The sequence below is a fragment of the Lissotriton helveticus genome, chromosome 7, assembly GCF_964261635.1.
Source record: "Lissotriton helveticus chromosome 7, aLisHel1.1, whole genome shotgun sequence".
In the NCBI taxonomy this organism is placed as follows: domain Eukaryota; kingdom Metazoa; phylum Chordata; class Amphibia; order Caudata; family Salamandridae; genus Lissotriton; species Lissotriton helveticus.
This window is the reverse complement of record NC_136068.1, coordinates 89355139-89499317: the sequence shown is the minus strand read 5'-3', so window position 1 is coordinate 89499317 and position 144179 is coordinate 89355139.

Below are 144179 nucleotides of genomic sequence, written 5' to 3'. Positions count from 1 at the left end.
ACCTTCCCAAAGTTCCAGTTTAGAGAGAGCTCCCTAAGAGGTGTCATCCAGATTCTCAGGTATTGAAACCACTCCTGAGCCACCATCAGTCAAAGCGGAAGCAATGTCCGGTCCACCAGTCCACCTGGCTGATAGAGCACTGACCTTTCCTCTTTTATACGGTAGCTGTAGTGCTCACTGTACTCCTCAAAGATGCAGAAAATAGTGGAGATCGACCTCTGGGGGGGGGGGGGGGGGTAATATATAGATGGATTTCATCCACATAGTTAGATTTTCTCTTCATCTTCATTGGTGGTCGAAACCCGTAGCCCTTTCACCCCTTCATGGGCTCACATCATACATACCAGTGACTCTATTGTGAGAAAAAACAAAAGCGGTGACAGAGGGAAGCCCTGCTATGTTCCCCGCTCCGTGGGGAACTCTGCCAAAGGTGTCCCATTCCATATCACCACAGCGGTGATACAGCAGTGACACCCATTTCCTGTAGCAGGGGCCAAACTCAAACCTCTGCAAGGGTAGTTCAAGGAATGGCTAGTGAACTGCATCAAACGCCTTTTCTGCATCAAGTGAAAGATAGACATGGGGGTGCTGACCGGTCCTTCACCTCCGCAAGCCAATTATGTATCCGCCTTAGGTTATATCGGTTTTCTCTACCCAGCATAAAGCCAGATTGGTCTCGATGAATCAGGGGAGTAATGATGGGCAGCAGCCTAGTGGCAAGTATGTTTGTGAGCATTTTAACTATAGTATTGAGAAGGGGATATTATTCGCACCAGTCCCTGAGTTTCCCTTCCTTGGGTATCACGGTTATGGTGGCTCACCGAAGATCCATCTGCACTACCCTGGCATAGCTGGCTTCTTTGCATTGGTTTAGCAAGTCGCGCCCCAAGTGTCCGGCGTAACGATTATAGAATTCCACTGGGACCCTCATTAGGCCTGGTACTTACCGACTCTCAACTTTGCAATGACAGATTGGACATCCGGCAATGTGATATCCCCCTCAAGTGCCTCATAGGCCTTGGCATCCAATACTGGGGCAGCTACTGCACCTAAGTATTGAGTGATGTGGCTTTTATCACGCAATGGTCGAGCCCTGTAAAACACCTTGTAGTAGTGGGCAAATTTCTCTGTAATGTGTTTGTCGGTCCTGTGGGATGGCCCTGTCTTGTCTATAATGCAGCTCACCCACCTAACCTCCATTTCCCTCCTGCTCGGTCACATTAAAAGTTTACCAGCTTTGTCCCCAGTGTTGTAGAATCAGTGCAATGTGGCCAACATCTGCTTCTTCACCCCTTCTTGAGACAGCTCTTGATTCTCCATTTTCAGGATTGTAACCTGTCTGATAGGTTTAGGGGTCTGTTGCCACCCATGGAGCATTCTCTAACTGCAGGAGTCTTGTCTCAAGGCTCTCAAGTTCTGCCACCCCCTCCTCTTTTTCTGCGCAGTTGCGTTCTGTGCCTTGTCTCGTAGGACTACCTTATAGGGATCCCGCAGAACTACCATAGAAGTAACAGACCCTTCATTCTCCTTAAATTAGAGTTCTGTGGCACTTTGGAGTTCCATTGCTACTTCCTAGTGTAACAGGTCCCAAGCACTGAGTTTCCACCTAGCAAACACTCGCTCAAGCCTCGAGAAGGCTATAAGGGCCTCAGAGAAGTACAAGTAGCTCCTCTACTCTAGATGTGCGCGCCGCCACAAATCTGACATAACCCTCACAGTAGAAAACCGCACCAGAAGTGTAACCTGGGATGCGTTTACAGGGGTGTCCTACCAATCTAGGCCTGCATCCATTACGTCATTCAAATTTCCACCCACCAAGAGTAGAGAGGAATCAACTTCATGGAGTATTTCTGCAACTTTATCTAGGGGAGGTGCTTGCAGTCTAGGCGCTGCATATATACTGAGCAAGGTCATTGCTGTCAATCCTCACTGTACCTGTACCTCACGTATCTGCCATTGGGGTCTATCCACATTATTGCTGCGCGAATAGGGGTTTATTTTTTATAAGGATAGCCACGCCCCTGGACTCTGTCATATAGCCAGCATGAGCCAGTATGATGTATGCACCTGTACCCAGGAAACAGCACTGTGTACCCCAGAGGTGTGTCTCCTGAAGGAGGACTATATCTGACTGCATCCTTTGTATGTATCGCGCGACCAGACCTCGTTTGATCTAGTCTCCCAGGCTGTTGATGTTCCACATCAACACAGTGAGTCCAAAATCATCTAAAAGTTTGGGCAGATGCCCCCTGTTAACATAGTGTAGGAACATGTGTATTGGTCTCCATCTAGGAATGTTATGCACTGACACAAACATATCACCCCTTCCCGCAACCCCACCCTCTACCCCCATGAGCAAAAAAACACATTACAAAACAGAATCACTTGTGCAAGGAGTACAGGAGGACTGTAACCCACTGTAACGTAACCCCCTAAAACAAATTGGGTTCATCTAGACTAGCGACCCTCCCAGGATAATGTTCTTGAAGTGGGAAACAAATGTTCGCACTCAGTTCCATTCGTGAAGGACTGGAAGGGACATAGAAAAAAGGTCCCTCTAATCGTGCTGCAGCTCCAACTCACAGTACCTTTTCGGAAGTGTCTCCCTGGGATGTCAGGGCTTACTCTGCCATGTTTATGGGAGGCGCTTTCTTGCTCTTGATCCAGGATAGTGGTTGCTACTGCAATAGGATGCAGCTCATCCAAAGCCTCAGCTCCCAAGGTGTAGGGAGTGGCGCCACTCTAGTGTATGTCCCTCTGAGACCTTTTTGGTGTATCAGTTTGCCACTCATCCTTATTGGCGCATGTTGCTGGCCCCTGCGGGGGCCACAGTCCATAGTGTGGATTCCCCAGAGTGCCTTGCGTCACCATGCAGTCCCATCTGCAGGCCAACTGCCTCTCCTCTGGACAGGCTTCCTACTGTTGGCTGGAGCACAAGCCCAGACGTCTGCCTCCGCGCCCCAACAGCTGGGGGTGTTCCTCAAGAAAAAGCTCACCTCTTCTCCGGAGAATGAAAAAGAGGGATTCCCCTTGATAGAGAACCTTGAGTTTTGCTGAGGATAGGAGCATATACTGTAGCTGGAGTGCCCGTAGCTTGGATTTAATAGAGTCAAAGGTGCTGTGCTGCTTTTGGATCTCATGTGTGTAGTGTGGGAATACAAGGATTTTCGAGTTTTCATGGTGGTCTTCTGGTCGCAGCCAGACCTCTCGTAGGATCATGTGGTGGTCCTGAAAATTCTGAAACCTGGCAATGACAGGCCTGGATGGGCCCCTGGTGGAGGGCTCCTACCCAGAGCTCTGTGTGCATGCTCAACGATTAAGCAAGATGAGAACTTTTCCAATGTGAAGGTCATCTTCAGCAAGTCACCAAGAAAGGCCCCCATGTCTGTTCCCTTGATCTTCTAGTGGAATCCCACAAAGCACAGCTAGTTGCGACGATTGCTATTCTCAACATCCTCCAGTCTCCAGACCACATCCATGGCAGCAGAGAGAACTCTAGCCACATCTTTCTGAAGCCCCTGCACCATGTCCTCCAGCTCAGAGATCCTGGACTCTGTCGCCGACATCCACTTTGCCACGTTTCGTAGGTCCTGCCAGAGAAGTGGCATCTCTAAGCACACCTCACCCCCCTAGGGTCTCTTGGGAAGACTGGATAGCCGCGAGTAGGGCATAGCCGACCATTCAGTGTCACTCTCGGTCAGTGAAGCGACCACCATGTTATCGTGATCCATTTACCCCTGTTGGGGCAGCTTAGAATAGTTGTCTTTGCCAGGCATTCCCCTCACCAGGATAAGAGAAAAGCATAAGATCCAATCCAGGCCTGGAAGGGAAGAAGCAGTGGGAGGAGAAAAACGTCCAGCAGTGATCTGTGCTTAGGACTCCCAAACTGTACAGGGCTCCTTCACCAGTGGGCCACTGTTTGATCTCCTTTGGCGGCACCAGCACTGCTCACTTGGGGGATTGAGCTTCCCCAGCTGGAGGAAGGAGCACCACCTACCCAGCCTCCGGCCCAGAATGACAGTATTCTCTCCGTTGCCATCTCAGTGTCCTTCCCCGTCTGCATCTGTGTCACCAGGCCCTCGGGTCTCTCAGCTGGCCCCCACAAAGTACGGGGAACTGGCAACCATTCCACTAATTGTCCACCCCTGGCAACCTGGTATTTCTCCCTCAGGCCCACTACCTCTCCTGCTGCTCTCCTGACTCCACCAGTCATACCCAAATAGAAGGACCTCAGTACCACCCTTCCAAGGAGGGGGAAAGAGACGACCAAAAATCTGTGCTTCTCTCAGACTTTCTCTGCAAACTCACATCAGTCTCAGGCCGTCCGCCTCAGTTCACCCCAAAGGAAGAGCTCCAGTGCTTGTGGATGCCATTCCGTGGGGGTCGCTTCAGGAGAGGGGGACACATGACAGCACCCTCCACTCCAGAGGGCAAGATGGCTCACCCTATTCTCTAGCCGTTAGGGCTGGGCCACTGCTCACCTTGCTCCACTAACAGCCCAGCTGCGCAGGAGAGAAGCCTTCCCCACTGGTGCTGTCCCGCTCTTGCATGCTGTGTTACCAGGCCCTCCATTTCACTGGTCTTGGGCAGGCAGGAGGGTCGGGGAGACAGAGTGAAGCCGGGTCGGTCTAGTCCCCACACCGGCTCCTTGCGTCAGGCAGATACAGCTGGGACTCTTACTCAGTGAGACCTCATCCCCTCACAGCCGCCATCTTAGATGAGGCTGCACACTCTGCATCTCAAAGGGAGAATCAGCACACTCCTCTCAGACTACCAGGGATGCCAATTCCTATCATCTGGCAATGCCAGAGCAAGCACTGTTTTTTTGCCCTACAGCAGGGGCACTGATGTTGCCAAGGAAGGAATTATTAAGGCAGGAATACAGTTGGGCCATCAGAACCCACTGGATGCCCTGTGGCTATCTTGCTGCCTACCCCCACCTCACATTTTCATATTTAAGCATGAGAAAATCCTAGAGTGATACACTAAATTATTTACTAACTAAGTGCATGTGGTTCTGTCTGAGACTATCCTGCTTAGAACAGGTTTATGTCTCAGCCCTCTGCCAATGACTGAACACATATTCTTTGCTAGCTTTCTATTTATAATGCTCCTGTTACGCAATGTATTGGGCTCTGGACACAGAGGTAGTCTCAGTGAGTAATAATTTAGTATTGACCACCTGACAGAGCAAAACGCAGCTTTCACAGTGAATGCTTTGACTTGGAAATGCCAAGCTGGGCTGTTATATTATGTTGTGTTATGTGTATTTTATAGTGCCCTACTACCAATGAGGATATCTTGACTTTTTGTAGGTGTGTGAGGTTAGCCTCCAAAGAGGTTTACTAGAAGAGTCATGTTTTCAGCTTCTTCTGGAATTCAAGAAGAGAGGAGGGGGCACTAATATGGTGTGAGAGGTTGTTACACTCTTTAGGGGCAATTTATGAGAAGGTTCAACCATCTTACCTTCTTTTGTGTATGTGTGGGATGTTTGCTAGTGAGAATCTGGATCAGTGGAAGTGCCTTGGTATTTGCTGGAAATGTACACGGCTATTCAGGTAGGCTGGGTTTATGCTGTGCACTGTTTTGTATGTGTGGATAAGAAGCTCAAGCTGTTTTTACTTGTATATATGGAGCCAGTGAAGTTCCCTTAGGTGTGGTGTGATGCAAACTCAGTGTGGGTAGTTGAGGATGAGTCTGGTAGCGGTGTATTAGATGGTGTATAGTCTTTTGTGAGTTGTTTGGTGGTTGCTGCATAGAGTGCATTTCCATTGTCCAGTCTGCTGGTGACAAGGGCTTGGGTGACGTTCTTCTTCCTGATATGTTGTTTAGTAGCCATTTGTAGATCCTTCTAAACTACCTCTGGGTGTGGAAGCAGGCTGTCACAATGTTGACCTGGGTGGACATGTTCAATTTGCAGTTGATGTTGATTAAAGGTTTCTTGCTTGTGGGTTGGGGGTGGGAGTGGCTCTATAAACAACTAAAAAGCGACTAAGGCAGAAGGTAGATTTTTGGACCGGGATCAGACAGCAAATTTCATCCAGTAGCAAAGTGATTTCAACAGCTATAGAATACAGTTTTGTCACTGTCATCGCCTTTGGTGCCAAAACCAATAGCTTCAGTGGGAGTTGGATTATTGTGCATCTTACTTCTATGGACCTTTGCAAGCTTCCCCTTCTCTTTTGGAGGACTAGAGTTTGCAGTTGTTGTCCAGTGTACCACTACCTCGGCCACCTTGATGGGTCACTCGCTACCAAAACTAAAGCTGACCCAGTGGTCATCTCTGTAATTGAAGAGAACCATAGTCACAGTTCTTCCTTTCAATGTACTAAGAATTTAGTGGATGGCACACTTCGCTGACAGCGATACACCAAATTGTTAAACTTTTAAAATCGTGGCAGGTCCAACTCAACCTTTTACACTCCATAGATTATTACACTGGTAAATATAAATCAGTATCAAATGCAGCATACAAAACTTTGGGCTATATGTAGGTAATTGTAAATTACCGATTCGAAAATACCGAATTTTACCGATTCGGTATTTTCGAATCAGTAATTGCTAAGTAGATAAAAAATTGGTTAAAATTACCGAATAGTTAAGATTCGGTAATTACCGAATCGGTATTTACCGATTCGGTAATTGCCATTCATTCCTATGGGCCTGGAGGAGTGAACGGTAAAATAGGGAAAGAGTCAAGGGTGGCAGGGTGTCACTTTGACACCCTGTTGCACCCCTCATTAGTGGTTTTGTGGCACATGTGGCACACATACATGCCCTAAGGGCCGATTTCGGCCGTTACCGACTGGTAATGGCCTTCCTACATCTTGCCCTTTGATACTATTCATGTCTTTAGTGAAGTTCTTATGGGATACAGGTTAAGATTAGATTTTATTTCAATTGGGCGCAGCCCCGATAAGATTTAAATTTTGTAATAAATATTTTAAGACAGCTATCATCATAGGGTATTATTTTAGGACAGTTTGGTTGAATGGGATGATAGGTATCAAATGGTTAGGTCAATTAATGGATATGTTTGCCTCCAGTTGGGAGAAAACAAATTCCAGTAGCATATTGATAACTTAGCGTTAGTTGTCTGATTAATAAATGCATTTGATACATAACCACGGAACCAGCTTTTTTACACTGGTTATTTTGTTTTATATTGATATATTTTGCTCAGAATTAATTTTTTATGTTAAAATGATTAGAGAAGAAGTGATTTGAGAATATAGTATATGTGATTTATTTTTTAACCCCTCCCATGCTCACGACAAGCTGAGCTCGTCATGAGCCACGGTGGCTGTGTGCTCATGACAAGCTGAGCTCGTCATGACCGTTGCGCCGCGCCCACGCAGGGATAATTTCCCTGCTGTGCTGGGCGTTCCATTAGAACGGGCATGGTCACCGAGGTGCTGCGCGTGCCCGCCCTCTCCCCAGCACGGCGGGGGAATTAGCCCCGCAGGCAAGGGGTTAAATATTTTTGTTGGCTATTTGACATATTATCAAACAATAAACTGAAACTGGAACTGAAAACGAATGAGGTCACAGCTGGATGTAGAGTGCCAGGGCCGGACTGGCTGTAGCGGGCACCGAGCAATCCCCTGTGCGCTGCATGGGTGGGGCCAGTTTTGGGCCCCTGGGGGCCGTTTTTGTTACAGGCCCGTTTTTGCAGCATAGCTGCAAAATCGGCCCTGTTAACAAAATCGGCCGAAAACTGGCCCTGGCAAACAGTTCGGCGGCACCCCAACCCCAGGGGAGGGGAGGAGGGCGTCCGAGCACTTTGCCAGGGCCGGTTTTTGTTCCCAGTCCAGCCCTGTACAGTGCACTGGTTATTGTCAGGACAAGAATCTTGTTTAAATGTTACTGACTTCTACACGTAAACCTGCAAACCTCAGCCTCACACTATTTAGGAGATACAATTCAGCTGTATTCAGAAATCTTCTCTTAGCTGGGGCTATTTTCTACCCCTGTCCTAGACGTTACACTGTGTTAGCTATCTTCTGGGATCTTTGGGCTTTAGTTTTTGGACTTCAAATCTAACCTCGTTTGTTGCTTTCGTGAACAAGTTAATTTGTTCCCTGCAGACCAATACCTACATGGAGTGGGAACAATTCACAAAGAGTTTTTTTTGTTGCATAGTTGTGTCTCATCCTAGTCTTAGAAGTAAATTGCACCAGAATACCCAGAGGTGAGCCACAAAGAATGTTCTCTAATTTCAGGTGGATGACATGCTTAATTATAGCCACTGTGAGTATATGTATAACTTAACAATTAGATTTGAGTTACACCTTCATATCCTTGCTTGATTCCCACACATTTGCTGTTAGTAGTTTCCAGAAATAAGAAATGCTTTGTAAAAGAAAGGTGTGATTGTGTCTCACTCCAGCCTCGGATGTCATTTAGTGCTGAGTATTTAGAACCGATTCACAAAGCATTTTCTGTATAGTTTCCAGAAGTAACACTTGCTTACTCAATCAATTCAATCAATCAATCATAAAAGCTTTATTCGGTTCATTATACATGACCCTAAAAGCATTCTAATAACAATAATAAAAATATGTTACTTACACATCCTCACAATTATTTACAAAAATACAGTCCATTTTTAGTTAGTTGTCCAAGGAAGTCAATAGTAATGTTCATTAAGATCTTTTAAAATCATTAGTCTTAAAAAACTTCTCGAAAGTGCGTATAGTGCATTCAATTCCGTATATCATACATTTTGGATTAAGGGCATTATAACTCCAACGTCAATCATCATTTGCTTACTCAAAAATATAGCCAGTATAGTAAGTAAGACACACTACTCACAGAACTTACTTTGTTAATTGAACACTGTTTCTGTATTAGTGTGCGGATGTATTTGGTTGTATGTAGAAATATTGTTGACTAAAATATCGGTTGACATTATGTCCTAAAAATAAGTCCGAAAAGATTAACTTTGCACAAATTTTGTGAACCATAAAAGCACAATATTACAAAAAATATTTACACTGATGCTAAAAACATAAATCTCCTAGAACCAAAATCTACCCAGTGCAAAGACAGTTCAAATAAAGACTTAAAACAGGTAAAATAAAAAAAATTCAAATACCATACATATATGCAACAAGTCAGGTGATAGCATATGGTTAAGATTGTGTTCTTCTGACACGTTTTGCATTTGACCATAATGCCCTAGAGGCACCGACAATAAAACAGGACAATACATTTTTGTTACATTAACTCTTATTAACTCTTTCGGTTTCCTAAATCATCTAAAATAGCTCCAATGCGTATTACTCTGGAAAGAAACAGGGTAACCCTATAAGAAACTCTCACGTCCCCCAGTTCATATTGAAATGTAAAAGCCACCTGACGATAAATAATTCTCTCTTGTAAAAATGGGCGTTTAAGAAGAGATTTCTAGGGGTTCAGATAACATTTACAAAAAAATGCAATGTGCTGAGTGGCTTGATGCCATCGGTTTTCACTGTGACATTTTCTAGTAAATGTACCCCAGGTCTCATTTTTTTGGAATGCAGTCAAATAGTGAAAGATGAGAAAGTGAAAGCGAGTTTAAAGGTACCTGTGCTGTACATTATTAACTATCATAAGTTTACATCCAGACTGCTCATTTCATACTGTGTACTGCCCCACTGTTACCCCAGGGAGCTCTGTCTGTTCCCTCTTCCAATGACAAGCTTCAAGCACTTGCTATTTATTTCTTTTTTGAATACTTTATGATATCCACTGGTTTGGGCAATAGATTCCTTTCCACCTGCTAGGTGTGTCTTATACTAGAATTAGAAATAAGTTGCACCAGAATACCCAGAGGTGAGTCACAAAGACTTTTCTGTAATTTCAGGTGGACGACATGCTTAATTTCAGACACTGTGAGCATGTGTCAGACTTAACATTTAGATTAGAGTTACACCTTCATATCCCAGCTTGATTCACAAAGCATTTGCTGTTAGTAGTTTCCAAGAATGAGAAATGCTCTGTAAAAGTAATGTGCGATTGTGTCCCACTCCAGGCTCCGGTATGATTTAGTGTTGAATATTCAGAACTGATTCACAAAGCATTTTCTGTGTATTTTCCAGAAGTAACACTTGCTTATTCAAAAATATAGTCAGGAATCGTAAGACACACTACTCACAGAATGTACTTTCTTAACTGAACACCGTTTCTGTATTAATGTGCTCTTCAAATACATAGAACCTTCGGCCAGATTCATCAACGTAAAATCGGCTCGCAAAGGGCCAGATTCTGAGAATGCGGCCCTTTGCGAGCGCTATTTTTGCATTTGGGATTCATCATCCCAAATGCAAAAATCGCAATTACAGAAATCGCAAAATTGCGAAGAATCACATTTAAGGAATCTCAATTAGAGATTCCTTAAATGCTATTCATGAACCTTTTGAAAATTGCGATTTCGCAATATGGGGCCGCTATTTACCGCGAAGTGTAACTTTGTGGTAAATAGAGAAAACTTAGAAAAAAGCACTTTAGTGCATTTTTCTAAGTTGCATGTTACACACACACATGTCCTTTGGGCATGTGTGTGCGCAACACCTGTGTACATTTGCATTTCAGGGGTGCTATAGGGTGTCCTTTGGACACCCTGGCACCCTTGAAATCGCTTCCTTGTTTGCGATTCGCTAATTGCTAATCGCAAATAAGGAATGACTCCCCATTCACTCCTATGGGCCTTTGGCCCATAGGAATGAATGGGGAGTCATTCCCTATTTGCGATTAGCAATTAGCGAATCACAAATAAGGAAGCAGTAGAAATTGCAATTAAGTGTGCGATTTCTACATGAATCCCGTTTCGCTAGTCCTTAATAGCGATTCCTTAATAATCGCTATTAAGGACTCGCAAATCGGGACATTAATGAATCTGGGGGCTTGTTCCCAGGAGACGTATTTGGATGTGTATCCAAATATTGTTGACTAAAATATTGGCTGACATAAATATTATGTCGTAAAAAACAGTTACAAACATATAATCCAATTTGGTGTAGATTTTCCATCAATAATCCAATAGGGTGTTATTTTTGTACCCTATGCAGGGTACAGTTTTTGTGTCAAACAATATTTAGTCCATGAAATTCTGGTAGCAAACCTCTGTTGTTGAGCCAGTGTGGATGAGCTGTTACGAAAGAGTGGAAAAGACCCCTTAGCAAAGTCCTGCTGCAATAGATCTATATAACCAACCATTCTGCACTTGTGTTTGTTAAGCCCTCCCATGCTCGTGACGGAACCGTTCTGTCACGAGCCTCGGGTGGGCTGTGCTGGTGACGGAATGGTTCGGTCACGGCACGCTCGCCACGCCTGCGCGGCGCAAATTCCGCGCCTGCGCTGACGTTCTGAAGAGCGGGTGGGGCAGTGACGGAACCGTTCGGTCACAAGCAGAGCTCACCCGAGGGCCGTGACGGAGCGGTTCCGTCACGAGTACGGGAGCGCCGCGCGGCCCCGCCTCCCCCTTAGCACTGCAGCGGAATAGCCACCGCAGTGAAGGGGTTAAGTGACAGTATTGTTATATGGTTGTTAGCACAGGGGACATGTGCTGCAATGGAGGTAGGGGTTGTCAAATTTAAGACGTATGAAAACAAAATTTCAATTACCATAGAACAACACACCATTAAATACATAAATGCATTTACTTAGGGTTCTCCAAAGTTGGTCCTAGAGGGACGGATCCATGCCAGATTTTTAAGATTACTACATTTATCTAATTGGGTTATGCTACAAATCTGGCCAGCACCCCGCCCTCCAGAACCAATTTGAAAAATCCTGCATTTACTGTATCTTTTAATATCCTCAGCCCTTCCAATTCCATATGAAATGCAAGCTAAATAAAATGGAAGAAATGTGGGGTATTTCGACACTTGATGGAGTGCAGAATGATTCAGTTTCAGTGATTTGTTATGGTAAATTACTTTTTGCTCTATTATTTTTATTGCTACAAGCAGCATTCTAATTTGATCAGCTATCCATTCGGAGTAGCAGGCAGGTAAGAATTAGAAAATGTTATTTCATAGTATAGCGTCGGGTTGTTGGAGGAGATTGAAATGCACCCTTGTCTCCATCAACACAGTACAAGATTATTAATATTCTGCAAAAGCCACAACTCACCTTGAAATGTCAAACACGAGGGTCTCGGTTTTCAGGCTTGTGCCTTCATTTGAATATTGGACCTTTTAACCTCAGACTGTTTTTGTTCCATGAATTTAAATTCAAACTGAGCTAGACAGATAAGAATCAATGCCACGCCAGAAAAAAAGAGGCTCATTTATGCACTTTATTAGTTGTTTATTATCCAATGGATGAGGCAAAGGTATTTTCAGGATAATTTCGGCTTGGCTCTTTTATGTGTTCAGTTTGATAATTTATGTTTGCTCCGTTTGGTAAGTACATATTTTAACACTCCTAAAACCACCCTCACTTCAATGAGCACCAGGTGAGTCCTAGAAAATTAATTCCCCAGTCCTTCCGCCTCTGGTCCACCATGTGTAATCCGGTGGGCACCGCCCCTACTATGGAACACAATCTCTATTCTCTTCCCACACTGCTGTAGTATTCACTTTGCCCATATACCCCCAGATTCATAAAAGTCCTGTTTTGCGAGTCCTTAATAGCGATTTTTAAGGAATCGCTATTAAAGACTCACAAAACGGGATGCATGTCGAAATCGCAATATTTTTTGCGATTTCCACTGCTTCCTTATTTGCGATTCGCTAATTGCTAATCGCAAATAAGGAATGGCTGTCCCATTCATTCCTATGGGCCTAAAGCCCATAGGAATGAATGGGGAGTCATTCCTTATTTGCGATTAGCAAATAGCGAATCGCAAATAAGGAAGTGATTTCAAGGGTAGCACCCCTGAAAAGGTAATGTACACTGGTGTTGCGCACACACATGTCCAAAGGACATGTGTGTGTGTAACATACATCTTAGAAAAATACACTAAAGTGCATTTTTCTAAGTTTTCGCTATTTACCACGTAGTTAGACTTCGCGGTAAATAGCGGCCCCAGATTGCGAATTCGCAATTTTAAAATTGTTCATGAATTGCATTTAAGGAATCTCAAATTGAGATTCCTTAAATGCAATTATTCGCAATTTAGCGATTTCTAGAATTGTGATTTTTGCATTTGGGATGATGAATCCCAAGTGCAAAAATAGCGCTCGCAAAGGGCCAGATTCTCAGAATCTGGCCCTTTGCGAGCCGATTTTGGTTTGATGAATCTGACTGATAGTTAGGTAAAGTTATGAAGTTTCACACTTGACAAAGGTAAGCAATGCTTTCCTATTTCACCAGTGACTTCTTAAGGATTTGTGAGGTTCTGCCCCCAATCCCCACCCTGATTTGAACAATTTTGGATTTATTATCCCCTTTCGGCTTATTCAAGCCCGCATGATGGCAAAAAATATTAATTTATATGTTAAACCTTGGGAAACAGGTACACACAAAAATAGCCGAAAGCTCTAGCTGCATGGTGTCCTTCAGCCTAATAGTACCAAATGTAAGACTAGACAAGAACTGACAAAGACATTTCTTTTTGAGCCTGGATCAGAATATTTGTAATTGCAAAAATAAGATGTTATGTGGAATTCACTGTCTCACCAGCTTGTTACTCCCACTGTAGGAAAAACATGCTAAAGGTGTGGTGACCTGTTAGATGTTCAGTGGACTAGTGCATAATATTAAAATAACGTATAACTTTCAGAAAAACCTGTGTTGCATGACGATATGAAATGTGTATTCATGATTAGCATATTGAGTAATCATTATGTTGTTGTTATTTATAGTGACCCCCGAAGAAGGGCGCGTGGCGGCCCGAAATGCATTGGGTTTTTACAGAATAAAAACTGCTGGTGATGAACTCTGCATCATTCGTATTCTTGCAAGAGGTCCGGATGGGCACAGTTTGAATATAAGAAACTTGAAAAATGGCAATAGATTCCGCTTGTGGATTCGCATAAGAAGAAAAGATGTTTAAAGAAGGGTTTAATAAGAGTGTACTGGGTTGAAACTTGAATGGATAAATGTGCGTCAAGATGGCGGCATTGAGCTGTGCGACTGGTTTTTGGGGCAAGATGATGTCCCATTCCATATTGTTACTGTAATATTAAAATAATACATATGCACACAGCCCTTCAAATTGTAGCTTTATTAGCTGAATATTTGCAATCACAAATATAACCACCGTTCACTGTTGCCATTCTTGTGCAACAGTAAAAAACTTAAAGCCCTGCTCTGAGGATTTTCATCTTTCCATTGGTTAAAATATAACACAGTTCTTCTACTTTCTCTTCCCCTAGCTGTCACGTTTCTCCTCTATAAGTGCATGCACTTCTCAGCCTAGATAGTTACCTGTGACACTGCTGAGTAGGATAAATGGGAAGATGCAGGATACAGGAGAAGAACATAGACATAAAGAGAACAGCAGAGCAAGAGACGTGAAGGGGAAGGGAGAAGAGGTAGAGATGAAAGAAAAAGATGTGTAAGTTATTGAAGTTAGGTATAGAAGTAAAGTAAATAGGGAAAGGTGAGATAGCCAGCTCCAGAAATAATGATAGATTGAAAGAGAAAGATGTAGGTAGAGAAAGAGAGGTAGAGAAACAAGTAAGGTTTTTGGGTGCAGTAGAGAGAGATAGAGATGGGGAGAATGAAAAGTAGAGAGAGAAGTCAGAGGAGTACAGTACTCCAAGGGATGAGGTAAAGAATGAGACAAAAATTAGAAAATAAATGAATTAGACAGAGAGGTGAAGGAAGCAAGAGTTAGAGGTACACAGAGAGACTAAAGGAAAAAAGAGATGCAAGGTAAAGAGAGAAAAATGAGAAGAGCTATGGACAAACAGCTCAGGTAAAGAGAGTAGTGGGGAAGAGAGAATGGTAGGGGAAGGAGTGAAGGTTAGAATGAGAAAAATGATGTATAGTATTAAATGAGGGCATTGGGAGATATACATGAAATAGCAAAACAGTGGTTATGTTAATACACCATAAAGAGTTGTGAGAGGAAGAGATTGGCGAGGTAGGGACATCTATAAAGAATGGGGTTGAGAGAGATAATTGATGTTGAGGTACAAGGTTGAAATACAGAACGAGGTTCAGAAAGAGATATGTGTCTGTGTGAGAAAGATACAGAGAAAGAGGAGTTGATTATAGCAAAATGGGGTGAGAGGAAGAGAAATTAAGGTAGACACAAAGGAGTAAGATATTTAGAGGTGAAGGAAAGGAAACAAAGGGATAATAAGAGAAAGGAGAGGTGGAGAGACAAGGTAGTGAACTAATGGTGAGATAAATTGAATTGTTAGATGAGAGACAGAGATAGCACAGTGCGGAGGAAAGAGAGGAGGTAGTGAGGTAGATGTGAGGTACACAGAGGAATGAGACAGAGTGGTTAGAGTGGATGGAGGGGGCAGAAAAGGGATGAGAGATTGAGAGAGGAAGGTAGGAGAGGCATGGGGAGAGAGATAGAGAGGTGAGGTAAAGATAGGGATGGGTTTGTTTGAGAAGTGAAATTGATAGTTAAGATACAAGGAGATCACATGGAAAAAGCAGTGAACAGAGAGGGAGGGGATTTTATTTAATTTTCCATCTGCATCGTCCTTCGAAATCCCCCCTTACCTGGCCCCACCGCCCCACTGCTGTTACCTGCATGGACCGCGGCTGGTTAGCAGTTGGTTCTGTTTTAGCCAGCGGTAGTAGAAGCAATGGGCTGGTGCAAGCTGCCTCGTGACAAGACCCTAGGCTCATATCTTTTTTACAAATTAACCATTGCAGTTTTTCCAGTGAAACCGAATGGATGATGTTACAACGCATACATTTACAATGCATGCCCTTACAACGCAGTTTTTACATCGCAACATCCTTTACAATGCATACTTTTACAACGCATACCAATACAATGATTTTTTTTTCAAACTACACTTACAACGCATTACATTACATCGCATTATATCTTTACAACGCATACCATTACAACGCATACCATTACATTGCATTTAAGGTAAGTCCTGGATAGTGTAGGGGTAAAAACTACTATTCTAACTCCAAGGGGTGCAACAGTGGGGTAAGTGTTGGATAGTGTAGGGGTAAAAATTACTATTCTAACTCCAGGGGGTGCAACAGTAGGGTAAGTGTTGGATAGTATAGGGGTACTATGCGTTGTAATGGTATGCATTGTAATGACATACAATGTAATGCCTGCGTTCTAGTGACATGCGATGTATTGTCATGCGTTGCAGTGACATGCAATGTAATGGATGTGTTGTAGTGACATGCATTGTAAAGGAGGTTGCCATATAATGCCTGCGTTGTAAATGTAGTGCAATGTAATGGTTGCGTTGTAAAGGTTGTTTCCAGTGAAACCACATTCTATGAATATTTTGGTGTCATCCTACTGCTTTTTAAGAAGCCGTGAGATGAACCTGTTATACAATCAAATCCAGCTCATGGGCAAGAGGGGAATTACCAACAACCATCTTAACAGTGGTGTAACAAAACTTGAGGGACCCTCCCTGCAAAGCATAGGGAGGGCCCCCCCTGCAGGCACACAGGAGCTCTCAGGCCAGGGTACTGTGCTGAGGGGACTCCCTTGAACCCGCCCCCCCGCACTGTGGCTGCTGCAGGGGCCTTTGTTACGCCACTGCATCTGAAAGCTTCAATGTTCCTCCAAATGCATTCCCCACTGCAGCTACTCTTGTCACTGACTGACAACTAAGACACTCTGAAATGTAAATTACACTGTCATAATTCGTGTAATTTCGGGAATGTTCAGTTGCGACCGTCACACAAAATTCCTGAAATTATGCCATTAAGTCATGTCGTATAATTACCTGCCATTCACGGTAAAATCTTACAGCAAGCTTGAGGGACTAAACGCAAACAGTCAGAACATGAGCAGTTGTTGCTCGCATCACTTGTGTTTTTTTTGAGACATTTTTACTGCAAAATGCATCCTCGGATCATAAATTGGAACTAGGACTTATTTTACACTAAAGTGCAGTACGAAACAATGGATTTGCATTTCTCAAAATTACAAGTAATTTTGTATATTGTTCCCGACATTTCACTAAACTACACAAAAGCAAATTACGCAATTTTTCAAACACCCCTATTGCATAGAGTGCAGTCTGTTGATATGCTTTGCTGAAGATATTTACTAGAATGTAGGGTGACTACAACTGGTCCAGTTGTCAAAAGTGACTCGTATCTCAGGTCATTATTTCTCTGTGTGTGATGTGCCCTCTTATCTGGGTCTAGTGGGATTTCCCATGATATCATTATCTGTCTATAGGATTTAAGGTAATTGGTGGTTTTGAAACCTGAATAACATGGCTTGCTTGTAGTCACACAGGGCCTGATTCACAGAAGTAACTTAAGACAAAATCCTAAACTTACTACTTTTGGTATTCACAGAAGTTAGGATTTTGTCTTAAGTTTGTCTTAAGACAAATTTAAGACAGACTTAAGACAGACGTAAGACAGACTTAAGTTAGGATTTTGTCTTAAGTCTGTCTTAAGTCTGTCTTAAGACAAACTTAAGACAAAATCCTAACTTGTGTGAGTACCAAAAGTAGTAAGTATAGGATTTTGTCTTAAGATAGTTCTGTGAATCGGGCCCACAATGTTCAAGTTTTCAGTGTAGGCGAAGACCCTACACAACTGATCGCAAAGCAATGTTTTCTTTTGCTCCACTGTATTCCCAGAGGACATATACACAACTGGACAAACAGATCATGTCATCCATGCAGAGGTGTTATGTTTGATATCAGATGAACAAGTTGTAATGATAAGACTCGCCTTTACATCGCGGGTATTACAACGTAAGCCGTTACAACGACTTGCGCTGGATGGCGCTCTAACCTAAGGAATAGTATGATTTACTATTCCAACACCTTCCCTACTGAACGTAGACTGGTGTTGGAATAGTAAATCATACTATTCCTAAATCCAGCGCCCTCCAGCGCAAGTTGTTGTAATGACTTGCATAGTAAAAACTGCGATGTAACGTACCGCGATCATTTTGATCTTGCATAGTAACATCACATATTCTTGATGAGTGCAGGAAAAGTGCTTAGTATACACTTAAAGTTGTTCTAGAAGAACACCTTATAACAAATGTTCTTGAAAATGGATAGTGTTGACGTGTTTGTCACTACCTTAAAGTTTACTACACATTATTGTACATATATAATCTTTGCTTGTCCACATTTCAGCTTAATTGTTATATTTATATTGTCCATAACGAGTAATGCTCACCTTAGGTTAACTATAGCTTTGATTTGAATAAAATGTTGTGTTTCTGCTTGCTGTGCATAATCTTCCCACTCATTCCATAAACCAAGCTCCAACAATGTACTGTTATTGTTGGATTGGGTGTGAAGGTCATAGATTGTATCTTCAAATGAGATGAACAGTAAATCTTTGCAAATGTGTGTGAGAGAAGCTGGTGGAGTTATATGAAATCTATGAAGTCCACAGCACTGGAAACTCTTCCATTGTATGACTCATGAGAAGAAGGCCGGCACCGAAGGTTACATAAATATAAACTTTTGACTGGTTCCTTCAGTGGGAATCGCAGGAGTGTCCTTTTGGTTGAATTTCATAATTTAAATGTGCATTTTTTGTGATAATTAGACTTGTGTCCACCTTTGCGAGCGGGTGTCCTCAGTAGCATAGTAGCATAGCACGGGGACGGAGGGGGCATCGGCCCCTGGCGGCGTGAGTTTTGAGGGCGGCAGCGTCCACCCCCGCTGTTACCTGTGGTCACTGTCGCAGAAATCGCCAGCACCCCTGCGCTCTTCAGATGCCAGTCTAGCTACGCCACTGGGTGTCCTTTTGCCACTCTTGAGACTCCGTGCTTCTCTTGTTCTTATTTTATTGATTAAAACCTTTACCTGGTTCTGCCTTAGAGGCTTTAAATCGCTGACACCTGCTGCTTAAAACTTCCTCGACTTCCCCTCTGAAACTGCAGCTTAACATTAGGGAGTTTCCCAGCAAGGGAACAGAGGGCCCGATTCACAGAACTAACTTAAGACAAAATCCTAAACTTACTACCATTTTGGTATTCATAGAAGGCACTTACTCATTTTGGTAATCACAGAGGCACTTACTCATTTTGGTATTCACAGAAGTTAGGAGTCCTAACTTTAGGACTCCCAAATGCCTTCTGTGAATACCGAAAGTCTTAAAGTTAGGATTGATCTCAGTTTAGGAGTATTAAAGTTAGGACTCCTAACTTTAGGACTCCTAAATGCCTTCTGTGAATACCGAAAGTCTTAAAGTTAAGATTTTTCTCAGTTTAGGAATAGTAAAGCTAGGACTCCTAACTTTAGGGGGAGGTATTGACAAGTACCTATTTAGAGATTCTGGTCCAGATTTACTAAAAATCTGCCCTGGGTCTGCATCACAAAGGTGATGCAAACCCAGCTCACAGTGTTGGGATGGGATTTACTTTTCAAAGCAAATCACAATTTTTGTGGGAAAGTTGCCCACAAAAATGTAAAGTAGCAGTTTGCCCTAATTTGTGCCTCTTTCTGTCAAGGGAGCATGCCTTGATGCGGTGGCTAATCTCACAGGTACGGAACCATGCCATGGGTCAGCCCCTCTTGAAAATACACAATTCAGACCCTAGCAATTGGGCCAACTATAGACCAGTCTCGATGCTTCCCATCTTGGCCAAAAATATAGAGAAACGTGTCTACAGAAAACTCTCCAGCTTAACGGAGTCCCAGAATTTTATTCACTATTCTCAAACTGTGTTCAGGATGGAACACAGTACCGAGTCTGACCTTCTAGGATTTATGGAGCATCTTAGGCGACTCCCACTGATTCTACTAGATCTCAGTGTAGCCTTGGACACTGTGTCTCATGCCAATCTTACAGAGATACCAGCCGGTCTGGGCCTACAGGGAATGGCCCTCTCTTGGGTTTCAGCCTTTCTAAAGGACCGGTCCTTTCAGGTGATCCCAGTAGCTGCAGACTCCAAGCGACATGCCCTTATGTCAAGAGTTCTGCAAGGATCTTCCCCGAGTCTGGCACTATGTGCGTTCATTGACGGACTTAGTGGAAAGCTGTGTCCTCACTTCATTTCATACGTGGATGACACACAAATCATCTTTTGTCTGTCATCTGTGCAGCCCCACAATGCAGAGGCTATGAACTGCTGTGTGGGTAAGGTTGTGAGTGGATGAACATCTATTCACTTAAACTTAACAGAGAAAAAACTGTGGTACTTGTGCTGGGAAAAAAACACTCCCAATGGGGTCCTCAATTCTGGCAGAATTTCCGGGGTCCTCTTTCAAACCTAGTCCCAAGGTCAAGAAGCTAGCGCTTCTAAAGGACAAAAAGTCATCCATGAAGCCCCAGGTGGTGAAGGTGGCCGCAACTTGTTTCACCGCCGTGAAATGACTTCGGAAAATTATCAGGCTACTGCCATTCCCTGCGCAAAGGACGGTGATCCAGGTCCTCATTATATCGAGACTGAACTATGGCAACATACTCTATTTGGAGGTGGATAAAGCTTTCATCAAGAGGTTGCAAGTGGTCCAAATCTTGGCAGCTAGGATACTTTATAGACTTCCAAAAATGGTCTTGTAAACCTGCCTTTTGCTGGACCTTCACTGGCTAACTGTGGAGATGAGGATTTAGTTTAAAATGCTGGGCTATGTGCACAGGGCAAGGTCAGGAGCAGGCCCTTGATATCTTCACAAATGTGTCAGCCCTTATAAACCCTCCCACCCTCTCCGCTTCAGTGAATGTTTTCTGTGCGAGTTTTACATACATGCATGGGTACAGATCTTTTGCGTGCAATGGTTCCAAGATGTGGAGTGCCCTTCCAAACTCCCTAAAAAGCTGTCCTTTCATGGACAAATGTCCAAAAACTGCTAAAGACCTGGCTGCTTTGAGGTAGCATGATCTGACAGACCAGAACTGATGTTCACAGTGCCGGGAAACCCCAAGTGGGCAGCTGTGTGCTATATAAACTTTTTAAAGAATATTTTTAATAATAATAATGTAAGAATATGGTATGGTGTTTTCAAAATATCAAAAACATTAAAATGTGCAATAGTTTTACCTTAGTCAGGGCCACTGAAATTATTTGATTCTGTGGCCCTGGCATTTTTCTTACAATTATGGACTTGCCGTTTTTACAATATAATCCATCGTCTGCTGCATAATCTTCTGATGTTTACAAAAAAAATTGGTTCTATCTCAAACGGATTAAAGGTTACTAAAATGTGGCTACATGGGTTTGCATGCAAGGCCCTTCACACATGAAACAAGTCATCTTTCAGTTTCTTATTTCTGCATTTGGTTGATAAACTGGTAGTAATGAGGTAAAATGTTTGAACAACAGTTTTATCATGTATAAAGTCCCAAAACAATGAAGTAATACTGTAAAAAAAAGTACCGCATTATGCTGCATAATTTGCCTTTTCTTGATGTATAATTTAGTCAACTCTGCTGCATAATTTAGTGCTTCCTTGCAACATAATGCCAGTGACACTGAGTTTAGTACATCAGATTATGTGTGAAGGATTTATTAAAAGTGAGTTTTAAACTGAACTGAGAAATTTCTCGAAAGTACTTTTTTTTCAGTTTGATGTAGCTAACACAACTGGAAGGCATTGGAGCCCTTTACCTGAGCATGGAAACTGGAACCTGTTTTCTCAGGTCCAAAGTCCACAGCTCTGGCACTAATTCCACATACTCACCTTCTAGTGCACTGCCTGCCATCAAAAAAGAGAAAAGGACAGTTTTCACACCTCCTCTTTTATGTGCACTTGCCCCCAGACGCATCAAGCATCCATTTTGGGTTTCGTTATTAGCGAAAAATAAGGAATCGCTAATAAGGAATAGCAAAATGCTATGCAAGAAGAAATCACTTTAAAAATAGCGATTTCTTAAAATTCCTTAATTGCGACTCGCAAATTGCGAGTCACAATTAAGGAATACCTCCCCATTCATTCCTATGGGCCTAGAGGCACATAGGAATGAATTGGAAGAATTTTCAATTTGCAAATCGCAATTAGCGAATCGCAAAATGAGAATGCGATTTCTGGGGTGCAGGGGTGTCCAAAGGACACCCAGCTGAACCCCTGAAATTGATCGGTGCACATATGTTGTGCACACACATGCGGGCATGTGTGTGCGCAACATGAAACTTTGAAAAATGCATTTTAGTGCATTTTTCAAAGTTTTTGCAAATTACCATGAGGTTGTACTTCATGGTAATTTGCGTGCCCTATTAGCGAAATCACTATTTGTTAAACTTTAATCTATTGCATTTAAGGAATCTCAATTTGAGATTCCTTAAATGCAAGTAATCGCAATTTAGCGAATTCTCAATTTGCGATTTTTGCATTTGAGATGGTGCTTCCCAAATGCAAAAATACCGGTCGCAAAGGGGCAGATTCTGAGAATTTGCCCCTTTGCGACCAGATTTTCCTTTGATTCAACTGGGCCTAAGCCTGTAAACGATGAGCGTGCACCCTGAGAGAGCCTGGGTGCTGGAAGTAGTAGGGCTGCATGCCTCTACATGTGCGCAGCCTACAGGGAACACTGGTTGCTGTGGATGGTTTTCATTGAGGTTTAGAGAGATAGAATTTGCCCCAGAGAGAGCTAGAATCTGTTCCAGCCCAGGACGTGTTCCTGACATTCCATTGTCCGGTTTGGATAATTGGTGGTGTTTCAGCATTCCTGAAGCAGTTGCAGTGTCCTAGGAGTGTGAGTATAGCAGGGTAAACCATCTTTATTTGTGTGTTATGGAGGTTGAGATGTTTGTGATTTTGGTGAGTTAGGGCCATATGTATCAAGGCCAAATGGGTTCGCCAACGCTGAAATTCGCAGACTTTTGGCGTTTGCGAACTCATTTTTTCACAAAATGGTATGTATGAAAGAATTTGGGTGCAAAATAAGGAATCGCAAAATTTGCCATTCCTTATTTTGCGATTGCATTTAGGGAATCGCAAATTTTGCGATTCCTTAAATGCAAAGTATTAAGCAAAAAAGAAATTCCAAAATGCCCTTAAGGAATCGCAAATTACCACCAACTTCTAGTTGGTGGTAAGTTGCGATTTCCTTGAAAAATGCATATTTCAGCATTTTTCAAAGTGCCATGTGACGCACATACATGCCCTTAGGGCATGTATGTGCACCACATGTGCACCCATGCTTATTTCAGGGGTGCAACAGAGTGTCCTTTGGACACCCCTGCACCCTTGAAATTATTCTCAATTTGCGATTAGCAAATTGCGAATCGCAAATTTGGAAAACATTCCCATTTCTTCCTATGGGCCTCCTGGCCCATAGAAATGAATGGGAAAGTATTCCTTAATTGTGAATTCGCAAATTGGTTCCTTGATACATATGACCCTTAGTGTGTTGATTCTAGAAGGGCTCTGTGTTGTAGTGAGATTTGAGATGCTGTTTTGGCATGTTGCAATTGGTGTTTGGTTAATCCTTTTGCTGAAAGGAACCAAAAGCACTATTCAGGGTAATTACCCTACTGGTCGAGATTTCACTTTATGTGTGTGTGATAGTGCCAGGAGGGTTTTATTCCATGATCCCCTTAGAGTGATTATGGACTTTGAATGTTTCCATTAAGTGGAACAGACAACAGTTATCATTATGTTTAAATGTATGTTAGTGCAAATGTGATTGCTACTGAGTGAGAGATGCTGAAAGGTGCTGCAAAGTGTGACATACACTGCCATGCTGGTATTGGTCGGTTGGTGTGCGTGCTGCACTGGGATTTCTCATTACGTCAGAGAGTGCCATGCTGTGAGTGGCCAGTTCAGTGCTGTTGTGCTCAGATTGCATGCTTGTATTGTTGCTTATTACCGTGTTTTTTGCTTAGCACTATCAGCTATTTCAATTGTAGTTATTGATTTTGTGTTGCACCGCATCTAAAGAAATGATGAATTTTTTCAAGGAATGGGGAAAGCTTTGCTTACTGATGTTTTGAGAAAACCTGCCAGTGAGGGCCTGGAGACCCATCCTGAAAGCACGACCGTACATTGCATGACAATTAATTTCGGTTTACACACGTGTATAGCTCAGACAGTGGTATAAGATCACTATGAATAATGGGTCTTCGTAGTTTTCCCCATATGATACCTTTAATATGAGAATAAATGACAATTTGAGGACAGTGTTATCTCCCTCATGTCCAAAATACATCTGCATTCCTCCTGGAGCCAGTCTTTTCCATCAGCTGTGTCCCTCTTTTCTCGCTGATTCCAAAAAGGGCAAGCTTGTAGTTTCTCATCTTCGCTGCCACTTGGGCTGTATTGCCTGTCTCGTGTATGGTCCTCACATTCCTTGTCCCACTGGTGATCATCTTGGTCAAAGGCAGGTGGATCTGCTTTGAAGCTTCACGGATTTCTGGCTTTTACCACAAAGCATAATAGATCTCCGTGAAGGAGATTACTCTCTCCCCAAGAAAGGGATGTCTGTTGGTTGACATTTCAGTAGCTAGAATTTTTTTACATGGTGTGGCAGCTAGCCCCACGCATAACCTTCCTTCTTCGCAGCCGGACTTTGGACCGGTTATCGCAGAGCATAAAGAATGGATCTCCACCAAGTCTCTTCAGAAAATCTCAGAGAGAAAGGAAAAGAAAGATACAATCAACACCATTCAAACAAGAGCAGAAAAAGGGAAAGCTCACAATTACACCAAAACCAACATGGAAGCAAAGAGAAGCTTAAGAGCAGTGAAGGGACGATTCATCAATGGTCTTGCGCAGAAGCTCAGGAAGCAGCATGACATGAAAACGTGAAAGAACTCTGGGGCATATTACCAAGAAGTGCGTTAGTAAACGCACAACGCACATCCCCATATCGCCGGCTATCGCCGAATTTCATCGCCTTTTAGCGCGCAATTATCAATGCGCATCACGTAGGCGAATTGAAATCCGACGATAGTCGGCGATATGGCACATTAGCGCATGAAAACAAACGTTGTTTTCACGTGCTAATTTGTTCCTTGATAATATGGGGGGGTGGATTTAGCGTTATGATCCACTCCCCCATGTTATCAATGCCCTGGTCAGAGCAGGCGTTGGGAGACCTGCGATAAACAAGTTTATCGCAGGTCTCCCTCTCCCAACACCTGCCTAGGTAATAGGGTGTTCCCACCTCCAACCACATTTTACATGTGGTTGGACGTGGGAATGCCCACTTTGCATGTCATTAGCGATGTTTATCGCCGACATGCAAAGTGGGCTTGCGCCAGGCTTTAAAATGCCCTTGTTAATAGGGCTCTAGCAGTATCGCCGCTTTCTCGGCACAATTCGCCGAAAAAGCGGCGATACTTGCCCTTGGTAATATGCCCCTCTATGACATAATGAAGACGCTCTCTGGCAGATATAGCAAGCCAGAAAGACCTGTTAAAGACAAAACTGGGAAGATAATCATTGGTAATGAAGATAGGTGCAGTACTGCTGAGCCAGCCCATCCTGCAGTATCCATTAGACATACAGCCAGTCAACAAAGACTTGCCAATCAACTGCAGCAGACAGGGCTGGACTGGGAACGAAAAACGGCCCTGGAAAAGTGCTCGGCTGCCCCCGGGGGGGGTGTTGGGGGTTCGACCGAGCTCTTTGCCGGGGCCGGTTTTTTCGCCCGATTTTGTTACAGGGATGATTTTGCAGCTATGCTGCAAAAACGGCCCTGTGACAAAAAAACGACCCCCAGGGGCCCAAAACCAGCCCCCACACTTGCCGCGCACCGGGGGATTGCCCGGACCCGTAATGGCCAGTCCGGCTCTGGCAGCAGATGTACTAGGGAAGAAGAACTACAGCAAGCTATAAAACATCTGAGTAATGGGAAAGCAGCAGGACCTGACAACACTCCTGCGGAGGCACTGAAGGCAGACATTGAAACATCAGTAGACATGCTCCACACCATGTTTGGAAGGATCTGTGAAGACGAAAAGGTGCACATCATCAATGAGCAGTCGATGGAATGGAACTTGCTCCATGTAATTTTTTTGGACTATGAGCAGGCGTTCGACAATGCACACAGAGAGACCCTTTGTAAACTCTTCTGCCACTATGATGTGCTGGATAAATTCATAAGAATCATCAGGATCTCTTACAAGGGAATGACTTGTAAGAGGACATCACACCAAGCCTTCCAAATGAGGACCGGAGTCTGCCAGGGTTGTTTGCTCTCTCCCTTTCTTATCCTGCTTGTGATAGACTGGATAATGAAGACACCCACTGCAGGGAGAAGAAATGGTATCCAGTGGACGCCATAGATGCAGCTCGATGACCTGGACTTTGCAGATGACCTGGCCTTACTCTACCATACCCATCAGCATATGCAAGAGATGACAAATAATGTGGCAGCCACATCAACACTACTTGCTTCAACATCCACAGAGGAAAGCCCAATATCATTAGGCTAACATGCCCAGCATAGCTACAGTCACTCACCACCAGGCAAGCCCTGATCTGGAACCTCAAGGGAAAAGGCAATGAGAAAGGCAAAGAAATACCTAGCAACGAGACCTCTAGGCTGACTGCAAGGAGATGGGCTACACCTGGAATCACATTGAAAGAAAAGCCCAAGACATAGATGGCTGGAGAGTCCTGGTTGACTGTGTTTATCCCAGGAGAGGTAGTAGACATCAGTAAGTAAGGTAGGAGATGGTGTCAAGTTCAGACATACGATGAGGATACAGACTTTAAATTGAGCACCAAAAGCAAGCCGTTGGGCTTTTCCCCTTTTTGACAAGAGAAGACTTACCTCCTGACTTGAAATCCTGTGAAGGAATATGTCTGGGATTATACTCCCAAAGATATTAGCCTAATTAAAGATTTGAAACCGGTAAGAATAGCAATAAAACAGAATGCAGAATATCTTCAAACGCCCAGTACAACCTCTCATCAGAGGCAGTAGCTGGAATTACACCTGTAACTGAGTCCATGTCTTAGGAAGTCCCTGCAACTCCCTGATTATGGGCCTGGGTTCCTGTGGGACAGGCAGGATTGTTTTTGTGTAGGAATGGGCACCTTCATGCACAAAATCAACCCTTAGAGGCAGTTTCCTCTCTCCACGTGGGCTGCAGAATGCAGCACACTTCGAAAGACAAAATAACAAGGAGAAATAAAGATATTTCTACTTATTACACCTCACTGGGGAAGTTATAACACTTTGACATATTCCAAGGTTTACTAGCTTTAGAAAATCTGGAAATGTGCAAAAAGTCATGGTTGGATGCATGGGAATGCCCAGACTCCACCCATGGAACGCCTCCCAAGTTGAAATGTATTGTAATGCAACGCTAACAGATGCATTTCATTACATTCCTTTATAAAGCCTTGAAAATTAAGCTGTGGCTTTGTAAGTTCCAACTAAGCCTTTCCATGACCCTGCATTACCTTGCGCGACACAAGGACACAGGAAAGGCTCTGTAAATCAAGGCTGTGGTGTTTTGCTCTGTGCTTCATTTCTGTGCTCTCTGCACTGTGAGATTTTGTCTAGATCATGAAAACTCTTCCCCTGGCACACATCTTCAGGATACTGAAAATGCTAGCACCAGAAAAGGAGCCATTAACACATGAAGAGTAATATGCTGGATAAGGCACACAAAGTAAACAATGGTGCATTTATTCTTTCTGGAAACAAAACATCACAAACACTGGCCACATTTACAAATATGCGAGTAGAAATTGGTGGCACATAAACTATGCAATTCACAAACCTACTTCTAAATTCGCCCAAATTTCCTTTTCAGATGACCTAAAAGCATACTCCTCACTATTCTACCTAATCTTCAATAGCATTCCTTGTCTGTTGAGGCATCTATGTGCTCCTCTTTAGAGAACCGATGTTGCTGAGAATGTATGTATGCCTCTGACTTCAGCCCTGGCAAGTTTCCCAGGTCCATGTGTGATAAGTTGCTCCAGTCCTGTTTTTTTCTTTCAATTCTGGAAAATGTAGTCTTGTGTATTCCATTATAAAATTAGGACTGTGTGTCCCAGAATTCAAAGGAAAAATGTTGAACTAGAGCAGCTCATCACACATAAAACTGGAAACTTGACAGCTATGTAACCTCTGGACTAGCACTAAGGTTTTGTATACGCTGCTGCTGTTCTTGTGCTTAGGCTATTATTCCTTAACTGTGGGAATGTATGTTGAAGTATGAGTGGATGAATAAAGTGCAGCTTTAGCACTGAGGCTGTGTCATGTGACTCAACCTCAAACACTGGCGAGCCAGTGACAACAGAACAGAATGCCCAAGCTGATTAGAACAGTTTCACTGCAGGAGAGCTAATGGAGTTTGAATTTGGAGTTGAAGGAAAGAGGATGTCAGGATAGCCATCCAGTCAAGAGTGGAATGTGTATGGTTTGCAAAAAACCCATTGCCATAAGAATTTGATGTCCTGGGAGAAAGATGTGAATGGTGTATATCACAGATAGAAATATCATCTGACATAATTATTGTCTCAAAATTATTGATTACAACAACATTGTCTCATTAGTTGTAATTTTTCTATTATTAACTCCATTGTAGCAATATTTGTTTGTAGTTAAGACACAACATTTATGCCTGATGATATTCTGACAACAATAGTCTTGTGCTACATCTTTGCTAGAAGAATTTGGCTTTCTATAAGATAAATCTGTGGTTTACAGGAAAATTCAATCTACAGGCATTCCATACCCTAGAAAATGGATGTATGTTAGCTACAGGATAAATATATGCCATGTTCTTTAAATGTCCTAGAATAGGGTTCTGCGTGAGCTGACGGGGACCCATTGCTATATACATTAGGTGCCCTATGGGAAGGATCTGTGTGGGTTACAAGAAAATGATTTCCTTTATAGAAAAGACTTCCTGGACGAGGGATGAGAGTGAAATTCTAAGATTTTTATTAAAGATTACTCTAAATGCACAGTAGGACATAGGACTTTTTAAGGAGGCTGTTTCTGTTTGAGAACCCTGATGAATTTTGGATGGTGAAACCTGCTAGAATTTCACATATATATTCAGTGGTTATTGAGGTGTATAACACTTGGTGCAGTGAGCATCAAAATGTTCTTTATTTCCCCACTATTAGGAAAAAACTTGTAATAGGTGTAAACACTATTCCTTGAGAGTCAGAAGGAATAAATGGTGCTCCAGGCCACTCATGAGGGCATTAACCCTATTGCATCCGATGAGCATGTATACTGTAACTTTCAGTGTCAGACCGGTAAAGAAAATAGTCCGTGGGCACCAAAATAAAAGTGGTCCCTATTAGTTAATCAGATAGCTAAACAAGTGGGCCATATTTATAAATAGGGGCAGCTTTGAACTTGTAGAGACACACAGCATAGGATTTTTGCAAGGTATGGGAGACTTATGCATTTGTGCCTGCTGCAGACAATGTTTGTGGTAATATCAAGGAAATCAACATTAAAAACCGGGCCACCAGAGCAGCAAACAGGCCCTAAACTGTCAAAATACGGCATACACTCTGACCTCTCAAACTAGCCCTTGTGGTACTGACAGATTGCCCTATTGGTCACTTACACTGGTTGCTGTATTTTGGTTGGAGGCCTCTATGACAAGTGTTTTCTAGTTGCTTGCTCGAAGTTTGTTCTGATCTTGGCTGAAATATTCTAGCATTATATATGCACATCACTGTTGTGGGAAGCAGAGATTTACTTTAGATCACCGCCTTGCTTCTTGTGGGTGCATGGAGATACTAGTACCTACATCTGTTTCTGGTGCCATTTAAGGAAACATCCTGATCACCCCCGTGCTGGGAACATACTTTAAGTCACCCTCCAATGTTCTGTGAGGGGAGGGGCTAACTCCTGCGAAGCTGCTTGAGGGAAATTCATTTAAATTCATAGCTTTTATCAAAATTGTTCTTTTTGTAAAACATTTGCTTCAATGGGTAAATTCATGTCAACATTCCACACAGGGTCTCCCAAAATAAATAATGCCAATAATCATGCACTTCTCTTCTCCCAATACAAAACAACCCCTATCTCCCAGCGAAAGTTTTACTGCACAAGAAGCCTTTCTTTAAAAAAACGAGAGATTCCAGAAAGAGTTCATTTTCGAAATGCAGGCGCTGTGCAGTACAGTAAAACAATGTAGAGCACAGTAAAAATCACCTGTGGCTAGGAGCTTGCCACAAAACAAATGGGTATACGTACACGCCCCTATCACCATGGGAACGTCACTTTTTAGGATTTTCCTGTGGTGATGGGGGCTTCGCCTTATTAACAAGGCAACATTAAGCCACTGAACGTGGCTTACTGCTGCCTTGTAAATAAGGCCCCCTTTCACACTATGCTTAGCATGAAAGAGGAGGACAATGGGTGTTGCTGTGGACATTCCTCTGCAACACCCATTGATTCTGACGCTGCCTCCTATTTACAAGGGAGGCGTAAATAGGAGACAGCGCTAGAATTAAGACCAGTGAAAAGCTGGTCTTACCCTAGCGCAACAAGGAAAAATGTTACATTTCTCCTCGTTTTTGCTGTTTTCACGTGTGCTACGTTGTGCACACCCCCTTGTTAACTTGGCAGAGCAGTCAGGCTTATCCGAGAGGCAATGTGTAAAGCGTTTGCGCAACGCACTCACATACCAGTGACAAACTAGGCACACCACAAAAAGAGACTCCACACAAGGTTATATCAAAAATATCCTTTGTATTGTACATAAACACACATTAAACCATAAATCACTTTGTAGTGTGTAAAGCACATTAGACCACATCGCATAAATCACTGTGCCACTAGGCGCTTGTTAAAAAGAGGCACATAATCCACATAAGACAACAATTACATGGATTACTGTGACAGCAGGCACTGGTCATAAGTATGCATTAATCATAGATCCTCGTCACTTTGCCATAAGGCAGTTGTCATAACTGTGCAATAAGGCAATGACCTAGGTGTTCTACGTGTCATAGGAACATTACAAACATACCACCTTACACCATCACTTTGTAGAATATGTAGGGGAATAGAAGAAATCCCCCGAAGCATCCCAGGTTAGGTTACCCATAAATCACCAGATGTCACTATGAACCTAAAGGGGGCAGCTTTCCTACCCTCCTACCACACTTCATAGGGTACATGACCTACACCTTCACCATCTCTGCTGGGCCACCCATGCCAGTTCGGGAGGTGTGGGGGAAGATATCTATCACCTCAAAAATACAGAATGGTGCCCCCCAAGTATGGGGAAACACAAGGGGGGATACTTGTAAACTCTGTCCGCGGGGGCGACCTTTTTGGGTCCCCGGAATATAGCTGCCGATGGCAGCTGCCTATTAGCTCACAGGGCAGCTACGGGAGCCCCCAAGACTCACCACTGCTGCAGGGGAGTTTCTCTCTGGGTCTCGGGCAGGAGACGCCGATTCTCTCCATGGTGCGTGGTCACACCTAGCCTTTGTGGCTGGGGTGGCACGAGGTGGCAGCTTCCGCTTCCAGGCCTCCAAGCGATGCCGGTGACCGTTCAGCCTTCAGCCCCCCCCCTGGTGGTGGCTTCGGCAACATGTGAACTGTGGTGAGGTAGGGGCAGGCCACTCTCTCGGTCCTGCATGACCAACAGCTTACTCAAGCCCGTGAGGCTCCATCATGCAATGGGCGGTCCTGTCCTCCTTCCGGGATCTTAGCAATGTATAGAACTGCGGGGGGTTGCCTAGGAAATGCTTGGCAGACCCACTGAGCTCACTTTGCTAGTGGACTGCCACCTTCGCTTTCCTGATTTCTTTGCACCAAAACAGGTGGGCTCAGCCTCGAACTCAGGCCCACGGCAGTGCAACAGGCAGTGTCCTAAGTGAGTGGTATCCAGGGAGTGCCAGACAGCCTCCCTACTAATGAACAGCCCTGGTAGGCTTGCCTGGGCAATCCAGTCAGACTGATCTCTAGCAGCACGAGCAGTTCCAATGAAGCAAAAGAACAGGAACTTCCCCTCAGTAAAGCACACAGGGGCTTTTTCAGAAAATAAAACCCCCTCAGGTAATTCTGGGCGAAATTAAAGCATAATGGAACTTCCAGTAAGTGCGGGGAGTTCCTGTAAAGTAAAAGCACAAGGACTTTGAGTCTTCCAAAACAGGAGGCCAGCACACACAAACCCTTGGAGAGTCTTCACAAGCCAGATACCACAGCAGAGTAAAGAGAGTCAGTCCTTTTCCTCCACCATAGACAGAAGCAGCAATTGAAGGCCAATCCCACTTAGCACACAGCAAAGGGAAAGTACTCATCCTTATAGCTCTCCAGCTCTCCAGCTCTTCTCCTTGGCAGGATCCTCTTGTTCCTTGAAGTGACCTAAAGTCCTGGGGTTTTAGTTGTAATACTTATACCCCAAAATGTCTTTGTTCTACTTGTGGCAAGTGACTCTGAACCCAGTCCAAACCAGTCCTGTCCTCCCTGTTGCAGTATGACCACAAGAGGTGGAGTCAGTGTTGTGCAAAAGGAGACACAGACTATTCAGGTGGAAGCAAAACTCCTCCCACGACTCCAAATGCAGGCCAGGTCTATTCAGCCCTGTGATGAGTCACCCAGGCAAGGCAGGGCACACTTAAACCCCCCCCAGTGACTGTCTAGAGTGAATGCAGATCTCAGCTCCTGTCACTGACATACCAGATGCTGAATACACAAACAGCCAGAGGCACCCAGAATGGTAAAGTAAAAAAATGCTGACTTTCTAACAAACGGAATTTTTAAACACAGGATTTAAAAAACACCTTTACCAAAAGGTGCGTTAAGAAATTTTGAGTTTAGAGAGTCCAAACTTTAATTTTCTATCTTGTCTCTATTGCATGTTACACATGTAAAATTGTTATAGTGCAATCACAATGATAAGACTATGGGACAGATAGCCTTTCAACAGGGAAAAACTAATTTCACCGCAATTCACTCTCAGGACATGTCACACACACCAGTACATGTTCTACCTTTTATATACACTGCGCCCTGCCCATGGGGGTACCATGGGCCTACTTTAGGTCTGACCTACACTTAAGGAAAAGGAATGTTTGGGCCTGTCAAGTGAGTGCACTTGACAGGACAACATGGCAGTTCACAACTGCATATGCCGACTCCACAGTGGTAGGTCTGAGACACCTTAATAGGGCTACTCATGTGGGTGGCACAATCAGTGCTGCAAGGCCACTAGTAGCATTTGATTCACATGCCCTGGCACACACTGTGCACTTTACTAGGAACCTACCAGTAAATTAAAAACGCCAATCATGGATAATCCATCATGTCACAATTTATACGGAGAGCATATGCACTTTAGCACTGATCAGCAGTGGTAATGTACCAAGACTCTTTTAGCCAACAAAAACAGGATCAGAGAAATAGGAGGCAAATAGTTTGGGGAGATACCAGTCAAAAGGCCAGGTCTAACACAGAGCTTTTATCAGGAGGCCACGGCAGTGTGCACCACACATTGTCCTACACAACAACTAACCATCCGACTCCTACAAGTGTGAAAATTCTGAATATTTCAGGTATTCAAAGCTATAAGAATGGCTTGGGCGGCAGGTAATAGTAATTTTTTATGTATATTGAATTAATAATTAACTGTTGTTGTGGTCATCTCTACGTTTGCCTGACACCACCACCTTGTGGAAGAATGTCACAAGAGCCGGTGTTGACAGCGAAGTGCCAGTGCCGAGCAACAGAAACCACTTGCTCAAATTAAGCACTGCGAATGGGAAAGAAAACTGGGTCAGGCACCAAAATAAAACTGGCATCAATTAGTGAATTAGATAGCTAAAAAAGGTGTCCATATTTGTAAATTGGAGCAGTTAGGAACCTGCAAATAAACCCTGTATACGTGTTTTGCAAGGTATGGAAGACTGCATGGATTTGATCTTGCTGCACGCAATGTTTGTTTTAAAATAAAAACGGCCCAGCAGATCATAAATCAGGCCCACAAACAGATAAAGTGTCCACACACTGACCCATCAGACTGATTTCTCGGGCACTGCTCCCCCTGACCCATCAGTCCGACTCCTCGGGCACCTCTCACACTGACTGATCAGACCAACTTCTCGAGCACTGCTTGATTGTCCTATCAGCCAGACCGGCCCGGCATATACCATCCTTTGGATGGCAAGGGCACAGTCTTCCATTTTCAGCGGTTCGCTGGTCTGATCTGAATATGTCTTTGTATGTCGAGGGTCATGATTTGTAAAAGGGGTAACATCTTGAATGAGGGCACATTGCAGCATTGCAGTCTCTCCCTTCGCTCACCAAGGCAGTGATTCCTGGAGCAGCTGTTGACGTACTGACCCTCCACCCTCAGCACAGGCATACAGAGCTTGCTCTGATAAATGCCACTTTTGGAACAAATTTGTTGGATGTTCGAGGGACTGAGATTAATAGTCGCCTCTGCAGTAGGTTTGACGGGTAGGATTAAAGATACAGCGTCTACTCTGGGGTCTTTTGTAATTGCTTCTCGCGGATGTGCCGACTTGATTAGACCACTTGAGCTTCAATGGCATGGTCTAATGACGGTGGGACCACTCCAAGCAATTACATCCCCTTTCATCCGCGAGCTCCATCCATTATCCGCATGCTCTGATGCCAGTAATTGTAACAGGATCTGGAGGAGCTGTGAAAGCAGGTACAGCAACCTTGCCTGGAAGGAACACCATGTTTTAATGAAGTTTATTTCTTTCCCATTGCAAAGGTACCTCATTTTGGGTTTTTCCCCCACAAAAAGAGCATTAATGAATTAATTACCCTATAAAGGTATGGTCTTCCATTTTAAACTGCAAGGATCAAGTGACCCCAATCTATCCTTAAAGAAAAGAAGATTAACACGAAGCAAGAACATATATATATATATATATATATATAAACTGACTGAAATTCACGGTGAAAAAAATATAGGCTGATTACTTTTTGTAAGAAAAAAGCTAGTGCTTCTAGGACTGAATGGAATTATAGACCAAAACTAATATTGTTTGTGCTGCTTGATAGATATCCACCTAATAGGATGTGGGGGGGAGAGACACCCAAGGGTTTGATGACTAAAAATACGTTTTTACTGTACATTGGTCACGTACAGAGTGAAACGAAAAATGTTTTAAATGATTTTAGTCCTTTACTTGAATGTTTCAAGGATGAAGGTTTTGTTACAGAAAGAGCTGGGGTGAGGAGGGGAGGGTCAGGAACTGCAGCACACACAATAAAAGTAAATATATATATATATATATATATATATATATATATATATATATATATATATATATATATTTATATATATTTTTCCAAAGCAAAAAAATCTGGAAAAATCAGGTTTCAGGGATGGTATAGTTAGTTGGACATTTCACTCATATAAAACTGGAGAAATTCGGCCATTATAGTTAGTACAGCTAACTATAACTCGCACACTGCAATGCACTGCTGATGACATCACACATTACATCACTGTTGACATTGTTAGTGACATCACTGATGACATATCAAATGACATCACTGATGACATCATCCAGTGACTGAGCGCTTCTAAAAAGTTCAAGAATGTTATATATTTTTATGCCAAGGTGTATTGAAGAATGAGTGGGTGTATGAGTGTCTGAACGGATGATTTAATGGGTGCGTGATTGACTGTATAAGTGCATGATTAAGTATGTTTTAGTGAATGCATGGGTGAATGATTAATCTGTGTGAAGGTCTGTATCAGTCTGTCAGTTGGTTTGTAAGGGCATAGGTTGGTGAGTAGCTACATCAGTGTCTATATGGGTTAATGATTGGTTGTCTGAGTACCAGTATGAGTTACTGTGTGGGTGGGGGATGAGTGACTCTCTGCATGGATATGTGAGTGGGTGATTCACTTGATGTATGGGTTTATGAGTGCATGTGTTAGGGACTGTATGGATGAGTGAGTATATGTATAGCTGTGTTGATGAGTGAATGGATGTCTTAGTGGTATATATGTAAGTAACTGCATATGTGAAAGGCAGTATACGTGAGTGTTGGATTATATAAGCGAGTATATGTGACAGTGAGTGATCGTGACTGTGGCTGCATGGATAAGTGTGTGCTTATGTCAGTAATTGTTGAAGAGAGTACGTATATTGTACTATCTGTATGAATAAGTGATGTGGTGTTTGTGTATATCTGTATAGGTGACTAAATGGCAGTGTAATTAATTTTTGGTGTGACTGACTATGTGTTTGATTAACTCTTTGGGTGAGTGGCAGTGTGTGTGTCTACATGGGTGTATGAGTGGATATATCAGTGGCTATATTGATGATTGATTGCGTGTATGAGTGACTGTATGGGTTAGTGAGTGGATTTGTGTGTAGACGTATGAATAACTGAACCGGTATGTACTAACTGCTATTGGTCTTTCTATGGTTATGATATTGGTAATCTGTATTTTCGAGTGGGTGTATCAAAGGTTTTATTAGGGTGTGAGGAGGTGCATCAGATGATCATGTGGATGATGTCATCAGTGATGTCATTTGAGATGTCATCAGTGATGTCACTGACCAGGTCAATGAGTGATGTAATATGTGACATCATCAGCAGTGCATTTCAGTGGCACGACTTATAGTTAGTTCTACTAACTATAATGGCTGGTTTTATACGAATGAAATGTCCAACTAACTATAACGTCCCTAAAACCTGTGGTTTCTTGGGGGGAATTTCTAAGGTTTTTGTCAATGCTAGTCCCTGATTATAATGTCCCTGAAACCTGTGTTTTTTTCAGTGAATTTCTAAGGTTTTTTAAATGCTAATTTCTAACTATGCCTACATAGGTAGGACATCTGTAAAAATAGGAAGAAAGGCAAAGAAAGAGGAAAGAGAAGTGTAGAAAGAGGCAAGAGGGGTGCAGGAAGAGGAAGAAAGTAAAAGAAAGAAGCTAGAGAAATGCAGAAAGAGTCAACAGAAGTCCAGACAGAGGAAAAAAGGTGCAGAAAGAAGCAGGAGATGTGCAGAAAGAACCAACAGAGTTGCAGGTGTTGCCGGATAGACAAGTGGAACGGATGAGCTGACGCGCAGAGTGCGCCTCTGAGCCCGGAGCCCCTGGAGCTGCAGAGTGTGGTGTGTCCAGCCATCCGGCCTGACCAGCCCGGTCAGCCTGTCCAGACAGGATCAGCAGCAGCAAGGCAGAAGGGTGACGTGCAGGAGTGGGAGTAGGAGCGGGAACGACAGTGAGGCCATTAGTAGCAGTAGTGGTAGCAGGCTGGGTGCAGGCTAGCTTTCGAACCTGGGCTTGGGCATGAGCCAGTTTTTCAAAAACATTATGGCCCTTGGTGCCACGGGAGCCAGTCATTTCCTCAGCTCTTCCCAGCCTCCCCTGCCCCTGCCTCTGCCTCCCCACTCCCCTCCTCTTCCGCCTAGCCCACCTCCTCTCCCCCAGCCCCATCCGCTTCTTCCAGCAATCATTCCAGCAATCATTAAAACCACCACAGTGGTCACGGACCATGGGCTGCTGCACTGACCGCGCTACAGGACATGCCATGCCACGATACATCAGTAGGGCAAGTGTGGCTGCCTTTTAGCTGACAGCCGCACTAATTGAGAGCCCTTGGCTACCTGCTAAGGCGGCCTGTTGGATCAGGTCTGGCCAGAGTCTGCAGTAGCCTTGTGAGCCCTGCTTGCCAAAAGTCATACGTGCATCCGCACCTGAAGCTGTTTCATCAGCCTTTAACTACTTATCCTACCTAAAAGTCCGGCAGCCTTCAGCTTACAGTTTTTCTGTCCTAGGAATGGTTTTAAAAAAACTGACAAGAGTCAAGAATCATTACTTTGAAACACCTCATTACCTCGAGTCACTTTAAGCTTGCTGTTACGCCCAAGCTTGCTGTGCGTTGAAGCACAATCTGAGCTCCAGCCTAGCTCAGGAGCGCCTACTTCATTGGAGTCCACGCACGACAAGGGACCAATAAGGGAAATGTGGGTGCTCCTAGCCCCCAGCCATCTCATACCACTCCAGCATCCGAGTCGTGCCATCCAATTTACACCAAACAAGGGCCTCCGTCAACATTTGCTGTAACATACCACAGATGCTATTCGTTTTTTCTGTGGTTTTGCACTTTGACAGGCCCCGTGGGTTCACCAGTGAGAATACTTGGAACATCCAGTGTGGAGTACCCTTTAAATTAATTTTGAGAAAAAATAAACCTCTTAGGAAATTTGTTGTTGGCGGCACAACAAGAGCTTCCCAGGCTTCTCAAGCCTCTCAACCATGAGATTGGGGCGGGAGAGGAAAACACCATCAAAGTCTATAAAAAAGATTGCAAAGGTAAAAGTCATCTCCAATAGATCGGAAGCATCGACCGACCCTCCTACGCAATTCCAATCTCAATCATCTGTATGTCCAACATTAGACCACGATCTTGATTCAGGATATAAAGTTAAACTTCGGCAGCCCTCAGGGCAAGAGCAACTCACTAATACTGACTTGCCGCATTCAGCCGTGGAGAGGATGACCAAATCGCAGGAACATATGAGAAACGAGGCGCCAAACGAGGGCTCAACAGCCCCCACAAACCTAGCGATAAACCAACTCTCAATAAGGGACTATTTTAGGAACCTCATGCCATCAGCAGCCCCGAAGAAAAACTCTAGTCCAAGGGAGCTGCCCCAGGTTTCTCCTTGAACAAAAGCATTTGCAACCCGAATTACATTTTTATCCAGGCTCTGATCCACGCGGAAGTTAACGAAGCGAAATATGTCCGCAGCCATTTTCCACAGCAACTACGGAACCAAATAATTTTGACACTTCAGCAACTCCAGAAGGCAGTCGATTGCCTCAAGTCCCAGGACAGCCTCTCCCGGATCAACAGTTAGCTCAAACAGAACATGCTTCAACCCAAATCCTCACTCTCAAAGATGTTAATTCTTCAACTGTCCAGCCTGCACAGTCCCCAAGTCATTCCTCCCCATTGCCATCAAAACCCTCCATCGTATCCGACAACCAAAAAACAAAAGCCAACATAATGATTCCTCAAGTTGTGTCTCATCATTACTCCCAACTTAAAAATCCAGAATTAAAAGGCCAACCAGAAACTGCCACCCCAGGTGTTTACATGGGTAATCAAGAGGGGTCAGGAGACAATTTTACCCTCACCCCCTTAGACCTCTCGTTTTTCTCAAACGATCAACAAAAACCAGATGCTCATGAAACCTCACCAGTTCTAGATCAAAATGATCTTTGGACTCAGTTACTTCAGACTCTTCAAACCTCGGCAGCCACCTTAACTTACCACTCTGACAAAATGAACATACAGGTGCACCTCTTGAATACACTAGCGGTGTATACCACTGGTATAGATCAGAAACTTGAGGCACTAAATCTGCTCATCACAAAAGCTCAATACCAAGCCAAATTGGTCCAATCAGTATGCTGCTGCTCCCCATCATCGATGCATTATCAACTCTTGCACAATTCCTTTCCTCCGTGATAACAGAAATTAAGAACTTACCGCTGGCAGGGTCATCAGTCTCACTAACTCCGTCCTGTAACATAGTCGAGGGACCAATTGCCACGGAAGATCAGTTCCTATCCATTCCACCACATTTTATGGAGTTAGAAGACAGAAAAGCAACCCCCAATATTTCAGTTGAAGAACACCACAAACACATGTTGTCTAAAAGAGAAAAAAAAGATTGTGGAAGAGTCGGAACAAATATACAATAGAAACCAAAACACAAAATCCCAGAGGCACGACCGATATCACTTCAGACCAAGCACGAGAGCAGCAGCTCACCTCAGGTACAAACCTGAACCCTAATTTAGCACAAGTCCCGACCCCCCACAAAGATCGCTGGCAACAAAATATCCATCAAGAGGGTGGGTCTCAAGGACATGTGTCGCTTTTCGAGCACCCAACGCAAGTAGAATCTGGACCTGGGACATCACCAAAATCTGATCCTGCACCAGTAACATCGCAATCGGGAACCAAAAACCCTTTGACGCAGCTCTTTGACACCACCCCCAATAGTCCACCATTAGTGGAGTATAACCCTCACGCCCTGCAATGCATAGTTATCCAGCCTGTCCATCAAAATCTTTTAAAACGTTCCAGTAGCCATCCTGAAGCGTCTTCAAGCAGAAGATTCCTTGCCCAGTCATCAATCAATAACCAATGTGAGCCGATTTCATTATGCACTGCCACATGCACAACCACACAGGTTTCCATTGAAAACTCAACAAAAATAAAGTCCCTAATGGACGATAAAGCTCTTAAGCAGCCAAATACCAACCCAGGTACCATACTACTGCTAACCCCAGAGTACGTCTCAAGAGGCCACCACAACATTTTAAATCGTGGAAATATATTAAGACTCTTTAAATCTATTCCGGACTTGAGCACTCTGCAGTCTAACGACTTAATTGCCATCCAATTCATTCTATCACTAGGATCCAGTGCGGGCGAAATAACCCAACTAACACTGGCAACTCCAGCAATTCAAGAATTGGTTCAGTCAAATGCAGATCAATTTAAAAACTGTGGCATATTAATATCACCCCTCGTTACCCATCAATTTTGGAGACCAATCAGGACCAGGTTTGCAGTGTAAGCCCGGTCCCCATCTCAGTATTCAAAACAGCAAGGAGTCGTTCTCCGAAAGCAGCCCAGAAGTATAAACCAAGTAAGCAAAACTTGGCAACAGTAGATTGGTCTTGGCTCCAGGGGCCCTAGTTAGAAGCCAGAACGATTGAAATACTTCCAATTCAGGCATATCAATATGTTCTTGGAACATTAACGACCTAGGACAAAAAATTCAATCAGCAACTTCTAGTGGCTTCTTAAAGGAGTACGATATCATTCTACTGCAGGAAACCGGGGACGTCGACAACATACCCATAGAAGGCTATCTCGAATTTGCGTAGTTTGCAACAAGACAGTCCAAGTTCGGTAAGCTAAGCGGCGGACTAGTTATTTACGTGTCAACCAAACTATCTCTACATACCAAGTAGCAGAAATTCAAGGAAGATTGGCTCCATGGCATTCTAATGGGAAGCGGACAGATAGAAAGCCAGCTTCTTCTTCTTAATGTTTACATGTCCCTGTGTACCTCAGAAAAAGTCCACATTGGATAGCCTGACCAACATTGTATGTAATTTGCTTAGCGAGTACGGCAGCATACCAAGTATAATCTCATGTGATTTTAACACCAACCTTTACTGTAATCTTTTTGAGGACCCAGAGACTACTCTGCAAATGGTTCCATCACACCTAGTCACACAGTCAATTCTCATAGACAACAGACCATCTAAACTGGGGGAGTACGCAGTCACCCAGCACAGCAGCATTGGTTACACCGTACTGAATGGTCGTTTCCCATGAACACACCTCCAGCTTGGACACGATCCGATGGCTGAACTTTCTCTTTTTTGGATTTTTCTCTAGGGAGCATAGAAATTCTCCCACTGATTGAGAATTATTACATCGCACCACAAGGCGAGAGCGATCATTGGCCTCAAATAATAACACTTCTCGTGAAAATCCAGCGCCACCAGGAGCTAGCCTACAGCCACGTAGGCACCCACACAGAGAATTTAAAAAGATAAAAATGGTCTGCCAATAAGGCCCCCTCCCTGATGGAAAAATGCAGAGCGCTGTGAAGTCAACAACCATACATTGATTCCACAGCTATTATCAGCTGGGCAAATTTTACCAACCAATTGTTACACGCAGTGCCTCCAAAGAGGAAAACTGGTCAGCAGGTATTTCGAGCATACACCTCACCTGCACCAAAAAAACTAAAGCTTCACGGAAATCGAGCCCTTCATCAATCAAGGAAGAGCCCAGACAACAAAACTACATTTCTCAACTATAAGCAAGCTCAAGCAGCCTTCAAGCCCGCTCTACGCAGGGAAAAACGAGAGGCCTCCAATCAATTTTTGGATGAAGCTCCTCCATGAAAACAGGAAATCAAATTCAAAGCAATTCTGGTCCCTGCTGAACAGGAGCCAGCGAGGCGGAAATGGCCATGGCAGTGCAAACATTGGTGTCGATGAATGGACCCTCTTTTTATCCTCCCACTTTAAGATCACTCATCATAAAGATAACTGCCCTACTTCACCAAGCATAAATAAAGCCATGATACTCTTACGGGAGGCCACAAATCAAACAGGGCTGTGCCCCAGCCCTTTACACATTAGCACATTTGAAAAGGCTGTACACACAAGTATGAACAACATCGACTCACTTACTGAAAAGATAACAGCGACACCTGAAGGAATAAAGCATAGGATCCTACGCTTAATAAAGAAAGCCAGGGCTGATGGCGCACCCGGTCCAAACGGTCTCCCCCAGGCAATGTTTAAATCAGATGTTGAACTTTGGTCAGAGCATTTCACCCGCCCTGTTTTTGGAATGTCGATTAAACAACGAAGTTCCTGAGTCCAGGAGAGGTGCTATCATCCATCCCATTTACAAAAGTGGGAAGAAAAACAACCCCAGTAATTATCGAATAATAGCCCTCCTTGACGTGGAGTCCAAATACTACGCCAATACTCTATTGGACAATCTCCTGACCTGGGCCAACGAAACAAAGCGCCTCCCATTCAACCAAACAGGTTTTGTGGCCAAATCTGGTACAACAAGCAATCTACTAACATTATCGGTCTTAATAGAGAAAGCAACCATCCAACAAACTCAATTACACTGTTGCTTTGTGGATTTCAAAGCGGCCTTCGACCGTGTGCCCCGGGCCCTATTGTGGTAAAAACTAAAGGGCTGGGGAGTTCCTCAATCCTTGCAACTAACGATAGTTCAACTCCACTCCAAAACGTGGATAAGAATCAAGCTGGGTTTAGGTTCTCATGTTTCCAGGAAGATCGAGACCAGCAGTGGAGTAAAACAAGGTTGCGTGCTGGCTCCACTTCTTTTTAACTTGTTCATATCGGACCTTTCGCCAATCCTTGATAGCATCAATTGTCATCCCCCAATTCGATGGAGTATGTATCAGCAAAGTCCTATACGCCGACGACCTGGTGCTGCTCAGCCAAACGAAGGTGGGCTTACAAAGACTACTCGATGAACTGCTTCCCTATACCAAAAACAACCTCTTAGCGCTGAACCTATTAAAAAAAATCACCTTTGGGAAACCTAAGAAGTTGCTTGGAGTGTGGTACTTTAATAACAAAATAATTCACTCAACACCTCACTAGAAGTATCTGGGAATATTTCTAAACTCCAGAAGGTCATTTGCCAAGCAAAAAGAAGCACTAATTACCAAAGCACTGGCTTTAGAGGCTGCAGCAACAAAATTGTCAAAAAAACAATAGGTCCCAGCTTTATCCCACTGTTAAAAGTGATGAAGGCAAAAACATCTAACTCTCTGACGTACGGCCAAGCGATTATGAATGGAACCACAAACATTCTTCTAAACAAACTCACAACCAAAATCTTTAAATGAACATTCCATCTGCCAAATTCAACATCACTGGCACATGTCCGCCTCGAATTAGGCTTACTTGACCACCATGGCATAGAGACTGGGGCATTTATAAGGCTTTGCAACAGACTGCGTCAAGCCCGGGAAGACTCCTGGAGGCTAGACGTTGGCAAGAAATTCAGAAAAGTCATGCCAGTCACAAATATTGGCTCCACATGGATCAAAGTCTACAATGACTTGGTATTAAGAAATTTGGGGGAATAACCCCCCCCCAGTCGGCATTAAAGCTAGCTATCAAGAAGAGTGCAAGGTTGTGGTCCTTTCACTCCGACAGGGCAATACTGTCAAAAAGAAAACACGCCTGGGCAGTAATCACTAACTTCAATCCAGGAGTTGAGTCCCTTCATTTATCGAGCACCTCAGCACTTTACTTGAAATGAAAGTTCCTGGCGCTGAGGCTGGGTGAATGTTTTTTTTTGGTTAATCTTCCTAAATGGCGCCGGAAAGACAGCAACACCCAATGCAGGTTGTGCAGCTACCAAACTGAGGGGTTGGAACATATAGTTTGCCTATGCCCAACAATGCTCACTTTCAGACGTTTACTATTGCGAGAAGAATGGATAAGACTTGGAATCCGATCTTGCCGCCTAGCCATAATAGCAGCCTTTAACCCGGACAACACAAAGCTGAATATCGGGTTAACAAAATTTGTTATTAAAGCATTTGGCCAGTTGGAAGTTATCGGGACCGCCAACCCAGTCCCATTATTGCAGTGGGAAACTCAATCATTGACCATATCAATGGTTTGTCGGTCATAAACAAATTGCTGATTCGAATTTGGTCCGCAAGACTTTTAACATCAGCTAATAAGCCAAGTAGAGTTTTAAATAAAAAAATATTCATTGTTTTTAACAATTTTAACAAATGTATTCATTTCAGAAAATGATGTTAGTGCTTTTATATTGTAAGGGTTTTTAATTTACCAACAATAAAGTTTTCATTCATTCATCAGAGGTGCAGAAAGAGGCTTACTTTGACTGTACCTTACAACAGACTCATACAAAGTACCCTGATCACTAATCCTCTGAAGATGTCTTAAACCTCACTTTTCTCTTGAAGGTTCACTATTAATCGACTGCTCAGAATGTTAGGCCTACCAAATATTAAAAAAAAGAGGCAAGAGGGGTGCAAAGGAACCAACAGAGGTACTGAACACGGCAAGTGAGGTGCAGAAGAAGGCAAGAGAACTACAAAAAGAGGCAAGAGAGTTGCAGAAACAGGCAAAAGGGGGTACAGAAAGAGGGAACCGTTTGGCAGACTGAGGCAAGAGAATAGCAAAAAGAGGGAAGGGGTGCCGAAAAAGTTAAGAGGGATGTAGAAATTCAGAACAGAGGTGCAGAAAGAAGCAAGAGCAATGCAGAAAGAACCAACAGACATGCAGAAAGAGGCAACAGGGATACAGAAAGAGGCAAGTGAAGTGCAGAACAAAGCAAAAGAGGTGCAGAAAGAACCAACAGAGGTGCAAAAAGAGGCAAGAGGGGTAGGAGTGGTACCAAAAGATGCAAGAGGGGTACAGAAAGAAGGAAGAGAACTGCAGAAAGAAGCAACAGAGGTGCAGAAAGAAGCACGATGGGTGTAGAAAGAGGCAAGCAAAGTACAGAAAGAAGCAACAGAGGTACAGAAAGAGGCAAGAGTGGTGCAGAAAGAGGGAAGAGAGGTGTAGAAAGAGGCAAGAGAGTTGTACAAAGAGGGAAGAGGGATGCAGAAACAGGCAAAAGAGGTGCAGAAAGAAGCAAGTGAGGTATGGAAAGAAGCAAGAGAGGTGCAGAAAGAGGCAAGAGAGGTGCAGAATCAGGTATGAGAAGTATTGAAAGAGGCAAGAGAGGTGCAGAAGGAGGCAAAAGAATTGCAGAAATAGGCAAGAGAGTTGCAGAAAAAGGCAAGTGAGGTGCAGACGGAGGCATGAGAACTGCAGAAAGAGGCAAGAGAGTCATAGAAACAGGCAAAAGGTGTGCAGAAAGAGGGAACAGGTGAGCAGACTGAGGCAAGAGAGGTACAGGAAGAGGGAAGAGGGTTGCAGAAAGAGGCAAGAGGGGTACAGAAATAAGCAACAGAGGTGCAGAAAGAAGCAAGAGAAGTACAGAGGGAAGCAACAGAGGTAAGAAATAGGCAAGAGGGATACAGAAAAAGGTAAGAGAAGTGCAGGAAGAAGCAACTGAGGTGCCAAAAAAGGCAGGAGAAGTGTAAAAAGAGGCACGGGAGGTGCAGAAACAGGCAGGAGAGGTGCAGAAAGAGGGAACTGGGTGAAGAAAGAGGAAATAGGTGAATAAAGAGGGAAGAAGGGTGCAGAAAGAAGCGAGAAGGGTACAGGAAGAAGCAAGTGAGGTACAGAAAGAGGCAAGAGAGGTGCAAAAAAATAGAAAGGGCCAGAAAGAGCCAGCGGAAATGCAGAAAGTGGCAAGAGATGCGCAGAAAGAAGTAAGAGTGGTTTGCACACCATTAACACCCACATTTAGCAATAAGTAACAGGTTTGCAAAGGGCCTTCCACCATGGTGTTACACTTGTTGCTCCATTTGTGGTAGGGTTTGACAAATTTGAGCTACAAAAAAGTTTTTGTTTGTTCAAATCTGCAGATTATGCAGCAGATGATGGATTATGTGGTGAATGCAGAAAATGTATATTTGTTTGAAAGTCGGTGCAGCCAAACAGTTGCATAATTCCAGTTGCCCTGCTCATATCTTTGACTAGGGCCAGAAGTGCTCCTCAGTGGTTCCTTGTTTTTTTTGTCTCATTGAATTTATAGTTTAGCTTCTATGCAAAAGAGGAAGACTAAACCTGAGGTTACCACTCCACAACACAGACTACCATACCAAATAATTACTCTCAATAACACATAATCCCACTCTACATAATTCCTATCAACCAATCAATCAGGAAATTGTAAGCGCTCGTGAGGGTGTCAAGGCTCTGAGAGGGGGTGTGCAGGTCCATTCAGCCGAAGAGCCAGGTCTTGAGGGTCTTCCTGAAGGTGTTCCTATACACATAATACCACATACCTTCTATCCACATCAAAGTCAAAAGTCTATCCACATAATTTCACTGCACATCATACCACATAATTCCACTACACACAACCTACATCCACTCCACTCCACTCCAAGAAACATTAATGAAACATTTTTACAATTACAACACCTATAGCTCTAACTCTTGCAAATCTGAAACCCATTTCATTGCAAATGGTTTTTTAACTAGTAGTCACGTTTAAAGAGGGGTGGAGAAAGGGTGCTGAGCCTCCGTCAGGCACTCAGGAATTCTGCTGCATAAGACATACAGGAGGTACCAGGAGGGCTACTTGGCCCCCAAAGTCCCTCAGGAGAAAAGTGGACTCCATCCATCAATCCATAGGGTGCCAGGAGACATGTATACAGAGCGGTGGAGAAAGGGGGCATGGCCTCCAAAGACGTCTTACCATTACCACTGTGTGGGACTTACTGGAGGTAGCAGGAGGGGTAGTTGGCCCCTAAGACAACCTCGGGGCCAACTACCCCTCCTAATACCTCCAGTAAGTCCCACACAACAGCATTGCTAAGTTCTCATTGCAGGCCATGCCGCCTTTCCCCACCACTCTGCAAACGCGCACCCTAGTGTGCTCCTGGATGGTGAGTAAAGTCCACTTCGCTGCTGGAGGTCCTTAGGGGGCAACTAGAATACCTGATACCTCCAGTATGCCCCAGATAGTGGAATATCTGACAGATGGACATGTGCCACACCCCCTTTCTCCACCACCCTGCAAACATGCCTCCTGGTGCGTTCTTTGATGGGGGATTAAGTCCTTTTTTTTTATTACAGGAGGTGGGCTGCGTGCTCCCCCTTCCCTGGGTCACTTCTGACCCCATGAACCCCATCCCCCAGGGCCTGGCCAGCCTTCATTTTTTATTTTAGAGGGGGGCCCCTCCTCAGGCCAATTATGGCCCCGCGGACCCATTTCCCCAGGGCCAGCCTTCCGTTTCTTTTATTTAAAAAAATTAAAAATTAAAAGAGAGGGGGCCGACTGCCCCCCCCCCACGGGCCTCTTCTGTCCCTCGGGACCCCATCCCCTTCCGTCGCCTGACGCGTTTCGGAGGAAGAACCCTTCTTCTTCAGAGGCTTTCAATACGGGAAAGATCGCATGCAATTCAAGTCTCAGTCTCTTCTTAAACACGGAACAGCTGTGAATTAGGAATCGGCTTTTGGGACTCTGCTCACACCGAATGCTGCTCTTTGCTTCTGGCAACCTTTGAGCTTGGATATTTGCAGAGCATGCACCACCCTGTGAACTTTGGGGGCCACAAGCTCGATAACGACCGGGCTGTACAAAAAAGTATAATCAGTGGTGGTGGTATAGGCTGTCGCACTACCAATCCAATATATGAAATAGTTTTTTCAAAATTCACTTTAGCAGTCCAAATTGTTTTAGAATTAGGTGATTGTGCCCTTCAAGGTAACTGTGACATCCCACTACCACAGATGTCGACTTATGTCAAATTCCCCGAGGAGATCAGACATATTAAACTAACTATACAATTGTACCGCGGCACTCAAGTATTTATTATACATAGGAGCAAGTGCTTCTGTGGGAGAAATTTGCTTATCTTGACCTTATTAAAGAATCATGACTTACAATGATCAAAGTACATAGTCCAAAAAGTAGCTGTATATATAGAACATCCAAGACAACAAATATCTTTGTTAATTTAATGTCATTTTTTATACAAATTGATGTATCTTGTCAAGTTGTTGGTACATGTTTACAAAGCTTGTTGGTAGAGGTTCTTCTGTACATATATCCCAACAAAGAATACAATGGGCAGCCGACACGTGTTTCGTTACTATAAAGTAACTTCCTCAAGGCTTTTCAGATGTTGTCAAAGTCGAAAACGTCCTATTGAGCTTTCGCAAAGGTACAATGTGGATTGACCTTGGTTGGAGAAGTAAGGAGGCCTCAACATAATCATTATTCTTTCCTTCTCCCAAGTCACTGTTCCTCCAAGACTTCTAAAGCTATAATCCTGTTAAACATGAGCTAAGTCAATAATTTCAGCTTTGTAGTCTGTATAGTGTTCAGTCCCAATAAGCTGATGAATGGCCGCAACAAAATTAGATGGGCCTGAAAGTGCGGCAGCAAAAACTGGCGTGGTTTCCCAATATCGGGTATCTGTCTAGTCCATAGGCCAGTCCATGATAAGCATGGAGAATAATGGTATCGTTGTAGAACCGGAGGAGTAATGGACATGGGCTATGATATGTTCTTAAAAAAACGACGCATTTCTTCGAATAGACCAAGGCATCTCTGCGTAACAGTACTCAGACTGGGCTGTATTGTGGGAACTTCAGTTAGGATTGAGAGTGGTGCCCCGATTACTGAGGCTCATCGGAGGGCTGCTACAGGTTATCCCACAGAAATGAATGCAGCCATCAGTGGCAGAAACACCGGGACTACAGACTCCACGATGCCCCGCAGTCTTTAATAAGCAGCCCAATCAGGGCGTGGAATATGGTATTCAAGAACAGACTGAGTCCGGAATTGCATGCAATCTTTTCCGTTTTGAAAGCCTCTGAAGAAGAAGGGTTTCTCCTTCGAAACGCGTCAGGCAACGGAACAGCTGTGAATTAGGAATCGGCTTTTGGGACTCTGCTCATAACGAATAATTGTTTTGTTACACTGGCGTTCTGAGTGCTGCTCTTTGCTTCTGGCAACCTTTGAGCTTGGATATTTGGCGGCTGGCCACGATGCCAAGCATGCACCACCCTGTGAACTTTGGGGGCCACAAGCTCGATAACGACGGGCTGTATTGTGGGAACTTCAGTTAGGATTGAGAGCGGTGCCCCGATTACTGAGGCTCACCGGAGGGCTGCTACAGGTTATCTCACAGAAATGAATGCAGCCATCAGTGGCAGAAACACCGGGACTACAGACTCCACAATGCCCCGCAGTCTTTAATAAGCAGCCCAATCAGGGCGTGGGATATGGTATTCAAGAACAGACTGAGTCCGGAATTGCATGCGATCTTTTCCGTTTTGAAAGCCTCTGAAGAAGAAGGGTTTCTCCTTCGAAACGCGTCAGGCAACGGAACAGCTGTGAATTAGGAATCGGCTTTTGGGACTCTGCTCATACCGAATGATTGTTTTGTTACACTGGCGTTCTGAGTGCTGCTCTTTGCTTCTGGCAACCTTTGAGCTTGGATATTTGGCGGCTGGCCACGATGCCAAGCATGCACCACCCTGTGAACTTTGGGGGCCACAAGCTCGATAACGATGGGCTGTATTGTGGGAACTTCAGTTAGGATTGAGAGCGGTGCCCCGATTACTGAGGCCCATCGGAGGGCTGGTACAGGTTATCACACAGAAATTAATGCAGCCATCAGTGGCAGAAACACCGGGACTACAGGCTCCACAATGCCCCACAGTCTTTAATAAGCAGCCCAATCAGGCCGGAATTGCATGCGACCTTTTCCGTTTTGAAAGCCTCTGAAGAAGAAGGGTTTCTCCTTCGAAACGCGTCAGGCGACGGAACAGCTGTGAATTAGGGATCGGCTTTTGGGACTCTGCTCATACTGAATAAAGGTTTTGTTACCCTGGCATTCTGAGGGCTGCTCTTTGCTTCTGGCAACCTTTGAGCTTGGATATATATATATATATATATATATATATATATATTCCAATCGTAATCCTCGTTGTTGCTAACAGTCGCAGCCAGCAGGAAACAGCCACACCAACGCGGTCTCAAATTCACGACAGCATTTATTGGCAAAGAAAACTGACGCGTTTCGAACTTGCATTCTTTTTCACATGACTCGTTTTTTTACACATCACTTCCTTATATGCAACGTCAATCCTGATGCATTATCAATGAACACAAAAAAAAATACTTGGCATTCCATGATCCTTCCAAAAAAACGTTATCAATAGTATACTGAGAACAACTAAGTTTTAAATCACTTCACATATCGGTCCATAATTCTGAGTATTTAAACCATAGTAAATGTAAATTAGAAGTATTCAAGATCAATGTATGAATCTCTCTTGTTTTCATATTATCTCTCTGGTTTATAATCACTGATATTCTTATTAACATATGAAGAAAACTCTACACTCACAGGTATAGAATCAAAATCTCGGACACATACCGGTGGACTCGGGAGAAAATCGGCAAAACGAGCCAGAACCAGCGAAACCTAAAAAGTATAAGGGACAATTGAAAATACCATTCCCTGAAAGAACTCGAGAAGAGGAGAATAAATAAAACTCCAAACCATTGAGACAAGTAAACCGAAGATTACACCGGTATGAATACCTATTGATCCTAATGAAGGACAGAATTGAACGTAACTGCCATGAATGAAAAATACTGCGAGCAAAATTAAGTACTTTGCGTAGAACATAAGAGCGAGATTTTAATAAGCCGCCAAAGAAGAAGTATTGCTTCACATAGATACCCTAATCAATAAGGGATATCTCCAAGAGATATATGTGTATAACAGAATTGTCCTGAGGAAGGTGGGGCTTACCGCCACAACCACCGAAACGCGTCGACTACCCCGAGGGGGATGTATTAACTGTATATTTTATAATCAAATCTTATTACAATCAATGTCTTGGAAAGTGTACTAATCGTTGTATCCGAATGCCCATGTATTTGACTAAAAAATTCTTGAAATCTGGGCATCACTGAATAAGATGGAAATTGTTTTTAACTATCTGTGATGAATATTGTTTTATTATGTAGTGGATACCTTTTTAAACAAAACTTTTTATAATAAAGAATCTGAAATTTGTATACAAAATTTATGTTTTTGTGGTTCTACTAGAGCACAGGTTTGAGCAAAAGAGTGAGTGATAACACAATGATATGAATGAATGAGTTGGTTCCCCATTTGAATCAAGAACCCAGGGAACACCCAATTTTCTTTGTTTGCATTATTACCCTGTTCCTGTGGGTTTTACCAGAGGGGTACTCTCTTTCCTTTTGAACCATAGTACTCAAAATAACTTGTCAATCGTAATTCACTATAGGTGAAGGTCAAAGGGTGTTGCCACATGGGGATCGCTTTCTACTCTCCCAGAGGTACTTCCAGCATAATTTGAATGGAGGTTCTCTTCCATCTGTAACTAAGACAGATCTTCCATTGATCCCAAATCTGAGCTCTGGTCTGTGCCTGATTCCGATCTTCTTTTATCCATGCTTCCCAGTGTTCTATCCCTTGTGATTTGTTGGCGCGCTTTATCAAACTTCTTGGCGAAAGTTAAAGTCCTTCTTGCCGCATAATATATATATATATATATATATATATATATATATATATATATATATATATATATATATATATATATATATATATATATATATATATATATATATATATATATATAAGAGAGAAAAATATAGAAACAAGGATTTGACAGTCACCACTAAAACCTGTCGCTGTAAATGTAACATGGGGTATTAAGAAATGTTAATGTAGGAAAGAGCACACTGTTGAAATAACATGACTAAGGATCTCCTTTAGAGTTTGAAAGGCATAAATTGCCTCCCTTTCCACCAATTTTAAGAATTTACTGCCACAATTCTCCACCACGATGGCAGAACAATCTCCACCAATGTGGCTGTGATGTGGTCACGGGAGGAACCACGTTTGAGGGGAGCCTCCATGTAAATTCCTCCAATCCCTGTCTCAGAGGAAAGAATATTTGCTTGCACATATGTGCGCTGGTGATGTACCCTCCAAGTACAGGGTACATTGTACCTGTCTACATATCTGGGCCTCTAAAATTTTGAGTGGTGTTTACCAACATCTTACCTTTTACTGAAAGCCACTGAGTTTACAGGAGGCAACTTTAACATCAATGGTGGCAGATTGTGCTCTGTAGATCATGCAAGACAGTTCACTACGTTTTATGGCAAGGCTACCTCTGGCAACTTGTACTACCCAAAGGCAGAGCGACAGTAACTGCTACAAGTGGACCGTTTTCTAACTCTGGAATTCCAAATATAACTGTGGGACTGCCTAAAGGGCAAGAGAGGATGTGTCATTTTTGGGTAGATTTGCAGTAGCGCTGTGTGATTTTCAGGGATCACTGACATAATATCGAATACACAAATATAGAATTACCAAAATATCGAAGAAAAAATATGGAATGCAAAAATATCGAATTCCTATCTACAAACAGGTAAGTACAAAAATATCGAATTAAAAATATAGTTTTAAAAAATATAGTTAGTCAAAATATCGAACTTTTTTAAATGTCTTAAAAGTAATTTAAAATTAATGAAATAATAAATATAACATTTACTATTACCGCTCCAGTGAGTGCAACAGTAGGGAAAGCGTTGGATAGCGTAGGGGTAAAAATTACTATTCCCACTCCAGAGAGTGCAACAGTAGGGAAAGCGTTGGATAGCGTAGGGGTAAAAATTACTATTCCCAATCCAGAGAGTGCAACAGCAACAGTAGGGAAAGCGTTGGATAGCGTAGGGGTAAAAATGACTATTCGATATTAAATTACTTACTTTCAATTCGATATTTTTCACCACTATATTCTGTCCATTCGATATTTTGTCCATTCTATATTTTGAGTTCGATATTTTGGTAATTCTATATTTTGAATTCGATATTTTGTCTTGTTACCATTTTGAGAGTTGTAAACCTCCAATTGACGAAAGGTGATAGGGAAAGCAGAGCAGATCCTTTATGTTGGGCCAATAAAGCCACTTCACCCCAGTCTTTTGATGGAATTCAGACATTCCTAAGTTCATTTTAAGTGGTTTTAACACCTTGATGTATGCAATGCCACTGGAATTGTTTCGCAGAGACTAATTGCTACAAACATAACTAGAATCAATAAGAAAAATGCCCCTGGCTTCCGTTCTGAGGCAGGGCAAACAGAAAGTCTTAGCCAAGCTTCTCAACTTTCAGGTGTGTCCATTAGAAGTCTTTGGGGTCTCATTTGACTCAGTCCTCATGATACTAAGGATCATTAGGCTCAAACAACAGGAACACAGAGCAAAGCAGCACGAAGAATTACACCTGTCCCTTGGGCTGTGTTAGAGAGCTGGCTCATGCAAATGCAGGGACCAGGGTTCATATACACTGGATCTCTGGAGACAGTCTTTTTCTCCTTATTCGAGTAGAGAATCTTCAGTTTCAGAACTACAAAGCACATTGGGCTGCAGCAAGGCACCTCATAAGTGAACTCTGAGATGTAATGGAAGTTTTTTTCTAATGCATTAATGAAAGAATCACCTCTGCAGTATAATGCCCTCAAAAAATCTAGTGAGCATTGTTTTCAGGCTACTCTGTCTAGTGAAAACTTTCAAGTCAATGTAACGTGGAGGGAAGCCCATTTAGATTAAAGCCCCAACATCTTTGTTCTAGTGTGCACCCCAGAGAACATTACACTGGATGACCAGGATAGGTTGGGGCACCAGTGTTGGTTCTAGAGTTGGCAAGGCTGGAGTACTTTCCATCAAGTAAAATGGGGGCCCTCTGCTACATAATGAGTGTAAAGAATCTTTCTATGTCATATAGGCTCCTAGAAGGCTTCACTGTGCATATTTTAAAATCCTTATAGCCCACATCAGTGTGCCCTGCATAGACCAGGATCCATTTGTGTATTCACTGAAGTTTGTAAGAGGCATTTGAAAACATCTTATAGAATGTGGAAGCATATGCTCACAAGAATAATATTATACATGTGAAATACAATTACTTTATAACATAAAAATAGATGACCCCCATGTTTGAAGTTATTAAATATTAAATTAGCCATGTAATTTTTGGAGTTTTCTTTGTATACACAAGACTACAGGTGACTTTGTGTTTCCCTGTAGCAAACATAAACGGCAATGTATGGCATTTCAGATTGTCATTTCTCCCCAGTGCTATTTTAAAAGGGCACACCTCTGTACACAACCAGCCAGGATTCATGTATCAGGTACATTGGAGCTGCACACTTTATACAAAGCGAAGTTCTCCAGTGCACATCCTTATGTGAGGTCAGGAAAAAGCAGATTGCTTACTACTACCTAATAAAGTGCTATGCATATAAGGCAAGGGTTTAACAGGAGTATCTAATTTTGGTCCAGGATGGCCAGATCAAGGTCTGGTTTTATGGTTAGCCTCAGAACATACATTTGTGCAGAGTGAAACTGAATATTTACATAGTCAACAGTTGTGTGGGGAAATCTGGCTAGGATCCAGCCAGCACTCCTAAGACCTCTGTTTAACATCTCTGGAGTAGACAGAAACCCTAAGATTTGAAGAAGCAATGAAAGACCTAGTCCACAGTGTAGTTAAACAATCTAGGAACAGAAAAGACAAAGGGCCTCATTTATGAGGCCTTGCGTCAGTTTTGCGCTTCCGATGCGTCACTTTTTGTGACGCATCGGCGGAGTAAAACATGCCTCCTGTTGCGCACTATTTACATAGTGACGCATCTAAGCAGATGCGTCACTTTGTAAACCCCTGCGCTACATTATACCTGCGTCAGGTATAATGTATGCAGAGGGGGCGTTCCCCCACAAAAAGCCTCGTAATAGTGACGCAGTGAAATCTATGACATTTCACTGCATCACTTCGAGGACGCTGTTGCGTCAAAATCTTGCGCCTGCCTCACAGCAGGCGTAAGACTGACACAGGCCCTTTCACATGGGGCTTTCCCCAAGTGAAAGGACGCATTGCTGGAGTTGCGTCACTTTTGTGACACACTCCAGCAATGCGTCACTTTTGCGCTTACAGATACGTCAGAAATACTGACGTATCTGTAACTCCTTGCGACATGATGTGTCATACTGTAAATATGACGCATCAATCATGTTGCAAGGAGTACGCACTGAGAAGTGACGCATCGCTGCTTTCACGCAGCGATGCGTCATTTCTCATAAATGAGGCCCAAAGTATTTGTGGGTCCACACTGAGGCAAGTGTCCTCCTTACACATGCTTCCTCCAGATTCAATGCAGCAGAGGTTCAAGTCAGAAACATCTGTGGTGGCATGACTAATGCCTGGTATGACTTTGTAGAGGTATGGATCTCCTTTACAACTTTAGATGTTCTCTTTGCATCATCATCTGACATTCCAAGCATCTGTGGTCAGTCTGGATTTTGAAGTGATATTGAAACAGTTGAAATATTAACTTCATTAATGGCCAAAATACAAAGCATCTCTCCCTCTCAGTTGTAGACTTTTTCTTTCCTTTCAAAAAATCTATTAATAAAGGATACAATTTGGATTTTAATGTTTCAATTTAGCCAATCTAAGACTGCTACAGGTCCATGGTCTAAAACATACATTTGAATTATAAATTCCCAATAGCAGTCTGGAGTCTTTTGCACTGGCTATGGGCAGACGGCACATTTCAAGGCTGCAAAGGCAATTAGAAAAGGAAGGGTGCAATTAGCTGCCCTTGGTTGCTAAGTAAAGACATTTAAGTTCAGTAAAATTGCCAGACTACTAACATTAACTTTAGCATAATTCAGGAACATCCAGTGAGGCATAGGGCATGTCTAAGGGCTATGTTGGACACCTCTTAGTTCACACTTGACTATATTTTATCCTGGAGTAGATGTAGCATAACACTGCCAGCTTGAGGCCCACTTAACTTTCCAAACCTTTTCCTTTCTGGAATTTACAGTTCATTTATATTTGGAATATCCTGCTTCAGGGCCTGAAACACTTCTTTGGTCCTAGAAGATGCAGCCAAAGACAGGTGGACAATGATTAAACCCTCTCCTCCAGCCAGGATCTTGTTCACTAGCCTCGGTATGGCGGTATCAGTGGCGTAACGAAACTTGAGGGGGCCCCCCTGCAAAGAACAATGAAGGGGCCCCCGCCAGCGGCCCGGCCCACCACCTACCACTGTCCAAAAGGTTTTTATCACTAATATGCATCTCACATGGGAGTCACGAAGGGCCACAAGAAGGGTTCGCAGAGCTTTTTTACGGGTCTTTATGGCCGTACAATTGAGCTGTGCCCCCCACCCAATAGAATGTGCATGGCATGTGAAATGTCACCCTCTTACAGAGATGTTAAAAAAATAAAAATAAATCTCGCTCCTTAAACACAAAGAGTGTCTTGTGTGTGAGTGCACGTCAAAATAAGTGCACAGAGGTTTGTTTACACGATCTTCGGCAGACGTGATCATAATCAGTGATTACGTGTGTCTGGCTATGCAGGTTATATGGCAAACATACAAGATCCTCATCAACTAATTTGGACGCTTCTCATGTTTAAACCACTCTTTCTGTGCTCCTAATCCCAGCGCGTACATTACCGAGAAACCGCGTTATTTTGGGATTGTTTCCCTCAGCGCGTATCACACTTGTTGTTTTACAAGGTTATCCAGCTTGCACGCTCCCATGGTGCATATGTAGGACACCTGAAGGGTTGTGTTGGGTGGGGTGTGGGGGCTTTACACAGTGTAAGAGGGCATCTGCAGGTGCCCACGCGCAATAGGAGGCACCTGATGCAACAGGTGCTCGGCTGACACAAGTATTGTAAATGCAGCAGTGAAAACTGCCACCACTGCAAGTGCAGGTTTCCCCAAGCTTCCTGATGAGGTGTGCTGCGAAGTACTGACTGGTGGGGCATCTTGTGCTACAAGTTGTGTAAGTGCCTGGAGCAGCGCCCTTGTGCCCACTCTTGCAAGCACAGTCAAGTACTCATGCTGCAGGTTGGTGTGAGCGCTACTCCTGCAAGAACCCTGACACTTAATGAAACAGGGGAGGTTGCTGTGAGTGCTGGAGGCAGGCATTCTCTGTGGTCTTAGGGGCGCTCCTTGGTAATTTTAGGGCCACATCCCTCACTGTGCAAGACAGAGGAAGTGCAGCTGCTGAAAGTGACTGAAGCAGGAGACTTGCTGCATAATCGCCGATAATGCAGGTTGCCTTTGTGGTAAATTGTGGAACTGTAAGCCCCTCTGGTCCTTGCAGTATAGTTTGCCTTAATTGCTGCATCTGTTCCCAGCGAAGGCTACTACTTTACCCTTCGGTGGCACTAAAGCGCCCAGACACCATAATTGCCCTCAGTGGGTTTCAAAGTGCCTACTGCAGTATGTGCCATTGCGAACGTGGTGTCGGCAAAGCATCACAGCAGATAGTTACAAATATCTCTATGTCAACTGTTTTTCCAATATATTTACTATGTTACTTGCCATGGTACCAGCCTCTCCATTGTTAGTGTTTCCTATTTGCCTTGCCCTTCCCATCCAAACTCTATTATACTCCCTCCTCCCCGGTCCTGTCTTCCGCACCAACTTGTATGAAGCACTCAGAAGTAGCAGCAATGTGCAGTGCTCATTAAAGATAACGGTGAAATGAAAGACGCCTCTCAAGCCTTGAGACAGAGATCTGGCTTTGGGTCAGCTTGAGGGCCTCTTTGAAACTCAATCCAAACTTTTTATATGGTTTCTGTTCCTCCACTACTTGTCATAGTTACCATTTTCTTGAAAATCATGTTTTTAATTGAGTTTTAAGGAATATGTGTTTTACGTAACATAATGTTTTGATTTAGCTCCTCAAAAATGTAGAGACAAAGCTAACATGTGATGTAAAACGGGAGAAAAGGATGCCCATCTAGTCACTCCATTGCACAACAAGAAAACCTGGGATCGCTTCTGGATTTCCTGCTTGACCAAATGGTGTAACCCCAGGGAATTACCTTAATTCGCTATGCCTCCTTTTTCTCGACCCTGCCAGACCCAAGAAAAGACAGCAAAGACACAGGAGGAGGTCATTATGTTGGCATCTAGCGGTATGACGTCAAGAGAATAAAAAACAATGATGGGCAGTCACACCAGTGATTTATCGTAATGAGATTATCCATTTCCTGATAACCAATCATTAATTTGTACAGTTACAAGCGTAGCACCATCACTTATTTTGGGAGCCAGTTTTTTTTAACATCACACTTTAATCCAAAGCAGCAAAAATAGAAAGGCAGAAAAGAGAGAAACCGAGGAAGGGCAAGAAAAGAAAACAATGACACGCGGAGAAGCTTGCATGAAACGAAACATGCATAGGACGTAGGACCCATAAGGTGTAGGCAAGACTTGGCAGCCTTGTTACTCACCAGCGCTTGTGGTGGGCTCCTCGGAAATACACTGGGCCCCAGCGCTTAATATTTTTTTATTTATTGCAAACTAAGCCCTGTTGAGACACATGCATCGAATTTCCTCACCACAGTCAAGAGCATTTATTTTAACCCAAGTCGTCACGAGGCGATTCTGATCACTGTGTACCCTGGGTGTTGTGCAACCTAAAGGATATCACTCAGAATTAACTGAAAATGGCATTAGTATATGGATGGCTTTAGTATGTGGGGATCTGAGACCTCTCCTCAGCTCCCTAATTATTGATTGCAAGCTGCCGGCACCCTGAGGCAAAGTCAAATAGACATAGAATGTGGTGGTGTTTAACATGTAACTGAGCTAATCAACTCAATAATCAAGATGTGACCTATCTTGACTGCAGCCGAGGCAGCTACAAGCCCCTCACCATTGCTATTACTGGCTTCCCTAGTGTCATTGTGCCTTTGGAACAAGAGCTAGAGGACTAGATGGGTGGTTACTGAGGGACTCAGTCGCTGCAAGGTCCAACATATTGGTCTGTTCAACATTGACAGTCATTTCCCGTTAACTGCATTATTATTATCACTATTATCATTATTAGTAGTAGTAGTACTAGCAGTAGTAGTAGTAATAATAGTAGCATTAGTAATAGTAGTAGAATTGTTAGTATTCTAATTCGTTTTTATGTAACACTGCATGCACACTGCCATTTCCAATCACTGTAAATAACAGATCTCACTATTAACCAATTTCTGGTGCTCAATTTACTGAAGTGCAGAAAGGTGTTGACTGAGTCTTCCCTACCAGAATTTAAGTTCATTTGGTGATCACTGTTGGAAAACCTGATTCACTGGTGAACATTAACCTCACTGGATATACTTTTTGTTAACTCTGTCAAGATGAGGGTTTAACCCCTTCACGTGACACACATTTAGGTTACTAGGAAGCCAGTCTTAAGAGCATGGAGATAATATATGTCCCTCTTCTTCTCTAGTACCCTGTTGAGTCTGTCCAACCTATCCTTGGCACGGAAAGATTAAAATTCTGAAGCTATTGCTAGGTTTATGTTCTGTCATTGTAATCGTATTCTCATGCCTCCATTTGATCTACTCCCGAATAGGGGTGTGAGAAGTAATGTCTTTTTTCTCTTGAAGTACATATACTTATTACAAATAACTACCTAAACCATGTAGTTCAGTAAGAGGAGTGCTTCTGCTTGAAAATTGGGAAATTTGTAAGATTTTTGGAGGGTCAATCACAGGGAAAAGCTAAGTAAGTTAAGTCTTTTGCACACTGGATGTGCACAGACTACCAGCAGAATAGGATTTCAGAGCCCTTGCGAAAAAAAGCTAAGCACACTTTGCATTCATATCCAAATTCTCACAAGTTACTGGTGCAACATGGTTTCAGAATGTTTGCAGGGAAAGTCTTAGAATGGGATGCAGTCACATAGAAAATGCTCAGAAGTTAATGGTTCTAACCTGTAGGTGTAAGAGGAAGCTATAAGGTGATATAAGAAAACCAGGAAACTTCATGTGCTATAGATATCCCAATAGTCAGGTACTCTGAAAGAGTATACTCATGTATTTATAGGCATAACTGAAACTTAGCTGGTGAGCAAATGGGTGATATACCATATCAATACTCAAAGCAATACATATTCACAGAAGTATCTATTTACATATCTGAACTACACTTTGATTTCACATATTTACAATTTAAGTTTACTTACTATACATTGTTGGCCATGGGAACATTAACTGATATACCCAGAATCATACACATTTCAGTGTCAAGGCTGGGTTTTAATGAAAGTTGTCAGGTTTCAAAGTCCTCAGGTTAACCTTGAGCCTGAATTCCTCCTTCACAAGTGTCTACTCCTACTTTGCTTACAAATGACCTATAGCAGTCTTCCTGTACTGAGTCATTTGGAATCTGAAAGCTATCATTTAGTCTACAAAGTCAGGTTGAGATGAGTACAGGTGCAGGAACAGGAGAAAACACAGTTGCTCTGTGGCTGTTGTGTTTTCTCTGCTGTCACTCAGATGACAGCAGGGAAACACAAATCCCTGAAACCTGATGTAGTCTATTTTGAGCAGAATATCTGCCTAAAAGCATTGGGAAAAGGGTACCCCATGTCAGTCTCACCCAAATTCAGGAACTGTCTGTCTCCTGTGTAAAGTATAGAGTATCCCAAATGACACCAGTGCAATAAAAAAAGTCTACCCCTACGGACAACACTTCGCCACTTTAAGTTTCATGCCTTAGAATGCAGGATGTCCGGGGCATAAAAAATTGCATGTGGCTTTGATTAGAAGGGATGCACATACTTCTTCTGCACGGCACAGAGTTTCCTTGTACCCTGCAGTACCACTAACTCTAACCCTTCAAAAATATTGATTATACAAAGCTGTATGCTATGTCTTTTTTGGGAAGTTTGCACCATCCATTTGCTTTATTCATGGCTAAGTGAAGATCTCCTTAAAGTGACAGACTGTGCCTTTTTCTTTTCTGGGCAACTCTATTTTATACTTCATTAACAATCAGCAATTTACCAGAGAAGTGTCACATTACAATATTACTTGGTCATTGCAGTTAATATTTCCTAAGGAACACTGAAATACTATTTAAAATAATAATTTGTTGTTGGTAACTGTTAAGTATCAAAAAGTGCAGTAGTTTACTCAAATAATTTTTAAAGAAGGCCTGTCTAATCTAGCACTTGTATTATCTCAATAGTTTATTTAGTATTAATAAGTGCTAATATTTAGAGTGCTAACATGGCTATTTCAATGCAGACCTGGAAGACAAATCATTTCAAAGTCAATCAAATAAGAGGAAACAAACAACTGTACCTTTGCCAATGAAAGCTAAAATGATAGAATCTTCAGAACCTTAATTAAGCAAGATTTTAGAGGAAATGGATTCTATTAGAGCTACTACTGATACTATTGGAACAGACATCAAACACATGTGAAGAGATATAGCTTGTTTGTGCAGGAGAGTCTCTGATGGTGACATTAAAATAAGAGACAGTGAGTCCATGATCGCACAGATTTTTACAGTTACAAAGTCCTTCGAATGAAAAAAACTATTTTTGTATTTTGGAAAACAAACAGACAGTATAAGTTAGATATTTTAATGTACCAGAATATATTGAAGGCAATAATTGCAGGTGTTATAAAAAAACATGTCAATCAAAGTCCTCAGTATAAAATTTGCAGTGATATTTGAAATTGATAAGTGCACAGGACTCCATTTCACCAAAAAGTACAGCCAAACTAAACCGGAGGCAAACTAATTTGTAAGTACTGCATCATAATCACCTAGTTCTAACATGAATAGCCAATTAGGAACTGCGGGGTATATTACCAACAACTAGCGATAATTTTTGTCTCTAACTTGTTTAGAGACAAAAATTATCGCCGCAAATCGGCGATTTTTAGCGCAGATAAACCTTGCTATTAGCAAGGTTTATCGCAAATGCGATAAAAAACGGCCGCAATGCATGAATATCGCTGAAAAGTCAGCGATATTCATGCATTATCGAGCAAATGCTCTTAGCCATGTTATCCACCTCCCATTGGATAACATGGCTAAGAACTGCTCCTGGGCAGGTGTTAGCTTTTGGAGATATTCGCGCTTAGCGCGAATATCTCCAAAAGTTGGTAATAGGAGATAGCGATGTTAGCGACTGTTTCCAGTCGCTAACATCTTGGCACGCCCACTTTGCATGTCATTAGTGATAAATATCACTGACATGCAAAGCGGGGCCCAAGATGGTCGCTATCTCCTATTAGTTGTCGTTAACTGGTGTTAGCGACAGCTTGGTAATAGGGAGATAATTTTATCTCCGCTTTCTTGGCTTTTAAAGCCAAAAAAGCGGAGATAAACCCCCTTGATAATATGCCCCTGCATGCAGTACAGATGGGCAATTAGGAACGAAGAATGTATTAGTGAAGATAAATGTACAAATCAAGAACCCGGTAATATACCGAGATGTAAGAATATGAACATGCATTGTATAAAACGCAATAAAATAAGTTTACAAAAACAAAATCACCTAGTTATGATAAGGAAAGGAAAAATATATATTCCATCCTCAATAGCAAATGGAAATACCATTTGTATTCATTTAGAAATAGCAAAAGGTACTCCAAATCACTACATAATAGCTGTTGCGCTGAGAGCCAGAATCTAAGAATGTGATTATAAATATGGTCTCTCTAATCTATGATGTGGATTTGGAAGAACATCTCACATTTTTTTAAATGATCCCCGAGATAATTGCCTCTCTTAAACAACATCATCTTTTGTCTATGGAATCTAAGGAAGCTCAAGACGATGATGGCTTTTGTATGTTTTTAACAATTCTATATCAATTGTTGTTGAATATGCCCTGTTTATAGGCTTTTCGACACAGGGGAGGGATGCTGCCTTGGCTTTTCTTAAATTCATATTTTAGTGTTTCATATCTTTGCTATATATTTATAAGTGCATGTTTCTTATTCCATGCTGTCAGCCTTTCTATTCTGTGCAACCATATCTTTTAGCAAATGTTACACTGGAAATGATATAAAATGTCTTCAATTGTATTAATCTTTAGTATGTACAATAAATGGAAGCTAGCTCTTAGACATTGCATCACTGAATGTTAAAGGGCTAAAGATATCCAGTGATATGAAGGAAAACTCTGGAATATTTAGCAAGATAAAATTCTGACATTTTTCTTCTTCAGTAAACACACAGTAATTATAATACCTTACGTTATACGACTAAAAACGGAGTAGGTAATTATCCTTGCTCCCAAGCAACTGGGAAAAATAATGGAGTGGCAATATTGTTTTGGATTAAACTTCATTTACAAATTTTACACAGCCTTTTTTATCCAAATGTTTGGTATGTGTATGTTAAGTTAAAACTGAATCCATGTTTTTTTTTTAATCTAGTACATATGGCCCTACTGCAGATAATTAACGTGCTCCTAATGGGTCATTAGTTGCATCCTTGCAGGCACACCATCACCCCTCAATAACCAATGAGGGTTCTGAACACAGTACTCTTTCAATATTTCTTCATGTTTTATTTCACAAAATTTCAATGCTTTTACGTTTTGCTTTCATTTGTTCCATTCATTAGCTGATTTCATTGTTATACATGCGGCATATATTGCGTCAACATCCAATGCATTTTGGGCATATATGACTGCCCTTCATCGGGGTGCAATACTAAAGAAAATTCAAAGAATGAAAATAATCAACATATAAACTATACATCAGCAAATTATTCGTACATGCGACTTGTGTGACTTCGTGTTCAATGTTAAAGTGTGATTCCGGAGTGAAAATATCCTACATTGCACTGCACGACCACTATTAATCCCGTGGAGTCCAAAGTATCAAGTTTATAAGGTATGCACACTGTGAATTTTACATTCGAACCCTTATAACCTTATAACCTGTGGGAATAATTTACAAAATTCAAAAAAACTTAGAAGCATATTTTTGGACTCCACAGGATTAATAGTGGTCGTGCGGTGGCATGTAGGATATTTTCACTCCGGAATCACACTTTAACATTGAACACGAAGTCACACAAGTCGCATGTACGAATAATTTGCTGATGTATAGTTTATATGTTGATTATTTTCATTCTTTGAATTTTCTTTAGTATTGGACCCTGATGAAGGGAAGTCATATATGCCCGAAATGCATTGGATGTTGACGCAATATATGCCGCATGTATAACAATGAAATCAGCTAATGAATGGAACAAATGAAAGCAAAAGGTAAAAGCATTGAAATTTTGTGAAATAAAACATGAAAAAATATTGAAGGAGTACTGTGTTCAGAACCCTCATTGGTAATTGAGGGGTGATGGTGTGCCTACAAGGATGCAACTAATGACCCATTAGGAGCATGTTAATTTGATTCATTTTAGGCGTCACAGGGCGTTCGGACGCCACTTGTGGAGCACCTTTAAATCAACTTTAAATTTGTGATAAAGGAACGACGAAGGGAAGCTGTGCACCTGCCGCAATTCTAAGTTCCTACTGCAGATAAACCAGCATTTCTGGAAAATGTTGCATTTACAGATATCAGCCTGAGAAACGTTCCTCTTATTTATGGTGGAGATTTGAACCTTAATAGAGATACACCACTTGATACAATAGCTTCTACTCAATTTAAACTCCTTAGATCTTTTTTACTTCTCAAAGCCTTTCGTTAAGAATACTAAACATGTTGATGGTTGACGGCTTCATTTTACAACATAAAAAGAAATTTAAAAAAATCCAAATTCTCATTCCTCGTATTCTCATGTTGGTTATTTGCTAATCTCAAACAATGTATCTCAAATGATTTCAACTACAATTCAGCAAATTAATATTTGGAATTATGCTTTGTTTTTTATCTTTTTGTGACTTGATGACATTCCTCTATTCAGACTTAGATGGAGAGTAAAAACAGATATACAGGTAGATTCATCAACACAAATTGCGATCGCAATAGCTGCGAAACAGCTATTGCGATCGCAATTTCCTGATTCGCAATTCATGGAAAGAAAAATAACCAAGTTGCAAAATCGCAAAATATATTTTGCGACTTCGCAAATAAATTCGCAGAATCAAGGTGGAACCCCCTTTGCGATTCTGTATTTGCGATTTCCCATTGATTCTGCGATTCCATTTGCGAAGTCACAAAATAATCGCAAATGAAATGCATGAAAAATCGCAAATAGCGAAAAAGCTGAAAATCGCTATTTGCGAGGCGCAATTTAAGGAGAACACAAACCAGGTGGTAACCATGAAGTAAAAAAAAAAAAAAAAAGACAAATTCCTAACTAGCTACAGGTGCGGGCCTGAACAAACACACTTAAGGAGACACAGTAGGAGCATGAGGACATTCACAATGACAGGACTCTACATGGTGGTAAGGCGGCGAAGGCTCCAGGCTGCAGCAAGGAACAGACGCCGGATCCATGAGCGAATTTTCCGCCAGCAGATCACACTCCTGGGCCAGACTGAGGAGGAAATCTACTCAAAGTACAGGCTGAATGGGGCAATGATTACCAAGCTCATCCAGGACCTTGACCCCCTGATGCAGCACCCAACGAGAAGGACCAATGCCGTGCCCACCCATGTCCAGGTCTTGTGCTGCCTGCATCTTCTGGCCTCCGGAAGCTTCCAGGGGATAGTTGCAGTTGCAGGGGGATGTCCCAGAGCACACTGTCCCGCTGCCTAAGGAGTTTCCTGGAGGCCATGCTGACCCGGCTACACCATTACATAACATTCCCAACCACCCAACAGGATTTGCATCAAACCAAGCTACAATTTTACAACATTGCGCTATTCCCCCATGTAATTGGATGCATTGACTGTACCCACATCCACATCTGCCCACCCACTGAGACAGAATACATGTACCGGAACCGCAAGTCCTACCACTCACTGAACATCCAGATGGTCTGCAACGCAAAGACAATCATCACCGACATAGTGGCACAATACCCGGGGAGCACGCATGATTCCTTCATATTCCGGCACAGCGGCATGCACACACGCCTGGCCAGGGGAGACTTTGGCGAAGGACACCTTCTAGGTAAGTACACATGACAACAAACAGTACATCAAGACCATGTAGCTGCGCATAACAGGCACTCACCCTCTGCTCCTTTCATTCAGGTGACAGCGCCTACGGCCTCCGTGAGTACCTCCTCACCCCATACCTGAACCCTGCCACACCACAGCAACGGCGTTACAATACTGCACACATTCGCACTAGAAATTGCATGGAGCGGACATTTGGCCTTTTAAAGAGCAGATTCTGCATCCTACACAAGACTGGTGGGGCCCTCAAATACCAGCCTGAGTTCTGCTGCCGCATCGTGGCCATGTGTGCAATACTTCACAATATTGCTACCAAGCGGAGGATACCTGTGGAGATCTCAGGCAGTGAGTCGGAAGGGGACAACCGCCCACCTGCACATGTGCATCATGCACGCGGGGAGAACCCTGCTGAAGGACCCAGGCGCCGCAACCATATCACAATGAACTGTTTCTAGTGCACCCATTCCCCTCACACAACACCGCACTCATGCATGACGAATGAAATAATGACATGAGTCGGATTAACTTGTGGCAATAAATTCTTATTGTTATTTTCACAATAATGTGTATTTCAATTTTTTTCAATTTACAAGAGAACTGTATTCCCTCATACAGCCCCATGTTAGAGAAGAGGGTGTGCTTGTGTAATCAGCATGTCCCTGCTGGTACAGTACAATGAGTCACTGGCGCCTCCGGCCGGACGCACCCAGTCGCCTTTCAGCGTCCTCCACGACACTAGTGGCCCGTGATGCTGCAGTGGGCCTGTTGCTGCGGCGGCGTTGAGTTACCAGCGGCAAGGACAGGCTGCTGTGACTCGAAGTGCCCTAACTGGCATCATCCCCCCCCACTTGCTTGGCCATGGCCAGACACCTGCAGACTCTGCACAGTTGTGGTGACTTGGTCAAGGGACCTGGCAACGTCCTGGCAGCATTGCACCATCTGGATCTGCATCGCAAGAGAGCGGCGCGAAAGTTGGGAGGTGGCATTTCCTATGAGACGGTTAGATCTTGTGTATGCTGACAGGCGGGTCAGCAGCTGGCGGTGGCGGCGGCGGGTGATATCCTGCTGGGACACCAGGATCTGGCTGTTCTCACGGACAGCTGCGGTCATGGACTGCATGCATTCTGTGAGCTGGCCCACATTTTGCGCAGTCTTATTCAGCTGCAGGTGGATGGCTGCCAAGTGCCGTGCCTGCTGCTGGTGTACTGCAAGCATCCGGCGTTCTATGGCCAGCCCAGGATCCCGGACATGTACCCCCCTGCCAGCGCGTGTTGGGACTTCGCGCTGCTGCCTCATCAGTCCGCTGGACTGGGATCGCGCAGTGGCTGTGCGCCGTGTCTGCCTCATGGGTGGCGGTGTTGTGGCCTGTACCACTGCCATGGGTGTCACATGGGTTGTTTGCTGGGCTCCTGTGGCTACAGGGGTGGCCCTGTCCACATGGGGAGGTGGTTGTACTGCTGCTGCTGGCTGTGATGGTCCGGGTCGTGGGGCAGGATGGCCCTCTCCCTCGGTGTCCTCAGGGTACTCCTCTATGTGTAGGGCCTCGCTGTCGGTGCTGGGTTGTTCAGATGCACCTGTGATGTAAATGGGTGCATGATTAATGATATGTATCTTGCACATGGGATGTTGCTACATGCATGCAGGCTTGCATTCCCTGACTGGCTTTAGGAATAACTTTCACTTGACAGGTCTGGCTGTGTGTGGCTATCCGGGAGTTGTGGTCACACTACAGGTCCCAAAATGCAATAGGGCATTTCAGGTGTGCATGGCCTGCATTACTGGGGTTATCAAATAGCTAGCTCTGGAGTCATGGGCATTGTGAAGGGACGGGGTCGCAGTCGCATGGCACTTACCTTGGGATTGTTGGGTGGGTCGGGAGGAGTCCAGCCGGGTGACCCCCACGCAGGCTGCAGGATTGAGGGTGTCCTCCACCAGGTCTTCCAGTGGAGTGTTGGGTGCAACAGTGGGCTCTCCTCCTCCGGTGGCAAGTCGCTGCCCCAGCCTCTCAGCGATGCGTTCTTTGGCACACCCTCTGAGGTCGTACCACCTCTTTTTTAGATCGTCGATGGAGCGCTGGGTCACTCCGACTGAGTTCACCTTTGCGCAGATGCGCAGCCAAATGCGCCTCTTGTCGGCCTCAGGCACCCTCCGGGACTCCTTTCCGAGCAGGCGGTCATGGTCCTTTGAGACTCCCTCAATGAGGTACTCCAGTTCCTGCTCTGAGAATTTTATTTTCCTCTTTCTGTCTGGTGCACTGCTCCTTGCTGCTTCCTGGGACATTTTCAGTTGTTCTTTGTGTCCTGGTGAGGGCATGCAGGTAGTCTGTTGTGGAGCTCTGGGCTGTGCTACTTCCACTCTCAGGCTCTGTGTTCTGAATGAGGGAGGCTACTGCCTACTTCCTGGTTGTGATGTCATCATTGTGCTCGAAATGCGACTTCCCGTTTTTGCGATCTTGCAATTAGCGAGATCGCAATTTGCGATTTCGGTAATTGCGAGTTCGCAATTTCTACATGAAAAACGGACGATTCTGCGATTTTTATGCGATTTTGCGATTCGCTTTTTTTTCTCGCATTTCTTTATGCATCCCATTCTGAGAATTCTAAATTGCGATTTGGTATTTTTCGCAATTTAGAATTCTCAGAATATGGGCTTGATGCATCTGGGGGTAAGTTCCTAAAGAAGACAACATGTTACATACCATAGTACAATACTACATCATAAATTCAAAAAATGCTACTTATTGGGATTTTCATTTAATACCGTTACAACTATTTATATGACAACACATGAAAATAGGTTGTTTCATACAAAAACATTGGATGTTGAGAAAGAAATGTTTTATACAAATGCCTTTATATATAATCTAATAACAGTTTTATTAGTTCATAAGGTGTTGAGTCTCACAATTTTCTCAGGTCTGTCCCAGTCCTCCCAAGTGCATCATAGTAAATGGAGTTCAAGGCAGTCATTAACTTTCAATTGTTCTTCTGGTAGCTTGAGTGTTGAAACACGCCAATACTGATAGCCCTTAACACCAGTGTTTTGTACTTCTGAACTCTTCAGAAGTGCAGAGTGCACTGGGGGAATTTGACCTGCTGCTTAGTGCCCATTGATAAGTGCCAAACTGCTCAAGATGCAAACTCCCGGCTCTAGAAACCAATCACCAGCTCCCCCAAGGGGTAGGAGTTTGTTTATACAGTTCTACGGAGTGGAGCAAGATACTCGTCACTGGTCTGTACTCTGTCCCAGTTGTCCCTAGTGTTTTGTTCTTCTGAACTCTTCAGAAAAGCAATGAGTCCTTTGGATGAACATGGCCTCTACTTTGTCTCAGTTAATAAGTGCCAAAGAGTTCTGTGACGTCAGCGACTCCACCCCTTAACAATATATATAAAAGGTCTTACCCTTGAAATCCAGCTGGTGCAACTTTACCAAAACTACATCTTATCAATGGAGGTCTGCTCTCAAATGGGACGGCTTCCAGGATGAAGCAACCTGTGTCTGTAGAATTTCCTCTTGTTTTGTAGAATTCCATTTTTTCATGATTTATTGGAAATTGGCACTTGTCTGACTTGTCTGACTGCTTTATACTGGTCTTTTAGAAATGTGACAAACAAAGCTTTATTAAACACATTGCACCTGTTCTGGCACGATTTTGCATCAACATGTCGGGGCTATATATGTGACACAGGTAATAATGGAAGTTTGGACCAACATTTACATGACTTGACAAGTGTAAAAACGATATTGTCTTTTAATGAAAAGTGCAAACATTTCATTTTACAACTGATTGGTCAGTCCAAAGAAAAGTGTATGTTTGAATGCAATCTACTTAGTCTGGCCACTGTATGTTTTTACTGTAATGTAATGTGTTGACTGGTTTGATAACCCATTGAATGAATTCTTGGAAAATATTGGTTGAAGATGAGAACCCCAAACTCAAATTTTTGTAGCTAAACAGGCTAAGATTTGTGATGCAACTTATGATATGTGTGGAGTCATATAGCTCTAACTGATGATACTTGTGGTGCGTAATAATCTGAGGTATTTATTGATTAAGATGTTTTACCTTTGTGATTGCACCTTTGTAAGGCACAATTCCACACTCTTAAAAACCTTTGGTTCTTTTTTAGTACAAATACATATAAGGATTTCCAAAAAGCAGGACATCCTGAATTCCTGATTATGTCAGCTCCATGTATCTCTCCAGGACTTATTTCACCACAATGTACGGATGAAATGAAAACTATAATAGCCCATTAAATCTTTCATTCCTTTTACTTCTGGTGCTAAAGCTTTGCATTACAGCTGAAACGTATTTTTAGTGTCCTCCCTGAACAGGTTTATGTTTTTTGCATGATAGGTGTCTTCAGCACGACATTCCTTATGGTGTCAGTATCATTTTCAGTATCCCTTTTCCATTCAGATATGTTTCTTGTGTTGTGCAAAGATCACTACTTCAAGCTGACTTCCATTCTTAGTCTTTGCTGCTATTTCATACTGGTCCAAGAGCAAAAAAAAGACCTTTGAACAGTGATTATTTCTTTTCTGCCATTCCAGTATCAAATATCTTGGATCTTGATTAACACTTTTGATCATTATTAGAATTTAATTTAGTAAATATCTCTTCTGCATTCACATTGGCTTATACTGACATCACTCTAAATGTGTAGTTTTTCATCTGAGAACATGATGAACCAGCAGTGTTGTCCACCCCTTCATCTGGGTGATAAATCATCCATTGAGTGCTGTTTCTTCATTTTCAGATTAAATGTGCTATTGCATCTCAGCTGGACATTCTCATTGTAGGCTAAATCAAGTCATGAACTACATCTATCTACTTTGCTCACTTGGTACACATACTACTAGCATCAGTAGTTAAGCAAAGTATGGACATAGGGGCCTTTGTTCATGACATTTGGTAATTGACACTAACAAAGCCATGTTCTTAGATAGAATAAGTGTACTGCAGCAATAAATACGTTTATGAACACAGCAGTTGATGAAGATGGGTATTATCAACTTTGTTTTTGTTGTAGATATTTGAAATCTTATTTTGGTGTCCATGACCCCTGTGTGTGCCCTATAGCACACCATTCTAAAATGCCCAGTGGGAAGTCAATATCATTCCATTACTGCACAGGCTGGTTTGCATAATCATTGAGGCTTGGAACATTGTTCTTAACTTATTTCTCCAGTTGGCCAGCTCTTTCCTGAAGACCTTCATATGCCAGACTCTCATCAGATCCAACAGTCAGTTCTGAAATGCCTGACATTTCTATTTTTCATGCAGCATTCCTCACCGTGCACCATCAGTAAGACATAATTCAACTAGGGATCTCCTCATCCAGTGGCTGCTGTAGCTTCCAATTCCTTACTGCCAACTGTGGATCACTAAAGCCTGGGAAGGATCCATGGTTCTTTGATCTCTTGGCTCTGGCTCAATCACTTGAAATGATTTGGGATCAAATGTGTGCTCAGCATCGCGGTTAAACACCAACATGGCAGAGTTTGGCAGCGCCTTTCACAGTTCAGCCAATATCTTCCACATACCTGTTCATCCATCCCTATCAGGATCTTCAGCATGGCCAGTTTGGTTGTCAAGCACTATAGCTCAGAGGCTCCACAAATTGCTCTGCTAAGGGAGTCAACACCTGCCCTAACACACCAAAGTGCACAAGACTGAGTATGCCATATTTCCTTTACAGTGGACAGACTGTGATCAATTCCAGCCTGCACCACCACTTGTCTTCTCAGCATTAACTAGAGTTCACTGACCATTAGCAGCTGCATACATAATAGGATGGGGATCTGAGTTTACACCACCTCATCATGTGTCCCTATTTTGTTTACAGTCTCTAATTTATTTATTGCTAGTCTGCTAAGATCATTATTATATTTTACTTTAGGAGATGCTTGCAGCCAGCTATGCAGTCCATATACGGTCTTGAAGTCTCTCGTTTGCCTCTTCAGCAGTGGCGGCTGGCTTGTATGGAGGGTGGTGAGGTGAGTGGGAGGGATGGATGGAGGGAGGAAGGAAAATAAATGTAAATAAAATAGATAAAAAAAGAACCACACTTACCTTCCTGGTACAATGTCCACTTCACTCCGGTCTTCTTCAGGCAGACAGGCAGGCTCCAGCAGGACCCAGAAAGCTATATTAGCCAATCGTGGTGCTGGTCTCATGCCGCATGAAAGCAGCGCCAGGACTGGAGAGAGAAGCCTCCTTTGGTGCTCCCGAGGACACTGGCCCTATGCTTTTTCTAACCCAGCTGTCTAAGACAGCTTGGATGGAGAGGTTTAAAATGCTCATGTCTAGCTGGCCATAGTTGGCGCCGGGAAACCCATTGTGGGTAGCTGTGCGCGATACAAGCTTAAATAAATAAATAAATCGAAAGACGGCTGACCAAAAAGACATGCACACTTTAAACTGAAAGTGCCCTGCCCATCACTGCTTTCTGCTGCTGCCATTCAAAATGGAGTTTTGACAAATAAAATGGTAATAATTTACCTTTATTACCATTTTATTATTCATTCTGGGGGCAGTTTGATTAGTGGGGCGATGCTCCTCCGCCTTAATGGAGGAGCCGCCCCTGTTCTTCAGAGCGCTTACGCTCCATACATGAAATAATGCTCGCTTTATGGGTTGAAGCACGCTTCAATGATTTAATTGACTTGGTTTGAACCTAGAAAGAGGCAGATGTTGGTTAGATCTGTATTACTTAGTAATGGGAAGAAGCAGCGATAGACTAAGGCGATACAGAGAGAATGCATGGCTGTGGAAGAACAAGGCACAAGGTGGGCGGAGCACTCACAAACCTGGTGGCAAAAGGCCTATCAACAATAATTCCCAAAGAAAATAGGGTGAAGCAAGGATGTGTATTAGCCATGTTACTCTTCTCTTTGTATGCAACTGACATACCCGAATATTTTTCCCCCCTAGAAGGAGATGCGCCTAAGATAGGTGGCCATCATTTTCCATGCCTTATGTATGCAGATGACATTGCAATCATGCACTTGACCCCTAATGGGTTTAATGAAAAGCTGGTATCTTTGCAGAAGTATACAATGGCGCAGTACTTGAAGATAAATGTCTAAAAGTAAAGTTCTGAATATGAAATGTAGTAGAAGTAGTGGGTAATTTTAACTGGTGATATGGTTCCGAAAAATTGGAGATGGTAGATTCTTTTCTTCATTTGGCTAAAGTAATAACGGTCAACACAAACAATAAGCCACATATTGCACATAGTTCTTCTAAAGCTGTAACACACACAAATGGTTTAAGTATATTTTATAGTGCAATGGGCCGATGACATTTTTTACATTTGCTCACTGTTTTTAAAGCAAAAAATCCTCTTACTTCGCTATATGCAGTTGAAACTATCCAAGTAAAGGACTGGAGTTTTTTTAGATAAAACTAAAGGTCAGATTGTACGTATATTATGTAATTGTAATACTTTGGTCCCAATAGCTGCTATTAGACTGAAATTTGGTGTGATAGGTTCATTCACTCAAGGCTTAGCCAGTATATTACGTTGGGGATACCAGCTAAAGAATCGTGAGTTACACACATTAACAGGTTTCACTTGTAAGGACATTTTTGAAGGACACACTGATAAATATTCTTTTTCACGTGACTTCTCCATGACATTGAATTGTTTTAGTAGAAAGAGGAGTTAGTGTCCTCCCACTTGTTTTTAGAATTTAAATCGTTTAAGAAAAAATACAAGTTGTATGGTTGGTTTTTAGAAAGTTGTAAAGTACTGCAGATCAAATGAAAGGCTGAAGATAATAGCAATGTCAAACACACCAAGAATCCCTGAGATATTTATCCTTGAATTAAGGACATGGTGTTCGAAGTTGCCTTACATTATGTTGTATGAACCTTTTGCCGTTAAATGATCTACTAGCTACATGGTACCCTACCACAAAAATTGGGATCAATGGTGTCTTTTGTAATCTGGGCATTCAGAATTTCCATTACATTCTATTTGTTTGCACATTTTTAGTTGAGTTTCGTTACCAATGACTTTGACCTATGTTTTTGCAAAATGGCATTAAGAATGTATTTTCCAAAGAATGAAACAGTGTGTATAAAATTAATCCATTTTTTAAGGGGTTTATGAATATATTTTAGTCATCACTACCCTTATTTATGCTGGTTCCTATTCTTATTTTTGTTTTTAACTGCTGTTGCTAAGGGAGAATGAAACCTTAATCCTAAATGTGCTATATTGTTCCTTGGAACTCTGTCTAGTTTACAGTTTCCTGCTGCTGCATGACACATTTTATCTAAAAATGTGTCTTATTTTAAAGCTGATATTGTACACTATTCTAATGTTTACATATGTTTCTGCTGCTACATAAATGCACTTTGCACAGAATTGGATCATATCTTTCTATTATTTGTCAGAGCCAGTCAAAAACAGTTGTTAGTCAGAAATGTTTTACTGTTTGCTGCTGCACGTTGCACTTTATTTAATTTAGATTTACTGTGAAGTCGATATTGTATTGTATTATATTATCTACAAAATTGCATATGTACCTAAATGTATGTCTTTTGTCATTGGTGCTAATCCATTTGCTCGTAGACCCTGGGAACTGGCTATGAAGGGGCACGTTTCTCTGATGATGGGCTTATTTGAATGTAATACTAAAGTTGTTATTTAGTTATAAACAATGTGTCTTAGTGAACTATGATACAATTACGCTGGAATTTAATAGGTTAATATTTTATTCTATTTAGGATGGCAATGAATTGAGGGGCATTTTACCAAGGGTGGCGATAGGCAATTATCGCCGGTTTAGGGGCCGATTTAGGCCGCTAAGTGGCGATAATTCTATCGCTCTATTAGCAAGCTGTCGCTAACTGATGTTAGTGACAGCTTTTAGGCGATAGCGAGCGGTTTGGGCCCCGCTTTGCATGTCAGCGATATTTATCGCTAATGTCATGCAAAGTGGGCATACCCAACCTGTTAGCGACTGAAAGCAGTCACTAACGTCGCTATTGCCTATTAGCAAGGCAGGCGTAGTGATGGAAATATTCCCGCTATCGCCAAAAACCAACTCCTGCTCAGACCAGTTCTTAGCCATGTTATCCAATGGGAGGTGGATAACATGGCTAAGAGCATTTCGTCGCTAATTCGTGAATATCGCTGTATTCTCAGCGATATTCATGCATTTCGCAGCTATCGCTGGATATTTTAGCACAGTGGAGAAAAACGTTGCTAATAGCATGTTTTCTCCGCTAACATATCCAGCGATAGGCAGCGATAAAAAAATCGTTGCTAAGCCTATTTAGCGATAATTATCGCTACTTGTTGGTAATATGCCCCTGAGTTTGTTTTTTAATGTGTATTTATATAATATTTGTGTGTAATTTTAAGTGGACCTCATTGGAGATCCAAATTCCTAATAAAACTGAATTGGGCGGTGCTAGTCTAGAAAGAGGAAGAGGGTGGACAGAACAGGGCATGGACCTGGTGGGGGCAGAGTGTAGCTTGGAGGTGTTATTGGTCAGGTGCATGTGGATTAAGAAATTATGCAGAACTTCCCAAGTGAAACAATTTGAACACCCCACAGGGATGTAGTTGCATGATCATGGCAACAGAGCAAAACAGCCATTGCAAAATAAAGAAATTGAAGCCAGTGTGGGAAAGCCAAAACCAGCAGCTAAAATCCACTGTGTGTGCAGAGTCATAACTTCCCAGTACTTGCTCCACCGAAAGATTACCAATAAAATCCACATTCAGCTGCACTATTAAGTAACTTGTGACAGGGAGCTCCTCCTCCTTGTTGGTAATTAAATGTTCCAATCAATTACTTTTCTTGTTTATTGGCTTAACTGTGAAGCAAGAAACCACGAAACAATTTATGTACTGTGGAAAGTGCCGGCAACTCCTCCATTTGATAACTGTTTAAAATCTAATCTTGCTTTTTTAATTCAGACTAATTACTGAAAGGATTGGTACTGAGGAGTTTTGATTTTTTAATTAGGTAAAAGGTTAAAAGAATTAATTGAATTGCAGAGTTTCAGCTGGGTGCAGATAGCATTTTATGAAAAGGAAGTAGAAAGCCTTTCAGAAACCACACTTATTAATTCTCAGCTGTCTTTCCTCAGTTTCACAGAAAAATTACAGACGCAGAGCTGATGATCGACCACACTGCTGCAAGCCTGGTTTTGTGCAATCAGTAGAGCATGCAAAAAGCTAAGAGGTGAGCCCTTAGAAATGATGAAAATATTTAAAGTATTTGCAAACAAAGACTCCATAAGAAAATAAAAGGAGCCCACAACAAATGCAATTTGAACACAGAGCAGAGATGACGTGAAAATCCTGTCAATGTGGAAAAGAAAGATTACACATACATAACAAACATTGAGGGGCCGATTACGATGCAGCCCGTAAAGGCCCCAAATGACAGTCAAAGCCTTCCGGGCCGCATCATAATCGGCACCTCGGTTTATTTGCCGACTGCTGGAGGTCGGAAACTAAACCGCCGGTCATTCCGGCTGGCTTCTTACTGGCTCAAGGAGTCCGTCGCCTAGTTGGAACCGACTCTTAATCCCAAAGGAGGGCCTTTCCGCCCTTGGGATTACGATGCATGGTTTCCGGCATGGTTTCCATTCTGCCTATCTGATGTAGAAACATGCTGGAAAGCATGTTTGGGGTAACCCTGGGTGTAGGACTACGCTACACCCTCACGGAACGTGCGTAGTTTGTGCAACTACACGCTACGCGAATTGCACGTAGCACAGTGCAAAAACGCATAGCGTAGTGGGCATTTTTTGCTTGCTCACGGTCCTCAACGTCTAGTTGCCGACCGCAAGCAAGCAAAATGACATCACAGCAAGACTTTTTCCTCGTTCGCGATCAGCAACATCAAGTTGCTGATCGCGAGCGTGGAGAATAAACCTCCCGGAGAGATTCTCAATGCGGGGAGGTCAGGTTTCTCATTGCGAATGGTCGCGTATGCTCGCGACCGCTCACGATCAGAAACTACCAGTCCGCGCTGAGAAAGCTGCCGCTCGAGTACAAATCTACTCGAGCGGCAGAAAATGACTGCTTGCACTGTGCAAGATGGGGTTTGCTCTGATTGCACAGCACGGACCAGCATCTGACACTGTGAAATCAGTGCAAACAGCTTTTTGCACAGTGCACTACGCAGTTCACGTAGCTACGCGTAGCTGGCGTAGTGCGAAGTGCACTTCGCGTAGCTACCCATAGAACTACTATGCGAACTACACCCAGTGTTACTTTTGAGACCCCAGCAGGCCCAGCAGTGGGTGCACAGCCTCCGTTTGGGGGCCAAGGGGGCACCTATGTTGGGCCCCTGTTGATCCCTGCTCCCCGTGGTGGGCACCTGTGGTGGCTGCCATGGGGTGCAGGGATAAACAGTGCCTCCCATTTCCCTAGGGGAGCATGTATCATGGCCAGTTTTCAGCCATAATACATGCACCCATAGGGAAATGTAGGAATGTGATGAACAGTGTTTGGTAGCATCTAACTTAGGCGGTCGGGATCACCGACCAGAGGTCGGTCGGTCCCGGGACCTAGACTGTGTCTGCCGGACATCGTAATTAGCTCCTGAGTGTTATTATAAAAGTGAAGTTATGACAGGTAGTAGAGAAACTATGAGTAATACGAATCAGGAACTATGAGTAATAAGAAGCACTGGGTACAAACACGCAGCAGACAATATCTACATGCAAAGATGTGCGACAGAAACCCCAGGAACCTAGGGTTAGATGTACAACGACTTTGAAATAACCAAAGCCACAATTCACTATAGCAGTGTTTGAACCTGCAAAATGTATTTTTTTTAACTTATTAACCCCCTTTTGCTAGTCGGGGAAAAAACCTTTCTGACTCGCAAAATGGGTCTTTCAAAAGATTCTGTATCATAAATAGGAGAGGGAGACAAAGTTGTGTTCACTCCTAGCTTCAGGTTGCGGTGGTATAGATCAATGGTTTGCATCTGGCTCGACTAATCAAACCAAAGACAGTTCAGCAACATCTTCACTGAAGAAACTACACTGGATCCCACTCACTTACTAAATCATTTACTTGAAAGTTTATTCCATGATCTAAAGGTATTTCACTTGCATGAACCAGATGACTATACCTTTAAACTTCACATATCCAGCGGCACCAGCATTGCTAACACCACATTCCCACTCAAGCTGGAAATCCAAAAGTTTCACAAAAATGGCACAACCACATAGGGTTTTGCTCCTAAAGGATCAACCCTCTGTAATGAATGTCCTTGGTACTGCGGACTAGCTTCTTTGATGGTGCAATTCTGCAAAAGGTTTAAAAATCTACCTCGACATAATGTTTTTTGTTTTTGTTTTTGAAGTTTTACATTGCCCGAACTCGACCCGAAGGTTTCAGAGTGCTTCACATGAGAACTAGTTGTGTTACAGATGGGCATATTAATTTTATGTTCGGCACTGGGAGATTAAGTGATTTGTCCACAATCACAAGATGTTGAGCATCCCTGCCGAGACTCAAACCCGGTTCCCCAGCATTCAAGTTCAACCGCTCTAGCCGTCAGGTCACATCCTCTCCAAAGTTCCTAACTTCTTTGACTGTATCTATACCTTGCCCTCTTGATGCCATCAAAATGCTATGTTTTGATCTCTTCTGTATTCATACAATTGCCTACATATCATCATGTTTTGAACACGTAGCCTGTTGCCATAATTAGCACTTCACCCCACTGCTTTGGAGCAATGTTCAAGCTTTGTGTGTCTATCCTTGGAAGTTGTAGCATCCTCCCAGGGTGGGTACACACAAATGATCACCCCACACGTATTACACATCTTTATTCCTCAGCGTTTAACATTAACTGAACATTGTACAGTATGAATTCTTGGGTTTCTGGAATGATTCTCAGTGGCCAGATGTGGCCGGACAATGTCCATCCACTGTAAGGAAGGTACAGAGTCTGGGAGTCATGTTAGATGATCAACTAACTTTTACTGACCAAGTCAATTTTATTACAACATCTTGCTTCCATACTCTGAAGATTATAAAAAAAAGTCCTCCTGTTCATCCCGATGGATGTACAGAGAACCGTGATCAAAGCCTTGATATCATCAAGGATAGATTACTGTAACGCCCTTTACCTGGGAGCAAAAAAATTGACTCTACGGAAGCTACAGTCACATAAAAAATGCAGCAGCACGTTTACTGCTTAAAATTCCTAAGTTCAGTCTGGTGTCACACAGTATTCAAGATTTGCACTGGCTGGCGGTTCAGGAGAGGGTTCAATTTAAGTCTTTGTGCATTGTTCACAAGGCCCTCTATGGCGTCAGCCCTTCTTAATTTAATAAATTCATCAGATGGTACATCCCATGAAGTAAGCTTAGATCATACTCTGCTTTCCTCCTGGACATCCCTAGGGCACATACTGTAAGATGGGCGGGGGGCAGAACTTTCTTTCATCTGGCCTGTAAATTATGGAACACGTTACCTTTTACATTGAGGACCCAAACCAATAGACAGATGTTCAGAAAACCCCTAAAAACATGGCTATTCCTACCTAGGTTCTAAGCCAGCGCCAGCCCTCACTGTTCGATCACACTGGCAATTCCAGCGCTAAGGCACCTAGGAATTCACGCACTTTAGAAATCTTTTTTTTTAAATGAATTCTATCACCCACACACTTATGTCACTGTTCTATGGAGTCCATCAGGAACCAAAAGGGTCCCATCATCTCTAATGCACAAGATACTACATAGCCCCCTTTGTTAAATAAAAAGTACTAATAACACATATATACATCAAAGTTCTTCAATCAGCTGTTTTGGTGCTTAAATCAATCATCCAGATCGGGTCATGTGAAGCTGCAGAGATACCAGAGAAGTTTCAATAACTTGCTTTGGTGATAAAGACATCGGTACAGTCATTGGGCTCCCTGGATTCTCAGGTGAACAAGTTTTACTCTTGACATCACCATATGCCCTTTACTAGCCACAACCCTCAGTGGGTCAGCGTCAAAAGGAGCATCAGACTTGCGTTTCCATTTCTGCCTGACAATAACTTGGTCTCTTCTGTGGCTGAGAAGTGGATGACAAGACTTGTGCCAGTCTTCATTTTGTAGAAGTGAAGTGCCAGGGTCCTTGTCAGGAGGACGCTGCAGCTCCCAACACCCATAGCACCTGCCAAAGCTGCCAATAAAGGTACCTGCAAAACTATTAACCACCACACAGCTACATCTGAGGCAAATCAGACTGTTCATGGCCACAAAAACTCAAAGAATTGTATGTGCGACATGCCTTAGTTCTTTTCAATTATTAAACATCTGTGGCCCTACCCATCTTCAAATTTCCCAAACAGCTAGCAGCTGTCACAACTGCTGGTGTTGATAATCAAGTGCCGGTGCCGAGACCAGAAACTACTTGCTCAAATAAAGCACTGGCTTGTGCTTTATTTAGATCCAGAGTGATTCCCCCTTCAGAAAAGGACTCAAACTTCACCTCAACAACCAAAGTTGAAACCGATCTGGATTGCTTGTATTTCAATTCAGAAGGAATGTGATCTAGAAGTATGGACTGTTGCTTTTGGAGTAGAACCAAAACTACTTCCCTGTGGTTGCCCCATGTTTGGAGTTGCACAGAAAGCAACAACAAAAAATGATGGAATGGAAGGAATGAGACCGAGAGTTATTCACATCAACACTGATTTTGTGCTAAACATCTTATAATGCATGTGGAAAGACCACCAACAAAGGTCCAGGGAGCTCCATTTTATCTCACGTCATGACTGAGACTCTAACACTACCTAAACGAGCATTAGTGCATCATGTTAGCACTGCTGAACGGCAGTTGTATCACAGAAGCATGCATGGCTAACCATGCGTGCTTCTACAATGAGGTCCCAACAACAAATGCATCTTAACCACGCATTTCTTTACCACACAAGCCTTTACAGCAAATTTTGTTGTAAAGGAATGTTTGCTAAAAGGATATGTGTGTTAAATTACCACTACCACTACCCTGACGCCCCTCTCCACTTTAAGCTCTAAAATCCTATCAACCTGCCTTGCCCTCTCCCTGAGCCCTACAACCGACCCTGATCTGCCCATAAAACTAACCCTTCCCCTCCCACACCCCTGAGGCCTAAAACCATGCCCCCTACCAAAAACAACTCCGACCCGAGCCCCCCGGTCCTGAACACTAACACTTATCCCCGCGCTGTCCATAAAACTTACTCTACCCCTTCCCCACCCTGAGGCCTTAAATCCTGCCCCCTTTAAAGAAACTACCCACCCCCACCCTAAGCCATAAAACTGACCCCACCCCTAAACCCCCTCAAACCAACCCTTAAAACTACCTTCACCCCCTCCCACCTCCCCTTGAGCCCTAAAACCCTTTCCCTGTCTAAAAAGACTGCCAGACCAACTGCCATGAACCCTAAAACAACCTCCACCCCTAAAACCTACCCCCTAAACCCAGCCCCAGCCCTTAAAACTACCCCAACCCTCCCTCGCACTGAGCCCTAAAACCCTGCCCCTTCAAATAATGATCCCGACCCCCCTGTCCTAAGCCCTAATACCGAACCCCACCCTTAAAAACGACTCCCCCCCCAAACCTGGCCCCAGCCCCCCTTACCTGTCTGCGTCCAGAGCTTCCTGTTCCGGCCTTTCTCTTTCCTTCCCCACCCATCCGTGCACTAGACCGCTATGTGCTTTAACCACACATATGCGTGGTTAATGCAGATGAGTGATTCAGGCAAGCATTGTTAACGCTTGGGGTAATCGGCGAGCGTGGCTCAGCCTATGTTGTGAAGGCTGTTATCCCTCAAAGGCTGTAGTTTTCAAAACTCCTCCCTAAGGTCTTTGTTAAGGAGGATTTTTCTGAACTCTCCTCTGTTTTACATCTGCTAACATCAACAAAATCCAGCTCATCCTGCTGCCAATATGCCTGCAGGTTACAGAGTGTTGTCATCACATTGTGAGCACTGGTATATGGTGTATAACTTGTGCTGTTCTAGCTCATCTCACTGGAAATGCTATATTTCTGATACTACAGTACAAAGGTTTGAAATATGATATCCCATGCATCATCAGCATATCCAGATGCAGTGTCATAAAGGCTAAATATGCTGAAACATTTCAGCAGGACCCGGCCATCAGCACATGCCTATCATTAAAGCTCAAGGGATTATTTTATACTGGTTTATTGCTACACCTGATAATACCAGTTGACCATACAACAGATACTATAGGGAACGACTCTGGATGAAAAATACACCCCTTTTGTTCTTGCTCTTTTTATAATCTTTTTATTATATTTAATATTGTTGTAGCTGTTGTGTGGGGTCCTTATATTAATATTTTGTTAGTTAATAATGTTGGTAATAATGCAATACGTTATTATAGCTGTCATTGTTAAATATTAGAAGTAAAACTGTTCTTCCTAATACTCTCCATCATTGCTTGTAGCAATATTACTACAACTACAACTGCCACTAATACTCAGTGCTTAATTTGTAAAAAAAATACGTTCCAGTGCCCTCGTCAGGAGGCCAGTGCAGCTTACGACACCTATTGCCCCTGCTAGCGCTGCCAATGCCAGCACCAACACAACTACTAACCATCACACTCCTACATCTGTGACAATTCAGACTACTCCAGGCTCCCAATGCTATAAGAATAGCTTAAGCAGCAGATATTAGTCATTTTTAAAGTACATTGAACAAATAAACAACTATTGTTGTCCTTATCTCTAAATTAGATATACAGCGCCACCATGTGCCAGACTGTCATAGGATCCGGTGTTGACAATTAAGTGCTGGTGCGGAGCACCAGAAACCACCGGCTCAAATTAAGCATGGCTACCACTACTACTACTAATAAAAATAGCGACAATAATAATAATAACATAATAATGTTTGATGTCTTGTACGCATCTAAATAACCTCACCATGTCAAGCATGTAACTCAAGCCAGCTGTATGAAACCCCTCTTAGATTTTAGTTTTATAGAACCAACATCATAATTTAGCTGAGCTTTAATCAATGCATTAAAAAGATACCAAACGAAAATAAAACACATTATTAACAGCTTTTTTTCTTTTTAATAAGATGGTTGTAGATGTTTCTTGCAGGTTATGTTTGGTGCCAGTGGCTGCACAGTCTGCCACACAGCCCTGGTCCTGAAGAGTCCCAGTGCCAATGTAAATATTCAAAGGGGGAGTGCATTGTACAGTGATGGGTTAATGAAGCAATGCTTGTCTCAAACAGGCTCATTACATGTCCCTGGCAGACGCGCTATTAATGCCCGGATCCCCTGATCGCATCAGTGCCACGCAGAGCAGCCGTGGGCCTGACATTGAAGCTGTGTCCTTTATCTCCTCCTCCACGCAGACTGGTCCTGATGCGGCGGGATGTTCATTTGTTTCCTGCAGCATCCCGGCGCGCGCCATCCTTCCTCGGTCCCCCTCCGCTGACATCTAATTCCAGCGTGATGGACGGGACGCAGCATCGCCAGAGCTGTCCTGCTCGCCCCGTTAATGCCTTCATTAGGTGTGATTGCTTTCCGTGTGTACCTACCCAGCTCGGGCCTCGGGTGAGGTAATGATTCTGATTGGGTGAAGAACGCTTTTATCTGAGTTAATTTACTATTCACAGTTCGATGATGAAGTCTTCATTTTGCTACCAAGATACCAGCTGTAAATGGGACTATACATCATCCCCACCTCTGGAGGCGGCCACGGCTGGCTGCACCTAAACTTTCACTCCCGAGGAAGCGTCTTGTACTCAGTCGATACTCCTTCCATCCGTGTCTGCCGTTCACACAAGCAGTGTTAGTGCCTAGTGCTGGGGCATCAAGGCACGAATTAAGGGGCATATTACCAACAAAGTGGCGAAGAGAGGTGTTAGCCGCCTTGGCTTAACGCCTCTCTTCGCCACTTCGGTAAACACTAGGCTGCACCATATTACCAAGGATATGTTGCAGCCTAGCGTTTCCCCCTGCGGTGGCGATAAGTTTAACAACTTAACGCCAGCGCAGGCAGGGAAGGTTTGTTTATGTACAGGAAGGTGTTCCTTCCTGCCCATAAACAAAGCTTAAATTCCATTTTGTAACTTATATATGTGTGCTGCTTCATGAAGCACACATGTAAGTTACAAATTGGCATTTTTAACCCCTCCCCTGCTGGTGACGGAACTTCCGTCATCAGCTGCTGACGCGCTGTGCTGATGACGGAACGGTTCCGTCACGGCTCGCTCGGCACGCCTGCGCGGCGCGGATTCCGCGCCTGTGCTGAGCGTTCCATTGAGCGGGCGGGGCCATGACGGAACCGCTCCGTCATGAGCACAGCACAATCGCGGCTGGTGACGGAGCGGTTCCATCACCAGCATGCGCCCGCCGCACGGCCGCCCCGCCCCCTTAGCACTGCGGCGGAATAGCCGCTGCAGTGAAGGGGTTAAAAAGAGGTTTGTTTATGTACAGGAAGGAACACCTTCCTGTACATAAACAATCTTTGGCATTTTGCTTTTTCCATGTCTGCTGCACAAGGCAGCACACATGGAAAAAGCAAAAACGAGGAGAAATGAAGCATTTCTCCTCGTTTCGCCACCTTAAGACCAGGTCTTTCCTGTTCTTAAATTCGGCGCTATTATCGCCTCTCGTGATAATAGGTGGCAGCGTAAAAGTGAATGGGTGTTGCGGCGGAACGCCCACCGCAACACCCACTGCATGCCCCCTTTCATGATGAGTTTATTGAGAAAAGGGCCCTATTACCAAGGTAGCGTTAAGTCAGTTAACGTGGCATTAAGCCACGTTAATTGACTTAACGCTGCCTTGATAATAGGGCGATGCAAATATCGCCACGTTAGCAGCAGAAAAGTGCAGATGACGCGGCGATAAGGGGCTTTGTAATATGCTTCTAATTCTCTCGACCATATCTAATAGGGCAACGCCAGCTAACGCATTTCATGCCCCTTGTGCTGCTCAGTTGCCAGCAGTGCATTGCCTTCGTGTATCCATTAAGGGCTGGTTCAGGTCAGATTGCATTATGTTTCAAGTTGTGCAACAGCATCCTATAGCTACTGCACAGTTTGAAGGAACAGAGTTTAAGAACTGGCATAATAGTGCAACTTGTCCATTGAGGGCATTATTTACAAGAAAATGGCGCAGCGCCGCAAGCCATGAGCTGCGTCATTTTCACTGCACACGGATGCCGTGTATTAACAACAATACAAAACCTTCGTGTGCTTTCCCCTGAGCTGGCGCATATTTAGCTGCCATTTGCCATTTCAGGCATCCTTGCGTCATTTTGCAAGGGTACCTGCATTGCGGGGATGATTGATTTTGTGCAGGAAGGAAAACACAGAAGCAGTCATTGATGGTATGTACCTCTTTCTATGCGTGCGGCAGAATGCAGTAAGCATAGAAAGGGGAAAAAACAAGGAGAAACAAATGCATTTCACCTTGTTGTGCCACTTCTATGCCTCACCAGACGTGTAGGATTCCGACGCCTTTCCAACTTTACAAAAAGTTGTAAATCTAGGAATGTGTCAGGTCCCATGGATGTTGCATGGGAATACCCACAACAACACTAATGGAATGCCCATTTCATGCAAAGTATTGCGTGAAAGGGGTCCATATTTACAAGCCCATGACCACGCTTTGTGACTTTACGTGGGCATGTAAATATGGGCAAGTCTATTGCACTTTTGGCGCATCAGAAAAAGTGACGCACTGGCTTTTAACCTCATCCATGCTCATGACGAGCTCAGCTCGTCATGAGGCACGGCGCTCCGGTGCTCATGACGAGCTCAGCTGTGGAACGAGACGAGCCGTGGAACGCTCACACGAGGGGATAATTCCCCTGCTGTGCTGAGCGTTCCACGGGAACGGAGCTCGTCATGAGCACACGAGCGCCGTTAGCGACAGCTTGCTAATAGGGTGATAGAATTATCGCCGCTTAGCGCCCGAAAAACGGCATCTAAATCGCCGATAATTGCCTATCGCCCCTCTTGGTAATATGCCCCCTGGTGTTTAATTGTTAGACTGTTTTTCATAATTACTCCCAAACGTTTAGTCAAGTCTGCGATGATTGGCCAGGTTCCCATTTCGGAAGACCACTGTGGCGGTCTAGGGCCAGATGTAGCAAGCGAAATTGCGATCGCAAACGCTGAAATTGCGAATTTCAGCGATTGCGATCGCAATTCAGCTGTGTGCAATGTAGGAAGGCAAATACCTATGCACAAAATAAGGAATCGCCAAAATTGTGATTCCTTATTTTGCGCAAGTATTTAGAGAATCGCAATTTGCGATTCCCTAAATGCTATGCTAGTAGGCATCACAAATTACGATATTGCCTTAAGGAATCGCAAATTACCACCAACTTCAAGTTAGTGGTAATTTACGGTTTTCTTTAAAAAAGCACAGTTTTACCTTTTTTACAAGTGCCATGTGGCACATATTCATGCCCTTTAGGCATGTATGGGCGCCACATGCACACTTCAGGGGTGCAACAGGGTGTCGTTTTGGAACCCTTGCACCCTTGAAATTGCGCACGCAATTTGCGAGTACCTATTGGGTACTCACAAATTGCGTGTGCAATTCCTATTCATTCCTATAGGCCTCTAGGCACATAGGAATGAACGGGAATGTATTCTTTGATAGCGAATCACAATTTGCAATTAAGGAATATTAAGGAATCACAAAAAATATTGCGATTCCTTCCTACATGGCCTTTTGCAAATCCCTAATAGCCATTCCCTAAAAATCGCTATTAAGGACTCGCTAAACTGCTTTAACCTACACCTGGCCCCTTGTCTGCTACTGTTTCTAAATCCTAAATTTTCTCCATATTCAGTTTCATGTGGTTGTTGTCCACCCAATTCTAGATGTTTTGCATCAGATTTTGTAGGATGATTGGGGACCATCTCTGTAGAACAGTGGAGCTCACTGCACCAAAAGTTCTGATACCATGGCTCGGCTGCTACCATGATGGCTGTCAGTAATCTAATGCTGAAATATTCCAATGGTGCCTTGTGGATTTTGCGTGTGAATACCAACTTGGACGCAGCTCATAGTGCTTGTGTACACATCTATCGTGTGACGCCCTTGCAAAGATGCAAAAGCCTGGTGAGATACTGTCCTAGTGCCACCATCATCCACTCTGAATGGTACACATTGCACAACTTGTGCCTAATCTCAAGACCATGAATGGACTCGTAAATCAAGTATCTATACTAACAAGTGGCTCACTGCAAGTTCTGTCTCTTTAACAATGATAAGGCCATAAGGCTTCTGTGAAAAGAAGGCAGCTGTTCAGCAAAATGTCATCTGTAGATAGGAGAAAGTAGTGAGTAGAGTGCAAAAAGACACTATAAATGTGGGGATGACAGTATTATGGTATATCCCAATATAGCAAAAATTGTGAAAAATATGTCATCAAAATGAGCAGCCATTTCTACTTAAATGGAAGGCGTACACTAACCTTCCCTCACGAGAAGGCCATCACTCATCAAACCCTGCCCCAGGTAGTCAACCCAGCTATGTTGTGCACAGGATGTGAAAGAAAAAGCGCAGGGGCGGCCTTAGGCATGTGCAAGTTGTGCACCTGCACAGGGCCACCAAACCCCAGGGGCCACCAAGCCAATATATATCCTTAATATAATAATCCTCTGAGGATGGATACATATTTGCGTACCCCTGGCAGGGATTTGGCGGCCTCCGGCTCTGTTCCACTTCCAAACATCCTGACCCCCCCAACCCCCCTCTTCACTGGCCTCTGCGCTCCGCCCCGCCCGGACTCCCCCTTCCGGGGCCCCCTACCTACGCTCCCTGCCCAGGGCCGCCAAGAGCCTAGAGCCGCCCCTGAAAATGTGCTAACGATCTGGAATGAAGGCTACAATATCATCTGCAGACCTTCACTAGCCACCAAAAACAGCCTTTGGTACAAAAGAACCATAAAGGATAAGACAAACAGTGTAAACGAGAGATCCTGGTGGTCCTCAACATGGCTTCAAGAACATCCTGCCCGAAAATGAGATTCTGAAGATTACGCATGGGGAACTCTTCATTGGCTCAAATGCAGAAAAGTTCAATCTGGATACAAGCTCCACAAGTAACATCATATGTGAATCAGAATAATGGGACTTCTTTAGGATTCTGACCTTCATACATGACTGTTTTTCAATGAGGTGCAAACAACATTGGTGTTGATCATAGGGACGTTCAGAGACATTAGCCACTACAAATCAGTCTTTATGATCAGTCTTTATGATGAAAGGAGAGATCTCAGCACCAGGTATAGACAGTAAAATCACAGCACATTTTCAAAGTGTTCATGATCTTGGAAAGTTGAAAGGTGCACTCACCTTAACGATTTACAGATGACTTCTCCTCGTTGTCCAACACTGTGTGGAGCTCCTTCAAATGCATCCTTCTTGAACAAAGCACTTTTCTCTCTAACTAATCAAAACTTTATGGAACTGGCTGAAGTCAACATGGTGGTAAGAGTAAAAAGTAACATGGAAAAAAATATATCTGTGTGGCTGTGTGACTGCCTAACCTGGTGATTCAAAGGGATCACTAGCACAAACCTTACATGGATAACCTGCCCTTCAGTGGCACATGGGTGGTTATAGAAGATGGGTCTAATCAAATGATATCACAATCTTCAACTGAATGCACTCTCCAGCTCTATCAATACAATAAATACTGGTTGAAATAATTTAACTTCTGCAGCTCTTTAGGGAATAAAATATTTTAGGAACAAATTGGTAATACAATGTATTCGATATATCATTGCTTTAACAAAGACAATGTCATCTTCACATTCATCAACTCAATGGAGTCATACTACCAGGTACTCGGCCATGTCTATGTGGCACTTAAAAAGGCTGCTCTCAACTTATCAGGTTTGTGGGAGTGCTGGGCATGCATATAAACATGGATGCTGGATAGGATTCTGAATAGTGATGTTTATTAATGATATTGAATATAGATATAAACATGTAATAAGGATGGTAGCCAATAAATCTATCTGTAATGGTCTTCTTTGCTTTTTCAGGGTTCTTCCTTCAAGATGGTGCCACATGGAGTCTCAAGGAAATGGGAAATAGCAGTGAGTATAAGATAGTTAATGCTTTCCCTTTATCCATAACCACACCTGTGTTTGTGCCTTTAAAGTTGGGGTAGGGGCGTTTATGATAGGATTGTCCCTGGGCACGAGGAAAGCATGCACCTAGTTTGTTTGGAATGTATGGCCTGTAATGTTTCTATGTTCTTACATGCCTCACACTTCCAATAGGTCTCAGGGCTTAGGACCCGTGCCAGGTTAACGTCAGCTGGAATCAAGGATTTGTTTCCCTTAATGGTCAGAGCCAATTAATTTAGAATACAAGGTCTGATGTGCCAGTGCTGTGTCAGGGACTCTTGGTGTGCCACACAGTCGACACAATAAAAGTATGGAGCAACCCTCTCAACAAATCCCACACAGTGACCTCTTCCTCCTCATACATTCACAGATCCACCCCTTCAACACTCATCCATTACACCTCAACTCTCCTGTGTCGCGGCGGCTCTCCAGCTTCCTCCGGCATCGTCCACCACTCCTCAAGTGGCAGCGGTCTTGTCCGGGCTGGCAGCTTCTCCCTACACATCAGTTTCACAGGATGGTTTCCCTCTGGATCGCATCTTGCATTCTTCACCTTCGTCCTTCCCAATTTCCTCCTCGCTTTCTCTCTGTCCTGCTGTGGCATCCTCTTCTCCTCCTCCTTTCTCACAGGATTGGCCCTGGTTTCTGGGAGCTCCACCCCACTGTCTGAAAACATGCTGGTCCTCTGTTAATTTTGTTGGTCTCTGTGTTTTTCCTGTATTAATCCTTTCTGTTATAGGTGTTCCGGTGGTGTAGGGAGGTAGCGGTGCAGTCTTGGGGATTTGTGCACGGTAAGTTGGGGGGTTTGCAGTAGCGTAGCAAGACCCATTGCAGCCCGCTGCGGCCCCTGAGTTTGCTGCACGCAGCCGCATATAAGAGCAGGGGGATGCTAGCGATTCCTGTCCTTGCCACTGACCAATGGCCACAGTTAAGAGCGAGGAAAGGTGGGGAGGCCGCTCCCCCCAAAACTTGTGCCGCCCGGGGCAGACCACCCCGCCGCACCACCTTGCTGCGCCACTAGGGGTTCGGTGCCTATTTCCTCACAAGGTGGTGTCTAAATTTTGGATCTCAAGTACTTTGGCACATATTACCCAAGAGAGACAAGTACCTAGACACAAACACTCATCCAATACAATTTTGGTAGTCTAAAACCTTTCTGGGTAAGATACACTACTGATCCAGTTATCTGATTGTCAAATATTCAACCACCAAAGACAGAAAGCTGAGAAAAGCAAGTTCAAACTTTTTTATCATCCTCTGCTTTTCATACTGCATTCTGGAAACCAAAGGGCAATGTAACCTGTACATATCATACTGTCTTTTTTGAATAGACAGATTACATTTCAAAGTATGATCTGCCCCTAAGTTTGCCTCCTTCCTCGTCACCGGAGGAGAATGTTAAATTCTAGGTATAACAGTATGTTCAGTCACTTGTGTACCTAGGTCAGACTCCAGGATCTATTGGTGGGTCTGAGGCCCACTGAAAAGGTATTGATACATAGGGCCTAAAATGCTTCAAATATTTCTATAATATGGTTTGTGAAATTAGTAAGGAAGTAACCTGTTGCAGGACCTCCATTGTAATATCCAAAATTCTTTAGCAAAGAATGCTTGATTTACTTCATTCTGGATACAGATAGGTGGTAGATAAACAAAAAGTGGCGTAGGAAAGGATGAAGTTTCAAATTATGTCATCATGATAGAAAACACAATACAGATGAGTCACATGTATTAATTAACAATCAAGTAGTCACACACTGACCAATGACGCATTTATGCAATGTAATGTGGAAATTGCTAGTCACTAACTACCTTAGACCTCTGTCATCTGGGAAGCACTTTGCAGTCATCATCAAATTTTCAAGATTTCCATTGGTTGCATAAGTAGTGACAATGGCTCACATTGTTACTCTGCAGATATTTGCTAGCATGATTTCTGCTTGGGAATTCCTTGAGTATTTCAACTCATAACTCTCTTCCTTTTACCGAATAAGGATAGCCAATAAAGAAATAACACCAGTATAATTTCCAGAAAATTGGATGGTCAAGAAGTTCATTTTCATACTAAAAAAACCTGAATGATGTAATATATCAAAGAACCAGGCACTAAGCTCGGTGGTTAGGGGCTGCTGAAATACCCTTTAGTTCCATATGATGATGATACTCTCTTAAATATATAATGCTTTATTTGAAGTGGTTTTCATATCACATTTGCTATATTTAATTATTACTATGCAATTAGAACTTGTACCGACTCATTCTACCGATCTTGCAGAAATATAAGGCTGAGTGGATTTTGTTGTCACTTGAACCTGAAACCTGGAGAGCATAAAAAGCCAAACAGCACATGCTTAACCAGTTGAGCTATCTTGACTGCTCTCCTGAGCTACATTAAATGCTTGACTTTCCAAATTAATTTTAATCTGTTCGGTAGCGACCAGACTTTCACAAGCAAAGCAGGATCCCCCTGAGCACCACCTGGACAAGAGAAGATATGACTTTGTGCAAAGGATTGGATCAAAAGATATGGAAACAGGATAAGTCACAAGATAGCATTAAAATACATGACACTGAATGGCCAACGGGCGATTTGCAGCCACGCACTTAGAGATCACCATAGCATGATTGACAGCTCGACTATGGCCACCTTCACAGAAGCCTCAGTCAGGCAGAAGTTTTTGCAGTGTATGAGACATTAACATATCATTCAGAAAGTCAAGCACCATTGCCAGATCACTCAAATAATGAAGACATTATGGCAGTCACCAAAATGCACCCTCCAAAGGAAAAATCTCACACCAGACTAAAGCCTCCACACACCATCAGAGTGCCAAACGATTGATTGAGGAGGTGCAACCACTCCAATGTTGAAAGAGGGGGGTGATGAGGGACAGCTACACTAGAGCAACAATGAGCACATGCATCAAAGTGACCTGGTCACTAAATCTGGGGATAAAATCCCACTTTGCTCATGGAGTGTGCAGAGTTTTTCCCACTCCGCGCTCCAGATAGCACACAGAGCTCCAAAAAACACCGCGGTGAGGAGATATTTTCTTGCTCGCACTCACCATTCATTAAGTTGGCGAAAGTGAGCGAGGAAAATCTTACTCCAGACCACCTCCCGGTGAGATTTCTCAATGTGGGTGATCACGGATGGTCAAAACCGCTCACGTTAAGAAACCTGTTCGCGTTGAGGATGTTCTCGCTCGAGTGGATCATCTACTCGAATGGCAGAAAGAAGCAGTGCCTTCTTACACTGTCAGTGGTGCCATTCACGCTGATTTTACAGCACGGTGCAAACACCCGGCGCTAAAGTTAAGCACTAACGGCATGACATAACGCACTTCGCTGCTTCGGAACTCCGTGTAGAGTTTTTGGGTCACTTTGTGAAGTTAACTCCAGGAACTTCGCCCAAGCCTACTGGTAACACAGTCACCACAAACCATATCTGGTTTAACATGGTGATTGTGGAAATTGCTGAGAATGGGGGCTGGAGGAGGCTAAGAAAGGGCACTGTGCAGGTGGGAAAATAAGCAGAAAGATGAACAGGATTAGTGTTTGTCATTGTTAGTTCCAACTCCTAACTATACATAAAATAAAGACCAATAAAGTTTTTATTTACAGTTGGTTGCATATTGTGGGCCTGGCTTACCATCAGTGCATCACATCACAAAGTATACCACCATGGTAATGCTTGTGCTATACCACAAGACAAAAATGCTGCATCCACAACTAGGGGTGTGTGTAACTTTTGTTTTTGCCTCTAGTGTAATTACACATAATTACTACAAAATTACACACAATTACTCATAATTACAGGAGGAGTGCAATCCAGCATTTACCTCTATTTTCTTAGCGCAAAATGCAACCTTGTGTCCAAAATGTTCCAGAGGATGTGCTTAGATAATAGCACTAAATGCAACCGGACATGAACAGCTGCAGCCAGCATCCAACGGCTCATGCTCTCTAAGGGCCATATGAATGACCATTAGCAATTGCGACTCGCAAATTGCGCCAAATTGAGAGTTGCAATTTGCGAGTCACCATTGTCAATGTATAACAGTGTCTGATACACTGTTTGCGATTCCCAATGGTGTAGCAAATTACATGCTGTCGCAATTTGCGACCCCACTGATATTGGCTGGCACTCCCAGGGATGGTGGCCTGCTGTGGTTAGGAGACCTCCATGTCTAGGACTGCTTTTAAATAAAGCAGTTTATTTTTTTGAAATGCAGCCCATTTTCCTGAAAGGAAAATGAGATGCATTTGGAAAAAAAATTGAAAAATGTTGTATCATTTTTTAAGGGCAGGTAGTGGTCCCTAGTTTGAGCACCCATTCACAAAGGGGAAGGGGTCCTATAGAGACCCCTTCCCATTTGAGAATGGTTTACCACCCTCTTGAAGAGTGTGGTAACCTGCAAGTGTTTTGCGACCGCAATTGCAAAACATTCCTACATAGGGTTCAAACTCGCTATTAGGAAGGGACACCCTCGGCACACCCCTTCCTAATAGCGAGTCACTAACCCTATTTTGCGAGTCGCTATTTAAATAGCGACTCGCAAAATAGAGATAGTACATGGGTCACATACCCATGTGCGTATGTAAAAATCCATACTACATCTGGCCCTAAATTTCTTGTTACTCTGCTACTGCGGTAGGATTTTTGCTCCCAATGACTCTTAATTACTCAACAAGCCTAGTTGCGTTATTTCGGTAATTTCATATCACAAGTGCAATGATAAATTATGCTAATTACTCTGATTATTCTGGCATATTTAAAATTACTCCTAGACCTATCCACAACATCATTGTAACCACTGTATCTGAAGTTATGGCCTTGGGTTTGTGAACAATGTTGTGCTATAGGATAAAATGGATTGTGTGTTTGGGCGGTCAGGTGTATAGTGACCTGACTGGGGTCAGCTGCTTCCTGTATATCAGATACCACATGGCTAGTAAAGATATTTTTGACAAGGTGGGCGTTATCAAAATAAATATGTACTTGTAGCTAACGCCGGTGAGCATTTATCTACATCTCTTACACTTATGGTCAACCCCAGTCAACAATCAACTCTTCCCTCAAACAAAGGAACATTTATTTATTTAACTTATTCTTCGCTCCATTCTATTAAAACCTTCAAAAACTTACCATAATGGGAATCAGTGGAACAAATTTGTTTTTTGAAAGGTATAAACTTAACAGAGTAGGTAAGACACAAGAAGGGCTAATCCATATTCAAACTGGGAACCCGCGTATAACATGAAAAGTACACTGGCTCCCAAGGAGTTTCTTCCTAGATTATATACAGTAACTATGTATACTATACACGGTTGAAAAAATATTTTTGTAGTATGAAAAGCTCAGAGATAGTGTTGGAGTCTAGTGTGCATGTCGTTTCAAATGCATCATTTAAAAAAAAATATCTTTATTCCGTTTCTTATAATAAACCAATAGATTCATCAACAATGCTACTTGGGGTACTACATATAGTTCTTGCATTATTACAATATTACAATACCATATCAGCATAATTTCCATTCTGTTTCCCACATGGTTAAGAGTCCATATTCTTCAATTGTTGCCTTCCAGTCTCTGCTAATAAGAGGGCTCCTATCCATCTCTACCCATGTCTATTTTATAATGTGTAGGCTAGTGACCCCAAACATTGTACAATTTCCAGGGGCACCCACTTGTCTTATATGTGGCTCTCTCTGTGGCCATTTAGAGGTCCAGTCCTATCTGCCATTCTCGCAAGTAGATGGGACAGGGCACTCCAATGCTTGGCGATATCACGGTTCGTCACCACTAGACTTAGGATACTAAAAATAAATTTGCTCATGGCACATCCACCTCAGTGGGTATACCCAACAATAGGAATTTAGGATCTATTGGAAGACTGACACCCAGTATATTGTTTAGTTCCTGCACCACAGCTTTCCCATATGAGCTAATCTCTGGACAAGACCATATCATGTGTAGAAATATACAGCTCCTCATCTCAGGCAATTGGGGGTTGTAGTCTTACCAATTCTATGTAAATGAGCCTTGGTATAGAATGCTGTATGAAGGACTTTAAATGTAATAAGTCATAGACAGGATCTGATTGCTACCTCTCTCGGGTGCATCAGGACCTCCTCCCAGTCTGTGCTGTCCAACTTACCTACTTTATCTTGCCACATTGCCTTAAGTTTCTGCAAGATGTCTGGGGCATTATCAAGAATAGTCTTGTAAGTCCAGGAGACTGCCTTCTCAACTATCTCTCCCTGGAAAAGCCTCCTTTCTAGTGGTGCATATTCTTGGACTTTGTCTACCTCTGTCCTTTCTGCCTGCCAGGCAAGCTGCAGTTGTAAATATTTAAAATACTTAGTGGTGTGTAATTGGTAGTCACATTGCAGGGAGCTAAAAGGGATTAATGTTCACCCTTCTATGTGATCTCCTAGTTGGGAGATTCCTACCAAGTTCCATTGCCGAAATCCCTTCAGACGTGTACCAACCCACAGGGGCATTTCTTGGGTCAATTTTGTTACCCATTTCGTCAACCATCCCAACTCTGTCCATCGAGCTATGTTTATCAGGGTTGCAGTCAACAATTTGCCTGACCTCTGACCCCCATATATGCAATGTAAATATGAGTGGGTCTGGAATTGAGTCCTCTCCAGCGCATAGGTTGGGTGATTCTCTTGCAAATATCCCGAACAATTAATCACAATTACATGTGAAGCCCAATAGTAGGCCTTAACATTAGGAAGATAAACCCCCCCCCCCCATTATATTGGCTTTTGTTTGCAGTGTCCTCAGCACCACCCTAGGATGTTTCCCATTCCACAACAACGTTCTAGTTTCACGATCAATCCTATTAAATATTTTTCTGTGATCTTATGATAGTGTTTTGAAGGATATACAATAATTTAGGGAGCATCACCATCTGGTACATGGCTGTTCGCCCCATTACTGACAACGGCGACATTCCCCACTTTTCTACATCCCCATGACATTCAGTAATGACCCTCCAAATATTATGACTAGGCTAGGTTCAATGTTAGTGATCTCATAAATACTCAAGTATTTAAATCCCCTTCCATCAACACGCAGCTGTCCAGGGCAGTCCTATTCAACAAAGGGACCATCCACAGGGTATAGACTGGACTTGTTCCAATTAATTTGATTTCCTGCATGTGCCCCATATCTTTTGAATGTCTGTAATATAGTAGGTAGTGACATAGATGGTCTACATACATACAGAAGGGCATCATCTGCATAAAGCGATATTTGTTTGTCACTCGAGTCCTCTTCCCCTGTCCAGAATCCCACTATTTCCGGGTGTGTCTGAACAATGATGGCCAGGGGTTCCCACACTAGGGTAGGGAGATGAAGGTGGGTATCATTGTCTCATGCCCCTCCCTATGGGAAATTTAGCAGATAACTTGCTGTTCTTTCTGACTCTTGCAACCAGGCCTTAATATAGTAGATCAATCCAAGTGATAAATCTGGGACCAAATACAAACTTCACTAGGACCTGTCTCAAAAAGGGCCAACGGACTGCCTCAGGTGCTTTCACAGCATCTAAACACAGAACCATAAGGGGTTCCTCCTTATTTTGGATCATCTATAGCCAATTGCATAAACTACTATGATTGAATCTGGAAGGTTTTTTGTAGCCTGATAACATCATAAAAGAAATCAGATGTACATTGAACTCTAGGAGGTGCTGAGGGCATGGTGAGAAGTAATCGAAGGTTTAAACAAAATTAGAATCAAACATCTGACAAAAAATAATTTTTCCAATGGGCTTAAAATGAGGTCTCTGCAGATTCAGTATGGTAGGATGAAAGTTGACATTTCAATGTACATGTGCCTCAAGAGGACACTTGTGTGACATAGTGCCACACCCCCTGATACAGACAAACAATACCAGAAAAATCCCCGTGGGGCTGGTGGGGAAATTCACCTTTCCCTTAAGCAATATTGGTGTGAACTACGTGGTTTGTAAGGTCAGGCTTTTCCATATTTCAGAGGTTTGAAGGTTGCAGAATCATGTCACCCTCCAACCAAACCAGAGTTGTATCATAGATTACTTGTAAGGGATTGGGTTATTAGTTCAGAGGGGTGAAAGCCCCACTCAAATAATAAACACAATCCTTGTTAGGGTGATTCACAAAGGTCACTAAATAAACTTGTGCTTAACCCTCTGGTAGCTTGGCAAAAATGCTGGCAGGCTTAACTTTAGTGCAATGTATAAATTATGCAGCACTCAAACAGTAATGAAGTGAAAGCAGAATGCAAGAAAAATCCCAAACCAATTTAGAAGAATTGGGGTAAAATTTGATAAATAAAATGACACCAAAATGACAAACATTCAATCATTAGAAACAAAGTTATGAATTTGTTAAGTTTCAAGTGAAAAATAGCCTCAAAAAAGTCCCCACTGCCACTCACAGTTATCTGGTTGCACTGGACCCGGTCAAAGTCTCAAACTGAATGTGACTGCGATGGAGCGCTGGTTGGATACAGGGACTAAGTTCTTCCTGGTGAAATTTTTGTCTGCTCACAGTCAAAATCCATGCAGGGAGCCTAGGCCAGGGCATTAGCAGGTGCTACAAGGAAATGGTTGTTTGCGAAAGGGCAGGTCACCGCTGATGCTTCGCATCGGCAGCTGATGCAGGAGGTTATTCGCTGTCACAGAGAGCCCCAAACTTGTGGATTTTCACCTGGAGTCCAGATTGTATAGAGTTTAACAAGGAGGAGTACACTCTGAAACCAGCCATGTATCTAGGGCCTGTGGAGGCACCTCAAGAAAGACATGACTCACCGCAGCAGAGGCCAGCTGTATGGTCCAGGCAGGCGCAGGCAGGTCCAGTTGGTGCATTTCAAGGCAGGCCTCTGGAAGTTTGTTGTGCCCCTATAGCTCAAACAAGAGGTCAGGCAACAGACATTTGGAGTCACTTTTGGGGACATTCAAAGTGATCAGGAAAGAGACAAAAGGCTGTCCACTCCTAAAAGCTCATTCTCATCCTGGACTACAGAGACTGCTGATCCACCCCAGATCTACACCATCTACCAAATCGCAGTGTTACAGGAAAACTAATCAGTAGTTCCCCCGCAAAAGAACCTAACTGAATTTCTGAAGGAGTCCTTTCTCCTCTTTCCCCACTTCATTGTCTTGGACTCTTCTTTCCATCATCATGAATCTGAGCAGGTCTATATTACATCGAAGCAGAACTTTACTCCAGTGGATTTGTAGGCTTGCACTCCAGGGAAACCCATAAAAAGGACTCACCACTACTATGAAACCATAAGGCACACTATTCAAGATGCTAAATTCAAGACAGGGACGCTAGGCCACTGTCATCATCCCCTTTTGTATCGCTTTGTTCGCCCTAAGTTGGCAGGGTATGCTCAGACGTGAGTCCCTTGCTCACTTTGCCACTGGATTCAAGCTAGCCTGGCTGATGACGGCTGTGATGCCAGAAACCAGTCCCAGGATGCTTGTTTCCGGTCCAGGAAAGACATGGCTTTGGCAGTTAGGGCTGGACTGTTCCCATGAGGCACAGAGTCAGACTGATTTGCATATGGCCATGTCTGAACTGTGGTGGGGGAGTGAGCTAAAGAATGGTGATGGATTAAACCCAGACAAGTTGACTGGGGGTGAGTGTTTGATTTGCTCAAACGCTCCGTCCATCATCCCCTTTTGTATCACTGTCAAAAAATGAGAGCATGGTTGGTGCACCCCACCAAGGTCAAAGGAGTTCACTCATGTAAATGGACCAGTCGAGGCCTTTGTGCTCATACTTGATCTGTGGCCAAAATCAAAAATAGGAAACCAGATTCTCGTAGTAAGGCGCTCAGCGCTGTGGAGCATGCCTGCATATTGTGCATTTTTATTTATTTTTGCAGATGTATTTAGCGCGAACTCAACCCAAAGGTATAGGAGCACTTTAAAGGAGCACCAGTTACGTTACACAAGGACACATTGATATTTATTTGGGTATGCGCTGGGAGATTAAGTGCAGGGGTGGGTGGAATTTGAGTAGTCGCGCTATGCAAAGTTTCCGCAAAACAATAAAAAATCTCTGCGTGCTCGCGGAATTGCTTGTTCTGCCCGTTACACTACAGCTGCAACTAACTTTGCCACTGCGCCGGAAGGGCGCAGGGGTCCTTGAATAAGCTGTCCATCATAGTGGGGAAAAGGGCAGGAAATCATTGCATACCGCTAGTGTGTGTGGGGTGGGGCTTCTGTTAGAGTTCACTTGCCTCTTATTTATGAAGGGTCAGAGACTGATCAGGGCAGCAGATGAAGAGAAAGAACCTCCTGGTCACAGGAACTACTGTCGTGTATTTCTATAGGTTCTGAATCAGTCCCCCTATTCCTGACCCTATTCTGGTTAAACTAACTATCAAGTTAACTAACAGTCAGCCCATGAGGCAAGAAATCCCCCATGATGCAGATACCGTTATCTGACGCAGTCACACTACGGCACAGGAACGTGTTATCTGATTAGGTCATAACGCTTGAGATCTAATTAGACAAGCGACATTCCTCCAGCCCCTGATAAGGCATACGACGTTCTCATAACAAATCAAACCTATGACAACCTGGACAATCCGTGCGGCCATTGTTTTGATTTCACAGAGAACTTTAGTAAAGAATGTGCTAACGAGCAAGTCGTATGACATCTTTATTGACGTACCTATGTCCATCCTTACGTCAATCCCGGCACCTTTAAGGTATAAATATTGCCGACCTTGCCCTATGCAAACACACGCGTGGTGACAAGACGGAGCAGCCATACTTGCCGAAGCCGAGAGCAGAAGCAGACCCCGCTGGCAGCAGCCCCGCCTTCCTGACGCGCTGAGAGACGCGCTGCTATCTCAAGCCGAGAGACCCAGCACCGGCGCTTCTGGGCAGCCCTCGCAGGCAGCCTGGAATATCGAGAGCAGAGAAAGAGATACCATTCCTCATTCATCCTAACTTCCAGGTACAGAACTGAATAACCCCTCACAGAGAATTCTTTAGTTATTCACTTGGCAAAAACAAACTTAACTTAAACTGTAACTTTCTATTCCCGCCCACGCATTAGACTTAGGTCAGGTACACGGAGTAGGCGTATTTAGAAACACCAGTTGAGTACGTTTAGTCAAATGTATATGTGTATGTAAATATATTTTAATCATTTTAAACATCATATGGCTCAGAAACCATATCAATGTTTTTACAGTATTATTTTATACTATTGCTTCTAATGTATGCACTTTACTTAACTATAAGTATTGCAATAATATCGATCCATTTCTCTTGTACGAGAAAAGAGACTGATCAATAAATAACACCTTTTTATTGAACACGCCCGTCTCTTCCTTTTCTCTACATTCTGATGAGACTAAGAATGCACGTACTGACTGAGTAAAATAATTGCCTTGTGCTCACACGACTCTCGAGATTGACTCTTGATTAGGGGAGAGCAAAGTTGTCATGTTCTATGGTTGTCAGAAACTAAATCCCTTCTTGTCTAATCAGGGAAGTTAATCCTTCCTTGAACATTCGAGAAAGTTTCTAGCGAACTCTGAGCTTAGCTGGCAAACCCAAAAATTAAGTCTAGTATCGACAGTAGTAGACCTAGTTAACGTCTGGCCTAGGCCTTTACTGCTGTAGGTACTATTCCAATGCGCAGAGCCTATTGGGAAAATAGGAGCTACACTACATGGCGCCCAACGCGTTTGGAAAGGGCGATAAAACTAACGTAAGACATTTAGAGTAACTCAGTCGTGCTTTCTCACTCAGACCCCTTTTCCCGAATACTCCAAAGACGTCTGGAGTGGGTGAAAGGTAATATCCTCCAAAACCTCGCAGGAGGGAACTCCTATGTATGGTTTTTGGTCAAGTCAACGTTGAAGGATAAAAAACAGTTCCAAAATATTGTGCATCTAATCTCTGTTTCCATAAGAAACCTGATCTGCAAATAAACATAATACCATTCTGTCAGTAAAATGGACAGCGATGAAGAAAGAGAGGCTACTAGATTAGCAGCTGAAATAGCAGCAGCTGACACTACAGCACTCGATGCAGACCCGGATATAATACTCATCCAGGTCGCCAAAAGGAGATCTATAACTCTAAAACTTATAGAAAATGGACTGACACCTAGAGGTGGCACAGTCATATTCGTAATCGAGGCACACGAATATCGGCAGACAGAGGTATACTATACATGGATAAATTTTCCAGCAGCAAATGCTGTAACAAAGTACTTCCACTATTACAAAGTAGAGGAACCTCCTAATGAGTACACTCCTTTCGAGGAGGTGGAAGTACCACTCAAATTCCAAGAGCATTTGCTCTTATTTGATGGCGCCCTAATACATAACAATCACATTACAAGGCTCGGTCCTTTAGGAAGACCAGGAGCAACGTGGCCGGTCTTAGCCGGATACACACCACATCCAGACATCGATAGAATGCCTGCAGCAGAGCTGTTAATACAGCTAAAACAACTACTAAAAATTCATAGACAATTAGTTCAGTATGTAATGCGGACTTCAACAATTCAGCCAGCGATTAAATTTTCACAGCTGACCCCTCACCAGGGGAACACAAATAAAATCACACCACAGAACATCCAATCCTGCCTAGGTAAAGTTCCAGCTAAACGGGAACAAATACCATTCTGGTTGGCACAGAAAATCACCCAAATAGAGGCGGTGTTTCCTGACACCACCCCATTAGAAAAACACAGGATTCTGACTATATGTCTCCCAATGGGAATCGCACCACACATTGAGGACTGTGACACTTGGGGTACAGTCTTTGCTTCCATCTACACAAAAACGCACGGTGTTCCATCCATTTCGGTGATACCAGATGTGCTAAAACAAATTCAAGATGAATACGGTCCAGAACCTGCTTTAACTCTTGGTATGAAATTACTGAAAGACTTCAAGCAGGTCTCGGCTATATTACTAGCCAACATAAAAGGTGAAGCAGCAAACGTGGCGATCCGCCAGAGGTTAAAAGAGACAGATATAGCAGACCAACCAGCTGAAATTGCCAGAATCATAGAAAAATCCTATGAAGAACTAGGCAGAGATAGTCTAGGTGGAATACCAGTAAAACCGCAACTGACTACTAGTCCAGAAAAAATATTTTTTAATAATAATAATTCACCAAAAAAGAACTGGGATGGAAATAAAGAATCCAATCCTAAAGAAAAGAAATTCCAGTCCAGAGGAAGGTCTCCTAGGCGAAGGGAGAAATCTCCAAACCTAAGACAGAGGTCACCGCAGAGTGACCCCTCTGGGAATAGATATAACCTTAGAAATAGGGATAATATTAAAAAACCTGATAGATATCAAAACATTGATACACGTCCCTCTCAATCTTTTCAGAATTCCTCGCAGAAATCGGAAAGAAGAGGACGATCAGAAGAGCACGCCAAGTCCAAAGACAAGGAACCTGCTCAACTGAAAAAGAAATTACAATTTCCAAAAAAGAAGGTAGCCAGTATCAAGGTAGTTAACAATGCCGAGAATACTGAGGACACAACTGAAAAACGGAGAATGGGCTCAGACAATGCTAGACAGCGCAGCAGAGGTGAGCATAGCTCGCAAAGTCCTTATGAATCATCTGGAGACAGTGGACACGAATGAATACCTTCAAGTGGAAACTGCAGATACCAGAGTTAGCAAGCCCCACAAGATATACGAGATAACATTACGTATAGAGGGAGATAAGACTAGGAAAATAAGGGGACTATTTTGGGATAACCTATCCAAAGGCTATGACATCCTTCTAGCTGAAAAAGACTGGCCACCAGAGTTTGTCAGGGAGTGCCCTCATGGCGAAGAAGTAATTATGCCTGCCTTCTCGAATCAAATCCCGATTCATAAAAAATATACACTTGCTAGAAAGTGGGCAGTGGCCTTAGCACCTGCTTTATATAAAAATCATGCAGGATGGGATGAGGATTCTCCTCCTCACAAAATCCAGTTAAAATCACAACCTACTGCACAAAGGCAGTACCCAATTAAGCAAGAAGCTAAAAAACAAGTAAATGAAATACTAGATCAGCTAGAATACCAGGGGGTGATTGAAACTTGCACCTCACAAATGAACAATCCTTTGTTTCCGGTCTCCAAACCAGACAATTCATACCGTCTAGTTTTGGATTACCGACACCTTAACACATGTTGCAAAACCTTTGCAGTGCAAAACTCACACAGTGCTGCACTAATGAATAACATAGTGCGCAAAAAATACAAAACAACCTTGGACATCTCCAATGGATTCTTTTGTCAAAACATAGCACCAGAGAGCAGATATTTAACTGCATTCTCAGTAAATGGCACTCAAAAACAATTCTGTTGGTTAGCCCAGGGGTACAAGAACAGCCCGGGGGTATTCTCAGCGAGAGTAACAGAATTACTACAACTATATGATGATGAAGCATTATCTTATGTCGATGACATCTACTTAACAGATGATGACTTGGAGACTCACTTGAAAAGAGTGAACACCATAATACTTGGGTTCGCTGCAGAGGGTTACAAATTCAACTTTAAAAAATCCAGAATTGCCCATCTGACAGTCCTATTCTTAGGATATGAGTTATCAAGTGAAGGTAAAAGCCTGGCAGACAATTTCCTAGAGAAATGTGCCGTAATCCAAGCTCCTAAAACACTAAAAAACCTACAGTCAATTCTAGGCTTCCTAAATTTCGGAAGAACATACATTGCAAATTACGCAGAAAGGGTCAAACCCCTTTATGATCTAATTAAACCAGACTTTAAAAGATCCAGTTGGACTCAAGCACACACAGAAATTTTGAGATCCTTACAAACAGACATGCTAATTAAAACAAAATTAGAAACACGTGATAACACACGCAACCTTGTGATCCGAGTCATCCCAGGGAGATGCGGATTCACATACCTGACCTCTAATGAGGGAGATAAGGTACCAATTGCATTCAAATCACACATGTACACAGAAGCTGAACAGAAATTCAGTAATACAGAAAAAATCATTCGTGCAGTTCAAACCGCAATAGCTAGAGAAAAAGACGTAGCTGACGGTAGACATATCACAGTCAGAACAGCAGAATCAGCTTTTGAGGCACTAACAACACCGTGTAATTTACCAACAACAACATTGAATCCGGAATGGATACAATGGGTGAATTCAATCACAACGGACAAAGTAGACTACTACTTTGATCCAGAACTAGAAGAATTAAAAAATCTAAAATATGAAAAGACGTATCCTCTGCCAATCGACATTCTGCCTCTACGACATTACGCCTGTGTAATCTACACAGACGGACATGTTTAACCCACTGTTTGGGGAGAACTTGCATAAAATCCCACTTGTGAGATTACAAAAGAAGTGTGGCGCGGAGGTATATTAAAACTTCTATTAACAAAATCACACTCAGTAGAAACTAATTCAGAACTACAAACTGAAATAATAGCATTAAAAATGGCGCTGGATAATGCGGATCGCGAATTCCCGACACTTATAGTGTCAGATTCATATTACTGCGTCAAATCATATAACAGCGATTTGCAGACATGGATTCAGAACGGTTACAAAGATGACACAGATGCACCAATACAGCAGAGACTGCTCTGGGAACAAGTAGCTCTTTTGAAAAAAGAACTACCAAAGACTCACGTGACTCACTCACTGAGTCATCAGCGTGATGGCGTTCACGTTGTAGGGAATTCATTGGCTGAAGCAGCCGCAGCGGCAGCCAGTAAACCGGCTCCCGTAGATCGAAAAAAGCGTACATTAAAATACATTGACGGTGAAACATTGCTGGCAGTGAAAACGTCATCAAAAGGCGACTGCTCAGCGTTACCGATCAACTATCCACTCAATTATACATACATAATCGATGCAAACTCCGTCCCTTTTGCTCGAATCCCTGGAGTGGGGGATAGAGTGATTCCAAACATGGACAGGAGAAACTTGTTAATCGCAGACGCACATATGGGTGAGGGTCTCAGACACCATACACTGAAAGATTCTCTGGAAGATTTACAATCACAGTACTGGTGGCCAGGCATGAGCCTGCACTACACCATGTTTGTAAAAAACTGCCCAAACTGCAACAGAGATCGCAGTGGGGAGAGAAGCAGTTTAATACCTCGTCGTATCAAGGCAGATAACATCACCACTAAAAAGAATGGCTTGCGATTAACATATACAGGCTAGTTTCCACTTATAATGTAGATCCACAGCACTCGGCTGACGTCCGGACTGTTATACAAGATTTGCGAGTCTAAATGGCATATACGCTAAGAGCATGCTACGTTCGACCATTTCTTTCACTCAGGCAATCCAGCCTGGGGGGAAACATGGCCAAATGAGCACAGCCCAGCGGGAATCTTCTCACTTCCTTCCTGAGGGTATGGGATGGTGTAAAGAAAAAACCAAGGCAGAAAGCAATCTATAATGGAAAGGATATTAGGTTCGGGAGCTGGGTGGGTCAAACATCTAATAAGTGTCCAACGTAGTCTAAATAACTTGCCAAGAAATTCTCTGAAGGGATTCAGTCCGTACGAATTATTATTCGGAACTAGGATGTTGATCTCTGACCTTGATAGTCAGACTTCAGTGGTAATAGAAAAAACCTTTGATGTCAAAGACCGTTTGGCTATTTTGCAGGACTTAAACAAAACAAGAAAAGACCTAAGCAACATACAGTTGAAACAACAGCCAACGACCACTGAAGAATCACCACCTGTCCCAGCAAGACCTGTCTGGATTCCAAAAGTCGGGGATCTAGTCAGGGAGAAGATCGCGGTAAAGAAGGAATTTGGGCCTTCTTACAGAAAAGCAGTTCCTGTCTTGTCTGTCAACGGGACAAGATCAGTTGTACTACCGCCACTTGCTGGAAAAAAGGAGAACCGAGTTGTATCCATCGACCTGGTAAAACCACAACATGTGGCCGATAACAAACAGTAGGCCAAGTGGACTCCCAATAAGTAGCAGAACACCAAGGTTTGCTACCAGTACAGAGGTCCTATCAAAGAGGCTCATCACATTCGAAACGCCTGCAGAAGAACAACAAGGACTATGCAACAATGCAATAGAACTCAGACCTCTGAAAACCCAAATAAAGACATTTAGCAGAGACACACCAATCTATACTGAAGTACCAAGTGACGATGCAAAAAACAAAAATCCTGAACCAATTGGAACAATTGACAGAACTGCATCCGGTTACTTCATCAACTTCGATGATTCCTCTGAAGGCTTCAGTGAACCAAAGACACAGCCATCATCAAAATCCTTTAAAGACAAAGCTAAGGAACTTTTGAAACAACTGAAAGAAACATATCTGGTTTCTCCATGGATTGAATTTTGGGTGGGTTTTGGTGCATTTATCCTCATAGTTTGGCTCATCATGGTATTTACTTTGGGACGCTTCATTGAGGGAAAATATGCTAAAATGGACACAGCAAGTCAGAACATCAACTTGGTCCTCAAACCACACACATCTTCACACGTCGAGAAAAGAGAACTTTCTTCAGAACTTTCTTCAGCCAACTTCACAGCAATTCCAATACCTGGTGGGGTAGCCTGGGACAACACTGACTATGAAATTTATGGTCCGGTCGAGATCCTGAAATATCCACACCAAATCAAGATCTCCTTGAGTGACTTTGTAAAACCAAACTCATTTGCTGATGATTGGGACTTTGAAAGTATAAACAATATGATGTCTGACTTAGTAATGTCTGCTAAATTTACAAAACATGATTATTTGCAAGGTTCTACAAATTATGATAGTATGTATTGCTATAACCATTATGGTAACCATTTTGTGCATAAATCTGCACAACCTAGGAATGTTTTAAATTATAATCAATGGGAACATTGTGCTACACCTCCAAAAGGGAGCTCTAGAACTGTGTATGACAAATATTCATATTTTTTAGGTTTTAACATAACTAATGCTGAAACATTTTATTACAAATTGTCAAACAAGACAGGGATGAAAACCATGATAACCAACACAAAATTGATATATTCAGATTCATTCTTTGAAGAAATGAATACTTTTGGATGTGATTATTGGGACAAAAATGTTGATTTGAAAAGTGTTTGGGGTACAAAAGAATGGCAAGTACAGGGTTTAGAAGCTTTGTTTAGAGCCTGCATGATCCCAGAACAAATGATATTTTTAAATGACACTGTTCAACAAACCACCTGTCTTGGCTTAGCCAAAATCAAAGATTTAAATAATCCGTCTATTCCAAAGCCAACAATGTTTAGCAATAACTCTGATACAGATGAAGAAATAGACATAAACCATATACTTAACCAAAACAGAACACATCCTGATTGGAAACAATGGTTGATCTGGCCCACAGATACAAATAACTGTCAAGATAGATTCCTGAATAAAACACAGGGTTTCAAAATGAACAGGCCAGACCCTAGATATCCCCAAAGACATCACCCAGGGATAATAACCACCTACAGTGTGGGCAAATTATGCCTTCAATGGCTACAAACTTCCACACTGCCAGAAATTAAGCAACACCTAACTTTACTTACTGATGGTGCTGACTTACGTGATTTCATAATGGGACCACGCAAGCAGCGTCAAAAGCGTTTCATAGCAGCCTCTGTATATGCAGCATACAAGGAGGCCTGGAAGGTTACTCAAATTGAGACAGCAGAAAGAATACGGGAAATTGATCGTATTAATTTGGAAAAATCACTTTCTGTAGTGGACAATGGGTTAATGACTCTGTCCTCCAGAATTTTTTCATTGGACAGCATTGTGTCTTCAGCAATCGATATATTATCGCAAGACTTACTGTTATTACAACATGGTCAGTCACAATTGCGTTCCATTGTACAGCTTGGCTGGACGTTACAAAATCTGCGTTCAGGCTATGTGCCTTGGCGTTTAATCAACACGTCACTATTCCAAATCTTTAACCTTACTGATAGACAAATCGGTATGGCGCAGAAGGGTGCTGATTATACAATCTTGAGCATTGAAAAACTAGAAAGATTACCAATGACAATGTCAGAACGACCTGTCAGTGAATGGATAATCCACGGAATAATAAATATTCCAATCTCAACCTTCAGGTTTCAATACTGCCAAAAATATATACAGGCTGGCATGTACGAGAAATTGGGAAAGGGGTACCTTAAAACAACTTGGAACCTGCCCTATTCACATGCATGTGTCAGTAACAAAGGACAGAAAGTGTTTCTTAGTGGCAACAATTGTGCTATGTCACTAAGCGGCACGCTTCTGTGTAACGGTATTAGTTTGCACGGAGCCTGTGAAGGGAATTCATACAACCTTTCATGTCACCAGCAAGGCGCACCTGCAACTGAAATAGAACCATTCTTTCAAAGACTCTATAATGGGAGTTACATTCTTATTGTAGACCGCAGATGTTGTAGTCTTATGCCCGGGACTCCTTATCTCGTCACTACGACGGCGAAGGTCAAGTGCTGTGGACGTTCTTTGTTCCCCAGCTCCTTTCCAGACAGGGAGGCAAGGGCATGGCCCGGTTTGAAAATTACTTCTATTCGAATAGACACTTTAAGCAGAATGAAAAATGTGCTTCTTCAGACGCCTACAAGGCTCACGTCATCAAAAGAAACGTATGATCTACAAGTCGCAAGGACGACTGCAGAGATACATACATTATTATCAACCAATTCCCCCGTACATTTCGCGGAAATCCTGAGCGAAATCTTAAATATTTCTGATACCACTGGGGTCTCAAAGGTATTTAAGACAGTATTTTCGATGGCATTAACACCATTCAAAGCCATACTAGGTATTTTTCCAGATTTCGTCCATTCGATTTTTGGCGGACTTCCCCTGATCCTGGGACTAATTGCAGGAATCCTATTCCTAGTCCTTATTTTTCGTTATGGCAACCCATGTCACAGATCAAACTCTCGCGACAATGGAAGATACGATCCTAGCCATTGGATACCGGGACCGGATATCAAAAATCCTGGGACTCTCCCGGCTTAGAGACCTGAACATGACTTGGTTTCTATCATTTCGACCAATGTGGCAAAGGTGTGTTTTACCTGTACTAAGGTGTCTGCTATGCGGAGAAGAATGCGTGTTAGACACCTGTCTGACGCTACAATCGGATGCGCCGGTGGATGCAGATACACTGTTGGTTCCTACCAAGGTTCACGCTTTGTGCTGCCCTCAAAGGCTGCCAATCCTGATGACGGCATTCCTGGAATCTTCACCACTACGATTGAAGGGTAGTGAAGTTCAAGATGAAAGCAGCATCGAACAGGTACGACCTTCTGTCAGCAATGCAAATCAGAATGTCAATGGAGACAATCATGCGCATGAATGCATGGTTACCCCTATATCCGACTTAGTGGAACTTTCCCATGAAGCTGTTGACAGTTTTTTCGAAAGCCTGAATGATATGATGTTCTCTCCGGAACAGAAATAGAGACTTTTGAGTAAACTCGCACACGGCGTTCCCTGAATTCGGCCTTCAACTTTTAAAAATAAAGTCACATGAACAATTACAATCCAGTTCACGGACAGCGATTTTTTCAGCAAGCCCTTAAAATATTTTTCTATATATTTTTTCCCGGGACACTGATCTTCTGCTTAAAGTAAGAAACTATTCCTAGAGAACTAAGATTTCTATTTTTAGATACTTTATATAGACTTTAGCTGCCCGCTGGTATGTTCACAAATATTTTATTATGTGATGGAATGGTCTCGAACTTCCTTTCTGTATAGCCATATTAAGAGCCATTTCATGTGTATTTCTCATATACCAATAAGCAATGATGCATAAAAATGCGTGTTTACTTTTGCATTTAATTCATAGCTTAAGTGCATACAATATATATGACTGCAATTTTTCAGTATATTTGAAAATTTCAAAATGCATTTATGTATTTTGGGGTGGTAAGGTATACACTATACTCTATAGTATGTTGTACTATGTTATACTATGCATAGATTAGTAGATATGACCATAGTTAGCGTGGAGTGGGTGTCGTGTATTTCTATAGGTTCTGAATCAGTCCCCCTATTCCTGACCCTATTCTGGTTAAACTAACTATCAAGTTAACTAACAGTCAGCCCATGAGGCAAGAAATCCCCCATGATGCAGATACCGTTATCTGACGCAGTCACACTACGGCACAGGAACGTGTTATCTGATTAGGTCATAACGCTTGAGATCTAATTAGACAAGCGACATTCCTCCAGCCCCTGATAAGGCATACGACGTTCTCATAACAAATCAAACCTATGACAACCTGGACAATCCGTGCGGCCATTGTTTTGATTTCACAGAGAACTTTAGTAAAGAATGTGCTAACGAGCAAGTCGTATGACATCTTTATTGACGTACCTATGTCCATCCTTACGTCAATCCCGGCACCTTTAAGGTATAAATATTGCCGACCTTGCCCTATGCAAACACACGCGTGGTGACAAGACGGAGCAGCCATACTTGCCGAAGCCGAGAGCAGAAGCAGACCCCGCTGGCAGCAGCCCCGCCTTCCTGACGCGCTGAGAGACGCGCTGCTATCTCAAGCCGAGAGACCCAGCACCGGCGCTTCTGGGCAGCCCTCGCAGGCAGCCTGGAATATCGAGAGCAGAGAAAGAGATACCATTCCTCATTCATCCTAACTTCCAGGTACAGAACTGAATAACCCCTCACAGAGAATTCTTTAGTTATTCACTTGGCAAAAACAAACTTAACTTAAACTGTAACTTTCTATTCCCGCCCACGCATTAGACTTAGGTCAGGTACACGGGGTAGGCGTATTTAGAAACACCAGTTGAGTAAGTTTAGTCAAATGTATATGTGTATGTAAATATATTTTAATCATTTTAAACATCATATGGCTCAGAAACCATATCAATGTTTTTACAGTATTATTTTATACTATTGCTTCTAATGTATGCACTTTACTTAACTATAAGTATTGCAATAATATCGATCCATTTCTCTTGTACGAGAAAAGAGACTGATCAATAAATAACACCTTTTTATTGAACACGCCCGTCTCTTCCTTTTCTCTACATTCTGATGAGACTAAGAATGCACGTACTGACTGAGTAAAATAATTGCCTTGTGCTCACACGACTCTCGAGATTGACTCTTGATTAGGGGAGAGCAAAGTTGTCATGTTCTATGGTTGTCAGAAACTAAATCCCTTCTTGTCTAATCAGGGAAGTTAATCCTTCCTTGAACATTCGAGAAAGTTTCTAGCGAACTCTGAGCTTAGCTGGCAAACCCAAAAATTAAGTCTAGTATCGACAGTAGTAGACCTAGTTAACGTCTGGCCTAGGCCTTTACTGCTGTAGGTACTATTCCAATGCGCAGAGCCTATTGGGAAAATAGGAGCTACACTACACTACACAGGGATTGCGCTTGAGAAATTCATGGATGCAAAGACCCCCATCAAGGATTAGAGCAAATTGTTGACGGTACATATGGGAGAAAGCACACCTGACCGTGCTCGACAATTTCTTGTGGTGATTAATGCATTACTGGATTTGAACTTCAACTCAGGCACCTGCTTTATTTATATCTGTAAATGCTTCCTGTTGAGTTTTAATTTTTGTGACAGGAGCATCGTGCCAGAATGAATCCTGCCCTGCATATTTATCCAAGAAGATACCACAGTTTTATGCAATAACTCTATTCACACCATGCTCACGAATTCCGCTACGCAGTGGATTGCGGAATTTTCAGCAATTCCGCGTGGTACGCGGAATTGCTGAAATTTAGCAAATTCCACGAGCGGAGAGGAATTTACCGCCCACCCTTAATTAAGTGATTTGCCCAGAATCACAGGATGTGGAGTCGACCCCGAGGCTCAAACCTTGGTTTCCCAGCTCCAAAGTCACAGCTTCTGAAACTGATCTTTATTGTCCTCTTTATAGCTGATCAGTCTTATAAATCCGAGGGTTGTACTCTTGTTGTCCTTCTTCTATGTTACTGCGGACAGTCACTCTACTTTCTTTGTGTCCATGATAAGAGACAATATTTAACCACCGAAGAGTACGAGAAATGAGGCCAGCAGGATGCAAGGAAACGGGTCAAATGAGTACACACTAAACTACCATTATTTTTGTTTTCAGCGCCAGGCAACAAGGTAGCGCAAAACAGAAAGGAAAGGGGGGGCGCTCGGCCCCCACGCACGTATGGCGGGGCCCGGCTTCCCCCTCCCCTGTATCCTCGATGGTGGGGCGTGTGTCCCCCACCTTCGTTGCCACGTCCTGATGATGCGGCTGGGGGCGCCCCACCACCGATTGGTGTGGGCCCCACCGTTGACCCGGAAGCAGTAAGAGTTCCTCCGGGTCAAGGGGAGTGGCCAGGTGAGTTTAAAAGGCCTGGGGACCGCGGGAGGCGCCCTCTTGCACCCGCGCTCTCCAGGCTCGCTCCGTGCCCCTCAGCAAGGGGCTAAATAATTTTTTTTTTTTATATATTTCAGGATTGACCCAGCATTTCGCGAGCTCCTCACTGGGAACCGGGCATTTGCGAGCGCTGCAGACTGCACAGGTTCGGCGGTCGGGACCCGGGCCAAGTGAGACTGCACCCGGCATTCGCGGCTTGGAGGGAGCGTGCATTTAGTAAAGCGCTGCAAGTCACCAGGTTTTTAAGGCACGCTGGGGGAGGCTTTGGAACAGCATTGTATTAAGGCCACGTGCGCTTGACGCTTGTCGGGGGATATTCAGGTCGTGTAGCACAACACAAGAACCTCAGCTGGGGGTTTGTTAGCGCTTTGGAGCGCGGGCAAAAGTATTTCCGAGAGGCACGCAGCAGGCGAAGCACGGTCGGCCCTGTTTAGTACTTGGATGAGAGACCAGTGTTGAACGCTCCCGGTTGGGCCACTTGTAAAGCTCTAGGGGTGAATTTTCGCGCAGCGACTGTTTTAGGGCTGCAAATTGAAGTGTAGTAAGCTTGTGTGACATTGCTGAGCCTCAGCAAAAAACAAGCAAAGCAGGGTCAGCCCTGGTTAGTACTTGGATGTGAGACCACAGGTGAACGCCTCCCAGTTGCTTCCATATATTGAATCAGCTAGGTTTATATAACAATAGGGCTTTTTTTGTGAATTGCAATACATATTAAAAAGGCTGTTTTGTTAAAACTTTAATGCCCAGGGCCTATTGGAATGGAGGCAAGATAGGGGAGAGTAAGATTGCATTGATTTTTTAATACTGTGCAGAACAAAGTTTGGAGGTTTTACAACTGCACGGATCACTGTCTTTTGGAGCCAGGAGTGTTTTTAACTTTTCTTTCATAGTAGGCCTACATTCAGGGGGCGCTGCAGACAGAGCTGCCGGAGAGTGCACGATGGACGTCGCGATCCGAGGACATGGGCACGTAAACCCGGTGCCGTCCACCCTCCCCGGTCAGTGAACCCTCTGGGGTTGGTCAGGTGCCCCCTAAACTGGCGGCACAGATAGCGGCAGTACTCCCCTAGTTGGGGGTTGGGGGGATGTTACCCTCCTTGGCTGATCCCTTGGCGGAGGCGCAAAGAATGGTAGCGAAGATCATGGTGGCTAGGGGTGGTGGTGGAGTGCCAAGCGCACCAATTTCTCCCCAAACAACAGGTTCAGCCAGCGATGCGGGGGAAAGACAAGAGCTTAGAACCAACGCGAGTCCCTGAAAATGGTAAGGAGGTTGCTTTGCCGGTATTAGGCGAAGGTACAATACCCTCCAGGAGGGAGAGCCTGGCCCAACATGTTTCGCAAGGGGTGAAGGAGCTGATTTGGGCGGGCAAATATGTGAACATATTTTTATTGCTAATTGATAACAGAGAGATGGAGTATGCCAAGTCACGAAAAGATTGGATGTTTCCTAGCGAATGGCGGTCTCAATTGGCTAAATTCAGGGTGGAGGAGACACTGACTAATTGGATTAGAGCCTTTTCTGTATTTATGGCTCTACTTCCTTTGTGTCCATGATAAGGGACAATATTTAACCACCGAAGAGTAGGAGAAATGAGGCCAGCAGGATGCAAGGAAACGGGTCAAATGAGTACACACTAAACTACCATTATTTTTGTTTTCAGCGTAGAGATGCCCAGGCTTCAAGTTTTCATAATTTATATTAAAAAAATCAGCACCCAAAGAACAGAGCCATTCCAACTAAGCTCTGTTTGTGATCCAGAGGGGGCGTGATCGCGTCCCTCCAGGCAGGACATAAATTATTTAACATGAAATTTCCTTTTGTTTTAACTGCCCAGCGCCAGTCAACAAAGTAGCACAAAACAGAATAAAAAAGACAAACAGAAAGCATTTCTACCCCCCGGAAACTTTCCAGTGGCTGCAACAATGCGTGAACAGGATGTGTTTGCTAACGCGCACCTCGGCCCTGCAGCTGCGCGCGCCTCTGGATACCTCATTTGTCTGCACTCTGCTGCCCGGCCCATTACCCTGGCACACGTCCTGACTTCCCAATGAAAAGTTAAGCCCACACAGAGACTGGCTGGCCGTGCGAGAGTGGGTCTGAATATTTCAGAGTGCTCCACGCACTCAGGACTTAGGAAGGTATCTTTGAAAGGGTTTACAGCACTGCTTGCTCGGTTCATCTCGAAAACAAGAATTCCATCAGGTAAATATAAGAGGGAACTGGAGCATTGCCAGCGGCAGAATCAATACAATAGGTTTTGATTTCCACGCAGAAATGAATGTTCACTGTACGCAGTTCAGCACCTACTGAGGTTTTGCAACCAGTGTCTTCCTACAGGAATTTGGCCCGGGCACCAAAATAAAAGTGGCCCCCATTTGCAAATCAGATAGCTAAAAAAGTGTCCCACATCAAGGCAGTTTTAGACTTGTAAACATGTATTTGTGTTTTGCAAGGTATGGACGATTGCATGAATTTGTGCTTGCTGCCTGCGACATTTGTGGTATTACCATTTCAGACAAGCATTGGCAAAGCAAATTGGTCTGGCATTGGCCGTCAGACTTGTGCCAATTATTTTGTCATTTTGTTTTGCAAAACGTTATTGTCTGTAAAGCTGCTGGGCCCACATCACATCTAAAAAAATGCATAAAGGCATAAGTATTTTTCCGGTTGTAAAAAGGACCTATTACCATCTGGCCTGTGGATGTGTTTCTTTTTTTTTTTTTTATGTTTGAAAGCTTTATTAAAGGAAAATAGATATTACAATAAGGTGACATCAGCAAAATATGAGAAAAGGGCATACAATGGAATAAAGTAAATAGAGGCAGCCAATATCACAATGAAAAACAAAGCATTTTGAATTATTTGGGAGGGGAGGAAGGGGGAAGGGAGGAGAGAGGGAAAGAAAACATGGTATTTATCATAGAAGATGGATAAGTAAATATAGAAAATACAGTAAATGTTAATCAAAAAGTACAGTAAAAACCATCATAATCAGTAATTACTTGAATGAAGAACATGTAGTAAAGGAGACCAATATAAAGCTAAATAATTACAATATGAAAACTGAAAAATATCATAACTGAAAAATATCATAAAACTACAGGCAAGAGTACATGTGTTCAGGGGGGTTTGAAATTATCCGAAGAAAGTGGAGAGTAAATCTTTTTGGCAGATTGATCTAAGTATAGAGTAAGAGGTAGCCAGTAAAGTTCAACATTTCGGGAAGGTTTGCAGGAGGAAGCAAAGGCAACATCAAGTCTGTGTGATTGACATACAAGATTCCACCAACAATTTAGAGACAATTTGTTCAAAGATTTCCAATTAGAGACGATATGTTGTAATGCAAGAGCCAGCATAAGATCAAAAAGACCGTGAGAATGTGGGGGGAGAACTAAATCTTCTGAAAGGCTACCAAGAAATACAAAAGAAGTGGAGAATTGAATAGAGATGGTAAAAATACGAGATAGGCGAGAGAATATCTGAGACCAGAAAATACGAGTTGAAGGACAGAAAAAGAAGAGGTGCAAAAGATCTGCAGAGGGAGCATTACAGGTCCAACAAGTAGATACAGAATCTGGTTGAAAACGAGAGATAGAAAGAGGAGAAAGGTATAGTCTGTGGTAAAAGAAAAATAGGGATTGAGTGAGAGAGGCAGTACGGGAAATCTTCAAGGATCTGGCCCATATTTTGTCCCAAAGAGAAGTCGGCCATGAAGAATGTAAATCCGTTTCCCAAGACAATTCCAATTTTGATTTGAGACGATCTGGGTTGGGGGCTGAGAAGTACCGGTAAATGATGGAAGCTTTAGGAGTTGTTGAAAGAACAGTGAGTAGAGAGGAAGACGAGGCTGATAGGTCTTCAGAAGGGAGAGAGTAATAACGATCTAGAATGGTTTCCATAAGGATAGGGAATTTCTTTGCAAAAGAAGGAGGGCAGTGGAATTGGGAGCGAAATTTGGGAAATGAGCAAGGGGATGAACCATCAAAAAGATGATGTACCCACATGATACCTTTCGCTCTCCATGAGGGCCATGCAATAGGTCTGTTATTTATTAATAGAAGTGAATTGTACCATATAGGCAATAGTAGGAATGATTCCTGTGATACTGAGGTAGGGGAGACTAAAGGGCGTAGAAGAGAAGAAGTATGTTTGAATAGAAGGGGATTAAGGCATGGGGCTTTAGAGGTGAAGCGAATTACCTCTTGGAAGGAGTATGGGAGCAATAACTCCTGTTCAACAGAAAGCCAGAGGGGAGAAAAAGGGGAGGGTTCCTGAGATAACCAACGGGAGGCTTGTCGAAGGGAGAAGGACTTATGGTAGAGGCGAAAGTCTGGAAAGTTGGTGCCACCATTAAGTTTAGATTTACGTAGGTGTAAAAGCGATATGCGAGCTTTTTTCTGCTTCCAAAGAAATTTGGACAACACAGAATCAATGCGACGGAAATATGAGGTTGGAATACGAAGTGGGAGCATGGACAATAAGTAGATCAGAATAGGGGCAATCATCATTCTGATGGAGTCAAGACGGCCCCACCAGGAAAGAAATAGTGGATTCCAAGAAGTGAGTAATGAGTCTATTCTAGAGATGACTGCATTCATGTTGAGTTGAATAGACGAAGAAATAGAGCTAGAGAAAAGAACACCAAGATATTTAATTTTTGTAGAATTCCAGGCAAAGCCAGTGGCTGTGAAAGAGTGGGGAAGGCAAAATTTGGTTAAAGGAAGGATCTCTGTTTTGTCAGAATTTATTTTGTAACCTGAGACCAAGGAAAAACTCTCAAATTCGTTTAATAAAGCGGGGACAGAGGTGGTCGGATCTGAAATAAATAAAAGGATATCGTCAGCATATGCAGACAATTTAAGATGGTGTTTACCATACGGGAAACCAGAGATGGATGGATTATTTTCGTATGGAAGTAAGGAAGGGCTCAAGCGCTAAAATAAATAAAAGAGGTGATAAAGGACAGCCCTGACGAACGCCACGTTGGAGTATGAATGGGGAAGTGAGTTGACCATTAACGAGAACAGAGGCTTTGGGCATAGAATATATCAAAGAAATATAAGATATAAATTTGGGATGGAAGCCGTGCCATTTTAAGGAGGCCATGAGGAAGGACCAGTCAACCCGGTCAAAGGCTTTCTCAGCGTCTACTGAAATGGCTGCAAGGGGAAGTGATAGTGAAGGGGCTTTACTTAAAACATTAAGGAAAAGTCTAGAGTTGTCCGATGTTAAACGGCCTTTAACAAAGCCATATTGTTCTTTCCCTATAAGATGTGGTAGGAGCGGGTCAAGGCGAAGAGCTAGTAATTTCGCAAAAAGTTTATAATCAACATTAACTAGAGATATAGGTCGGTAATTTTTACAAAACTTAGGATCCCTACCATCTTTAGGGATAAGGCATATGGTATCGTCTTGAAAGGAGCCTTGGGCTGATCCAGTAGAACAAAAAGACTGAAAGAGAGATAGAAGTTTAGGTAAGAGGAGGTCTGAAAAGTGTAGGTAGAATTCAACTGGGAAGCCGTCAGGTCCTGGAGTTTTGCCTTTAGTGAGGGAGGAAAGAGCAGAGGATAGTTCCGAAATAGTGAGATCAGAATCAACGTCCGAGAGATTAAGGTGGGAAGTATCTGGGTGGGGTATGTTGTCAAAGTAAGATTGAATAAGTCCTGGGGTGGGAGGGTTTTCCGGAGTATATAAAGTCTCATAAAAAGAGTGGAATTGTTCTAAAATTTCTGCGTCGGTATGAAGAAGAGTATTAGAGGGGGAATAAATAGAGTCAATATTAGTTTGTTCTTTACGGGATTTTAAATAGTTAGCTAATAATTTACCTGATTTATTTCGACCTCCATAATATCGCGCGCTGCTCCGGAGGAGAAAAGAGGAAGCAGAGTCCGTGGTAAGCTTGTTAAAGGCTATCTTAGCTTTAAGTAATTCAGGAGACATAATCTTAGTAGAGGAAGTATAGAAATGATGTTCCATCGATTTAATATGTGCAAGGGTAACTTTACGTTCTTGAAGGAATTTTTTCTTCTTTTTAGAGACAAAATCAATAATAAAACCTCGGGCTGTGGCCTTAAAAGAATCCCAAAGAATATGAGGGGGGGTATCAGGTGTATAGTTGAGGTGAAAAAATTCAGAGGTGAAAGAGCGAAAAGAGGAAGAAAAAAGAGGATCAACAAGAAGAGAAGGATTAAAACGCCAGCGAGAAGATTTAGGAGTTAGAGGAAGAAGGTCAAAAACAGTGATAATGGAGCATGGTCAGAGATAACAATCGGTTCAATAGAAGAGGAGATAAGGTGTTGAGAAAGAGATGAAGATAGAAAAATATAGTCTAAGCGGGAGAAAGAAGCATGAGGAGGAGAGAAAAAGGAGAAATCCATAACATCTGGGTGAGTGAGCATCCATGAGTCTACAAGATGAGTTTGAGTGATAGTGTCAAGGAATTGCTTATGTGGTTTGTGAGGGGAAAAACGAACAGAGGATCTACGGTCTAAAAATGGGTCCACGATCTGGTTACAATCTCCACCTAATAGAAAGGAATCGTCTTTATATTGAATACATTTTGCGGTAATGGAGGGCCAAAAAGAGGAGTCAAAACATGTAGGGCCATAAACATTGAATATCGTAATTGGGATATTATTAATTATTAGTTTAGCCAAAACCCAGCGCCCCTCATCATCCTTTTCTTCTAGAACTACTTTACACTGGAGTCGTTTATGAATCAAAATAGCCACCCCATTCTTTTTTTGAGAAGCAGGAGAAAATAAAACAGTTCCAACCCACAATCGTTTTAGCTTTAAAGATTCAATATCAGATAGGTGGGTTTCTTGAATAGGGACAATATCTGGATTGTAAGATGAGAGGTGGGAGAGTACTCTTTGCCTTTTGATAGGGTGGTTAAATCCTTTCACATTCCATGAAACAACTTTGAAGGTGAAAGCTTATTAAACTGATCAAAACCGAGAATTGCAAAAACATACTGTACATCTAGTAATTCAAACTGTAGAAAAATAGTAACCATAAAACTCTTCAAAAAGGAAGAAGGAAGAACAGGTAGAAAAGGAAGAAGAAAAAGGAAAAGGGAGGGGGAGAGGGGTAGGAACAGGGAAAGAAGATCAGTGGGGGAGGAAGAAGGAAGGAAAGAGAGAAGGCATAGGAGACAGTACAAATCCAAAAGGATGACTGTATTAAACATACCTGAAAGGGGAAGTATACATAAGGGAAGGTGGGGAGGTGGTGATGCGTTACAAGACGTACGGACCAGGATCAGGAGGAAAACCACATCGAGACCGCACAAAAGGAACATGGGATGGGACAAGATGTTGAAAGGAGTATCCGATATATATCCGTCTGGGGAAGAAAAAGGAAAAATTGTTAACATACAGAACATATGACGTAGAAGTACAGGTCCAGAAATTAGAAAAAGAAATTAGAGATATATAGGAGACGCAAGAAAAAGACAAAAGGGAAAAGATACGCAAAAAGAGAATGTGAAAACTGAGATGAGGAGCATGGAGAAGTACATGAAGTCAAAGAGAAGCCATTAGAAGAACAAGCATGTAGACAATAAAAGTCCAATTTCAGCCACTGTTCGAAGCAGAAGAGGAGGCGTCCATCCCTTCTTCACTGTGTAGAAGAAGAAAGTTTCTTAATTCTCCAGGTTCCTGAAATGACCAAGTCTTGTCGCGATAGGTGACCCTGAGAGTACAAGGGTGAAACAAGCCATATCTTGCTCCCAGGGAGCGCAGAGAAGGACGCATAGCCAGAAATTCTTTACGTCTGGAGGCAGTGACATTAGAAACATCCTGAGATAGATATACTCGGTGACCTTGCCAAGACACTTGTTTTTTAGTTCTCGCAGCTGAAAGAATCAATAGGAGATCTGTGTATTTCAGAAATAAGATGATGACTCCACGAGGTTTTGAGGGTAAGCCCGTTCTGGCACCTAGTCTATGGGCTCTTTGTATACTAATGGAGGTGGACGGTGGTAGGTCTAGAAGTTTCGGCAAGAAAGTGGTGAAGAAAGACACTGGATTGTCCCCCTCAAGATTTTCCGGCAAATTGTAAATACGGAGGTTATTCCTCCTATTGCGATTTTCCAAATCTTCTGTATGCTTTTGCAGTGAGAGGACAGTTTTTTCTAAAGTGTCTATACGTTGTGTGTTGGATTGAACTTCAGGAAGGTGCTGTTCAACAGTAGAAAGACGGGCGTCCATATTTTCCCATTTATCTTTTAAAAGCTGCATATCTGTACTCGTTTTTTCAATAAATGGGCGCAGCGCTCGCAGCTCCTCTAGAATTTGGTCAGTAGGAGAAGTTGAAGGATTGTCTTCTGGCGTAGGAGAATTTTGCTTAAGGCGTTTGCCCGTTGGAGCAGGTGGGGAAGGCTTACTGGTATTGGTATGAGCCAATGATGATTTTTGAGAAGTCATTTTCATAGATGATTTGGCTTTATTTGTACCAGATGAAGAAGCCCCTGAAGCACTCCCCGATGGTGTGAAGACAAATTGAGGTTTGCGTAATCTGACCGTAGAAATGACTGATCGCGCTTCACGTAATCTCAATTCCCTGAGAAACAACTAAAGGTGCATTTGAAATGTTCCAGAAATATCTCCAGAGAGAGGCGAAGCACCAAGAAGTAACTGATTTGAGAAAGCGTCAGGGAATTAGAGTGAAATAGGTAGTGAGTACAGAAGAGAGGATGACTAGAATGGGAGCATATGGAAGGGCATCCTGAAGTAGCTGAGGCGCATGAAAAATGAGCAAAGAGTCTCAGAGAAAGTTTTTATTATAGCGCCATGAGGAAGAACACTTAGGAGAAAAAGGATTTCAGGGCATTGAGCATGTTAGGATATGAAAAAACACAGCTGTCAGGGGGTGACGCGCCGTGAAAACTGCATATTGGTCGTGCCCTCCAATGTGGAAGAGGAGAGAAAAATGCAGTAAAAGAGTCTTTCACATTATATGTATTTCTCACCCCTGAAATGAAGTCGGCGTCTTAAAGGTCGTTGGTGTCCAGTGACACGTCGTGTAGTGGCAGCGCCTGGCAGCAGAGGCTCCGAGACTCGGAAGAGCCTCAAAATGGCGGCTCCGTGAGGGGCTGGGAAAACATCGCGGAGAGGGGCGAAAACGGCACCACAAGCGCTGTAAAGCTGCTCCGCCGACTCCGCTAACGTTCCGCAAGCCAAATCCGGCGACGGTGCTCAGTAGCGGTCCCGTTTACATCGGAAAAACACGCTGTGAGGTGATCGATGCGGCGGAGCTCCGTACCAAGCCGGCCATCTTGCGCGGCATCCAAGCCACGCCCCCTCCCTGTGGATGTGTTTCTTGTGAAAGGGAAGCATTCTGTAACTCCTAGAAAAGTCATTCAGTGGCTGAAGTGGGCTAACATTGCCCCATGATGCATGCTGGAGTAGGTGTAAGAAACGTGAAAGAAACAGTCCTAGACTAATGGAGGAAGTTGGCTGAATACCCCTATAAGTAACTATAATATTAATAATTTAGCAAAAATTTAAAGGTATTGGCTAATATAGGACAAATAAACAATATGGGTCTAGCATTGGCTGATAGACTCACTTTTTGGACAGAAGGCAACAAGGCAAGAAAGAAGGGAAGAAAGTAAGGAAGGAAGGAAAACAAGATGGAAGGCAGACAAAGAAATAAGGAAGGCCGACAAAAAGGAAGAAAGACGAGAAAATAAGGAATGAAGGAATGGAAAAAGGAATGAAAGGTGGCAGACAGGAAGAAAGGAGTGGCGAAGGAAAGAAGACAAAAAGAAGGAAAGAAAAAGAAAGAAGGAAAGATGGAAGGAAAGAAAGGGAGGACGAATGAAGAAAAAAGAAAGAAATAAAGAAAGAAACAATGAAACAAAGAAAAAATGAAGGCAACAAAGAGAGAAAGGAAAGAATGCAAAAAAAATAAGAAACAAGTAAAAAAAACTCAAGGAAAAGAAGAATAACAGAAGGCAAAGTGAAAAGAAAGAAGGCAACAAAGGAAGAACAAAGGCAAAAAGAAAGAAAGAAGGCAAAAGAAAGAAATAATGAAGGGAAGAAGGCAAACAGAAAGAAAGAATGGAAAAATGAAAATAGTAATAGGGAGAGAAGACAAGAAAGAAATAAAGAAGAAAAGAAAGAAGGAAATAAGTAAAGGGGCAAGAAATAAAATCGCAAACAAAGGAAAGAAAAGGGGAAGAAGACAAAGGAAAATGAGAGAAGGAAAGAAAGATGAAAGGCAAAAAAGAAGGCAAGAAAGAAAGAATAAAGGAAAGAATGAAAAAGGAACTAATAATAAAAGGAAAGAAAGCAAAAGAGAAAGAAAGGAATGTTAGAAGGAAAGAAACAGGAATGAGGTAAAAAAAGAAAGAAAGAAGAAAAGAAAGAAGGTAAGAAAAAGGGAAAGGCAAAAAAGAAAGAAAGACTGAAAAAAGGAAAAAGAAAAAAAGGAAAATGAAAAGGAAAGAAGGAAAGAGAAAAGAAAACAAAGAAGATGGAAATGAGGATGGAAAGAGGGTTCACAGTATAAAATATTGGATACTAAAGACAATATACACCCCACCTATGTTTAAATTAGACTGTTACAAGTGTTAAACATTATAAAGTTTGGTTTTCCACCTGGGTAAGGTATTAACAAACCATTTGTGAAACCGGGTGAGGAAATACAATATTATATACTGTGAAATAGCAGCAGTCCAGTTCAAAAGGAATTTACAAGAGCATTTGAAGGAGACAGGAACTGATAAAGCTTACTTCAAATGGGTTCTACTTTCACATCAGGCAACACCGGTACTAAAGTGAACTACATTGTGTGTGGATGTCCATGTAGTGATAGAGCAAAATCCTGTCACACAGATTGATGTTAACCAGAAGCTTAAGTAGGCTGACCCATTGACCCACGATGTATGCTGTGGTTGGGCATAAACAATATGGGAATGACACAACAGCAGACCAATGGGTGAAGATAGATGGCTGAAAGCCCCTTTACGTGAGTATGTTATATATATAATTTTAGTAAAATTAAAAGGCCTGATGCCAGGCCTAAAAAGGCCCATCAAACCATTAAAATGGACTAAAAACTGCCAAGAAAACTGACAACACCCATATCTGTTAGACCAGCCCTTCAGGCAATGTCATAATGCCCTATAGGCCAATCCGACACTGCACCCAACTACGGAAGCACTGCTTTTGTTGTGGCTGCAACAGTTCTGCACCCCCCAACTCTGCAGCTGCAGCAGTTTTGCACCTCAACAACATGAAACCCACAGCAGCTTTGCACCCACAACAGTTCTGCGCAACTTTGTCTATGGTGACCACCTGGCATGCAAGCAAATTCTGGACAGGACTGTAAACAATACAGGACAATGGGTCAAAAATCAAGACAAACTGTCAATTTTACTTTATCAGTGCATTTATTTACTATTATATATATAGCACTATTTATTCACTATTTTCTATGTGATTGCCTCTAGCTGTGCTACATTCAGTTGGCAGATTATTTACTTGTTAAATAGGAGATTGAGGCCAATGAACACAGTGTCAAGGGCATCACTTCTACCCAAGTTTACCAAATCGTTTTGTGGAGAGAAAGCAACAGCAACCTTTCATTATGTTTCTACATGTTTGAAAAATCATGGGAAAAGTGACTTTTCAACCTTCGTTTAATTGAAACAAGTCGAACAAAAACATCTGGTTCACCTCACTCTCCACTCAATGTTAAACCTAAAACAAATTAATGAGGCAGACCAGGTGTGTAGGCAACAGTCTCAGATCTAATGTCAGAATGTAGGGTACCCACAACATTTCTGTAGTCTCATAGCACTAAAGTGTGAATTCTGTACTCTACATTTATCTCAGAACTGGGACCCTATACTACCAGACAAAGAGAACTAAAGAGCAGAATTAAACTGATATCAGATGGGAGATCCACAGCAACTGATTGAAAGGGTTTTTGCTAAGAATTGAATTGAATTGAATTTAAAATTATTTATAAAAGCGCACGTACGCCAGCGGCTTCTTGGCGCTACCACTAACAGACTACTGAGAAAGGAAAGAAACAGGGGGCCAGGGGGAGTTATTCAAATGATTGCTTAAATAGGTGGGCCTTAAGTTGTTTCCGAAAATGTTGGTAGACAGTGAGGGATCGAATTCCCAGAGGCAGAGAGTTCCACAGGGACGGGGCCAGGGTCGCGAATTTAGATCCTCCCCACTTCTTCCTCCGGAACCGTGGAACCGTGAGAAGGGCCTGGGAGGACGAGCGGAGCTCTCTCCCTGGAACATACTGGGTAATCTCTGAGGAGATGAAGGCTGGGGCTAAGCCTAAACGGGCAAGAAAGGTAATGGAGGCGATCTTAAATTGAACTCGGGCCTGCACGGGCAGCCAATGTAGGGACTTCAGGAGGGGGGTGGAATGATGAAATTTCGGGAGATTGAAGACCAGGCGGGCCGCCTGGTTCTGGATGAGTTGGAGACGCCGTAAACTGTATGCAGGGATACCCGCATATAGGGCGTTCCCATAGTCCAGGCGGGATACCACCATGGCCAAAATGATAAGCTTGAGGGCAGAAAATGAAAAAAAACGGGACACCCTGCGTATAGTACGCAGTGCAAGAAAAGAGGCAGAAACCACAGAGCTAACCTGGGAGTGAAGGGACAGTTGAGAATTGACTTTAATACCAAGGGTTTTAACTGAGGTAGCAGGAGTGGGGGAGGGACCAAGAGAGGCGGGCCAAAACAAAGGGGTCCAGGGGCTGGATGAACCACCAGTCAACACCAACTCGGTCTTATCAGGGTTGAGTTTAAGGTGGTTGTGGTTCATCCAGTCCCTGATGTAAAGCATAACAGATTGAAAGTTAAGAGCAGGGGAGGAAGAAGAGGACAGGTCAAAGACAAGCTGGAGGTCATCCGCGTAATTAAACACGGTGACCTCCATTTGTTGCAGAGAAAAAATAAGAGGAGCAATATAAAGATTAAATAAAAGGGGGGAAAGGGAGGAGCCCTGTGGGACCCCGCACTGAACTTTCCGGACGTCCGCTATAAAATCACCCAGGCGAACAGCCTGGGTGCGGTCCCTCAGGAAGGAGGAAAGCCAGACCAGGGCTGTCCCCCCGACCCCCGCCGCCTCGACACGGGAAAGTAAGATGGTATGATCCACCGTGTCAAAAGCGGCTGAGAGGTCGAGGAGCACCAGGGCCTGGCGATGGTTAGTATCCATACCCTCCCTGAGGCTGTCCAAGACAGAGATGACCACGGACTCCGTAGAGTGTGCGGGGCGAAAGCCAGCCTGATGAGGGGCAAGGGCTCCATGCATCTCCACAAAGGTACTCAGTGCGCAGGTGACATGGCGCTCGAGCACCTTTGCCAGAAATGGCAAAAGGGAAATAGGACGAAAGTTAGCGGGCACAGAGGGATCCAAGCCGGGCTTTTTCAGGATGGGCACAATCACCGCCGATTTCAGGGGGTCAGGTACCACACCCTGGGCAAGTGAACTGTTTAAGAGATGAAGTGGAGGGTCAGGACATGAAGAAAAAATGTGACGAAGAACATGAGCGGGGCAGGGGTCAGGTGGGGAACCAGACTTAACCAGGGGGACCAAAGTGGACAGGGTTTCACTAGTCATAGGAGGAAACAAAGTAAATTCAGCCTTAGGAGGGGGACACTGGGGGTCAACAAAGGAGGGAGAAGGAGGGGGAATGTTGGCCTTAATGGTTGCAATTTTATGGATAAAATAATTGTTAAGGGAACAGCAGAGTTCCTCGGATGGGACAGGCTTGAGAGTGGACCTGTCCGAGAACGCCAGGTTGTGGACAATGGCAAATATTTCTTTGGGCTGATTTTCAGCAGACAATATTTTGGAGGAAAAATAGATGGTTTTGGCCTCCAAGATGTCTTTTTTGTACTTGGCCAGGATGGTAACATACTCCAAACGTACAGTGGGGCTATAGTTTCTCCTCCAGGCTCGCTCGGCGCGTCGAACCGCTAACTTAGTGGCCTTAAGCTCTTTACTGAACCAACAGTTAGCGTCTTTGTCGCGCTTAGAGGTAATACGTTTGAGCGGTGCCACAACGTCACAACCTGAAGACAGCCACTGTTCTATGGCCTTGACCTGTGAAAAGGTGGATAAGCCCTTAAGTGAAAGAGGGGAGGCAGCGAGTGAGGCAGAGAGATCATCCAGATTGACTCGACCCCAAGCTCGAACCCAGATGTTTTTAGGGCGGGAGAGTTTGACAGGGGAGTGCACATGAAGGGAAAAAGAGACAAGGTAATGGTCAGACCAAGTGCAAGGGGAAATTGAAAGAAGGTCCACCGGGCAGTTAAGGGACCAAATCTGGTCGAGAACGTGACCCTTAATGTGGGTGGGGGAGTGAACATGTGAAATGAAACTGAAAGATCGAAGGGATTCAGAAAACTCCTTCGACGAAGAGCACTCAGCGGGGTCAGAGGGCCAAAAATTAAAATCACCAAGGAGTAAAATAGAAGAGTTATTAACAGTGATGGTGGCCAAAACTTCCAGAAAATCATGAAGGAACAACAAAGGAGATTTGGGGGGACGATAAATGAGAAAACAGGTCAAGGGAGGAGTAGTGGCGGTGGTGCGAATGACCAAGTATTCAGAGGTTGAAATGGCGGGCAAAGACAGGATTTGAAAAGGGAGGTCAGTGCGGGCGATAACCGCTACACCGCCTCCAGTTCTGTTAGTAGGTCGGTCTGCTCGCAGGGCATAATATTGGACCGGTAAGGTAGCTAAAAGAGCAGGAAGAGAGTCATCGCCAAACCAAGTCTCCGTCAGGAAGAGAAGGTCTGGTGCATGGAGGTCCAACAGGACCGAGAGTTCATGCGCATGAGCGACAGCAGATCTAGTATTGAGGTACAGTGCTTTGAGGGATTTAGAGGCTGTCAGTGGGTTCGTGTCGTCAACAGAACACAAGGAGTCAGCTGTAGATAGGGAAATCAAAGGAGCGGTAGCAGAGCAAAGGCCAAGACGGGAAATATGAGAGTAGATAGGGGCTGGGATAGGCCATGGTCCCTGAAGGTGGTAGAGCTGGTCAGGGGTATAGGCAGTGAGGGGGGCAGAGTGACGTGGCCCTGGTCCCGGACTGTCGCGGACGGGCGCAGACGGGCTTGCCTTAGGCGCGCCTTCGGCGCGCCATCGTCGCGCCCGCTGCGCCCGTCCGCTGCGCCTCCGGCCCAAACACATATCTTTATACAGGGATCCAAGGGAAAAAGGGGGGAGGAGGAGGGGGCGTGGCCTAAAAGGTGGGCGGGGCTTACTCGCCCGCGAAGGATGCCAACAGTGAGGGAGGACTCCCAAAGGCAGCGCCCAAGTCGGCTGTCAGGGAGCTCCCGAGAAGGCAGGGGGGAATGGCAATGTTCCTGTCAAATTTAAAATACACAAGTAAGTCACACACAATGTTAAAAGCAAAATCAGGCAGCGCTCCTGGCTTTCCGCCTCAGGAGTGGTTAGGAGGGCGCGCTAGTGTTCAGCGCGCGCTTTTCAGCCGGTAGGAGGGGGCGTGGCCTAAAAGGTGGGCGGGGCTTACTCGCCCGCGAAGGATGCCAACAGTGAGGGAGGACTCCCAAAGGCAGCGCCCAAGTCGGCTGTCAGGGAGCTCCCGAGAAGGCAGGGGGGAATGGCAATGTTCCTGTCAAATTTAAAATACACAAGTAAGTCACACACAATGTTAAAAGCAAAATCAGGCAGCGCTCCTGGCTTTCCGCCTCAGGAGTGGTTAGGAGGGCGCGCTAGTGTTCAGCGCGCGCTTTTCAGCCGGTAGGAGGGGGCGTGGCCTAAAAGGTGGGCGGGGCTTACTCGCCCGCGAAGGATGCCAACAGTGAGGGAGGACTCCCAAAGGCAGCGCCCAAGTCGGCTGTCAGGGAGCTCCCGAGAAGGCAGGGGGGAATGGCAATGTTCCTGTCAAATTTAAAATACACTAGTAAGTCACACACAATGTTAAAAGCAAAATCAGGCAGCGCTCCTGGCTTTCCGCCTCAGGAGTGGTTAGAATTGGACAAATAAGGAAGAGAAAAACAAGGTGGGACAATTCCTAAAATCAGATAAGATGGGCCAGAGTGAGCATCGGAAAGTATTATGTACCTGGAGAGTAGTCTCAGCAGAGAGACCAGAAAAAGAAGAGCCAGGCGTGGCCCATGGAGGAAGCTCCGGTAGGGCAGAAAGGCGGGGCGGGGGAGGGACAGGGTGGGGGGGTGCTAAAAACCTGAATATGTATAATTGGAGGTAAGTAAACAATTTAATGAATAAAACAAATTTTGTAGCGTGCCCTGCATCGCAAAATGCGATGCAGCGCGTGCTACGAAATTCGTTTTGGAGATGCTAGTGCCACAATATTCAATATAACACTATAAACAAAAACATATTGCAAAAGAGTAACAGCAAATAATAAAACTGTCTCTTAAAACATCCTCTTCATTTTATTCAGTACAGTAAACAAAAATGTATTTCCAATTCATAAGACACAATGAATAAAATAACATATTAAAATAACATTTCTTTAGTCATAACATTCGAGAAGTAGTTGTTTGACAACTACTTCTCGAATGTTATGACATAAGCAGTCTGAAATCTTGGCAGCTATGGAGAGCGTTCACGTCACTGTGAGTTGCAGGGCAAACAATGAAGTTCATTAATAGGAAAACGTATTTATTTGTTAACTGCTGTTCAGTGAGGACGTGCCACAGGGGCAAGTCGACTGCTTAACGCGACAAGACACAGTGATCATGCACCTTGGAGCATTGACATCAACAGCCTCTCAGTGCAACACCCCACTACCTCGGGTCAGTTCAAGGCAGCATAAAAGCAAGCACACAGCTGTTTCTTTATTAGCGCTTACTTGCCTTGAAGTTCCAGGTTAGTCTGGGAGACCGAGGACGCCAACAATACGTACACCAGAGTCAGACTGGCAGCATTTTGAGTGCAGCGATTTCTGGCTACTCAACTGCTCCCAGCCTCACTCACTGCCCGCAGTCACCATTTCAGATCCTGGCTCCATCCCTTCTTCTCCTCCTCACCCCAGCTCTTCTGCTCTCCGTGAAGGCCCAGGTGTTGTATAGTGCACGCGCTCCAGGTAGGAAACAAACAGAAAGTGGTTCACATTGACTTTGTGGAGCAACAAAGAATGTCCCACTATTTCCATACAATTATGTGAACACAATTAAACAACAAACATGTATAAGCAGCCACAGAATAACAGCTAAAACAACTCTACTTTCATTGTGTCAGCCAACACTGAAATAATAACCACGTATTCAAAAAGGGTTTGGTGTATAAAAAAGTTTTCATTACATTTATTTGTACATACACATATTAAAAACAATTTATTGTTAAAAAAGACATAAAAATCACAAGCAGTTAAAATACAATTAGTTACAGAAAACAGAAGTCGACGCAGCGTTTCGGTGATATTTGATTGATAGTTCACCTTCTTCAGGACAGTTTTCTAGACAGTAAAGAATACATGTGTTATTATTAAATAAGCGTGACTTTGTGCCAACGTGAACCTATCCAACCCAGGAGCTGCTCTCAGCATGAGAGAAGACCCAGGATTGGTTTGAGCAGGCTAACCTAGCGCTCCTTTTGAGCCTAGGTCCCTGTGCCTGCAATACCCATCAGGTTAACACCAGCTGTGCATTGTGCAGTGTGAAGTGAGCATGTCTAGCTGGCCGTTGCAAGGCGGCCGGCCATTCTGACATGCGTACTGGGCAGCCAGTTTAAAAAATCCCCCCGATCCTGCTGCTGCCAGTCTGACCGCCCTGAAACTCCGCCACTTGCCACTAGAACAGCATGCACGTGCCTGACAGCCTGTGATAATTATAAAATAGCAACAAAGGTATGGTCTAGAGGGTGGGAGAGAGTCACCCCAGCTGGGGCAGCACTTCTCCGCCCTTCAAAAGGAACCGCCCGGAGGTCATATTATATACAGTGTCCTGGGGTCCCAACTGGCGCTTGTGCACATTTTCTTCAATCAGCGCTGTATCATTTTAGGCCAAGCGCCTGTTTGTTTTTAGTTCGAGCCTGGGCAGCGCATGTGCTGCTCTGCGAGGCATGCTATATTGAGGTATGGCATAGAAGCTCTGCCCATTTCCCACCCATCTTTTTCATTGGCTCCTGTAACTGTCCTTTCGAAATCGTTGCTTTTCATTTGTGAATAGGCTCAGTAGTCCCTCCTTGGTACCGTCTTGTCTGCATTTGTATCCTCTCATAACCACTGGACTTTATACTTGTGTTGTTATACTGTCTGCTTTATCTAGTGAGTGGTACAAAAGGGGGTGGTGATGGATGGAGCATCTGAACCAATCAAAACTCACACCCAGTCAACAGATCTGGGTTTAATCCATCACCGTTCTTTAGCCCACTCTGCCACCTCAGTTCAGACATGGCCATATGCAAATCAGTCTGACCCTGTGCCTCATGGGAACAGTCAAGCCCGAACTGCCAAGCCATGCCTTCCCTGGACCGGAATAAGCTTCCTAGTACCGGTTTCTGGCATAACAGCCATCTTCAGCCAGGCTTGCTTGAATCCAGTGGCAAAGTGAGCAAGGGACTCACGTCTGAGCATACCCTGACAACTTATGGTGAACAAAGTAGTACAAAAGGGGGTGGTGATGGATGGAGCATCTGAACCAATCAAACATCATATCTAGTGGGTGAGCACTGTTTTCTTTAGTGATCTTCCCTATTCCACCCACGACATCGCAGCACGTCGCCACCTTTTATAACATATCATTTACTCATAGATTTTCTCATTTCCAGCACAGTCCGCTTTAACTACAGTGGCCGCGCTTATTTAATTTATGGCCCGGTCCGCTTTCACTTGAGCAGTTGCACTTATTTATTTATTTAATTTCCAGCACACTCCGCTTTAACTATTGTAGCCGCTCCTATTTATTTAATTTACGGCGTGGTCCACTTTCACTTGAGCAGCTGCGCCTATTTATTTATTTAATTTACAGCGCAACCGCTTTTACTTTAGTGGCTGCACTACAAAAGCTTTATTTCTTTTTTTCTTTCTTTCTTTCTTTCTTTCTTTCTTTCTTTCTTTCTTTCTTTCTTTCTTTCTTTCTTTCTTTCTTTCTTTCTTTCTTTCATACTTTGTGTAACAGCTCCCCATAGGCACTTTCACTTAAATGTTGACCGTGCCATTTTCTTTAGACGCTGCACACGCATACGCGGTCTGGTTCCTGGTGCACATAACCTGTGCTGCATTGCACAGAAACCTTACACTGCCGTACACAGAGGAAAAAAAATGTAAGCTCTACACTGTAGTGATATTTTTTTGGTTACACCTTATTAGCACACTTGTTCAGAATACCAGTCTATAACTGCACAGATTTACTTTCACTGGCTTGGCATACATTCATGTACTGTCTGATAGTGAACTATATAAGTGAATTTGTTCTTCATGTGAGTGTGAATTAATGGAAAATGAAAACTGAGAAACCACTCCAAAGCAAACCAAATCATGGAAAAACAATTTTGAGGAAAGACAATTTTAAGGAAAAAAAACTTTAAGGAAACATTTTAACGGAACAATAATATTTTGTAAAATCCCAAAATTATATTAAACCTGGGTGAAGGTTAGGACTGCTGTGGGGTTTTTCAGTTCAGGGATGGGTAATGTTTAGAATGATGAGGGCTTTTTAAGGGTCAAGAATATTTGGAGTTTGGCATAGAAAGGGGTTTATTGGGTTCAGAGATGAGTGGAGTGTATGGGTGGTTAGGTTTTTTTTAGAGTTCAGAGATGAGTGCTGTTTAGGTGAGTGAGGTGGTTTTAGGCTTCAGGGATGTGTGGAGTGTAAGGGTGTTGAGGGGTTTAAGGGTTCATTAATGGGCAGAGTTCATGGCTGCTGAGGGTTTTTAAGGTTCAATTATGAGTTGCAGTGGTAAAGAGTTTGTAGTGTTCAGGATGGGGTGGAGTTTAGGGTGTTGAGGGGTATTACGGATTCAGAGCTGGGTGTAGTTTCGATGCATAAAGGGGTTTTAGGGTTCAGGGATGAGTAGTTTAGGGTGATGAGGAGTTGTTATGGGTCATGGATGACTGGTGTTTTAAGGGCGGTGAGGGCTTTTAGGGCTCAGAGATAGGTGGAATTTGGGTGTGCTGATGTGTTTTAAGGGATATGAGATAGATGGGCTTTAGGTGTTGAAAGGGGTTTTTAGGGTTGAGGAATCAGTGGCGTTAGGTGTAGTGAGTGATTTTATGGTTCGGGTGGTGGACTTTTGAGATACAAAGAGCTTTAAAGCTTCAGATCATGAGTGTAGTTTGGGTGCGGTGAGTGGTTTTAAAGAGCAGGGATTGATGGTGTTTAGGGCTGTAAGGGGTCAGTGATGGATGGTGATTCAGTTGGTGATGAGTCAGCAAATTAAGAGCATCTGACGTAACTTACAATGTAAAAGATATGAAACAATGTCATTGAAGTAAAGCACTGAAATAAATATGAATTGATTTCTAAGAAAAGGTAAATGCCGTTCATTCTGAAAATGTCCATTAAACAGTATAGATGCAACTGCTTCTCAGTAATGGTATTCCATGAAATCGTCTTTCTATGAAATCACATAAACCTTTGTTTGATCTGCCAGCCAAGGGCGTGGAGAGAAAAATAAATCAGCCCTCACTTTCAACCATATGCCAAATGCACAGGAAAGTGTGCCAAGCAGTCACTGTGCAGATTGTTCCTTCCTTCTCTCCATCCTTATTTCAGTCTTTTGTCCTTTTTTATCCATTCTCCCCACCTTGCTGTATTTTATCCTTCTTTCTTTTCTCCCATCTTTGTCATATTTTCACCCATCTACCAGTTTTTAAAAATCCATTCTTCCATGTCTACATCCTCTTTCCCTTCTGTTATCCTTAATTCTCTCATGCAACCTTTTCCCTATCTAGCTTCCCTTCATTTTTTTGCCCGTTCATCTGTCCTTCTCTCCATCCATCTATGCTTCCATCCACCAATGCTCCCGCCATCTTCCTCTAAATGCATCCATCTTTCAAGTTATCCATCCATCTCTGTATCCATAAATCATTCTCCCCATCCATCCTCTATCAGTCCTTCTCTAAATCCATCCATGTATCCATACCACCTTCTTATTCTCTCCCTCTCTTCCTATTTTTGTACCGTGTTCCTCCGCACCAGCGCTCCGTTAGTTATTCTAGGGTAGAAGTATTTATGGGCTTCTGTTTGTAGGCTAGGGTCTCAGATCAAGTTAAAAGGTGCTATCAACATTTAAATGTTTCACGTTACACAGCACTACGCCAGTGGCATTCACACCTACTCAAGCTACTAAACTAGAGGGAGAGGTGTGGCGCCGCGGCCAGGGCGACTGACGCTGGAATCTGGGGATCACGGTTCGATCCCCGGGGCCGGCGGCAGGTTAGCCCAGCACCATGTGACTCTGGGCAATAGCTTGCTTAATCTTCCCGACGGCCCCCAGCGCCTAGAGACCCTACCGGGTGATTGTGCGCTATACAAAATGTGGATTATTATGTTGCCTCAGCTAGTAGCTGTTCAAATCTTGTGTTTCTACTCACTATCTTACATTCAAGAGCGTATATGCGTAACTGATATGCCAGCAGTATGGGGGCTGTGACATGGCAAGCAGGCTAAGGATACCCTTCTCTGCCTAAACAGCCTCCACTAAGTGGATCCCACTTTACCTCTCTTCTCCTCCCTCACAAGCACTACTCATCAACAGCCACTACCCATGTCGTGAGGGAATTCTACATGGAGCTATGCTGTGCTGAGTGTGAATCTGAATGTCACCCAGTGGCACCTTGTGAGTTGGCAAGCCTAGCATAAGCCACCTTATGGGCACTTTTTTTTCTACATTATTTTAAGTGCGAAAAATATTCTGAACAGTTATGGAAAACATTTTTCTGCACTTTAAATTTCTCCCATCTGTGTTATACATGTAACCGTGCCACATCTGGTGAAATTTTTGTTCTGTGCCACGAGAACATATGAAACAGTCTCTCAGTCACCCATACATATATATCACATTCACATTCACACGTTTTCATACATCCCCAAAGACCTCATTCTCACTGACACACATGACAGCTATGTCCTAGTGTCCCTGGTCAAAGTATTTTGTTAAAAAAATGTAGCGCCTCATTTACTACAAAATGGCGCAGCATGGCGCAGCATGGCGCCGCAAGGCATTTTGCTGCGCCGAGCTGCATCATTTTCAAAGCACAGAGATGCGTCCTATTAACAACAGCACAACATATCCACCGTGTGCTTTCCCCTGCATTGGTGCAGAATTGGATGCCATGCGCCAGCGCAGGCACCCTTGCATTATGATGCAAGGGAGCCTGCATTGTTGTGATGATTGTTTTTGTGAAGGAAGGGGCACCTAACTGGACAAAACAAACAATCATTGATGCCATTTTCCTCTTTCTATGCATGCACACATAGAAAGAGGAAAAACAAAGAGAAATAAAAGCTTTTTTCCCTGTTACGCCACTCCTACAGCAGGGAGGTGTAGGATTCTGGTGGATTTCCAGCTTTACAAGATTTCCTAAATCTGGAAAGCGTCAGGTTAAATTAACGTTGCTCTGAACACCCACAGCAACACCCATGGAATGCCCCTTTAACTGTAGAGTAATGCGTGAAAAGGGCTCATATTTACAAGTCCATGAAAAGTCACACACAGTGACTTCATGTGGCCTTGTAAATATGGACAAGCCCATTGCACCGCCGGTAAGTCACTTTCTTTGATGTACCGGCAGCGCAATGGCTTGTAAATGAGGCCCATAGTATCTGGGTCTATGGCAGGGCTGGTTCTAGGATATTTGGGGCCCGACCGAAGGGGATTGTGTGAGGCCCCTCTACTTTACATACGTGACACCCTCCGGACCCCAGAAGCTGCTTTGTGAAGACTCCTACTGTGCCACAACTCCCCATTTGGCCACCTACAAAAACCTCTTTCCCAGCTCATATAGGCCAGAAGGTGTGAGAATAGCTTGGGGGCTGAGAGTTAAAACAGTGCAGACGTTTAAGTGCTGACAATGGGCGTCCTGCAGTGCGTGAATGGGCAGCCAGGCAGGAGGCCTAATTGCAGGACACATCTGCAAAATGTGTCTCCTTGCAACTGGCACAAGATGATGTGTCCCCCTTCCCCTAGGCCTCCCCACACCATCCCTGAGAGGACCAGGGAGGGGGGCCCCCTCCTGTAAACCCAATTGCAAACAGACAACACCTTTCTTCAATGGGATCTGCAGGGGCACAAGAGTTTTGGTGGTGTGTTGCACTGGTGTAGGCCCCGTGCTGTTGCGATGAGAGTGAGGCAGTGGGCAGTTTCACATACTGCCCATTTCTATAGCGCTGGCCCTGGTCTATGGATACTAGGCGTAACGTCAATTAAATTGGGCGTGGGGGCGATTGACGATAATACACGAGTTTCTTAGATTTCAGTAGCTCACCATTATTTTCACAGATCAGCAGTAGCTCTCAGGGCACAAGTCCTAGAAAAAGGAAGTGGGGGACGCTCAAAGTTAGGTGGTGTCACCGGAAGTGACGTCGCGACAGGAAGCGACGTCACCTCTCATCACATGGCGTGCTACACATTAGTGAGGATCAGACACAGCGCTGCTCTTCATGTAGTGACTCCCCTGAGCTCTCTGGTGAGGTGAGGCAAGGGGGCTTCGAGTATCACAGCAAAGGCCTTCGGCGCACCCATGCATACTCCAAACGCACAAGGATCTTTAGTGGTAAAATCAAACTGATTTGTGCTTGGGAGATCGATGGGACGGCCATGTAGGCAAGGAACGCCATAATTGAAAGTCCAGCTTTTGGGCAGGGGGGACAGCGTCCACTCGGTAAAATAAGTGGGGGGACGCCGTCCACCCACGTGGTACCCCGACTCGAGCCCTGCTCTCACTACAGAAAAGATTGGAGACCCCTGCTCCAAAGGAACACAGTCAGGCACAAATCTCACACACCTTTTGTGCACCAGCTAGGATGGATGTATGATGTTACAACGCATACTTTTACAACGCCTACCTTTACATCGCAAGTTTTACAACGCATACCTTTACAACGCATAGTGTTTTTAGGCGCTGGATAGTGAATAGTTTAAGTTACTATTCCAACTCCAGTCCCCATGGATAGTAGGGAAGGTGTTGGATAGTACATTAAACCTATTCCCTATCCTAGAGCGCCCCCAGCGCTATGCGTTGTAATAGTTTGCGTTGTAAAAGTTGCGTCGTAATGGTAGTGCGTTGTAAAAGTCACGTTGTAAAGGATGTTCCCCGCTAGGATGCATAACATCTACTCACCCAGCCATGTCAGAGATGGATGTTGTTGAACATGTAGAAACATGGGCAGAACTATTCGGAACAGGCCCGCGTGTCGTCCTCAAACACGAGTTACACGGCCTTTCAATTATTGCCGCCAGAAAGACCGGGGTCTCGAGGGAGCCGGAAGCCGAGGCAGCCGCTGAAGCGATGAGGAACGAGACTTGCTGCATACCCGAGCTTTGGCGCCAAAAACCTCGCTCTGACGGTGGAAATCTGATGCAGAAATCGTCAGAGGATAGCAACACATTTGGGGCGTGAACCCGAGATTGGTCCGATAAACAAACAAAACTTTACCAGATGCTGTCGATAGGACCAGCACAGCAATTATACCGAGGAAGGAGAAAAACGCCATTGATTTCTGAAAATAGGACCCGGCTCCGCGAGGAGATGCCAGGCGGCTGTCGATAGACCCTGCCAATCTATTCCGCAGCCCCGGGGGAGTAATTATCGTCCCCTAAGAACTGTTTACTCAATTCTAACCGAAACAAATGCCCACCTCCCGGTGATTCCTAATTTTAATTGAAGGGCAAAAAAATAATTATTCTCCAGTAATACTCATTACCAGCCATCAAGAAGGAATTTTGAAATAAGGGAATTAAGGTGAGTGTAGAACAGTCATTATTCTTAATTTTATAAAACCACATAGTGAGTTGGCTGGCACTTATCATGTCTGCTGCAGCCAGCAATTCAGTTTACATTTCACAAGGCTAGAAGAACCTCCCTTTCAAGAAATATCTCTTTATTTCTTCTCTTCATACACAAGGGCAATTATGCATTTTTCAGTAATACTTCATTTGATTTTTTTTATGTGTGCACTTTGATAGTGACCTGTTTCTTTCCCTTGTTAAATATTTAATGAAAACCATCTGTGCTTGATTTTTTTTAAATTTTGTACTTTAATGCCATGTAAACAAACAACTGTCACAAACAGTATGTCTTATGTATTGGTCTGGTTGTAAGTGAGGGCTAAAAGTTAGTACCTGTGAACGATTAATATGGGAACAAATTAGCACTGCTGCCCCTATAGTGTTTGATTGGTTCCAGATGCTCCGTCCATCACCACCCCCTTTTGAACCGCTTTGTTCGCCATAAGTTGGCAGGGTATGCTCAGACGTGAGTCCCTTGCACACTTTGCCACTGGATTCAAGCAAGTCTGATTGAAGACGGCTGTAATGCCAGAAACCGGTCCTAGGAAGCTTGTTTCTGGTCCAGGGAGGGCATGCCTTGGCAGTTCAGGCTGGACTGTTCCCATGAGGCACAGGGTCAGACTGATTTGCATATGGCCATGTCCGAACTGGGGTGGCAGAGTGGGCTAACGAACGGTGATGGATTAAACCCAGATCTGTTGACTGGGTGTGAGTGTTTGATTGGTTCAGATGCTCCGTCCATCCCCATCCCCTTTTGTACCGCCCCTATAACAGCAGCTGATTACCCTACTGTTGTGTCCCTTCCTCTGAAAACGTTTCTCTGTGAGCCCCATAACTATGCATAGAGCTCTGTGGATCCACCTAGATTTATGCAGCCTTTTAGAAATATCAATGCACATGTTAACTTTCTCCTGAGTGTTTCAAATAAGCATCCTTTTGCATGTCTGCAGGTATGGGTTGGTCCAGGCTTGCCCATATCTTTTTTTTTTTTTTTTTAGAGTTTTATACAGCGCGAGCTAAACCTGAGACATCTGGTATTAGAGCGCTTTACATGAGCACCAGTTTCGTTACAGAAGGACACATTGGGGCAGATTTACAATAACTGGCGAATCCCTGCATATCAGCAGGGATACGTCAGTTATTGTGCGCTATGCCTCCGCCACCATGGGTGCGCCGTATTTACAATGCGGCGCACCATGGGGCAAAAACGGCACAGATGTGTGACGCATCTGTGGCGTAAAAGCGGCGCATTGCTGGAGTTGCGTTGCAAGCGCGACGCAGCTCCAGCAATGCTCTGGGGGCCATTCTTACAATGCTGCGTCAATCCTTAGGCCTGCTTCAAGCAGGCGCAGGGTTTTGACGCAGCATGGGCCCAAAAGTGACTGAGTGAAATCTTGTAGATTTCACTCAGCCACTTTTAGGAGGCATTCCTGCGTCAGAACGCCCCCCCCCCCCCCCCCCCCTGCACAGGAACGTCTCCTTCTGGCGCAGGGCTTTACAACGTGACGCATCTCCCAGATGCATCACGTTGCAAGTACCCCGCACCATTGGCACATCTTTTGCGCCGCCGCTGCATCACAAAAGTGACGCAACGGTGGCGTGAAAGGGGCGCAAATGGCTTGTAAATCTGCCCCATTCATTTTTGTTAGGCACGAGCAATTAAGTGATTTGCCCAGATTCACAGGATGTTGAGCGTCATTGCAGAGATTTGAAATGGTTCCCCAGCTTCGAGGTGGACCGCTTTAGCCGTAAGGCTACATTCTCTATGAGTTGCGTGTTTTCAGGAGGCATCGGGTGACATTTTGGTTAAGCCAGCTTAATTCATAGAATTTTAGCAATTTCAATATGCAAAATGCCAGAAATGATGCCATTATGTGTTTTTGCTCCTCCGTTCACAGCAAAATTATACCACGGGAGTGCAAGAGCAACGCAAACAACCAGAAGCGAGAGTAGCTGTTTTTCGAAACACTTGAGTTTTTTGCTAAATTTGTTCAGTGCAAAATATATCCTCACGTCAAAAATGAATGCAGGGCCGCATTTCACAAGAAAATATAGCACTAAATACTGGATTTGCATTTCATGTAATTATGCAAAATTATGTGTCATTTTTCCATACATTTTGCATAAGTACATGGAAGGAAATTTAGGTGATCCGAAGTCCCGTTCTGTCTTCCTTTTGCATTATATTTTTGTAATCTGTGAGTTACAGCAGAGAACAAATATAAGTACCATATGTCAATCATAAAATACTGGATAGTTCATTCTCAGCCATGGGTACATTTGAGAACTCCTGTTTGTTTTCGGCTGAGGTTCTAAATCAAAATGTGGGTTTTCCAGTTTTAATGATGGAAAGTCTTAACTTTACTTCAAAGCTGGGCTAGAATTCCTCTTCGAAATTCAATACCTTTTATTACAAACATGCTTCCTTCTCCTATTTTTATTAAAAAGACTCAGAGACATTTATTAATCCACATCTACTTCTGTATACAAACATGTACATTTGTATGTTTAACCTTAATCTGTACATGACTACTAAGAACCCTGATTGTGAGTAGGCCCGTACTTCCAACGCCACTAGTAGCAGGAGTTACAAATGATGTAAGAATGCCACAGGCAAACTTTGGCATACACGTTTTGTAGCACATTTCATCTGCTCAGAGCAGGTGAAATGTTCGTGTGACAAAATGCCCGCAAATGGGCAATATAATTGGTAGCTCAATGTACATATTATTCTCCATTTCTCAGGGGCAACCTTGAAACAGCCAGGCATTCCCACGACGCAGAAGTAAAACCCACAGTCTTGGGGCCTCATTTATGAGAAATGACGCATCGCTGCGTGAAAGCAGCGATGCGTCACTTCTCAGGGCTCACTCCTTGCATCATGATTGATGCGTCATATTTATAATATGACGCATCATGGCGCAAGGAGTTACAGATACGCCAGTATTTCTGACGTACCTGTAGGCGCAAAAGTGACGCATTGTTGGAGTGTGTCACAAAAGTGACCCAACTCCACCAATGTGTACTTTCACATGGGCAAGTCCCATGTTGTTAATGCTTGTGTCAGTCTTATGCCTGCCATGAAGCAGGCGTAAGATTTTGATGCATTAGCGGCCAAGAAATGGCGCAGTGAAATCTTATAGATTTCACTGCGTCACTTCCATGACCCTTTCTTGCGTCAAAACGCCCCCCTTGCATACATTACACCTGGCGCAGGTATAATGTAGCGCAGGGGTTTACAAAGTGACGCATATACCTGGATGCGTCACTTTGTAAATATGGTGCAACAAGGCACATTTTTTACGCTGCTGGTGCGTCACAAAAAGTGACGCACCAGTGGCGTAAAAGTGACGCACGGCCTCCTAAATGAGGCCCTTGGTACTGCAAGTTTGGGAATGCCAATGCAGAGCTCCCTTGTCACTTGAAATTGGTCTCTCAGTGCATTAAAACTCTATAGATATCAACATAAGGTTGTACATTTATCAGTGAAGTAAATTTGCAATAATACTATTTGCTAAATTATTTTTTCCCCACAAAAAAAGAATGGATTAATACCAACAAAATCAGGTAAAAAATGTTGCGGTTCATTACAGTCTGAAATCAAGTTACAATTTGCTCTTTTTTTGTTTTAAGTTGGCAATATATAACAGTAAATTCCATTGAATGTTTAATTTGCTTTGTTAGATAAGATTGGGTGTTACCATAAAGGTATTCATACACTTTCTTTTCAAATTAGTCTCTGTTATGTCAAAGGTATCTAAAAATAATAGAAAAACAAATTTAGACTTTGGCCCTCATATATTTAGCAGTTTTATGGTCAGTAAGGCGCTTTCCGACTGCAAAATGGCATGTTTGCATTCATGAAAGCCAAATAGCAAATCCGTAATATGTTACGAAATCTTACTAGATAACGAATTGTTTTTGGGAATAAATAATTTCTCGGTATTAGGAAAGGGGGTGTTAAGGGGCCCCTTTCAGATACTTAATCTTAATTGTATGCATTAATGTTTTGCAACCGAAATACGGTTGCAAAACGTGAATGTTTTGACATTCACACATGGGGCCCCTTTCCCCATGTGAATGTTCACAAAAATGTTTTTTTTATGAGCAGGCAGTGATGCAAGATACCACTGCCTGTTCATAAAAAAGTTGTGTGTCATTTCTAGCTTTTTTACACACATCCTCTTTGCTTGTTAAGGAAAATTGGCTGCATTTTAAAAACAAGATAGCGTTATTTAAAATCAGACACAGACATGGTGGTCTGCTGACCTCATAAGGCCACCAGGCCTGTAAATGTAGCCAATCATATTGGGACACAATGTAGGATCTATCTCATGGATATTAATTAGTTAGGTCAAATAGCTACCCACTATGATTCTGTATCTTGAGAACCGGTCAATTAATACATAGGTTGGTTCACAAAATACAACTGCATTTGGTAAAAGTCAGTGTGCTTTTACAGAATCCATTCTTGCACATTCCTGTTCAGAAATCGAAAATTGCTAATCTTTAAATGTCGTAGTTTACGGTTCCTTTCAAAGAATCTTTGTACATGATGGTCAACATGTGCAAATCTTAAAATTTGGATGGCTTTACAAAATGTTACTGTGTTATTTGACACACTATTTGAACATGTCCCTTAATATCCTGTGAGGAATCTTTTTTTCCAACAGTCAATCAAGAAACGTGTTTCTTGGACAGAGATCTTCTGCTTGCCTTACTTTTACAGAACATTACAACAAAGGGAGAGGTAGGGAGATTCAAGGACACTCTCTCAGTCCCCGGTTAAATCTACATAAACAAAAACAGAGAGGTCAGGTCAGTTCAGAACTGCCACAAATACGGAGCGGAGTGGAGAAGAGTCACACACTCACTCTGGGTGAGTAGGAAGGCCCTCACACACCGACCTAGTCAGTGTCATGCTTCATCACTGGGCCCCACCAAAGAGGCCGAGTGCCTCTTTGGTGTGCTGCGACGCCAGAAAGACTGCGGAGCTGGTTGTGTGGAAAAGGGCGTGACGTGAGGGTAACTACAATTAAAAGTGCCTAAGAGGGTATCAATAAAAAATTATTTTAATGAGTGATCCCTAAGACACAAGTGAAGAGTATTTATGTGTCTGAATTTACATGCCAAGGTTTTAGGATTGGTTAAATTCAGAAAAATACTATAAGTCAGTCAACATGTTTCTGCCATACGGGTGGTTTCAATTTACCAAGGCATTCATCAGGACTATACCCCGGCGGTATGGACTCTCTAATCGTCCACCCTAACCTGGGGGCGTGAAGGTGAAAAATAGAAAATGGTGAAAAAAGTGCTTAAAAAATTAGAAGAGCAGAACGCTCATTCTAAAAAAGAACTCCAAAATCAGGAGTGTCTCAGCACTTTAAAACAGGGCGCTACTTGCACCATGGGTCTCGGGAGGGGGGTTGGAGCGTACCTGGCACATCGCCCTCAACGCTCGCAGCCCACTTCGAACCTTCGTATCGCCTCAAAACCGGACCCCGAGACCCATGGTGCATTTTCTATTTTTCACCTTCACGCCCCCAGGTTAGGGTGGACGATTAGAGAGTCCATACCGCCGGGGTATAGTCCTGATGAATGCCTTGGTAAATTGAAACCACCCGTATGGCAGAAACATGTTGACTGACTTATAGTATTTTTCTGAATTTAACCAATCCTAAAACCTTGGCATGTAAATTCAGACACATAAATACTCTTCACTTGTGTCTTAGGGATCACTCATTAAAATAATTTTTTATTGATACCCTCTTAGGCACTTTTAATTGTAGTTACCCTCACGTCACGCCCTTTTCCACACAACCAGCTCCGCAGTCTTTCTGGCGTCGCAGCACACCAAAGAGGCACTCGGCCTCTTTGGTGGGGCCCAGTGATGAAGCATGACACTGACTAGGTCGGTGTGTGAGGGCCTTCCTACTCACCCAGAGTGAGTGTGTGACTCTTCTCCACTCCGCTCCGTATTTTTGGCAGTTCTGAACTGACCTGACCTCTCTGTTTTTGTTTATGTTGTTACTTTTACAGAAGACAGAGCAGGTGAAAAAGTTTGATTGTGAAGCAGAACGGTAATGCTAAATATGTAAAGTTTTTCTGGTGACATAATTAGGTATGTTCACTGATTATATTATTGTTCCATTTGTTGTTTTGTTTAATGCACTCTCTGTAGCTTAGCACCATTGACAGTTCAAAGACACAAGCTCTTGGGTGATGTGCTTTCTGTAGATCCAGCACCATGGACAGTTCTGTGACAGATGCCTTCGGTTGGGGTGCTCTCTGGAGCTTCAGCACCATGGAGAGTTCAAAGACAGATGCCCTGTCATGATGAGCTCTCTGTAGCTTCAGCACCATGGACAGTTTAGAGACAGATGCTCTTAGGTGATGCACTCCTGGACGCTTCAGCATCATGGACAGTTCAGAAGCTCCTGGGTGATGTGCTCTCTGGAGCTTCTGCTCTGTGGGCAGTACAGAGAGCTACGCTCTCGGGTGATGCGCTCTCTGGAGCTTCATTGACAAGCTACAGGGGCTGTCCAAAAACCCTGAACCAGGGACAAACGATTATAACACCTAACAAAAGGTTCAGGTGAAAGGATCAAATTAGGAAATCATGTATACATTCAAAATCAAAAACATGAAAAAGAAAAAGGAAGAAGCC